The 115,850-nt window shown below is 39.0% G+C and overlaps 3 protein-coding genes across 3 annotated transcripts; 1 reads left to right on the top strand and 2 right to left on the bottom strand.

The window, feature by feature from the left end:
• Positions 1–24,069: 24,069 nt before the first annotated feature.
• LOC108717408 (dimethyladenosine transferase 2, mitochondrial) lies at positions 24,070–37,971 on the bottom strand. The gene is made up of 4 exons (XM_041564447.1): positions 37,864–37,971; positions 37,133–37,284; positions 24,954–25,105; positions 24,070–24,729 (listed from the first exon to the last, which is right to left on the bottom strand). Exons 1-4 carry the CDS (start codon positions 37,934–37,936, stop codon positions 24,723–24,725), a joined length of 384 nt encoding a protein of 127 aa, XP_041420381.1. The 5' UTR covers positions 37,937–37,971; the 3' UTR covers positions 24,070–24,722.
• Positions 37,972–47,287: 9,316 nt separating this feature from the next.
• cnst.S (consortin, connexin sorting protein S homeolog) lies at positions 47,288–99,907 on the top strand. The gene is made up of 12 exons (XM_018265248.2): positions 47,288–47,411; positions 58,506–58,600; positions 67,700–68,117; positions 69,181–69,371; positions 71,563–71,593; positions 73,715–73,801; positions 74,206–74,320; positions 75,351–75,372; positions 77,422–77,518; positions 84,938–85,764; positions 92,356–92,491; positions 96,743–99,907. The coding sequence occupies exons 3-12, from the start codon at positions 67,742–67,744 to the stop codon at positions 96,946–96,948; spliced, it is 2,088 nt and encodes a 695-aa protein (XP_018120737.1). The 5' UTR covers positions 47,288–47,411; positions 58,506–58,600; positions 67,700–67,741; the 3' UTR covers positions 96,949–99,907.
• On the bottom strand, positions 48,974–85,145 carry LOC121394196. The gene is made up of 2 exons (XM_041564445.1): positions 85,013–85,145; positions 48,974–51,787 (listed from the first exon to the last, which is right to left on the bottom strand). The coding sequence occupies exon 2, from the start codon at positions 50,537–50,539 to the stop codon at positions 49,280–49,282; it is 1,260 nt and encodes a 419-aa protein (XP_041420379.1). The 5' UTR covers positions 50,540–51,787; positions 85,013–85,145; the 3' UTR covers positions 48,974–49,279.
• Positions 99,908–115,850: the final 15,943 nt, after the last annotated feature.

Here is a 115,850-nt window from a genome sequence, read left to right as displayed (position 1 = left end):
CTATTTTTATTAAGAACTTGAATTGCTGATGATTCATAGTAAATTAAAATGCTCTTTGAAAGTGAAGTATAATTTAAAAACATTGATTTGACCACACGCCTGAAGACAAAATAATCAACTTTTCCATTTTTGTATCCATAAATAATTTTACATTCTCTCTTTTATCATAGATTAAAGACATAAATGCATTATATTTCTGCATATATAAAGACACATGCAGTCTTATATAAAAGGAAATCCCGTTCCATTTGCTTTAACAATAGAGATGTCGCGAACTGTTCGCCGGCGAACTTGTTCGCGCGAACATCGGGTGTTCGCGCTCGCCGGAAGTTCGCGAACGTCGCGCGACGTTCGCCATTGTTTTTTTTGCCCTCTCACCCCAGACCAGCAGGTACATGGCAGCCAATCAGGAAGCTCTCCCCTGGACCACTCCCCTTCCCTATAAAAACCGAAGCCCTGCAGCGTTTTTTCACTCTGCCTGTGTGTGCTGAAGAGATAGTGTAGGGAGAGAGCTGCTGCCTGTTAGTGATTTCAGGGACAGTTGAAAGTTTGCTGGCTAGTAATCGTTTTGATACTGCTCTGTTATTGGAGAGACAGAAGTCTGCAGGGGTTTGAGGGACATTTAAGCTTAGGTAGCTTTGCTGGCTAGTAATCTACCTTCTACTGCAGTGCTCTGTATGTAGCTGCAGTGGGCAGCTGTCCTGCTTCTGATCTCATCTGCTGACTGCTGCAATAACAGTAGTCCTTGTAAGGACTGCTTTTATTTATTTTTTTGTTGTTTTACTACTACTACTACTACTACTATAAGAGCCCAGTGCTATTAGTCTAGCAGTGTTGGGGAGTGGGACTGGTGTGCTAATCTGCTGCTCCTAGTAGTTCAGCAGCACCAACTTTAATTTTTTTTTTTTAATATTCATTTTTTTTTATTTTACTTTTTTTATTTTACTACCGCTGTAGTAGTGTATAAGTTGACCTTTTAGGCATTATTTGCCCTGTAGGCATTATTTGCACACTGTTTTCTTCAACCCGCCATCTAGCTGTGTGACCTTGTTCACATTCTGTCTAAATATCCATAATATTACCGTCTCCAGAAAAAACACCGGAGTGACTTTTTTCAAGCAGCCATAATATATTTTACGTAATCCGTATCCACCGCTGTTGTAGTGTATACGTTGACCTTGTAGGCATTGTTTGCCCAGTTTTTTTGGCCGCAGCCACTGAAGCACAGAGGCCAGAAAAAATATGCCATATAAATGCTGAAAATAGTCATTTTTTGCCATACGTTGACTCAACGTATATGGCAAAAAATTACTATTTTCAGCATTTATATGGCATATTTTTTCTGGCAACTGTGCTTCAGTGGCTGCGACCAAAAAAACTGGGCAAACAATGCCTACAAGGTCAACGTATGGCAAAAAATGACTATTTTCAGCATTTATATGGCATATTTTTTCTGGCAACTGTGCTTCAGTGGCTGCGACCAAAAAAACTGGGCAAACAATGCCTACAAGGTCAACGTATGGCAAAAAATGACTATTTTCAGCATTTATATGGCATATTTTTTCTGGCAACTGTGCTTCAGTGGCTGCAACCAAAAAAACTGGGCAAACAATGTCTACAAGGTCAACGTATGGCGAAAAATTACTATTTTCAGCATTTATATGGCATATTTTTTATGGCAACTGTGCTTCAGTGGCTGCGTCCAAAAAAACTGGGCAAACAATGCCTACAAGGTCAACGTATGGCAGTTGTTTAAAGAGAACAGTAGATTACTAGCCAGCAAAGCTACCTAAGCTAAAATGTCCCTCAAATCCCTGCAGACTTCTGTCCCTCCAATACAGAGCAGTATCAAGCAGATTACTAGCCAGCAAACTTACTATCATCTGTCCCTGAAATCACTAACAGCTCTCCCCCTACACTATCTCTTCCAAGCACACACAGGCAGATTTTTCAGATACATTTTTGCCCTTGATCCCCCTCTGGCATGCCACTGTCCAGGTCGTTGCACCCTTTAAACAACTTTAAAATCATTTTTCTGGCCAGAAATGTCTTTTCTAGATGTTAAAGTTCGCCTTCCCATTGAATTCTATGGGGTTCGCGAACCGTTCGCGAACCGCTCGCGTTTTTGCGCAAGTTCGCGAATATGTTCGCGAACTTTTTTTCCGACGTTCGCTACATCCCTATTTAACAAACGTAACTTGGACAAAGAGCTTTAATGGCAGATGCTTTCCATGAAGTCGTCCTATAAAGGGACAGCTTGTCAGTTTTTTTTACTTTTAGTAGGTAATATAATAACAGGGGGCAAAACTATACACATATGCTCAAGTGTATAAATGCATTACATATTTGTCTCTTCAATTATGAAAACAAAATGGGACTATGTTGTTAGCAACCGCTATGCAGTAGTTATCTTGATAGATAGATGAGCTTAATTAAATAATGGCTATATTACTGTATACGGAAAAAAACAAGTTAATTAAAATACATGAGAACATGGAATACCATGGAGTGCATTTATCAAGGTTGTGTTACGCAAACATATCTGCACATTTGCATGAACTCTTACATTTTCCAAATGTCACTAATCACTTGTCACTCAAGTTACTGGGAATTCTCAAATTTTCATGAAAAGGTTTGACGGGTATGAGAAAAAGCAAGAGCCAGTATACAAGTCCACTTTTTAGTTCAACATTGTTTTCAATGCAACCAGATTTTGGCCTATGCTACCCATGCAGTAGCAATTATAGTGGTCTGGCACATTTTCAAGTAGTGTCAGATGGAAGTGAAAAGCCTAACTGGTCTTCATTGTTTTTTTTTTTAATTATTTGCCTTTTTCTGCTCTTTACAGCTTTCAAATGAGGTTTGCTGACACCATCTAAAAAACAAATGCTCTGTAAGGCTACAAATGTAATGTTATAGCTACTTTTTGTTACTCATCTTACTATTCCGGCCCTCTGTTATTCATGTTCCAATCTCTGATTCAAATCAATGCATGGTTGCTAGGGTAATATGGACCCTAGCAACCAGATTGCTCAAATTGCAAACTGGAGAGTTGCTGAATCAAGAGAGCTGGTGCCAGTAACACCAAAGAATGAAAGCATTTTGAAGTAATTAACATATAATATACTGTTAGCATGCACTGGTAAAAGCTGTGTGTTTGCTTCAGAAAGACTACTATAGTTTATATAAATAAGCTGCTGTGTAGCCATGGGGCTGCAATTCAAGCTGGAAAAAATGAGATAAGGTACAGGTTACATAGAAGGTAACAGATAAGCCCTGTCCAATACAATGGTGTTTTATCTGTTATCTGCTATATAACCTGTGCCTTTTGCAGTCTGAATCGCTGCCCCCATGGCTACACAGCAGCTTGTTTATGTAAACCAGTGATCCCCAACCTGTATCTCATGAGCAACATGTTGTTCTCCAACCCCTTGGATGTTGCTTTCAGTGTCCTCAAAGCAATTGCTTAGTTTTAAATTCCAGGCTTGGAGGCAAGTTTTGGTTGTATAAAAACCAGGTGCACAGCCAAACAGAGCCTCAATGTAGGTTGACAATCCACATAGGGCTACCAAATAACCAATCACAGCACTTATTTGGCACCCCAAGAACATCTTTCATGCTAGTGTTGCTCCCCAACTCCTTTTTCTGCTGAATGTTGCTCACGGTTTCAAAAGGTTGGGGATCCCTGATATAAACTATAGTAGTTTCTGAAGCAAACACGCCAGTTTTACCAGTGCAGAGCAACAGTACATTATATTTTAATTACTTTGATACACTTTCAGTTTTTGGTGTTACCGTTCCTTTAAAAACATTTGTACCATAAACTGAGGATTTGGAGAAAAGGATTTATGTACCACATACTTCACAGCCCTGTCCAAAAGTATAACTTTGACACCATGGTGTCGGTCCTCTGATTGTGATCAAAGCACAGAAAGGTAATTGGGGGACCACAATCTCAAAATGATATGCTATCAAGTAAAGTGCACAAAACACAACAATTACATACAGTAGCTAGCAAATACAAACAAGTAGGCAAGGTGGAAGCTGCTTATTAGCAGGCTGAACAACTCCTAGTTACAGAAAAAAGCAAACATGATGGGGATAATGTTGTGTGTGTTGTGTGTGCATGCATTCGTGTGTCTTTTAATAAATATATAATATCCAAGTTCACACTAATTCCTGCTAATAATTTCCACTAAAAAACTACCACCAGTAACCATGAATACTAGGATATTACTAACATTATCCTGAGAAACATTGCTCTTCCTTAAGAATGGTAACACAAATCATACCTCACACATACTGTATAATGCACATAACAGGCTACAAACAAAAAAAAAAAACGTTAAACAAAAATGTGAGGACAGGTATTAAAAATGATCAATATCTATTCTTAGCAGCTATCGATCTAATACATAAAATAGGCAAAACTCAATTCAATGAAACAAATGTCTTTATATCCAGCTACAGATTAGCCATAGACTGCAAATGAGTTTTCATGAGATAATAACCTTATCAAATGGAACAATGTTCTTCAGACAACTGAAAAGTTAACTGTAAAGTTATGGGATCAGTTAACCAGAATGCTTTCTGTAATTTGGATCCTCATACCTTAAAGTGATACTAAGTAAAAAAAACTACTTTTCAAAATATGAATGTACATTAAAAGTTATCTATTATTCATGTTGATCGTTTTTTGCTGAGAGGTTTGTAAGCTATTGTTAGTTGAAGTTTCTAAACATGACTGTTTTGCCAACCTGACTGTCCCATCTCAGACTGTCAGTTAGAGTTTGTAATGCTAACGGACTCCTGCTGCACAAAGAAAGCCATTTTCTCTCATTGAACAAAACCGTATCTTTGGGCTAACAAATCCATATATAATATTCATTTCTTGAAAGCTTTTCTAACCTGTGGGCTAGTTCATATCAGTCATAAAAGGTGGCAGTGGGAAAACAGAAACTATTTATGTCAAATATATTATTGCTCTCACAACACCGAATTCCCTATCCTGATGTACGCATTTACTCTGGCAGCAAAAGTCCATAGAAAAACCTAGGACAATAGTGCAATCCACAGTGTTTCAGTGCCAATCTGCCATTGTCTCCGGCAGAACGTTAAACAAATTGCTGCATTTTCATTGAACTAGTATCTCTTGGAAAAACATATTTTGAGTTCCCAAGTGACACTACAGTGTGCAACTGTAGTAGCCATTTCCAATTCAGTGTATGCTGAAACATCTATGTATATTATACTCCTCATACAGGCGTCCTAGACTTAGGAAAGCAGGTTTCTCCCACCCATTTTTGGACACTGTAAGTCTAAACCCAGTCTGAATGCTAGGAAAATCACTTAAACTCACAATATTATTAAGAATTTTCTCTCTTAACTCTGAAACTGAATCATACATTTATACCTTAAAGAGGGCCTTTGCATAAAAGAAAAACCCTGTATTAACAGGAGGATTGAAAAAACAAATGTTCCTTGCAAAAACGTATGATGTAAAAGTGACACCTAGTGTACATATTTGGAATTGCTTAAATTCATAAGTAGTTCAGGTATACAACCATATATCCAGAATGCTCAGGACCTGAGGTTTTCCGGATAATGGATCTTTCTGTAATTTCAATCTTCCGACCTTAAATCTACTAGAAAATCATATAAATATTAAATAACCCCAATTGGCTGATTTTGCTTCCAGTAAGGGTTAATTATATCTTAGCTTGGATCAAGTACAAGGTACTGTTTTATTAATACAGAGAAAAAGGAAATCATTTTTACAAATTTGGATTATGTAGATAAAATGGAGTCTATGGGAGATGGCTTTTACGAATTTGGAGCTTTCTGGATAACGGATTTTCGGATAACGTTTTTTTCATCCCATACAAACATTCACTTTCTGCTTTCTTTTGGCTTTGTTTACTATATTTCCTAAATTGTACCAAAAAAAATGAAAGATACCAAACAGATCAAATCAGATGAGATGGTTCCTTGTTCTGATAGATAAGAAACTACATCCAATGTATAGGTTGAAATCTGTTGATGCTAAAGGACAACCAACAAAATCTCTCACATGGTTCTGCCCATAACAGGAATGCTGCAATGAATACACCTGTGGGCTTATTGATCAAAATAAAAATTTGCGAGGTTTTCCTGTTTTTTTATACTTTTTTCACATTTTAAAAAAATATGCGAGGTTTTCCTGTTTTTTTTATACTACGCACATTTTAAAAAAATTCAAATGTTTATTCATTTATTAAAAAATCAGAATACAATCGTGAAAAAAATTAAATATTTAAAATTTGTGAGTTAATTAGCTCAAAAAAACTCGAAAACTCTATTTGCTAGTTAGTAAAAAAATTGCTTGAATTTTACCTAGGAAAACTCCCATTGACTTATACATGAACTCACCAACTTTAAGTTTTGCGTTCAAATTTTTTTTTGCTTAATAAATACCAAACATTCGAGTTTTTGAATTTTTTTTCGAATTTGTGAGGTTTTGTGCAAAAATGTCAAAATGTGGCAAATATTCCAATTTGACCGTTGATAAATCACCCCACCCACGATGTTGGGATATTAAGGCTTTGAAACACCTTGCACTTCTAAAGAATTACAGTATACCATGGGCCGCCTGGGGCCTGTAAATCCACCACCACATCTACATCTCAAATGGTTGCATGGAACAAGATACACGAATCAACCAGTTTATTTTAGGTTGACCTAAATTCCTCTGTAACTGGAGAAATCCCAGGTCTCAAGAATTCTGTATCTCATTGGCATTAACGCAATTAAATACTACCATGATTTGCGTTCAGCGGCAAATAACATTCTGTAGCAACCACTTGTAAGGGGATTGTTGCCTGTAAATGGATTGCACCAGAGATTGCAGGTGACCAACAATGCTTGGTATGGGGGATGAATTTGGACAATTTGAGTACAACTACCAGGGGGTGACAAACTTCCTCCAAACAAACTAAACATCTGCAAAGCTCTATGGGGTCAGTTTACTAAAGCGCAGTAAATTTGATGATATGTTTCCGCATGTTATCGATGCAAATATTTTTCCACCAAAATATTCGCAGCAACTAAGTTTACTAAACAGCGATGCACTCAGAAGTCATTGCGATCACTTGCGGTAATTAGGTTGACGAACCATCTTACGTTAGCGGTAATTTGTGAATTTCTGGCAACAAATTAAGTTTGCGAATATTTATGCTATAAAATAGTCTTGTTTTATGGAGTTTATTATGGCATGATTCATGGCCAGATATGTATCTTCAAAACTGCTAAACTTTATAGATATTATCAACAACACAGTAAACAGATTTCACCCAATCAAACATGTATGCATCATATAAATCCACATTTCGCTACATCCAGTCACAAGACTTACCCCCTGCCAATTGAATCATATAAATAAAATTCATAAACAAGTTTTACCAATACATCTGTGTGCATCATATAAATGTAGTTTAATGTAGGCTGACAAAGCCTTTGATCCCTCCTAGCCATAATAAATCGTCTTTCAGCTGAAAAAGCTGCTGTAGCAGCAGACAAAAGAATAATCCAAAACATCTTTGATTATCCTGTCACTTCTCTCTTCTCCTGTCAGTAATGGCAACAGGAACAGAACGATGGGTACAGCAATGTGTTATGGGATATTTCCTGTCCCCTTCAGAATTTTCTGGCGGAAAAATAAATTACCGCCACTAGATAGATAGCGGTAAAATTTTGTGAATATTCTGGTGTTAATTTTGTCTTGCATACATTTAGCTGTTTAGTAAACCAGGCATTAATGTGTACGTAGCATTATTTTCAGCAAATGTGATAACTGGTGAAAACATATTCTTGCGCAAGAAAATTAGCAAATTTTTATTTACCGCAGGTTAGTAAACTGGCGAAAACATATTCGGCGACAAACTAGTCTATATTTTGTGCGCATATTTTTACCGTGCTTTAGTAAACGGACCCCTATATGTAGTGCATTCATTGTAATAGCAGGTAGAAGGGAACCTTAAGCGTTCCACCTGCATTCACTGCTTCCCTGTGACAGTGTGCGTACAAAGCCCTTAAAAATAACAGGCTGTGTTTTAGTGATGGCTTTTAGTGATGGGCCTCATACCCGCGTGGTTAACTGTTGGTTGAGCGGGTTCGGGCAAACCTCATTACTTCTCTTGCAGGGCACAGGCGGGTTTGGGTTGAGCTCTTCTGCGTGCTCTCCTTGCCCTTGACCTTAGACTGCTTGCTTCCGACTTCCAGCTTCCTCTTTTATAAACTCGTGCCTGCCCCGCCCATTTTTTGATGTCATCGGTGGGGCTTCACGGGTTTATGAGTGGAATGGGGAACTCATGTGCAGGTCCAGGTCAGTGCGGGTCAAGAAAAACTTGACTCACGCATCATTACTGTGTTTGCTTCTGTGTTCCCCTGTGGTAGAACACATTGAAAAATCCATTACAGGAGAATTTAGGAAAGAGCAGTGTGTAAGAGCCCAAACATTTTCATATTTCTGAGAGAAAAGAATGGAACACATCTGATATGGAATTGCAATGATTTAGCATAGCTTCTTTGTTAACACTGTACCATTATAAATATGAAGGCATGCAAATTGAAATTGAAATTTTATTAATTAAAGTGGCATGTAATGGATTTTAACAAGATTGTTTGGGGCCAATGTATTATATGCAGGTACACATTGATTTTTAATATGGGAAGATTAAAAAAAATCAAGAACTGATAATTTACCTTAAAACTGCAAGCAAATGCAAACCTAATTTGGCTTAGAAAGGCAACTTCCAACTAGTGAGGTAGAGCATGGGTTACAGCGGCAGAGCCGGGCCAAGCCGGGAAGGCGCCCTAGGCAGCCTGCCCGGCTGCTGCGCCGTCTGGGAGCTAGATGCTTGCGTGTGCGCGAATAGATCCTGGTGTGCGAACATGTACTTGCGAACATGCGAGAAAAGACGCTTGTGCGCATGCGCGAAAAGACGCTTGTGCGCATGCGTGAAAAGACGCTTGTGCGCATGTGCGGAGCAACACGGTATCGCGCAATCACGTAAGATGGCAACAAGTAAGCGGTCGGCAGAGAAGGGACCAGACTTGGGGTAGGAGTAAGTACGTGCCTGGTGCCCCTCCACCTTTGCACCCTAGGCACGTGCCTACTCTGCCTACCCCTCTTTCAGCAGGATAGGCTTTCACTAAGTGGACAGAGCATGTGAGGGTGTTGTTGATCTACACCTCTATACTGCCAAAAAGTGTAAAATAATAGAAGACGCCTGGAGTTCTTTGCAAACAAAATTAATCTTTACAAAAATTTTATATTGATATATTTTATTCAATGTAAAGCACCACATGGTTAAGAATACTCACAGCACATGAGGTAGTAATAACAAATGCCAGGTACAGTCACAGGTGTAGCAGAAACAGACACAAAATGAAGGAAGAACAGGGGGAGTTGAAGTTGTCAGTACATTATGTGGTCCAGATCCCTACAGAAGATGTGGAACAGGGATAGAACAATAACTTAATTGCCTTGTCAGTACTGTGGTCCCTACACCATCCATGCTCCTTGTTGGAGCTGAAATGCTGCTCTTGCTCACTAATGCTCACTGACTCACTCTTCCTAGAGAGTGCTATAACAGTGGCTCGTACATGGCTATACTCATTCATGGGGTCCCTGTTCCCCAACTGTACTCCATACATTAAAATGAATTTAAAGAAGAGCTAAAGCTTAACTAAAGAAATAGTACAGAAATATTGTATATTATGTTTTGGGCTTTCATACAATACCAAAGTAACCACAGCCCTTTAGCAGGGAAGATATGTGCCTCCAAAGATGCCCCAGTAGCTCCCCATCTTGTTTTCTGCTGATTCACTGCACATGCTCTGTGCTGCTGTCAGTTAGCTGGGCTTGAAACCAGTTCTGGGCCAAGCTGGCTGCATTGCCCCACACCCCCCCTTGCAAACTAACGCACACAGGTGCTCAAACAAAGGCCCCCAAGCTTTGTGCCCTTTGTGCCCTTCTGCCTACCCATAGTTCTGGCTCTGTTAGGGACTGAATTAGCAAGCCTCTTTTTCTGCTTGATGATTTGCGATTACCCCTAAGCTTAGCTTCCTCACAGCTGCTCAAAGCCCACTGAGCATGTGAGTGTCGCAAACACTGCTAACAAAATCCAACATGGGAAACTCCTGTGACAACTTTGAAGGCCTGAATCATTACTTTTATATAGACATGCTGAACTCTTAGGCTGGTTCAGTAAGTTCAATTTATAAACTATGGCATTTCTAGTCTTGTTAACTTTTAGGGTTTAGTTCTCCTTTGAGGGGGGTTGCTGCTTGGATAGATACTGGATATAAAAAGATTCTACTAAATTTGGTCTGCTGCTGCTCAGTAAAGGAACTACCTGGCGCAGGCCCGGGTGCAGTCTGTGCAGCTGGGCCCACACCCCACTCCACAAGCAATGTTGGGGGGGGGATTCGTGTCCACAAGAACCACTGGCGGGCCCTGAGGGGGTGTGGGCCCTGCTGCAGTCTCACCCACAGATGTTCCACCACTGCTGCTGCCCTGGAAAGAGACATTCCTGGCCTACACCAAGAAAAAAACACCAGGCCATTATTTATTTTCTAACAAGCTTCAATACTGGAATTACAGAGTCAAGTGGGTAGTATTATTATGGCATCTGTAATACCCAGACATATCTGTCGAACAGGTAGATGGTGAATATTGAATTACATTTCTACTTCTCCCTAGTCCAACAGTGGCCACCTACACACTATGTCAGTTGATATATGGTATTACCCATGGTGATATGAGTCTTGTGTTCAGCTGCTTGTCCACAGAAATCTAACTAGTTAAGCTCCCGATAAACATTCTTTTGATAATATTCTGATCTTGTGTTGATGTCCCAATTTGTAAATACTACATGCTTCAATGCCCAGTGGCCCCTTCTGTTTGGTCTAGCACTTTACACCTTAAAGGACAAGGAAACTCTTCGTCACAAGCCTGAAGTATATTATTCATTACCCCCTTCTGTATCAGATTCCTAACTTTTTTTTCATAAAACCCCTTATTTCATCTGTGATCGCATCTCATAACTTCACCCTATATCACTCCAACATGGGTGCCATTTTTGTGTCTTTGACATCATTAACATGGCTGCTGCAGATCTAATGTGCATGCGAAAACTTCTCTCCACACAGTTACCATGGAGACGTGAGCTCAAAGGGAGGACAGGAATTCTGAGAATTTGTCTTTGCCTGTGCTGCTGTCTATGGAGACAATTGCTCACGCCTGATTGTGGTTAATGCGCATGCACCAGTTTCTTACAGGAGCTCACTTTGCAAGTGCAGGGTCTTGGTCTTCGTGTCCTTTAGCAGGGAAGATCTGTGCCTCCAAAGATGCCCCAGTAGCTCCCCATCTTCTTTTAAACTGATTGACTACACATGCTTTGTGCTGCTGTTATGAGCTTAGGGACCAACTCACAATATATAGTATACATAAAATATATGTCACAATATAAGGCTGATTAGAAATGAATACTGATAATTACTACTCGACAGCTCAGAAACCAGTGAACTAGCATCATAATTTTTTTTCCAAACATGTTTTTATTTATTTACAACATATAAAAACTGTTGTTAGTTTGCAGAAATGTGAATAGTTATAGCAAGCATGGTGTAAGTTCAACATTTTCCAATAATGAGTTTACAATAACATATGAGTACAATACAAAACATACAGCTCAAAACATAGTAAATAGTATTATGTAGGACTCAATGGGTAGATTGCCAGCAGTCTGTTAATCTGATGGCTCCTGGGAGGTACGAAAGTCAGTAGTTCTTGTTCACGTTGCCAGTTGTCGAGGTATTGGGATGACTCCACTACAAGTGGGTGTTCTCTAAGCGTTTCTTCGCCATACCATGTGGTTCGTCTGAATGCGTAGACTGTGAGATTTCTGGTATGTTGTGGGAGTGTCATTATATACGGTGTCCAGGTGTTAAAGAACTAGCATCATAATTTAATAATCAGCCCTGTAGCATCAGTTAATATTACAGGCCCACCTCATTTTCTGCTTGATAATTTGCAACGGCCCCTAAGTTTAGCTGCTAAAAAGCTGCTCAGAGCCCACTGAGCATGTGATTGTCACAGACACTTTCCAAGATGGTGACACCCTGTGACAAGTTTGAAGTCCTGGATCATTGCGGCTATTGAGAAGCTGAAACTTTAGGCTGGTGCAATAAGTTCAGTATTTAAAATATGTCCTTTTTAGCCATATTCACTTTTAGGGTTTAGTTCTCCTTTAAACAGCTGTAAGGTTATAGATACAAGAGATTGTACACCACTATAGAGCACACAAGAGGTACGTATGTACAATAACTTAATATTGCTGATAGATTTTCCTTGTCCGTTATTTTTGCTCAGACATATTTTACTGCTGCTGTGGACTACATGACTGTGTATTCTATTATACACCTGTGTACTTTCCACACAAACCTAACAACAGCTTTTCTATAAATATATAGGGTAGTAACTGTTGCACATGTATATAATTGCCATTCTATTAGTGACACAAACTCCTTGTGGTATTTTCTACTTTCTTAACAAAATTACTAGCCAGAGATTTGTAGAATATTATTCCCTCTAGAGTTCTAGTTACAACTAGATACATACAGTGAATCCTCCATTTTACATACCCTAATTTTTAGCATTTCCATATGTTATACAACTTTTTGTGCTCCCACCAATATTTAATGCATAATACATTTCACTGACTTTACACCATTTTTCTGGTCCATTTTTTTACATATGGCAAGAGAATATCCTCTATTATGAAGTGTGTGTGTGTGTGTGAAGGAGTGTGTGTGTGTTTGTGTGAGAGAGTGTGTGTGCGAGGGAGTGAGTGTGTGTGTGAGAGAGAGAGAGAGAGAGAGAGAGAGAGAGAGAGAGAGAATGTGTGTGTGTGTGTGTGTGGAAATATTATAACAATTTTTTTTCTCTCAGTCCTCATTAAAGGAATTACTGCATGCAAACACTGTCCTTGTCAGATTTAATTAGAAGGTCTTCCTCAGCACCTGCTACAGTATTGTACATACAAAATATCTGCAGTTTCCAGAAAACTGCTTCTGATGTAGGAGCCGTGTTATCTCTTGGAGAGGACAGGGACGTATTTAAATTAAGGAACCCGAGGGCCTGTGCCTAAGGCGGCAGGTTTTGGGGGGTGGCCCTCAGGTGCCTTTAAATTTATTTTTTAAATTAAAAAAAAAGATTCCCCAGCCTCTGCCATGGATTTCCATTGGACATCCGGTGATGGAGCTGGGGGGGGGGGTTGTTAAGGGGTTAGGGTGCATGGCATAGGGGGAATGTTTAGGCCCTTGCTGGGTCTGCTGCACCCTACTAAAGCATATTTGTTGGGTGCAACTCTAGTATCAGTCTCTATAGACAAGTGACAATAGGCTGTGGCAATAGGCTGCAAGCTTCAAGGGATACTATGCCTTTCTATGTCTATTTAAGCCTCTACCTAGTTGCTTGGGAGGTAGAAGATTTAAAACAAGAAAACTATTCCAATTCAAACATAAAGAGCTGCAAAAGAGTAAAGTGAAAAAACATATTCCCAATAGAATACTAATGTCTGCCTCTGTGATCCCATAACTGTATCTCTCTAGCCACTGCTAAACTACAATTCCCGACATTCAAAGCCAGAACCAGTTGCAGAGTTATAGGTATTGCATTTCTGGATTCAGAGGTAAGTGGAGCAGACTTTATGGGGGGCATAAAGTCAATGATACAAGGGGATAGTTTGGGCAGTGTGGCTTCCATGATTTATAGTAGTTCGGATACTAGAGCCAGGCCCGGACTGGCAATCTGTGGGTTCTGGCAAATGCCAAAGGGGTGCTATAATAGACAGACGCTATTTATTGGGCTGATGGGGGGGCTGTGAGGGCCTCTGTGTGTCTCAAATGCCAGGGCCATTTTTAAATCCCAGTCCGGACTTTAAACTAGAGCCAAAGCTCCCAAAATTGCCCCACCATTGCCTGCTATTGTAATTGTCTAGGAAGGTGCTTGTCATGAAATTGTCCATTGGAGATATCAGTTTGTCTTTCCAATTTCATTGGAAAGGACGGGGGTAATTTTTGGTGATAAGCCATCAGGGGGTACAACTACAAGGAAGGGGACAATCAATGATGGGGCCTTGAAAATGGTTTTTGGTGGAAGCCCTGCCCATTCCCAAACTACTAAAACTTGTGGGTGCCAAAGTACCGAAAACCTGCCTGTGTGCCATTGCTAAGGGGAGTGAGATAAAATGAGAACTTGCTGTCCCCTGACTCTAAACCTGTGCTTATCTAGCTGTGCCTTAACTACAATTCCCAGCACCCCCTGCGGTTGACTTGTAGTTATAGAATATAGTGTGTTTGGTATTTCTTGTTTACTTGTTATAACTTTTTAAGTGTTTACCTGCTGCTTTTTAGCTGTTAATGTCAACTGCCATTTTCCAACTGCCATTGGCCAACTGTCCCTCATCACTCATCCTAGTGGACTCAGCATTAGAGTAGATCATGGGTAAGGGAGGACCTGAGAAGAAAGACAAGTAGCACAAACCAGAACAATAGTTACATGGCTAGAATTAGGGTGCCTTGTGTTATGGGTGCAGGGGCACTGATCAGAGCTTGACTGGTTATGAAAAGCCCCAGTGGGCCCATTACTCACCTGGGCCTCTAATGGGAACCAATGTCTTCTGCCCCTATAACACCCTGCCAGTAACATACAGCTTTACAGTAATGTCACAGAGGGGGATTTGGGATGTTTTGTCCCCATGTGATTTCCAGTTCAGTGTATGGCCAACCAAATGCTCACTCCCAAATGATCACTCCCGTTCATTTCTAAATTCAATTTAATTGAGCCCTGGTGAAAGCAATTGGCATAATGTGCTCCTAAATATTACAGGCGTGGGATCCGTTATCCGGAAACCCATTATCCAAGAAGCTCCAAATTACGGAAAGTCCATCTCCCATAGACTTGATTTCATTCAACTAATCCAATTTTTTAAAAATGATTTCCTTTTTCTCTGTAATAATAAAACAGTTTCATGTACTTGATTCAAACTAAGATATAGTTATTGGAAGCAAAACCATCCTATTGGGTTTATTTAATGTTTACATGATTTTCTAGTAGACTTGAGGTATGAAGATCCAAATTACAGAAAGATCCGTTATCCAGAAAACCCCAGGTCCCAAGCATTCTGGATAACAGGTCCCATACCCGTATAAGGATTTTACAGGGATATCACTTGCTAAGGTAAAAAAATACATAGTCAGAGTTATCTTGTTTGGATTTACAGATGGTCCTCGGAACAACTCACAAACGGCACATGATACCAGCACCACCACCAGTTTCCTCGGTACCAAATACTGATGCACCTCAGTCTAGGCACCACATCCTCAGGAAACAGCAGTAAGTATGGGGCATCTCAATTCCACCAGTGATGCCCCCCTTTCATCCACTGCACTTTCACCAGCGGTGCTTTCAGCCACCTTAGTTCCACCAGGGGTTCCTCCTCTTTATCAAAAATATGGTGTTATACACAGGAACTCCTTTAAGCCACTTGGTAGACCCTGCATTCCTTTTCATTCCATCCCTCAGACTGCAAATGCTGGGGTCTGCAGGCTGCCCGGGGTCCAATGGAATGGAAAGGAAGGCAGCATTCATTGTGCGGCTTTAATGTGCCCATGTTTATGCTGCCATATTCCCTTCTCTTTCTCATCCTTTCACCGCAGTCCCTTACCATATTCCCCCCCCCCTCCGCTTCCCTTGATTCAATGTGGCACATTGATCGTGGGAGCAAATCCGATCGCCTTTAAGGGGTCAGGAAGGAATTTTTCCCTCTAGTGAAGGAAATTTGCATTCAGAGGTTTTTTGCCTTCCTTGCGATCAAAAAGCGCAGTTTATTTAATTATTAATAAAGCTGTGGATTACATAGATTAACCACAAAGTCATTGTGTGTATCTTTATTGTGGGTATTGGGCTAGGGATTTGGAAGGGATAACATATAGAGTGGGAGGGAGAGAAGTTAGAATAAGGCTCTTATAGAGCAGGAAATGGTCGTATTGGTTATGTTTCTCCTTGGTTCTTAACAATAAAACATATAACTGCTGTGCAGTCCTACTATCCTCCACAGGACTTAACCTATGTAATACTGAGAGCCAATAAATATCCTTCCCAAATCTCATCCTAACTGGCCTTTGGACAACTCTTCCCTTTGGGTCTTTGGAAAAGGGCCGGCCCCACACTTTAGAAGGGCCCTGATGGTCTGTGTTGGTTTAAGGAAGCCATGGAAATTGAATATTTAGAGAGAAAACCAGTTACATGCAGATCTGCAACCAAATTCTGTTTTAGAATCATCAGTTCATGCTCTTTTACCTTAGTTGTCTAAAATTCCCTGGAATTATGAAGGAATCTACTAATTTAGCGTCTTCAGTAGATGATTACAAAGGCAAGTTATACTGGGTTGCAGCTGGATTAGGTAGGATATTTATATAGACTTGACACTGCCCAGCTTTTATCACACCCATTTATTAGTGTAAGAAGGTATAATCTATAGAGGTTTTATGAAACAGATGTTGATAATCAGACTCCTGGAATGAACACAGGGTTGAACATAGCTAACTGTACTGTATGGAGGAAGGTTATACAAGCTAAAAGTGCATTACACAATTCTCTCTGTAAAAAACTGATAAAGCAACAGGGTAATACTGAGACTGTGGGTGGTTAAATAACAGCAAGACCAGCAGTTTAGACATCTAGTATGAATGAGGTTATTATAGATAAAGGGATCATGCAGGCAATTGGTTGGTGGAAGTGATGTCATGTGCACAGTGTAGGGGGCGTATTTAGGTCAGGTGCCTAGGGTGGCATCAGACTTAAATACAGCCCTAGGAGAGAAACACATTATCTGAAATTAAATGTTAGTACCTTAAAATATTCAATATCATGAACTATTTACGAGTAGTAAAGGGAACCAACAGCACTGCTTGTGGTATTTATTTCAGAACATGGAATAGTACATTAGCTCTGATCTCTGTTTGCAAGTGATATCTATGTTAATGTGGCTACACTTTCGAACAAGTTAAGCCTATTGTGTGTATGTCAGAGCACTGGAATGAGATCCCTGTACTTGGATTCTTTCTGTCACATCTAGATAAGTACACCAAAAGGGATTCTATACACTTACATATTATAGTAGAGTTCTGGTAAGCCCAGAGGAATGCCCAAGATGACAGTTTTATGGTATTTCTCTTCACCAAAATGCACCATTTCAGGGGCTCCTAACTACTCAAAAGTGCTGCACATTATATTCATGTTTGTAACTCAACACAATACCTTTTTAAAAAAAAAAGAAATATACAAATTTTTGAGATACTATCTAGGCGGTTTTTATTATGCAGCATAGTGGGATGTCTAAGCAGTTACTGAATGAAGCAACATTGCAGTGAGTTGGGACAAAGTGTATCATTTACGTTCTATAAATACTTGAAGTCATATGGTGTCTGAGCAGCACATAACATTTTCACAGACAAGACAAAGGACAAAGGTATAATAATAAAAATGTTTTCACCAGGTGTAATTACCTAGAGTCAGTGTCGACTGGCCCACTGGGTTACCAGGAGAACTCCCGGTGGGCCCAGGTGTCAGTGGGTCCTCATGCTGCTAAACATTTGGCATATTTCATGGTCATTCTTTATTTCTATGAGAACAAAAAGACTAAATAGATGGAATAATAGATGATAGTATTGTATTATGTAAAGAAATGAGACTAGGAGAATAGCGGTTGAGCGAGGAGAGGAAGAATAATAGTACCCCCAAATAAGTTGAAATAAATTACCACAATTAAAGCTGCACAGAAGGGTTTTTCTCCCAGACATTCGAAAAGGTTCTGTTGACTACTCTATTTGCTACAAATGTTCCCTTTGTATTTGCCTTGTACAGACCTGATGAATCTGAATAAAACCCTTACTCAATTTATTTGAGGAGGGAAGTACCCCCAAATAAGTTGAAATAAATTACCACAATTAAAGCTGCACAGAAGGGTTTTTCTCCCAGACATTCGAACATATAATCTGGCTTGTAATGTTATTTATGCAGCTGATTGGGTTAAAGCATAAGGAACTTTAAGCTTTCTTAGTGGAACAAGCGCATGTACCACATATCTCATTAGCCTTTCATTTACACTAGTCATCAGACATTAAAGACAATCCCGTATTGTACACGACTGTTAGAGATAGGCATGCAACTTTAAAGAGTCTCTCAATATTAGCCTCAATGTCATCCTATCTGCCCTTTCTAGGCAATTCACAATTTTAAATTAATTATATTGGGATTCCTTTCCTTGTTTAAGCAGAAGTGGATGTAACATGGGTAAGGCATTTAATGCGTACCTCAAGAACTCTTCAAACATTCTCTTAATGGAAGAGTATTCCTCTATATCACGGGAATACTTTTCATATCTACATATCTCATAACAACATGGGCAGTTTGAACGGCAATGAGGCATTTTTTATTTTTAAAAATGATTTAGTTATTTAGGCACCCCAAAAGCTGCCACCCTTGGCACATGCCCTAGGTGTCTATAAATAGATAAGCAACTGGTCACACACTGTGCCTATTGTGAAATGCTGGGGGGCACACACTGCATCTGTCGTGAAATGTTGAGTTGCCCAAACACTGCCCCTATCATGAAATGCTAGAGGGCTACATTGCACCTTTCAAGAAATGATGGAGGGGGGCACACTGCACTTGTACTGAAACAATGGGGGGCACACACTGTACCTGTCATAAAAAGCCGGTGGCCCACACACTGCACCTGTCATGATAATGCTGGGACCCACTCACTGAGCCTTTCATATTAAAATACTGGGGCCCGCACACTGCTGGGCTCCCCACTGTAAGGGAAATTAAAGAGGACCTGTCACCCAGACATAAAAAGCTGTATAATAAAGTCCTTTTCAAATCAAACATGAAATCCAAATTCTTTTTTTTTAAGCATTCATAGCTGTTGTAAACTCATTTAAAAATATCAGCTGTCAATCAAATATTGCCTGCCCCATCTCTATGCCTTAGGCATAGAGGCGGGGCAGGCAATTACTTTCACTTTCCATTCAGCACTTCCTAGATGTCACTGCTCTCCCCACATTCCCTCTTTCTCTTTACTATTTAATTGTGTAACCTTTGCATGGGAATGGACATCAGGTCCCCCATTCTGGTGCACATACAAGATTTTGAGATGATGTAAGGCTTGCCTTAATAACAGTGTCCGCAAAAATGCCTCCTGTCTGCTTGCTATAGGAAGGAAGGAAACAAGATTCAAATAATTTATATAGTGGAATTAAAGTTTATTTTGCTTGATTAACGTGATTAAATAGGATTCAGAATAATTTTTTTGGGTGACAGGTCCCCTTTAAGAAATTTACTGATTAAGAATATAACAACACCTCAGAGATTGCATCAAATATTTTGCTAGTTTTAAGATGTGACTAACCTTGTGCTACTTTACCATTTATGGTATGCATGTTGGAATATATATCCAGTTTTGATAATCATACAGTATATAAATTGGCCAGGTGACTTCTTCCTGGGCATGAAAGTGCCTGTATATGTTGGAATCTCTGTTGAGCCACTGTGGGGGAGTCCTTCAGCTTTTGTGCTAAGTATCAATAAATCATTTAAATAAATCAATAAATCATTTATCTGATTTAACTGAATGTGTGTGTGGCCAGCTTCAATCATTCTACAGAAATCATTTATTATGTAGCAAATGGAAATGCCCTTTAGTCAATCATAGATTTAGTTTATTTATATATTAAAACTGACAAATGAATGTCCCATACACATCCACGATTGCCTTTGCTGGCTTCCTTATAAAATATTCAACATTTCTCTAGGCAGTAGCACCTCCATTCCATAGTATGTTGTGCCAGATTAAGGATAAGGCTTTCTAAGGACCATCTGCGTTATTCAATTTGACTGAATACGGCATAATTTTTGCCTATTGCTTTAATTGGGGAACAAATCTGTGGTTTGTTATTTCTTGAGTAGGTGAGGTAGATGATTAGATTGTGGGTGCACATATAATACCCCTGCATAATGGACAATTGTTAGCAAAAATAAGTCACAACAAATGTTAGGAAGGGGGTTGTATACTGGTAATCTATTCCTCTGGTAATTACTGTATCTTCCTCACAAGGGCCCTAAATGGAGTATCTTCAATTTCCATTCTTTGTATACAAATGACCACAAGATGGCAAAGAATCCTAAAAGGTTAAAAACAAACTTACCATTACATAAAATTCAGGCATCACTAACAGTAGGCTTCATCCTTCTGTATACAGAAGCATGTGAAACAACAAGGTAAAATGGGCCGAAATCAGCCTATTGAAATCCGCAGGCCAATTTAAGCCTGATCGCTAGCAGAATTCTCTTCTCTGTTAGGGGCAAATTCATCAAGGGTCAAATATCGAGGGTTAATTAACCCTCGATATTCGACTGGGAATGAATATCCTTCGACTTCGAATATCGAAGGATTATGCGCAAATACTGCGATCGTACGATCGAAGGAATAATCCTTCGAATCGAACGATTCGAAGGATTTCAATCCAACAATTGAAGGATTATCCTTCGGCCAAAAAAACTTAGCCAAGCCTATGGGGACCTTCCTTCTTACTTCTATATATTTTTACTTAGCAATGCGGGTGCTCCCACAACCCCCCTTTGTATTTGACCTTCCCCATAAGCTAACATTGACTTTGGTAGCTTTTAGGTGGCGAACTAGGGGGTCGAAGTTTTTTCTTAAAGAGACAGTACTTCGACTATCGAATGGTCGAATGATTTTTAGTTCGAATCATTCGATTCAAAGTCGTAGTCGAAGGTCGAAGTAGCCCATTCGATGGTCGAAGTAGCCAAAAAAACACTTTGAATCCTTCACTCGAAGTTAATGAATTGGCCCCCAAGTGTCCAGAAGCCTTGTGTTGCGTAATTCTAGTGGTTACCACTGCCTTGCCATTGTAGGAAACTGGTTCAATTCCAACCATCTGCATTCAATTTGCATATTATTGTTGCATATATTGTTTTATGGGTTTCCTCAAGGTGTTCCAGTTTCCACCCACAATCCAGAATCATACTGGCAGATTTATAGGCTACCGCTAAATTGTACTGTATAGTATGTTTTAAGAATATTAGATTACAAGATCCACTGAGGAAGGGGCTTGTAACAATTGTATATTTTCTCAAATGTATGTGTAATGTAGCTGCTATATATAGTATAATAGTAACAGTCTCTTAAAGCAAATAAGTTTCTATAAGAAAATACATATGCTGGCATATTTAGGTTATTCTCCACATAGGGTATGAACAGTTTTGGTGTTGTTACAGGTTACTGTTGCAGCTCTGACTATATAGTTCAATTTTCATCTATAGCAAACTTTCTCATCAAGTTCTAACTATCGCAAAAATGAAAATGTAATATTAGTTTCAGCATACTGAAACTTTCTAAATACAATTAAAAATTCTGAACTGCTTCTGAAATAATCAAGTTTATCTTCACTATTCCTCTCTCAGCATCTGTTTCTCCTCATTCTGTCTTCATTCAGGAGTTGGGTGTATATTGGAATGATCCAATTTATCTTATGAGGGGGGGAAGGCTCCTTTTGCCTAGAAGATGTATTAAAGTTCACTCTATTAAAATCACCAGAAATCCTGTCTCTCTACATGCAGGATTTGTGCAAAATGCAGTTATTTTGTTAGAGCTTGTTTGTACTAGAATCAGCTGAGTGAGTTCTAATACAGTACATCTGCTAGGAAACGGAGCCCCCCCCCATAAAATATATTGGATCATTCATGTGACACCCAACTGCTGCATGCAGACAGAATGAAGAGAAACAGATGCTGAGAGATAGTGAAGATAAACGTGATTATTTCAGAAACAATGCAGAATTTTTAAAGGGCATGCAAAGGCAAAAAAATAAAATCCCATTTTTATTTTCTTCAATGAAAATGAAACCTATCTCCAATATACTGTACTTTAATTAAAAAATTTGTACCGTTTTTATAAGAAACCTGACTGTATGCAAGTGGAGCCCCCACCTTACTTCCCAGCCATGCAGAAATCAATCAGCTTTGTTTTTTTTTTTCACCGCAGAGCAGACTGTGTAGAGATTTGTATAGGATTTTATTTTTTACTTTACATCACCGGTTTTAAATAGATAAACTGGGATTCTATTTGGAGGATTATTTTGCTGCAGCCACTGGTTCTGCAGAGTTGGAGAAAGTTTGTATTAAACAAAAGAAAAACTATAAAATCCACATTAGATTATATGCCAACACAGGACCCAGTGCAGTCTGCCTATTCTGATAATTAACCAGTCTTGCTGCATCGGCTTCTGGCAGATATTATTTGACATACTGTTTTGATAAGTTATGACGATCCCAAAGCAGCCAAGACCACACTGAGCATGTGCACAGTCTTGGTCTTGCAAAGATGTTTAACAAAGTTACAAGATGGTGACCCCCCCTAGCATAAATCATTTGTTTGATTAGGCTTGTGGTGCAGTAAGTTCATGTTTAGTATACAAAATACAGCATTTCTAGCCTTATTCTATTTTAGACTTTACTTCCCTTTTAACTGATTGTATTTAGAAAGTTTCTTACTTTAGTATGCTGAAGCTTTTCATTTTTGTGATAGTTTCCCTTTAATGAAAAACTATACTATATACAATATTAAACAAGCACTCAACAACAATAAAGGTGTTGCATTGAATTTTAAAAATGTAAAAGATCAAGGCAGCCTGTGCCTCGATCTTTGGACTGTAAACTATAAATTCTAGAAGGATGTGTAGAAACATTGGATATTACCAGGCGTGATTTGAAAGCTAACTATAGCAGTATTAAATCAGACTGGAAACAAAGTCTGCCATTATTTGCAGTAGCTAAGAATTCATGCATAAGGACATTTGTACACTTGTATTGGACATTGAAGTTGTGGAGTATTGTGGCAAATTCTCTCTTCACCTATTGATAAAAATGTCCTTTTGTAAGGACAGAAGCAAAACAGAAGTGTCTATTGTATATGGACATCCACCACGAAATCACTCTCATCCTTTATTCAACCCTTCTCTTCATTTCTTTCTCTTTTCTTTTTTGGCCATGTTCAGGAGCACACTGATTGCATTTGAAGTCCATCTTTGCAAATCCTTCAGTGGTCTAATTTAAAGCTGGCCAAGTATACTAGAAGGCCAAAACTGGGACCTCAGGACTATCTGGTTTGACCCGAATATCTTATGAAAAAAGAAACAGCACATATGTTTTTCTACCAGCAATAATATACCGAGATTAGTTGCTTGCGGTAGCAAAGATCTATCGGCATTGGCAGTATATTGCCTCTTAGGACATTACTTAAAGGAGAAGGAAAGGCTTTGTGCATTTGGGGGTGCCAAATGTTAGGCACCCCAAAGTGAATGTATTTACTTACCTGAAACCTCAGGCCCGTGCTCCTATCAGCAGAAAACTGCACCAGCCTGGGGTTATACCAGTGAGCACCACGGAGCGATCTTCTTCCTGCTTCCGCTTTCCTTTGCGAGGCTGCGCATGTGCAGTAGAACGAAAAGCCGAACTTTAACTAAAAAGTCAGCTATTTCCCTCAACTGCGTATGTGTCTGCCCCGGGAAATTTGAAGAAAGAAGAAGCTGGAAGAGGATCGCTCCGTGGTGCTCACTGGTATAATCCTAGGCCGGTGCACTTTCTGCTGATAGGAGTACCGGCCTGGGGTTTCATGTAAGTCAATACAATCACTTGGGGGTGCCTAACATTTGGCACACCCAAGTGCACAAAGAATTTCCTTCTCCAGTTTTTGCATTTTATACAGTAAAATGTATACAAGTAAGAGAATGGGTTTTAGGTAGGGAAAGTGGGGAGGGAGAGGATAGAGGCATTTTTCTTTAGGCCACTCATTTTTTGGTGTTCCTGTTCCTTTAATATAAACAATTATTAGTGTCAAATATACTTTTTGGTTTTGAACAGAGCAGGCTGATATTTTACAAACAGTGATTATAAGCATTTTATAAATAATATACTTAATAAACCCATCTTTTAACTGACAATGCAAACTCAACACCTTTGAGTTCCACACTCCAGATCTAAGAATAAAGAAGACAAATGCAGAAAAGCAGAGCTTAAGGATTAATCCTGGCAGAAAAAGTTTTTAATGCCATAAATGCATTTGTATATGTACATCTTAAAGTACAGTTGGTTTAATTTCAGTCTCACTATAAAGTGTTTATTTAAATATTTAAAAAAAAATTAACAAGAAGACCACCACATAAGGTGCTTTTGACTGATAAGTAAAACTAGTGGTCTTGTTCAGGTTCATTTGGTAAATGCTTCTCAATGTTTTTCAAGTCCCCTCACAAAAGTAAATGCTACAACACATCCACTGGAATGAGAACACTTTGCACTGGTAACAGTTTCCCTTTGCATGACAGTCTGTTTGCATTGTTAAAGCATTCTACATTGAAAATGCATTTTGTTGCATATCTTCTAATGTTTCATCAAAAATTCAACTCTTGTTGAACTCTTCTGAACACTCCATGGCTTCAAAAAGTTGTTTATACTGTTCATAAGTAACATCTCCTGTCAGTATATCCTCAGGAAGTGCTAACTGTCTTAACAGTTTGTGCCCATTTCCTGGATCCTAGGAACTGAAACAAAAAATAGAAATGATAAAGAAAACCATAGTGAAGAAGAAAATAGGTTCTTTTGTTTTCCTATAAATGTCAAACTAATGTGATGACTTATATCTTACATGGGTGCTATATTATTAATTGCCAGGTCAGATAAAAGACATGCAATTCTTCAGATTATACTGTTCAGCGGGGGGGGGGGGCTAAGAGGGCAGACAATTATCTTAGACTGAAACACTTACTTCAGTCGATCTACAGGTTTTGCTTTTCTCTTTCCAAGGCACTGCTTTACCATTACAATAAATATATTGCCATTTCCTCGAGTCAGACTATTAGTAAATAGATCTCTCCTGGGAGTTATTCTCTCTAAACATAAATGATCATTTGGAACGATCTGCACACAGAAAAAGAATTCATGTTACATTGATGTTCTATGCCATAGAAAATTAGCAACACACTGTAGATAATGCCTCCTCAGATTTTAAAAAACAACAAACAAACAATGCATTGCTATACTGCTGCATTCTGTTACAGTGCACAATGTGGTTATAGGAGCCCCAGGTATGGTACCTCAGGCAAGCAGCTAAATATGCAATAGCAAATTCAGGTTACTTAACTGGGTCACATACAGAATTTCTTTTTTTGGGGGGGGGACTCGCCCTTCTTTTGTGAAGAAGTGGGTCGGTGGGGCTCATATCCTGAAGAAAGGCCCCAATTATAACACATCCATTATGCATTTAATAACAACCACCACACTTCTTGGTATTGAATCTTAAAGGTGTCAAAAACGAAGACCAAGGCTCCTGTCAAAAAAAAAATATATATATAAAAAAATTGTCAAGCCACTTTTGAAAACATTCCTTAAAAAATATCCACCATTGAAGCAAGCTCGGGTGGTCCAGTAACCTTACAGATATGCCAAGGGAAGGTATCAGAGGAGTCCGATGTGATAGACCCAACTATTCTAGCCCATGTTTACCAGCATTAGCCCTAAGTTAGTATGAATCTTTCAACATGTACGGATTTCTTCTTCTATAATAGTCAATAAACCTCATTCTTATGGTTTTTTATAAGATTTAACATGATTTTTATAAGATTTAACATGATATCAACGTCATGGAAGTGTATCACGTTGTAATAGGCTTGTATTAAGAAATAATGGTACTATATATATATATATATATATATATATATATATATATCTATATCTATATCTATATCTATATCTATATCTATATCTATATTATATATATATATATATATATATATATATATATATATATTCCTCCAAAAAAGCAGCCGTACTCACAGGACTTATCCAAAAGTTTAAATGCTTTTATTTAGAAACGAACGTTTCGGCTGCAACTCAGCCTTTGTCAAAGTTGGTTTATGCACTGTGAAGAGTGCTTGCTAACAGCGGTGGTATAACAATCTGTTTACCTCGGATCCCGGAGGAAGGTAGCTGATCCAGGAGAACTGATGGTAACAGGAACCTCTCTACGGCTCCGGTATTCACCGACGCCCTTTTGGGGCCCCGGGCTTTCTGCTGCGGAGGTGGTAGAGAAGCCAGGCGAGTTACCAGGAGCGAAGTAACAAGGGATCAGGCAAGGCGTAGTCAAGTGCAGGCAAAGGTTGTTTCCAGAAGACGGGTTTCAAAGAAGCGAAGTACCAAGGGGTCAGGCTAAGGCGTAGTTAAATGCAGGCAGAGGTCGAATTTAGGCAGCGAAGGTTCGGAGGTCAGGAAAACAGGCAGAGGGTCAAAACCAGGAAACTCGAACAACCAGGGCTTTAGCAGGAACAGTAGGAACTGAAGCCAGCTTGAGCAATGTGAGGAGGAAGAGGAAGGTATTTAAGGGAACAGGAACCAATCAGGAGCAGGCTGAGGAAGACAGACACATCAGGGACCAATAGGTATTTAAGGGAACAGGAACCAATCAGGAGCAGGCTGAGGAAGACAGACACATCAGGGACCAATAGGAAGCCAGGCGCCTAAATTAGAGGTCATTGCTCCTAAGTATGTGAGCGTCAATTCCTGCGCAGGTGTCCGATTTGACGTGCGCGGGCGCCTCGATGCCGGCGCCCAAGTTGACGCGTGCCTGCGCTTATGCGCCGGCGCTCAAAACCAGCGGCGGGTGTTACAGTACCCCCCCTTTCAGGAGACCCCTCCGGGGGCTCCCAGGGTTTGTCGGGAAACTTCCTGTGGAAGGACCTCAATAATCGGGGGGCATGTGTAACAGCAGCATTCACACAAGATCTCTCCTCAGGACCAAAGCCTCTCCAGTGGACCAGGTACTGGACTCCCCTTCTAGACTTACGGGAATTGATGATGTCTTGCACCTCAAATTCTTGATGACCATTCAAGAGAACAGGAGGAGGAGGTGCTTCCATAAAAGAAAATGCGTTCTGGACAAAAGGCTTGAGCAAAGAAACATGGAACGAGCTTGAAATGTTCATGCTGGGAGGAAGGTCCAACCTCACTGACACTGGGTTAATGATTTCCTTAACCTTGAAAGGACCGAGGAAGCGGGGACCCAGCTTAGGACAGGACTGCCTGATCTTGATATTTCTGGAAGAGAGCCAGACAGAGTCCCCTACCTTGAACCTGGGAGCAGGCGACGATGCTTATCGGCAGCCACCTTCTGGCGCAAAGAAGCCTTAGTAAGGGCGGAACGAGCATCTGTCCAGATCTTCTGAAAGTCCCGAAACAGGGAGTCAGCAGCAGGAACATCCACCTTGACAGCAGTTGGAGGAAGAGCTGAAGGAGCGAGACCATAGACACAGAAAAAGGGAGAGCAGTTTAAGGAGCAATGCTTAAGGTTATTATGTGCAAACTCAGCCCAAGGAAGTAGATCCGACCAATTGTCCTGATTTTGCGAGATGAAACATCGGAGAAACTGCTCCAAAGACTGATTCGTCCTCTCAGTTTGGCCATTACTCTGAGGATGGTAAGCCGTGGAAAAGTTCAAGTGAATGTCCAAAAGTTTACAAAAAGCCATCCAGAATTTTGAAACAAACTGAACACCACGATCAGAGACAATGGAGGAAGGAATGCCATGCAGACAAAAGATCTCCTTGACAAAAAGTTGAGCAAGAGTGGAGGCGGTAGGCAACTTCTTCAAGGGGACAAAATGTGCCATCTTCGAGAACCTATCCACGACAACCCAGATGGTAGTCATCCCCGAAGACTTGGGTAGGTCCACCACAAAGTCCATAGCAATGTCAACCCAGGGTCGGGAGGGAGTAGGTAGAGGTTGAAGAAGGCCACAAGGAAGAGATCTTGGAATCTTCTGTTGGGCACAGATAACACAGGAAGATACAAACAAAGAGACATCTTGTTTCAAGGAGGGCCACCAAAAATATCTGGACACCAGGTCAAAGGTCTTACCGACACCAGGATGCCCTGCCAACTTTGAAGAATGAGCCCAGCCCAGGACTTGAGGAACTGAGGAAGCAGGCACAAAGGTTTTCCCAGGAGGACACTCAGGAGGAATAACGGATACAGGAGCAACGATGCATTCAGGAGGGATAATGGGAATGGGAGGAAGAACCAAAACTTCATCAGTAGAAAATGATCTGGACAAAGCATCAGCCTTGGAGTTCTTTGAACCAGGACGATAGGAGATAATGAAGTTAAACCTGGAAAAGAAGAGGGCCCAACGTGCTTGACGAGGATTCAGTCTCTTGGCGGCAGAGATGTATTCCAGGTTCTTATGGTCCGTAAGAATGGTAATGGGTTCAACCGAACCTTCCAAAAGATGACGCCATTCCTCCAGAGCCAGCTTAACCGCCAAAAGTTCCCTGTTGCCAACGTCGTAATTCCTCTCGGCAGAAGAAAATTTCCGGGAAAAGAAGGCACAAGGGTGTAGGGGACCCTGGAAATCAGGCCGCTGAGAGAGAATGGCTCCAACACCGGACTCTGAAGCATCCACCTCCAAAACAAAAGGTCGAGAGACATCTGGATGAACTAAGACGGGAGCAGAACAAAAAGCTTGCTTCAGATCGTCGAACGCTCTCTGAGCCACAGGAGACCAGACAAATCGTGTTCCCTTCCGGGTAAGAGCAGTAAGGGGGAGGACAATGCCGGAAAAATTCTTGATGAATTTCCTGTAAAAATTGGCGAACCCCAAGAAGCGTTGGACTGCTTTCATATTAGAGGGAGGAACCCAATTCAGGACTGCCGAAACCTTGGCCGGATCCATTTCAAAGCCGGAGGGAGAAATTACATAACCAAGGAAAGAAATTTTCGACTGATGGAACTCGCACTTATCGATCTTGGCGAACAAATGATTCTCTCTGAGACGTTGAAGGACTTGCCTCACATGAGAAGCATGGAGAGACTCACAAGAAGAAAAAATCAAAATGTCATCCAGATAGACAACAACAGAAGAATAGAGGAGATCTCGAAAAATATCGTTCATAAAGTCCTGGAAGACAGCGGGCGCGTTGCAGAGGCCAAATGGCATAACTAGATATTCATAATGGCCATCACGTGTGTTAAACGCTGTCTTCCATTCGTCCCCTTGACGAACCCGAATCAGATTATATGCTCCCCTCAGGTCCAGCTTCGAAAAAATGTTGGCGTCCTTGAGCTCAGGGATAAGGGGAAGAGGATACCTGTTCTTAACGGTAATCTTGTTTAGACCCCGGTAATCAATGCACGGCTGAAGACCCCCATCCTTCTTCTGGACGAAGAAAAATCCAGCACCAGCAGGCGAGTTGGACTTCCGAATAAACCCCCTAGCCAAATTTTCCTGGATGTACTCCTTCATGGCTTGGGTTTCAGGCACAGACAGAGGGTAGGTTCTTCCCCTAGGAGGGACAGTTCCACGGATCAGGTCAATAGGCCAGTCATAGGGCCGGTGGGGGGGGAAGAACCTCGGCACTCTTCTTCTCGAAGACGTCAGAAAAGTCTCTATAACAGGAAGGAAGAGACTCAAGCGTGGAGACGGAGCAAATGGAGACTGGAGAAGAGGATGAGGAGGATAAGCAATTAGAGGAACAGCAGGAACTCCAGGAGGACAGCTTTCCAGAAGACCAATCAATCATAGGGTTATGTAACTGGAGCCAGGGTAACCCTAAAATGATAGGGGTCGAAGGACAGGAGATGGCCAGAAACGAGATCTCTTCTTTATGGAGGTCACCGACTTGCAAATACAGAGGAGAAGTGGAGTGGGTGATAAGACCAGGAGAGACGGGATGTCCATCAATCGCATGAGCCGCCAGAGGCACTTGAAGAGGGACAAGAGGCAGGGAAGAAGCTCGGGCAAAAGAGAGATCAATGAAGTTCCCAGCAGCACCTGAGTCAATAAAGGCTTGACAAGGGATGGTCCTGGAGAGACGTTTAATACAGCAGGGAACCAACAGACGAGAGAAATTTCTTGATGGAGAAGAAGTGGCAGTGCCCAGGACGGTCTCCACCCGCCGACCTAGGCTTTGGAGTTTCCCTGCGGCCGAGTTTGAGGCTTATTAGGACAGGTCTTAACAAAGTGACCCTTCAGGCCACAATAAAGACACAGACCTGCTGTGCGGCGACGAGACCTTTCCTCAGGCGTAAGTCTGGTAGCCCCCAGCTGCATGGGTTCCTCCGGCACAGGAAGAGAATTAGCCGGAGCAGCTGGAATGTTGGAGTCGAGGAGCAATCTATGGGCTTGTGACTTGGCCGAAAGCCTCTCCTTCAGGCGCACATCAATGCGGATCACCAAAGAGACCAGGTCTTCAAATAGCGGAGGAAGATCTCGAGCAGCCAATTCATCTTTAAGGGACTCATTGAGACCATTCCGGAAGGCAGCTACAAGGGCCTCGTTGTTCCAGGATACCTCCGCGGCAATGGTACGGAAATCTATGGCGTACTCAGCTGCGGAGAGTGCCCCTTGGGAAATTTTCAGGAGGCGGGTAGAGGCATTCTCCTTCCTGCCGGGGGCATCAAAAATCTCACGAAAAGTGGAAAGAAATGCCGTGGAGTTGTGAACCAACGGATCATCCCGTTCCCAAAGAGGAGAAGCCCAGGCCAAGGCTTTCCCATGAAGCAAGGTCATGACGTAGGCCACTTTGGACTTCTCATTCGGGAAGTGTGAGAGTTCAAAATGAATCTTGCATTGATTCAAAAAACCCCGACAGGTCTCTGGATCACCAGAATAGCGAAGAGGAGCCGAGATCTTGGGTCTCCAGGAAAAACTCTCCCCGCTGGACAATGGAGCCGGAACCAAAACTGGGGTTGGTGGTGTAACAGAGACAGGCGGCAGCTGAGTCTGGGAAGCCTGCAAGGCATCAAGGCGATTTGAGAGGTGCTGCAAGCTCTGGGCAAGGTGCAACTGAGAAGCCTCGGAGTCCTCGAGACGCTTCATAAGGGCCTCTAAGACCGTCTCCAACGAGGAAGAACGACCAGCGGCTTGGGAGGGATCCATCCTTTTGGCCCAAGCTAACTATAACAATCTGTTTACCTCGGATCCCGGAGGAAGGTAGCTGATCCAGGAGAACTGATGGTAACAGGAACCTCTCTACGGCTCCGGTATTCACCGACGCCCTTTTTGGGCCCCGGGCTTTCTGCTGTGGAGGTGGTAGAGAAGCCAGGCGAGTTACCAGGAGCGAAGTAACAAGGGATCAGGCAAGGCGTAGTCAAGTGCAGGCAAAGGTTTTTTCCAGAAGACGGGTTTCAAAGAAGCGAAGTACCAAGGGGTCAGGCTAAGGCGTAGTTAAATGCAGGCAGAGGTCGAATTCAGGCAGCGAAGGTTCGGAGGTCAGGAAAACAGGCAGAGGGTCAAAACCAGGAAACTCGAACAACCAGGGCTTTAGCAGGAACAGTAGGAACTGAAGCCAGCTTGGGCAATGTGAGGAGGAAGAGGAAGGTATTTAAGGGAACAGGAACCAATAAGGAGCAGGCTGAGGAAGACAGACACATCAGGGACCAATAGGTATTTAAGGGAACAGGAACCAATCAGGAGCAGGCTGAGGAAGACAGACACATCAGGGACCAATAGGAAGCCAGGCGCCTAAATTAGAGGTCATTGCTCCTAAGTATGTGAGCGTCCATTCCTGCGCAGGCGTCCGATTTGACGTGCGCGGGCGCCTCGATGCCGGCGCCCAAGTTGACGCGTGCCTGCGCTCAAAACCAGCGGCGGGTGTTACAGGTGGATATTACTAGACACTGGACACTAATGGGTTACTAGCAACACAGCGAACAGGTCGATATAATGTATACACTGGACACTAAGATGTTAGTAAAATACAGCGATCAGGTTGATTAGGATACGTGGGAGTAGAAGTACTAACAATCCATGGATGTAATGTTGCTTGATACTTTTGTTGCAAGATGTGACAGTATACGAGACTGACAAAGTAACTTTTTTAAAATGTGTTTATTGAGTATACAAGATGATGGGAACAAAAGGGATGCACTGAATAAATTAAGGGTAACACGTCAAAAAAAGGGGGAGGGGCTTCATTTTTCACGTCATTGACAGGGTATTTAGGGGTGGTTTGTATAATACTATGTAACTTTGACAAAGGCTGAGTTGCAGCCGAAATGTTAGTTTCTAAATAAAAGCATTTATACTTTTGGATAAGTCCTGTGAGTGCGGCTGCTTCTTTGGAGAATTGTATGCTTGATACCGTGGCGTGCACCCAGGCAAGGTGAATCTACGTATCGTGAGTGCTGTGATTTTGGGGAATTATATAATATACATACATCTACTGTATACATATATATATCACACACACATTATGTAGACAAGGAAATAGTTGACAATTGGGATTGTTCTTAGACAGCAAATTGTCAATATATAATCAAATATACACAATCTCAGTATAAAATCAGATTCACTTGCAAATAAAACTTTATAGTTATGGACAAGTTACTACTGCATTATAAGATCAAAAACATGAGCAATAAGCTTAGTAAAAGAGCTCTTATGTTGACATAAAGAAGTGTTCACACCCGCTGTTCCTTGACACCAATCAAGACAAAACTACTGCAGTTCCCCTTCAATACAGATGTACAGGTATGGGATCTGTTATGCAGTCATCGCGCAAAAAACTCAATTTTATCAAAATAATCCAAATTTTTAAAAATGATTTCCTTTTTCTCTGTGCTACTAAAACAGTTCCTTGTACTTAATCCCAACTAAGATAAAATTAATCCTTATTGGAAGCAAACCCAGTCTGTTGGGTTTATTTAAAGTTTAAAGGAGAAGGAAAGCTCCAAGATTACTGTCAACAGATTAGCCACAATAGTGCAAGATAGAACGCTATATTTATTCTGCAGAATGATTTACCATACCTGAGTAAACAGCTCTAGAGACTGTCTATGTTTGTTTAGGATAGAAGCAGCCATATAAGCTTGGTATGACATCACTTCCTGCCTGAGTCTCTCCCTGCTCACTTACAGCTCTGAGCTCAGATTACAGCAGGGATGGGAGGAGGGAGGGGGAGAGGAGCAAACTGAGCATGCTCCAGCCCTGCCCTGGAGGTTTATGCTGAAAACAGGAAGTCTGATACAGAAGCCCATGTGTACACAATAAAAGGAAATAAATGCTGTGTTTCTTTTGACAGAGGACTCAGAGCAGCATTCATTTGAGGGTTTACAGGTGTATTTATATAGACCTTTCTGATAAAGCTAACTTAATTTTAGCCTTTCCTTCTCCTCAGGGGTGATCCTGGCCCCTCTGCTGCCTGAGGCCTCCCCTGGAAATTCGCTCTTAAAGTACCAGGAGCAGCATTTTTGCTGCCCCTGGTACCTAGTGGGGCGCTGCCGCCTGAGGCGACAGCCTCAACTTGCCTCATTGGCGAAGCACCCCTGCTTCTCCTTTAACTGATTTTATAGTAGATTTAAGGTATGAATATCCAAATAACAGAAAGATCAAAATCTGGAAAACCCCAGGTCCTGAGCATTTTGGATAACAGGTCCCATACCTGTATGGCTTTTGAGAATTCTTTCATTTAAGAAAAACTTCCATATGCAGTAGCTCAATGTCACAGGATGCATGAAATAACGCACTCAGAGCCTGGTAATTGCGCATGTCCCCAGGTTGAGAAACCAATTTCTAGAAAATTATTTTAGATTGGAAATGAATTGCTTCAATAATTGGATCAATAAAACAAATATTTTTTAATTTGTCATTATCAATATTATTGATAAATCAAATAACACCCCTTACTATAAACATAGGTTAGATAAAGTTTGGGGGCATGTTTACTAACATTGGAGATAAATAGCTGGAGAGATTTCTGGAGATACTGCCCATGACAACCAATCAGCAATTAGATTTAAACAGATCCGATTGGTTGCTATGGGCAACATCATCAGAAATCTCGCCAGCTTTGTCAAGTCTATGGCAACACAGTTTTGTATCTAAACCACATTCTGTTGGAATGGAATTCATAACGCTGGAGGAAATGTTAATTGACTGATAAGGTCGCACTGCAGATTGGTTGTTATGGAACATTGAAGTAAAGCTACTCTAGTTTTGATAATCCTGAGATTTGAGTATGTGGCCTCCTTCCTCCAGCACATAGCAAGTTTTAAGTCTTAGTAGAGATTGCTAGAATGACAGATGTCAATTATTAAAGGGACAGTAAACCATCTTTTTCAACAGTGGTTCAATAAACAGGGCTTCTGCTGATCATACTTATTGGCTATTCTTTTAAATAGGAAATATATATGTTTTTTGTTATTTCTTTAACTGAACAGAGCACAATGCGAAAAAGAAGCTTAAACCACATTCTACTTCATGATCCTAAAAAAAATAGTCAAACAAATCAGCTTTGACATTGCTCTTTGGGATCAGGAAGTAGACTACGGCTTTAGTTTAATTTTTAGAATTTGCCCTGTTAATAAAAAAATAAAACATGAATACTAGTTAATGAAAAGAATAGGAAAAAATAGCTTTCAGCTCAAAACCTGTTCATTGAGTCATATACTATCCCTTTAAAGTCATATCAGTGTCGCCTTTATAGTGTGCTTCAGAACACTGTACAATTTAAAAAAAAAATGCTTCTTTCTAGCCTGAACTCATTTTGGTACAATGTAATACCGTATATACTCGAGTATAAGCTGACCCGAGTATAAGCCGAGGTACCTAATTTTACCTACGAAAACTGGGAAAACTTATTGACTCGAGTATAAGCCTAGATACAACTACAGCCCTGTCTCCCAGCAGCACACATTCCACCAAAGCGACCCCCCCAGCGATCAACCGGGCTTCTTTGCAAAGTTGATGGTGACAGAGAATTGCCAAACGGATTACTGTGTGCATTGTCCCACTGTCCCACTACCATGTGCAGAGGGTGCTGTGTGATATTGCCATCACTGTTAATCTTTCGTATAACCAACAGAGGGTGCTGTGTGATATTGCCATCACTGTTAATCCTTCATATAACCAACAGAGGGCGCTGTGTAATATTGCAGTCACTGTTATTCTTTCATATAACCAACAGAGGGCGCTGTGTGATATTGTAGTCACTGGTAATCTTTCATATAACCAACAGAGGGTGCACTGTTATTCTTTCATATAACCAACAGATGGCGCTGTGTGATATTGCAGTCACTGTTATTCTTTCATATAACCAATAGAGGCCGCACTGTTATTCTTTCATATAACCAACAGAGGGTGCTGTGTGATATTGCAGTCACTGTTATTCTTTCATATAACCAACAGAGGGTGCACTGTTATTCTTTCATATAACCAACAGATGGCGCTGTGTGATATTGCAGTCACTGTTATTCTTTCATAAACCAACAGAGGGCGCTGTGTGATATTGCAGTCACTGTTAATCTTTCATATAACCAACAGAGGGCGCACTGTTATTCTTTCATATAACCAACAGATGGTGCTGTGAGATATTGCAGTCACTGTTATTCTTTCATATAACCAACAGAGGGCGCACTGTTATTCTTTCATATAACCAACAGAGGGTGCTGTGTGATATTGCAGTCACTGTTATTCTTTCATATAACCAACAGAGGGTGCACTGTTATTCTTTCATATAACCAACAGAAGGCGCTGTGTGATATTGCAGTCACTGTTATTCTTTCATAAACCAACAGAGGGTGCTGTGTGATATTGCAGTCACTGTTATTCTTTCATATAACCAACAGAGGGCGCACTGTTATTCTTTCATATAACCAACAGATGGCGCTGTGTGATATTGCAGTCACTGTTATTCTTTCATATAACCAACAGAGGGCGCTGTGTGATATTGCAGTCTCTGTTAATCTTTCATATAACCAACAGAGGACGCACTGTTATTCTTTCATATAACCAACAGATGGCGCTGTGTGATATTGCAGTCACTGTTATTCTTTCATATAACCAACAGATGGCGCTGTGTGATATTGCAGTCACTGTTATTCTTTCATATAACCAACAGAGGGCGCACTGTTATTCTTTAATATAACCAACAGAGGGCGCTGTGTGATATTGCAGTATCTCCCCAAGCGAACTGTTGGTATAGGAATGATTAAAAGGGACTGCAATCTCAGCTACTGCCCACTGACCCGAGTATAAGCCGAGGTAGACTTTTTCAGCACATTCTGGATGTTGAAAAACTCGGCTTATACTTGAGTATATACGGTAGCTTTTATCTGTAAACCATCTTTTATTCTTGACAGCCTCAAAAAAGCATATCCAGAGCATAATGACACCATACTTTGCAATAAGGAGAACATTACTGGACTGATGCACACTCTATGTCAGGTCTGGGGTGATCAAATAACCCCCCCCCCCAAATAAACTGCACAGCCTTGGGTTCATTAGGAAGACTAATACTGTGCTGATATAATTTTAAAGGTGTTGGTATTGCCTTAATTTTTAATTTCTAAATAACTGCATTATAAATTGATGAGTACTTGGCAAAAAAGAAAACCTTTCAAACTTATGACATTTAGGGGCAAATTCATCAAGGGTCGAATATCGAGGGTTAATTAATTAACCCTCGATATTCGACTGGGGAATGAAAATCCTTCGACTTCGAATATCGAAGGATTTTGCGCAAATATTTTGATCGAAGGAATAATCGTTCCATCGAATGATTAAATCCTTCGAATCGAACGTTTCGAAGGATATTAATCCAACGATCGAAGGATTATCCTTCGACCAAAAAAACTTAGCCAAGCCTATGGGGACCTTCCCCATAGGCTAACATTGAGCTTGGTAGCTTTTAGGTGGCAAACTAGGGGGTCGAAGTTTTTTCTTAAAGACAGTACTTCGACTATCGAATGGTCGAATAGTCGAATGATTTTTAGTTTGAATCATTCAATTCGAAGTCGTAGTCGAAGGTCGAAGTAGCCCATTCGATGGTCGAAGTAGCCAAAAAAACACTTCGAAATTCGAAGCATTTTTTTCTTCTATTCCTTCACTCGAACTTAATGAATGGGCCCCTAAGAATTAACATTGATAAACATACCATATATTACATATAAACATACCATATATTGCTTTTCGCTTAGAAACATATTTAACTCAATTCTTCCATATCTGTATATAGATATATTTCTGTCATAAAGATTATAAATCTGTTTCCAAAGAAAAGTACTTTCATTTTTTTGTGGCAAGAGCCCGATGACTTTGAAAGGAACATCTGAAAATAAAGAAATAAATCAATTAATAAATAGCAGATTTTAGTATAGTTACCTTGCATTTGCAAACAACTTAAAGGAAAACTATACCCCCAAAATGAATACTTAAGCAACAGATAGTTTATATCAAATTGAATGACATATTAAAGAATCTTACCAAACTGGAATATATATTTACATAAATATTGCCCTTTTACATCTCTTGCCTTGAACTACCATTTCGTGACTCTATCTGTGCTGCCTCAGAGATCACCTGACCAGAAATACTACAACACTAACTGTAACAGGAAGAAGTGAGGAAGCAAAAGGCAGAACTCTGTCTGTTAATTGGCTCATGTGACCTTACATGTGGTTTGTATGTGTGCACCTTATTTTTTAAAATGGCAATTTTCTATTTATGATTACCCAATGGCATATACTACTAAAAAAGTATATTATTATGATAATAGTTCATTTACATGAAGCAGGGGTTTACACGTGAGCTGTTTTACTCAGTATCTTTAATAGAGACCTACATTGTTTGGGGGTATAGTTTTCCTTTAAAGGGCAGCTTTTTCCCCTTACCAGAGTTAATGACTGACCTTTTGTCCGGGAGGCTTCTGGTATGCAAAGTGAATTGAAGAGTACACTGGAGTACAATACAGGAGGCTGCATGGTCCCATGTCTCAAGGGATCCAGTTTAAAGGAAAACTATACCCCCCAAACAATGTAGGTCTCTATTAAAAGATACTGAGTAAAACAGCTCATGTGTAAAACCCTGCTTCATGTAAATGAACCATTTTCATAATAATATACTTTTTTAGTAGTATGTGCCATTGGGTAATCATAAATAGAAAATTGCCATTTTAAAAAATAAGGGCCGCCCCCTGAGATCGTAAGATTCACTGTGCACACATACAAACCACATGTTAGGTCACATGAGCCAATTAACAGACAGAGTTCTGCCTTTTGCTTCCTCACTTCTTCCTATTACAGTTAGTGTTGTAGTATTTCTGGTCAGGTGATCTCTGAGGCAGCACAGATAGAGTCATGAAATGGTGGTTCAAGGCAAGAGATGTAAAAGGGCAATATTTATGTAAATATATATTCCAGTTTGGTAAGATTCTTTAATATGTCATTCAATTTGATATAAACTATCTGTTGCTTAAGTATTCATTTTGGGGGTATAGTTTTCCTTTAAAGAAATCACAATGAACAACCTCTAGCTGGCCATCCATATTGTTCTGTAAAAACTGGGAAGGAGGGAAAGTTAACCAACGGTACAGCAAGAACTAGTAAAATCTATGGTAGTCATCTTTTAGTTTAACTTTCTTTATGGTTTTAATAATAAATTGGTGGTTTATTTTAGCCAACTCAATGGAAACAAGTCACTGGCAAACTCATCTTGCGAGTCAGGGTCATTTATCAACAAATTTGCACCTGGGCAGTGGCAGCCAATTCATTTTTTGCTTTCATTGTTCTGCAGCTGGCTGAAAAACAGCTTATCAATGATTTGGCGGCTATGAATTATTATTAATAATATTAAAAATAATAATACTAATACCAATAATAATAAAAATGATAATAATACTAATAATAATAATAATAGTATATTATAAAGTCCCAACACATTTCTCAGTGATGTACAATAAATGGGTATATGCTGAACAAACAGATTAACATACAAAACAACCAACACAAGAGGCAAAAAAGGCAAGCCCAAATGAGCTTACAATCTAAAAGCTACCCAAGACAACAAATTTTAAGAGAGAGGATGCTTAACTACCTGTAAGGAGGGCAGAAAATCTTTATTGCTTTCAAGTGCAACCACTCTGGCACCAGCAGCTAGTAATGTCTGTGTGAAAACTCCTGGGCCTGGTTAAATAAAAAGTAGCAGTTCTTTGAACAATTGGACCAAACATATCAAAACTTAACTGAATTTCACACTTTTCAGTAGAATGGCTGTATAGAATAGTGTTGAACAAGGTTGTACAGTATAACGTGTCCTGTTCTTTAAAAATTTACACCAATGACATTCTTTGCCGATTTATATAAGGAAAATTGAGGGGAGACACTTAACCAAAGCAAATAATTTCGTGCCTAATTCTTATATAAACCTTTAATTATTTTGTTTTTTTCTTAGCAGTTTATGTTGTTTGCCTTTGTACATATTACTTTTAGTTCAGATGTATATAAATTAATCAATTACAGTATATATGCTCTAAAAGGCACAAATACTCCTTGTTCCGAGTAACATCTCTATAGGCTATTGTTGGCCTTTAACCCCACAACATTTATATATTTCACCCTGGCAGGCAATTTTAATATATCCAAAAAAAAAAAAAACAGGAGATAAACAGAATTAAAACAAAAGAAATGGAGAATAAAATCCGTCCATAACAGAATCAAATGGTTAAAGGAGAAGCAAAAGTGACAAATTAGTGTGGCTTGACAGTGAGAAGCCACTTTCCAAAATACAGTGTACTAAACATTTCTAAGGCTTCAAAATGATTCCTAGATATATTTGCTATGGAAAGCAGTATTTGGTTCTTTTACAATACGTAAAAGATACTTTTCTGGGGTGGTCATCCCCTTTAAGAGCCTGTATGCCTGTTGGCACAGATTTTCTATCCGACATGCATACAGGCTTGTCCATTCATGCTTATTTGTTAATCAGCACCAATCTGAAGCAACAGCTGGGTGGAAAATGCAGGTTCAATATATGGAGGATCAATATATTATTATTAACATGTATTTATATAGCGCCAACATATTGCGTAGCACTGTAAAGTAACTGTGATTATACAACTACATCACATGAATTACATACATAGAATATATGGAGTAACAAACATCACAATCAATACAGGTACAAAGAGGTGAGGAAGGCCCTATGCATAGGCATACAGTCTAAAGGGAAGGGAGTAATACACAAGGTGTGGGAGTGGGCAAGATCGAAGTAAGTGGGTGAGAAATGTGGTGTTGTATGTGGTGTTGCGGTAGTTAAGCAGAGTGAGGGTAGGCTTCTCGAAAGAAGTGCGTTTTCAGAGATTTTTTGAAAGCAGAAAGGTTGGGAGAAAGTCGGACAGATCGTGGGAGAGCGTTCCAGAGGAGGGGTGCAGCCCTTCCAAAGTCTTGAATGCGAGCATGTGAGGAGGTAATGAGAGAAGAGTTGAGTAGCAGGTCAGTAGAGGAGCGTAGTAAGCGAGTGGGTGAGTATATAGAGATGAGTTCAGAGATGTAGGGTGGAGCAGAGTTGTGAAGTGCTTTGAAAGTCAGTGTCATTAATTTGAATTTGATTCTGAAAGGTAACGGAAGCCAGTGCAGGGATTGACAGAATGGCGAGGCAGAGGAGGAGCGGTTGCTGAGGTGTATGAGCCTCGCAGCAGTGTTCATTATGGACTGGAGAGGTGACAGTCTCTGGAGGGGGAGGCCAATTAAAAGAGAGTTACAGTAGTCTAGACGCGATAATGATGAGAGAGTGAATAAGAATTTTGGCAGCGTCTTGGGTGATAAATGATCGTATTTTGGATATGTTCCTTAGGTGGAAGTGACATGATTTAATAAGTGACTGGATATGAGGAGTGAATGACAGGGCAGAATCTAGGATAACCCCAAGGCACCGGGCCTGGGGAGAGGGGGTGATAGTGGAATTGTTAACTATGATGGATACTTCGGGGATGCTACTGGTATTTCTTGGAGGAAAGAGAACCATTTCAGTTTTAGAGAGGTTTAATTTAAGGTAGCGTTGTGACATCCAGGTAGAGATAGCGGACAGGCAGGAGGAGACGCGAGTTAGGAGTTCTGGGTTGAGATCAGGAGATGAGAGATAGATCTGAGTATCATCAGCATAGAGGTGGTAGTGGAAACCATACGAATTTATTAATTTGCCATGGGAGGAAGTATAGAGGGAGAATAGTAATGGTCCCAGGACAGAGCCTTGAGGAACTCCAACAGAAAGAGGTAGGGGAGAAGATGATACTCCATTGTAGGAGACACTGAAGGAACGATTGGTGATGTAAGAAGAGAACCAGGACAGGGCTGTGTCACGAAGGCCAAGCGACTGGAGGGACTGGAGGAGGAGAGGGTGATCTACAGTGTCAAATGCGGCTGAGAGGTCAAGCAGTATTAGTAGTGAGAAATGATTGTTGGCTTTAGCGGTTAAAAGGTCATTAGTTAGTCGAGTCAGGGCAGTTTCCGTGGAGTGTTGTGGCTTAAAACCAGATTGTAGGGGGTCCAGCAGGTTATTGTCAGAGAGGAATGAGGTAAGTCGGTTGTAGACTAGGCGCTCAAGTAGTTTAGAGATGAAAGGTAGCAGAGAGATAGGTCGGAGGTTGTCAAGATTGGAGGGATCAAGAGAGGGTTTTTTCAGAATGGGGGTGACAAGAGCATGTTTTAGTTGAGAAGGAAACAGTCCAGTTGAGAGTGAAAGATTAAATAGGTGAGTTAAGGCTTTGATTAGACAAGGATTGGTATTGCGGAGAAGTTTAGAGGGAATTGGATCAAGCGGGCAGGTGGTAAGGTGAGAGGAGGCCAGAAGCTTTGAGACTTCCTCATCAGTGACAGGGGTGAAGGAGCACAGGAGAGACTGGGCAGTGTGGAGGGAGGGTGGTGGAAGTCTAGGGGGGTTGAGTAGTGTAATGTCCCTTCTGATAGTGTCAATTTTGTTTTTGAAGTGCTCAGCAATATCTTGAGCAGAGACAGATGTGCATGGAGGGGGTGGAGAAGGGGAAAGGAGAGTGTTAAAGGTGGAGAAAAGTTGTGCTGGTTTTTTAGAAAGGGAGTTAATGAGTGAAGTAAAGTATGTTTGTTTGGCTTGGAAGAGGCTGGTGTTAAAGGAGCGCAGGGCGGATTTGTAGCTCCAAAAGTCTGATTCTGAACGGGATTTGCGCCAGCGACGCTCAAGTGCACGTGAGTGTCTTTGGAGCGCTTTTGTATGAGCAGTATGCCAAGGTTGAAGTGGTTTGGGTCGAGAACGTTTAGTTTTTATAGGAGCAAGCTCATTTAGGGCAGTGGTGAGAGTACTATAGTAGACAGAGGTAGCCACATTAGGACATGAGATGGTTGAGATATTAGAGTGAAGAGAGTCAAAGGAAGAAGAGAGATGTGACAAGTCTACAGCTTGCAAGTCACGGTAAGTACGTGTTTGGGGAATAGCAGGGGGTGAGGAGGGAGTTAGTGAGAGTTGAAATGTGAGCATATTGTGATCAGAGAGGGGAAATGGGGAGTTAGTAAAATTGGAGGTTGAACAGAGTCTGGTAAATATGAGATCCAGAGCATTACCATTGGAGTGAGAGGGGGAGTCTGAGCACAAAGATAAGCCTAGGGAGGAGGTTAGTGAAAGAGGTTTAGAGACAGAAGAGTTGTTGATGTTGTTAACGGGTATATTAAAGTCACCTAATATGATGGATGGGATGTTAGATGAAAGAAAGTAAGGAAGGTACTGTAGGTACTGAAGAAGGGGATAAAACACAAATGCCGATGTAAAGTTTCTGAGAGTGAATGCATAAGTAGAGTCCAGAACTGGGTCACATTCCAAAATGATAGGCCCATTTCCTCGGTCATTCCATGGTTGCAGGCACTTTAGTAGAGTCTTAGCCATACTTGGATCTGCAATAATCCTCCAAAACGTCCACCACAAAGGGTTCGGTGTTCTTATGACCGGCAATTGCCGACATTCTACAACAACCAGTTGGATGTGCAGCATCCTTTAAAGGGGAAGGAAACCTAGTTGGTGCAAAAACCCTCCCTCCTGGCTTACCCGTCCCGCTGGGCAAGTGCCCCTAACTTGTTACTTACCCTTCTGCGCAGGTCCAGTCCAGGGAGTTCACAGACGACATCTTCTTCCACGCGATCTTCTTTCTGCTTTGACCGGCTCATGCGCAGTAGGAGCATTTCGCCAGTACGATCTACTGCGCATGCGCCAAAAGTACTTCATGACTTTTGGCGCATGTGCAGTAGATCCGGCGAAATGCTCCTACTGCGCATGCGCCAAAACGCCGTTCAAAGCAGGAAGAAGATCGCGTGGAAGAAGATGTTGTCTGTGAACTCCCTGAACTGGACCTGCGCAGAAGGGTAAGTAACAAGTTAGGGGCATTTGCCCAGCGGGACGGGTAGGCCAGGGGGGAGGAGGGAGGGTGGGCAACACACGGGAGGGGGGAGGGTTTTTGCGCCAACTAGGTTTCCTTCCCCTTTTTTTTTTTTTTTAAAACAACATTTTTTATTCGAGCAATATTTCCAAGAGAAAGCTTCCGTTACTACACATACATTTTCCTGAGCAGAAATCATGTACATCTTCATAGTAAGGTATGACAATGACAGCAATTAACATTTACAGATGATAATAACAGGTAAAGCCTATACACGTGGTGGCTCGGTTTGCTCAGGGTGGTTCCGTGCGACCTAGGTCACATTCAGAATCCAAGTGTGCAGAAATGGAGGGTCAAATAGACAGTGTAGTATCAGATAGGAAATCTTAATGTATTATGCAAACTCATAAATGCAAACAACATATTAACCACTATGTTTTCCAACAAACAAAAAGAAATAAAAATAAAATGATGACCACGTAAAGTACTCTTTCTATCTCTTCACAGGTCTCACCATGGCTCCAAAGCTGCGATGCCTGAAGCCCCATCTATAGTGCTATATAAGCCTAATCATATATTGACAGGAGGATCACCACCCATAGTCCTAGTAATATACCACTCTGTAGAGTGGAAACAGTCATGAAGCCTTATCTTTACTGTTCTTGGACATATGTCAATAAATGTTTCCCAAGTTTCAAAAAACCGTTTGACAATTGTGTTCTTATTCAAAGATGCTTCTGTCCAGTCCATATGAAAAACTCTGACTAACTTCTCCAAGAATAGTTTGATGGTGGGGGGGGTGTTTGTTATCCATACTTGTAGTATCGTTTTTTTTGCTACCGCCGATACTATCAACAAGAGCCTCTTTGCACCCCGTGTAATTTTAGTATGAGTAGTCGGAATTTTACCCCAGATCGCCCAGGCTGCTGATAATGGGACAAAATTCACCAGATGCCTAGTAGCATAGTCCCGTATCTGAGTCCAAAACCGTCGAATGTACGGACAGGACCATAAACAGTGAATAAGGCTAGCTCCACTTTGTTCACATTTCGGGCAGTTACTACTCTCCCTTCTCTGCATTTTATAAAGAACCTCCGGAGTCAGATATGTTTGGTGCAGCAGGTTTAAAAACATTTCCCTATATATGCTAGACGGCATGGTGCGCCAGGAATATACATACAATTTAAAAACCTCTTCTGTGGTCAATTCTGGTATGTCCACTGTCCACTGCCTAGGTCCGTTAGGTAAACTGGTTTCCTTCCCCTTTAATGGTACTATCAGTGATGCTAACTTGGATCCTTGCCTGAAGCAACATGACATTGATGCCCAAGCCAGAGGTCCATAACGCTGCATGCACATACCAAGTCGTTCCCTCCAAAGGAAGACATTTTGCCAGTGTGATGAAGGAAGATGGTATGCAAAATCCAAAGCACTGCGGCACACTGACAAGATGAATGTGTTTATATTCGTGGCATTTATTGGCTCCAATTTAAGTAGACAAAGGGAAATGTTTCGGGCCTCACAGGGCCCTTTATTAAGTGGCTTGATAAAGGGCCCTATCAATAGTGACATTTCCCTTCATATAAACATCTTTATATCCACCTTTCTACAGTAAAAATGAAGCAGAAATGTCACCATTCTCTCAATATTTGAGTTAACATGACAAAGCAGGTATGTTTATCTATTGTCTGAAGAATAGTCAGAATAATCTGCTCTTCCCTCATACTCATCCATACAAATGGCAACTGTAAGGGTTAAAGGGGTAGTTCACTTTTAAGTTAACTTTTAGTATGTTATAGAATGGCTAATTCTAAGCAACTTTACAATAAGCCTTATTTTTTTTTATGGTTTTTGAAGTATTTGCCTTCTTCTTCTGACTCTTTCTAGCTTTCAGATGGGGGTCACTGATTCCTTTCAAAAACAAAATGCTCTGTAAAGCTATTATTATTGCTACTTCTTATTACCAATCTTTCTATTCAGACCCTCCCATATTCATATTCCAGCCACTTCTTCAAATCAATACATGGCTGCTATAGTAATTTGGACCCAGAGCAACCAGATTGCTGAAACTGCAAACTAGAGAGAGAGCTGCTGAATAAAAAGTCAAATAACTCAAAGACCACAAATATTAAAAAACGAAAACCAATTGCGAATGGCCTCAGAATATCACTCTCTATATCATACTAAAAGTTAACTCAAAGGTGAACAACCCCTTTAAAGTACAAGTGAGTATATTTCCCCCTTTTTCTACAGCCCGAGCACCCGCCCGCTGGAAACCTTCAAGCTAATAGCTGTCACTGGTTGCACCATTCTTGCATACCTCCCAACATTTTGGAAGTAAAAAGAGGGACAAAATTTTTTTTTCCCGCACGTCGTGCTGCAATTTTTTGACCACACCCCTTTCGGTGGCCACACCCCCTAATTACCATGTTTGTTTTACAATATTTCTCAGGTTATGAAAGTTTGAAAATATTTCTCCTTATCTAAACTGTGTTTTTGTGTCTCCAAATTGTTACGAAGTATCTTATTTGCACCTGTTAGCTGTTCTGGGCTCTCTGCTTAAAGCCAATTAAAGGACCAGTAACATCAAAAATGTTATTTAAAAAATCCATTCTATATGCTTAAAACAATGGCCATGCCCCAATATATTTATATAACAGGCCTAGCGTTTTTTTAAAAAAAATTCAAAATACCTTTTCTCCCTTACATTGGAAAACGGCGAAAGGGCGACCAGTTCGCGCTCCCGATGCTGTACCTCCACACAGAACCGGAAGTAAGAACACAGAGCAGACCTGGAGGTAAGTAAGGTCTCGCGAGGCAGAGCATCAGGCAGAGGTGAGTGAACTTCCGGCGGAGAGAAAGGTTGAGAGGAGAGAGGCTAAGGGGACAGGAACACTGTGGGGAGAAAAAGGCAGAGGTGACAGAAGAGCTGCCGGCAGAGAGGCTAAGGGGAGGGAAAGTCTGTGGGACAGAAACGCTGCGGGGAGAAAAGGCAGAGGTGACAGAAGGGCTGCCGGCAAAGAAGCTGAACGGAGGGTAAGGCTGAGGGGAGGGAAACGCTGCGTGGGAGAGTAAAGCCGATGTGACAGAAGAGCTGCCGGCAGAGAGGCTAAGGGGAGGGAAAGCCTGCGGGACAGCAACGCTGCGGGGAGAAAAAGGCAGAGGTGACAAGAGCTGCCGGCAGAGAAGCTGAACAGAGGGTAAGGCTGATGGGAGGGAAATGCTGCGGGCAGAGAGGGAACCAATGAGGGCTGTGTGGAGTACAACACTGCGGGTGCTAAAGGCTGTTTGTGAAGGGGAAACTTCCGGAAGTTACATTATGAACCCGGAAGTCGGGTCCCGGAAGAGAGACGCAGCAGCGCGCACGTAGGGGGAGAAGAAGAACAAGCAAGAAGATGGCGGAGACCCTTTGGACGCCGTGGGACAGTGCCGGTTTCAGTTTTTTCCTATGTCTTATCCAAACAGCAGGAAAGATTAGCATATTGGAGGTAAGTAATGTATATGCATTCATTTTTTTTAAGAATTAAAAATGGTGTTACTGGTCCTTTAAGTGAGAAACTTTGTTTCTTTTTCTGGCTGTTCAGTGCAGAGAAAAGAGGGACTTTCCAGTCCAAATGAGGGACTGCGGGTTGAGCTGTCAAAAGAGGGACTGTCCCTCCGAAAAAGGGACAGTTGGGAGGTATGTATATGCCATGTGCCCCATCCCTGTACCTTCTCCTCCTGCAGGTGCTGCAGCCAGGAGCATCATAACATAGGAAAAACAGGCCAAGCCTTGCGACTTGCCCTTCCGGAGACTAGCCTCTGACGTAACAGAAGAGCTTTGATACCTGTGCGTAGCGGTCGTGCAGCTTACATTGCTCATTGACTACACCCCCCATCATGCTTTGCGTGCGTTCCACAGAATGACATGTTTGCGTTGCACTTGATACCTCCCATTCCGACCTTCTGAATTTTTTTCCCCCCTCCGGTGTGACGTCGGCGGGTTACATGATTCCACGGTGGCTTCGTCTCCTAGCAAGCTAAAACGAGTGTGATCAGCTGGAATTAGTTGACCAGAAAAGGTGAGACGGGTAGGGATACTAAATGGAAGGAGTGGATTTAGGGGTTTAAAGCAATCAGAGATTAGAACGCGGGGAGAGCACAGAAATATGCTGATGTATGGGGGATGACAGATAGGAGATACGACGTGACATTTCCTTCATCGCTAAAAGAAAAATACATATATATACGCGTGTGACATTTTATTTTATGATTTCTAGCTCGGAGATGGATATTAATCTTAATGATTTATGAAGAGGAGTCCTTAATGAAGGCAAAGCTATACTGTATATATATTTCTCGAGCTCATACACAGCTTGATGGCTGGAGTGCCTTCGAGACACCTTCTTGGAACAACCATTCGAATATGGCTTCAAGCTGTGTTGCCCAGAAACGGGTCCCTGAAATGTAACAGATTGGGATTCCATAAAATGCTTTTAGGATTGTAAAAATAGGATATTAAACAGGGTGGTGGTATAATGGTTTGTGCGGTTCAATTCAGTAGCTAAATCTGTTTCATGTGGTCTCTGGGGATGTGTTAATATTTTTTGTACTATAATGGAGCAGTATTCCCCCTTGTTCAATAAATTGTAAAATTTATTGTAAAATGTTTTATATACTGTTTTAATCCCACGTGTGTGTATATATACACTCGTGGGTGCTTGGTCAAATATTGTGTATATTTTTCAAGATGGACCAGCTCTCCAAATATTTCCAAGCAAATAGTTTATTATAACATCACTTCTGTATCCAACGTTTCGGCCTTATAACAAGTGATGTTATAATAAACTATTTGCTTGTAAATATTTGGAGTGCTATATATATATATATATATATATATACACACACACACACACACACACACGCACGCACGCATGATAACAAGTGGATTTATTGGACACATAATCCCCCACATCAGCATGTTTCGGTTCTTTGTGAATTGTCGTCAGGACAACGATTCAAAGAGAACAGAAACACGTTAATGTGGAGGATTATGGGAAACTCCAGTAAATCCACTTACTATTATGCCTGTGAGTGCCTCTAATACACAGTATTGGGTGAGTACCAGGGTTGGTTTTGACTAATATATATATATTTGCTCTGACGAAGATCCCTGTGGGGGATCGAAACGTTGAGGCTTAATAATAAAACATTTTTTGTTTTTTCACTAAAACCCTGTGAGTGCCGCAATCCTTTTTCACTATATATATATATATATATATATATATATATATATATATATATATATATATATATATATATATATATATATATATATATATATAATACACAAAAGCCACGAATATCCTGTAAATTATATCCTTATATGAGTTCTGATGTCATCAGTTATAAACGGTGATTTCTGATGTCATTTCTGTCACATGACTCACTGAAACTTGTCAAAATTCCAAAAATATATTCCCAGTCAGTACTCTCAAAGTTAAAAAGTCACTTTATTTAACATAAATATTAAAAAGTAGGCATACAGACCAATTGATGCTCCGCCTTACGCGTTTCGCACCCACAGGCACTTATTCATAGGCATTACTGTTGTTACATTTGGTCACAAAATTTATTCCCCAGGAAATCCCTCCCCAAACGTTAAAACCAATCACGTTTTGCCACCTCACGTTTCTTTTCTTAAAGCAACATACATATCTTATCAAATTGGTCATATTAGCATTGTTTCTCTGCCTATACTCTGTTACATCTCAGAACTATTTTATATTAGGATACCCACATTTAAACAAGCATTTAAATGGCAATCACTGCCCCATTACATTAGGTTCTCTCTCCTAATATTATTGTTTGTATATGTCACATTCTCTTATCTGCCCCATACATCTCTATATATCTACCTCGTTCTAAACATAACCAATTACATTATAATTTACGTAAAACATGTTACATCAAACTCATAGTTCAAACCAAGTTGTAACCGAGTATGCAAATAAAAAATCCAAAACAGTTCTCTTTTTGCTAACAGCCCTGCCAAATTTCCTCCTCTACTACCCAATCTTACTTTTTCTATTCCCTGTACAGAAAAATATGCTACATCACTTCCATTACATTTTGAAAAATGTCTCGTTATATTACTCTTTTCAACTGTTTTTGGATTTTTTATTTGACTCAGATGTTCCCGTATTCGCTTTAGCGTTCTACTTGTGCAGCCCACATATTGTTTCTGACATTTCAGACATGTTATCAAGTAAACCACTGTGGATGTATTGCAATTAATATAATCTCTTATTTTAAAGCTAGTGTTTGTCACCGTAGACTTAAATTCTTTTGAAATTTTCATATGTTGACAAGTTATACATCTACGACTACCACATTTATGGCTACCTTCTACCTTCAAAAAGCCCTTATTTCTTTGATCTCCCCTATTCGTTTCCCTGTACATACTTGGTGATAAATGGTCCCTCAATGTATGAGACCGCCTTGGTATACTGTTAACTCCTCCTTTTAGTATTTTATGGAAATCATCATCTGCATATAGGATCGGGATATATTTCTTAACTATATCTAATACCATATAGAACTGTTTACTATACCTAGTTACAAATGGGACCTTTTTTAATAGCCCTTGTTTTACTTTTTTCTTTTTCTCACCCATTGGATTCACACTTAATAGACTCCTCCTTTCTGTTTGTCTTGCTCTCTGATAGGCCCTATCCACAATTTTTCGTCCATACCCTCGATCTAGAAATCTCTCCTTCATCTCCTCTGCTTGTTCCTGGAATTTCATATTGGTGGAGCAGTTCCTCCGGAGCCTGAGGAACTGGCCCACAGGTATCCCATCCACCAAATTTTTAGGGTGGCAGGAGGTGGCATGCAGAAGTGTGTTCCCACTACATGACTTTCTAAAAATAGTGGTTTGTATTTCCTTATCTACCACCATTAATTTCACATCCAGAAATTCAATTGTTTTTGACCTATATTCACTTGTAAACTTTAAATTTAATTCGTTCTGGTTTAGCTTCTGTACAAAGGTTATGAAACTCATTTCATCCCCTTTCCAAACACACAGTAGATCGTCTATATAACGTGTGTATAATCTCAAAGATTTCCTCATATCTGCAGAGATGTGGGTCTCCTCCCACCAGCCCATATATAGGTTGGCGTAGGAGGGAGCAAATTTCGCCCCCATTTCTGTCCCACATCTCTGCAGATAATATATCGAATCAAATGTAAAATAATTGTGCTCCAACAGGAATCTAATGGATGCCAACAGGAACCCCTTGAGTTCAACTGAATAACCACTATACCTATCCAGGTGATAATTTATTGCCTTTATATCATATTCATGTGGGATCGAGGAATATAGCGAGGCAAAATCTAATGTCCCCCAACCATATCCCTCCTCCCATCTGAATTGGTCCAACTTATTAGTACATGTGTAGTATCTCTAGTATAGCTACCTAAGCGCTTGACAAGAGACTGCAAATGAGCATCCACCCATTGGATAAGTGCTCATTAAGCGACCCTATCCCCGAAATTATTGGTCTCCCCCGTGGTGGTCTCTCCTCTTTATGGACCTTTGGAAGGTGGTAAAAGGTAGGTATTGTAACCCTTTTTGGGACTAAATAGTCTCTCACCACCGTATCAATCAAACCAGCCTCCAAAGCTCCATCCATGAGGTCCACCATAAAGGCTTTTGTTGGATCACTCCTCAATACTACATAGGATTCCTTATCATAAAGCTGCCTCAAAGCTTCCTCCTTGTATGTTACTGCATCCTGTACTACAACCATACCTCCCTTATCTGCATTCTTAATAACCAGACTTTTATCTTTCTTTAAATTCCATAATTCCTGTTTCTCTTTACTACTCAGGTTATCAAACTTATTTTTCCCAGTTGTTACTTTTTCTTTCAAAGCCCATAAGTCCGCCTCCACCCTCCTTTGGAATTGCTCCACTAGAGGGCCTCTAAGTTGTACAGGGTAAAAATTACTCTTATTTTTAAATATGCTTACGGTACATCCACAGGGTTTACTGCATCAACTATGTCATTAGCATCCTTGCCTACCAAGGACTCCTCCCGTGCCACCTGGAAAAAAGTATTTCTTAAATACTATCCTCCGTACAAGGTGATTAACATCAATTACTGTTTCTAGAATATCAAAGTCCCTATCCGGGGAAAAAGAGAGTCCCTTGCTTAGCAATAGGATCTGTCCAGATGTTAATTCCTTGGACGATAGATTTAAGACTTTTTCGGATAACGATTTTGTAGACTGTATCCATCCCTTTCCTCTTTCCTGGCTAGTTCCTTCTCCTGCTTTTTCCAATGAAATTTGTTTGTTTTCTTCCGATCCCAATTCTTGTCCTCCATTGATTTGTCCCGTAAAAAAGGCTGATCATTCACAAAGACCTCTTTGATTTTTTCACCTCGGTTACTCTGTGAAGAAATAGGAGATGAGCCAGACAGGGAACTATCCAAAAAATCTTGGTCAGCACTTGAAAAACTCACTTTCTTAGGTGTACTTGTATCCTTTAAGATGGATCTATGTGTGGACCCCTTCTTATTGCTCTTCCTCCACTCACGTCTATTCTGTGCCCAGTTATATACCTGATCTTTCATATAATCCAAACTCTCTCGATTAAATTTGTTCCTCTTATTTTCCATAATTTCTTCCTCAATCTTTTTTACTTTCCTCTTTATAGAGTCATACAAATTCTCGAATCTAGTTAGATCTTTAAATTGTTCTACTTCTTTTTCAGCTTGTCTTGAATCAGCTTTGACTTCCAGATGTACTTTAGTTTTTTGTTCAATCATCAATTCCATAAGTCTGATAGAACAATCAGTTAGAATTTTATTCCAACTACTCATAAATGTTTAATTTTTATCTAGGAAGGATGGGAACTTTTTTATTCTCAAACCTCTAGGTATCATTTGTGAAGTAACATATTTCTGAAACTTGTGTATTATAATAAATAAAGTACCCCCAGTTGCAAAATATGAGGATATTAGAAGTTACCTCGGAGTTCCATGACCTGTATAAAAACACTCGGCCTTCGGCCTCGTGTTTTTATATGGTCATGAAACTCCTCGGTAACTTATAATATCCTTATATTTTACAAGAGGGGGTACTTTATTATATATATATTTGGATTCGGCCGAAACCCCCGATTCCTTCGAGAAACATGCGACCAAATACCGAATCATAATTTACACACACAATTTCCCTCCTCGCCACTAATTTGCACAGCATCTTCATCCGACAGTCGTGCCGCGTCGGATCAATGCTGCGACACCACCGACAATGCATTCACTTACCTTATTTATGTCACATCCAATTTGACCCTGCATTTTTGTGAAGCTCGTCGGATCGCGCGGGAAACGTCTGTGTAGTCCTACCCTAAAATAACAACTTCCGGTTCTGTGTGGATACGCAGAGCCGAGCAGAGATTGAATTCAAATCGCCTACTTTCACATTTTTCAGCCTCTGCTCTGTGTATCCACACACAGGTGGAAACTGTTATTTTTCAGGAAGCACTGATTTCAGCACATGCACTTCTCTCTGCCACATTAATATGCATTAGGCAGAGAGAGCAACCGCATGTGTGCCCTCAGCCTAAGGGTTCTCTCTGTAATTTGGATCTCTGTGTCTTATGTCTGTTAAAAATTATTTCATCATTAAATAAACTCAATAGGATTGTTTTGCCGTTAATGTAGATGTATGCAGCATAGATACCATCATGTACAAGGTACTGGTTGGTATCTATACAGGGAAATTATTTTTAAAATGAGAATATATTATACATGGAAATTATTTTTAAAAATGAGAATTATTTACATATAATAGACTCTATAAGAGATAGCAGTTCTGTAATTTTGACCATTCTGGATAACAGGTTTCCAGATAATGAATCCTATACCAATTCATATTTTCTTTTGCGTGCAATGTTAAATGCATATTATATTATTATATTTATAAAATTATAAAAACATTTTTAAAAATGATATATTTTTTTTATATAAAATGTGTTCATGATAACTATCATTGAAGCTGTTCTTCACATCAATAATCCTGAGGTTATTCACCCAAGACACAGTGTCCCAAGCAAGTGATGGTACAGTGGCCCCAGCATTTTATGACTGCTTCATCAGAAAAAGATATAGTGTCCCAGTGTTGTGTAGTGTTGTGTAAAAATGTATTGCATCTACTAAGTTAAAGTGGTTACAAACACTGCCTTCCCCCAAAAAACTAAAATTCTGATCAGAAGGAAAATGTTTATTGTATCCAAAAAGTGCCCTGTGGGCCCATAGTCCTCAGTGTTCAAGCACTTGCACTGCTATTTTCCAGCAGCAAGAAACCCTTAGGGCTGCATACTGCGTTTTTATCCAACAGTCGGATACATGTAGTCCTTACCTGCGATTTCTCCTTCACTTCCTGTATCTACAGAACTTCCAACACGTTGCATGCGTTTCTTCGCATGGCAACGTGTCGGCTCAAGCCGCACCATCGAGTTTTACCCTTATAGATTTGCATTGTAAACCTAGTTCATCGCCTACCAGTTTGCCATTGGTGCTTAAGCCTCCCCAGAGCACTAGTACAAAATATATAAATTTTAAGGCAAATCCACAGGGAAAGGTATTCTGGCTTCTTAAAATACTCTTTTAGTGCCCTCTATTCTTTTATCCATATTATCAGTAATGGCTGTTTCTTAATTCATAATTGGCCTTTGTGTATTCTAATGTATACTGTATTGTTGATGCAGCATCAGACTGGCTCGGGGAGAGGCCCAGGAGTTCAGGGAGCCCAGACCGACCCTGTTTGAAGCCCTGGGGTGATGCAATGGTTACAATTATATAAGCCCCTTAAACATGGCAGTTTGGTTTTTCATATATTATGCCTTTCTCGGCGTCTAACTCCTTTGACTTACATGCTGACATCACTTTAGTTAACTGACCAACACTGCCAGCTGAGATATATGAATTATTTCGCTGCTAACTAAACAACTAATATTACTAATGCAGCAACAGCTGACTGGCAGACCCCTTAATGTGAAGAGCTAAACAATTATTTTTTCTTGAGGATCCTTTTTTCTAATACAGGTATGGGAGTCGCTATCCGGAAAACCCTTATCCAGACAGCTCCGAATTACGGAAAGGCCGTCTTCCACAGACTCCATTTTATCCAAATAATCCAAATTTTTAGAAATGATTTCCTTTTTCTCTGTAATAATAAAACAGTACCTTGTACTTGATCCAAACTAAAAAATATTCAATCCTTATTGAAAGCACAATTTTTCATGATTTTCTATTTGATTTAAGGTATCAAAAAGATCCAAATTACAGAAAGATCGGTTATTCAGAAAGCCCTAGGTCTCGAGCATTGTGGATAATAGGTCCCATACCTGTACAGCAAATGAAGTAGTTACATTTATTTCCATGAATATAATTAAAAAAAGCAAAATGTTATAATTGTAATCATCTATTGACTCAGCATTCATGTCTACCCCACAGATGCACTGATATTGTTTTTTGTATATTGCATATAAAACATAATTTTATGTTGTTCAGGGGACCAGGGAAATGTATTACACATTATAAAATGGTTGGCCCACAGAAAAACTGTGTAAAATGTGTGAAAACCTAAAATCAGGGTATGTAAAATTGGGGTTTTACTGTATGTAAATGCCGCACCTAATCAGAACCATCATTTTTATGTTCAATAAAAGAAAAATCTACAGCAGAAAAATTGCACAATACAAGTTTCAACTTTAATGGGCAGATCTATAAGTGCACATTGTTTGGCTGCCTTTGACTTTGTTGTGTATAATATTCGATAGAGGTCATAAATAATCAATTGGTAACAGCCCCTGTCAGTTACTGTTTCACACTTCACTGTAGTAACTGCACGGTATTGCCATGGATTTTATATTTATAAGTTAGAGGAGCAATTGCTGAAATTGTTTGTGTTAAAGTACAAGAAAACCCTGGTATATTGGGGCTGCCAATACTTTAAAACCCCCCACTCCGACCAGCTGATTGAATTGCTATATTTTTAACCTGAGCTAGTGCTCCTTTACAGAAAAAAAAATGCACAAGCTTGGGAAGGTTTCTGTAGCAGCATGTGTTTTGGCCACTGTATGTGCTGTTCTACTGAAGTATATGAAGAATGCAGGGACAAGAAATATACGGCTTTCAGCACTCGTACTCAGAAGATAAACAGAAGAAACTCTTTTCTTAAAGGAACAGTTCAGTGTAAAAATAAAAACTGTATAAATAGGCTGTGCAAAATAAATAATATAGTTAGTTAGCTAAAAATGTAATGTATAAAGGCTGGAGTGACTGAATGTGTAACATAATAGCCAGAACACTACTTCCTGCTTTTCAGCTCTATAACTCTGAGTTAGTCAGCAACTTGAAAGGGGGCCACATGGGACATAACTGTTCAGTGAGTTTGCAATTGATTTTTAGCATTCAGCTCAGATTCAAAAGCAACAGGTATGACCCATGTGCCCCCCCCCTCAAGTTACTGCTTGGTAACCAGGGTAACCAGTCAGTGGAAGCCAAGAGAGCTGAAAAGCAGGAAGTAGTGTTCTGAATATTATGTTACACATCCAGTCACTCCAGCCTTTATAGATTGCATTTTGGCTAACTAACTATATTAGAAACATTTTTTTTTTTGCACAGCCTATTTATTTACCCGGTTTTTATTTTTATACTGAACAATTCCTTAATACAGTATAGGTTTATTTTTCCCATTAAAGATACTGGAGCTTTTGAAGGGCTGTCGCCCACATTATCCTGAAACCCCTATGGCAGTGGTATTGTCAGGCTACTATACAGTTCAGTAGGCAGTTTTTAAAGACAGTTTGGGGGAAGGGATTAGCTCTCCCTTAGGTTAATTTCACACTTGTAATCCGTATCTATACGCCTAAATTGCACTGTGATATCCAAGTGCAATAAATAAAATATGTGAGGAGAGTCAATCATTCTTATCATCTGTCATGTTCTCCCTGGGCTTTCTCCTTTCTCCTTTTATTTATTTATACAATTCTTTATTTAGCTTTATGGCCTTATTTCAGTTTTTATTTTTTGCTTGCACAGGAGATATTTCTTAGGTTTAATTTTTTAGGGTCGGGAATTCCAAATCACACACTGTAACAAACGTATGTTTCAAGAGCAGTCCTGTTTTTCATCGATGCCAGAACACAGAGCTAGTATTTTGCATTTACTAATTGCATATTTAATTATTCAAAATATTACATTTCATTGTGCTTGAAAAATATTATTTATATTTTAACCTTCAGGCCCATATCAGTCACCTGTGGTCCTTGATATATGCCTTTGATTTGTTCCAAAGCTTTTATAAGATATAATTTTAATCAACTACCTGGTCATCTTGTTTTGTATTATATTTTTAACAGTACTCTCTCTACCTTGTTTGCTTATAATAACCCATTATATTATGTAACATTGTAGAACTGTGGCAGTGCCCAATGGTGGTTTAAGTTAACGCCATCTGGGAAATTGACAATATGTCTAGCCTCATGTCAGATTTCAAAATCAAATATAAAAAAATATTGTCTAGTTGAAGCTAGAGAAACTATGGGTAGCTGCCTGCTTGGCCCTGCAAACAATTGAACAAAGGATAGATTTTAACGTGAACTATGAAAATCTTCTAAACTGCCCGATCGATTCTCTGACCAATGTTGGACGAAATATCATTAGATTCACGATCGTTCGGTGCCCACTAACCTCACAATAATTTGACGGATTTGTTGGATCGCACAAAAATCGGTCGTTAAGGAAAGGAAAATCTTATCGTCTATGGTGATCTATAAGATCTTGACTTATTTATGAAGAAAATGCATCTCAAACATATATTAATGGATACTGATCCATAGAAAATGTTTTACTATATCAAATCTGTACTTACTGAAAATATTTGTTATTGGGTTGATCACTGCATTTTGAACAATATTTTAACTTGACAGACTAGCTGTGTTTACTAGTGATGTGCAGGTCTGCCCAATACCCGCCCGCCACCTTGCACTGCTGGCTGCTGACTTCCAGCTTCCTTTTTTATCGACGTGCGCCTGATCGCCCTGCCCCTTTTGTGAAGTGATTGACGAGGCGGCATGGGTCTATAAATGTAAGCCGGAAGTCGGGCGGCCACTGGTGGAAGGAGGGCGGGTCTAGCATCACTAGTGTTTAGCCACGACTATTGTGTAACAGTATTATAGTCCCAACAGCAGATTAATGTGTTCTGTTGTGTGTCTGGACTCTGAATATGACTGTGCGCATTTAGAATATACATATTAAATTCATTTGTTTTCAGGTGGGTTTTTGTTTCTTAAAGGAACAGTTCAGTGTAAAAACAAAAACTGGATAAATAGAGAGGCTGTGCAAAATAAAAAATGTTTCTTACATAGTTAGTTAGGCAAAAATGTAATGTATAAAGGCTGGAGTAATGTATAAAAGCTGCTTTTCAGCTCTCTAACTCCAAGTTAGTCAGCAACTTTATGGGGACCACATGGGACATAACTGTTCAGTGAGTTTGCAATTGATCCTCCGCATTCAGCTCAGATTCAAAAGCAACAGTTATGCCCCCCCCTCAAGTCACTGTTTGGTTACTGCTTGATCACCAGGGTAACCAGTCAGTGGAAACCAAGAGAGCTGAAAAGCAGGAAGTAGTGTTCTGGCTATTATGTTAGACATCCAGTCACTCCAGACTTTATACATTACATTTTTGGCTAACTAACTGTATTAGAATTTTTTTTTATTTTGCACATCCTATCCATTTACCCAGATTTTATTTTTATACTGAACAATTCCTTTAAAGAGTCCATCATACTTACACATTTTTGTTTTTTAAATTCGCTCATGGCATAACTAAATCTGTGACGGTAAGCATATCCCTTGGTAGGAAGATTACTGCCTGTATGCTTGCCCGAATGACATCTGTTGATATTTTAGGAAGCTATAGCGAGGCCTTCCCAAAGCATTATGCATAATAGTAGCAGTAGTGTTCCTACAGGTCTGGCAAAGACTTTTTGTCTTTTGTACTATTGGGGATGTTTCACCCTTTCCTTCAGGTGGACTATATTAAACTTAAGCTGTTTAACAGCAATAAAAATCTGTCATTATGTTTGTGTTACAGATTGATCTGCGGTATCCTGTTTCCTATTTATTTGACTGCTGACTTCCCTTTTTATTAAGATGCAATTGGACTTTCACTTGAAGTTTGACAACATGGTAAGTTATGTTATTTCTTTGGTAGTGATATATAAAAATGTGATAACCTTGAAATATAATAGCGCCTATTGTACTAAAATAAGTTTAACTAGCAAATGAAAGTGCTAATAATATGCATATTTAAGTAAAGCCCAGAAACCACAGAATTTGCACTCGTTTGGAAAAAACTGGGTTTCAGCAAGTAATGCAAAAACATTCTTTTATATAGCAAACCGCAAGTTAATAAAGTTTTCAGTATCATACACAGAGGAGTCCAGTGACTGGGAGGGTGCTTAACTGTATTTTAATGCAATTTTGTTTTCAATATTAAAGTATTTAGCTATAGCTGAAAACATAGCTGAAAACAATGCTCTATCTTGCTTTATGGCAGGATTTCTATACACAGGATCTGAGCACATTTTTAACAAGGTAAAGATCTAGGTAAATTACACTTTTAATTGCTGATAATGCTTCCCCATTAAGGCTAATGGCACACCTGGCATATTCCCTTTAAAGTCAAAGATGGACCAGGTGATTTTCTATTAATGGAGAAAATTAGTGTTGTGCCTTTAGCTAAATGCAAGCTATTGTTCCGAGATATTTCCCAGCATCTAGGCTGAAACAATAGCAGTAGCTGTCACCTGACTTTTTCTCTTTTGTGGTATGATTTGCTAAATTTGGTGAAAAGGCTAATTTTCATGCTTTAGGCCAATTTTTACTTTTTAATTGTGTAGTTCACATAAAACAGCTTTCCTTTAAAGGAGACGGAAAGTCTCAAAACAACATTATTTAAAAATCTCAGCCTTATTCCCCTAGCTCAGCATCCTGTTGCTTAGTTTGCCTATGCAATGGCAAAGTCATGTCATGTCCTTTCCTCCCTGAACAGAGATTTCCTAGGGCAAAGACATGCGCACTGCACAGCAGAGAGCTCCTTGACTTTTTTTTCTTTCTGCATTTGCTTATTGAGCAGGTATGTGCAGAAATGCTTGATCCCGTTAGCCCTGTCCACTTATTGTCCAATCGGATGGCTCCCATACTGGGAAAGGGGGTTAGTGAGAAGAGGGACAATGGAGGGGGGGGGGAGAGTAAGGTTTCCATTTCCAGAGGCAGCTAGTTCTTAGTGTCAGCATGGCAGAAAGTTTTTGGGCTGCTTCATATGTGCCTCTCTAGTAGCTGGAAGAGAGACAGATAGACGTGGCAAAGGGATGCAGAGGGGGGTGTTGTCCGCCCATCATTTGGGCATGTGCTGCTGCTGCCTAAACTGCACAAGCCTAATTTTTGTATTGGAATATTCCAGGGAAAAGTGAGTGGAAACAAATAAAAATGTCAGGAGAAAGAGGATAAGGAGGGAAGGATTCAGTGAAGTCGAGGAAGGTTTTCTGCTTTAATGTGCACAAGCCATTGATTTATAAATAATGGCAGGTAAGAATTGGTGGTCAGATGGCTATGGTAATGACCTTCATGCTGTCTATGTGTTGCGCAGCAGCTCTGATGATGACGCTGCGGGGTCAAGTGAAGGGAAAAAAATTTGCACTTGTTCAATGTGGAGGAGCCACAGGGAAATTACGTCAGTGATTTTTAAAATGGCGCCCGCAAGCTCCCAAAGAAAGAGGGAATTTAAGAGACGCTTAACTTTAATAATGATTGGATTAGAAAAGTGCAAATATAGCAGACCATGAGGCATGTATGAGGTTAATCGTTTAATCTCATTACTGAAACCTTTCATTCTCCTTTAATTCTGCTGAATAAGAAGAATGCCCACTTGAGTGTTCAGTCTTTCTGTGTTGGTATTATGATAGTTTCAAACCACTCTATGAAGATGAGTGACTTCGCGCAAGCAGTGGTTTTAAGTTGTACTTCTTTAATCTACAAGTGCACATCATCAGTTCATTGGTGTTTAAATTGCTGCACTTATCTTCTTGGCAAGCTGCACATTTAATAAGTGGTTCATTTATTAATGCTTAAAGGGCAAAAAAATGCAATTTAAATATAGGAAATTCTAGTATTTTAGACTGTGAACACCATGATGAAGGTCATTTAGAGTGAAGTTTGGGTTTCACACCTCTGCCTTTTAATAGGCAATAAAAAGTTTTGTTATTATTTTATGCTTTGAATATTGTTTTTGGGATGTATTTTCTTCTTTCTCACTTTTGGTAAAATACTAAATATAGATGTCCGTAAAATGATGCAATCTGTTTATGACAATAAAGGGTAGTAAGGCAGAGGGCACATGGAGCGCTGGCTCCGCTTCTCTGAGCCTGCTTTTTTTTTTTTGCAGGCTGAGAGAAGCGGATCCATGCCCTTTAGCATGTCCATGTATCTGCAATGCAAAGTACAGCTTCTACTTGAGTGCAGTTAGGCGAAAATGCCTGTTTTTTTTTTTTGGGCTGATCTCCACTCCATTTACCTGCACACAGAGATGTAATATTCAGTGTATATAAACTGAGCAGAGGCAGGGAATGGATCCACTTCTCTCAGCCTGCAAAAAAACTACAGACTAAGGGCAGCAGAGCCAACCCTCTGTGTGCCTTTAGCTTAATTCATTGTTGTTAGCTGGTTACACTCGTTTGGGTAAAACATCATAATGAAATCTTATAAAGATTAGGCAGTGGGTGTCCTTTTGCAGCCATATATAATTTACAGGGATATTGGCTTCTTTATAAGCCACATTGTGTTCTCATACACCTCAAAACTTGTTTTCTGGGGAATACATTTTTTTCCCAAAATTCTCAGTTTTATGCAGTACCGAAAACATAAAGAAAAAATATCCTGATTATTTGAATCGCTTCCTTACGGTGTTGGTGTTCTTTTTGGGTATACCATGTAATGACATTTGAAAAAGCACTTTTTTTGCATATATTGCAAAAAAAAGTCTTTTAGGTTTTATAAGACTATAAAGGAACCATTGATTCCTCAGTTATTTTGGTAATAAAGGGATGTTTACATCAAACACAATCCTTTCATCTTTTGTATTTAAATGTAAAAAAAAAAATAGCATGTAATGTTCAATCAAACAGGCAGACTATAACAAAACCAATAAGCTAATGCATTTAGATTTATTTATAAAGTGCTAATAGATATGCAGCACTGTTCAATTTTACAATATAGAAAAGTGCACACAGGGAAGACAATATTATAATAAATAATAGTAAGTAAATAAGTATAAACATACAGCGATTAAGTGTCACATGGTAAACACAGTAGGAAGGAATCCTTGCTTCACAGAGCTTACAATTTAAATGGGTAGATAACATACAGACACATATAGAAGGGCAAAGTAAACATAGGTTCGGGAAAGTTATCAAGGATTGATTTGAGGTACAAAGCACTGGAGAAAATATATACTCATGTACAGTTCTTCAAGCCTTGCCATAAAGGCATTGTCATACGACGAGGTGAAATAAGATCCAATCGTGGTTCCACATAGCTGGTGGTAAAAATTATCCCTGAAAGTGAAAAAATTATCCCTGAAAGCTCAATATAATCTCCAGTGCCTGTAGAAAGAACTCCATTTGCTGTTCAGAGTAATGAACTCTCTCTTTGAGTATCCACTGCAGGGTCAGATCAGTTTAGTGATGGATGGTGGATCAATCAATATGCTAATTATGTGGTCATTTCCTGTATACTGCTTTTAAATTTCACTTGTGTAATGCTGTTGTGTATATGGCTTGATTAAGGGCATATAGCTTGCCCGAAACGTCGCAATACTGATATGCTGATTTTTAATACATACACTTTTGCAAAGATTTGTGTGCCGCTCCATTCCTTTTTTCCTTGTATATCAAGTGGGGACAAGACGGGGTCTCCAACAGGAACGTGCACCAAGACCTTCGCTTGGTGTGCTTATAAGTGTGCTGGGGCATTTTCAATTTTGTATGTGTGAATATATATATATATATATATATATATATATATATATATATATATATATATATATATATATATATATATATATATATATATATATATATAGATATATAATCAGTTCCAAAGGTGCACTCCGTTTACTTAGTGACCCAGGTGCTTTGTACTAGAAGCCACACTCACGGGATCATTTTAGATGCAAACAGAATGTACTTATTCCACTCAACGTTTCGATCCCTCACAGTGATCTTCGTCGGGAGATTACAGGCAAACTTCACTCTTTGATAAAAATACCCCATAGTTTTGGATTTGGCAGATTGTGTACTTTCTGAAATATATGGGTTTCTGAGGTTAACTTACTTTTTTGTCACTTTTACCACACATAGGCAGTATATTTTTAGTAGTCTGAATATTCATTGAAATTTGTATGTTCAATGTACATGTCTCTATGTGCCAGATAGTTTGGTGATCCTATGCATACTGGACTGCTGGCATTGATATTTAGGATGTTTGACCTTGGAACCTCATAACGTGGGAGATACAATGATGCAAAGTTCAAGCTTTGAGGCCATTTTCAGATATTTCAAAAAAAGCATTCATTTAGGAAAACTTACTGACTCTGTAGTTTGGATAAGAAAGAAATGGCTATGCATCTTGGATTTGTGCAAATGTTTACTTTCCAAACATATATGGTTTTAAGGAGTAAACATATTTGCTTTTGTACAGATTTCAGCGTCTGTGTGTGAGGAGTACTATTAACTCATACCTCCCAACTGTCCTGTTTTTTGCAGGAGAGTCCCGATTTTGACAGCTCAACCTACAGTCTTGGATTGTTACTGAAATGTCCAGACTTTCTCTTTAATCTCCTGCACTGAACAGCCAGAAAAAGATACAAAGTTTCTAAAACGTAATTGGCTTTTGGCAGGGAGCCCAGAATACGTGGCAGGTGCACTTAGATACTTTTGTGACAATTTAAGATAATTAAAGATAAGATAAGTAAAGAAACAATTTACAATTTAAAATAATCAGGTCTCTTGGGGAAACTGTGACTTGCAGCTTAAAGGGCAATTCACCTTCTTTAAGCTGGCCATAGACGCAAAGATCCGATCGAATGAATGATCATACGATCGGACTTCCCCATCTCCCGACCTGCCATTAACCATTGAGATCAAATAAAGTACAAAAGAATAGATCAGCCGATGTTCTGCCCCTGACAGCAATCGTACGAAAGTTATGTCTGACAAAAGCTGGTGACACTCTCCCTCTGAAAATTGTACGATCGGCAATACATGCAGAGATATTACCCACAGCCAACAGAAATCTTTTAACCTGTCCGATCGACCAAATGACCGATCTCCGCTGCACAAAAAATGTTGGGACTCTTCACACACGGTCCGAAAATCTGATCTTTGCGTCTATGGCCAGCTTTAGCAAAACTGAACGGTAATAACACATAAAAAACACATCACAACCTTCATAACCTGCCAAATTTTGCTAAACAACCATGGTAATTAGGGAGGCATGGCTAGAAAATTCACTGTACTTCGCATGACAAATCTTTTTGTCCCTCTTTCTATTGCCAAAATGTTGGAAGGTTGGAAGAGATACTGACACCAGAAATTAATCAATTTTTAAATGTTTAAAAAAAAAAGAAAAAGATAGTAAGAGCCCCCGTACTCTCAAATGAATTAACTAACTTATCTAAATTGTATAGTGAACCAATGAGTCGATAATTATAAAGTGCTTGTGCTAATAAAAAAGATTTGCTTGATTGATTAAAGCCTTTTGATAGGCTTTTAAATAGATAACAAAACAACAAGTTCAGAGAAGCATAAAGTTGCTTTTTCTGTGTATTAAAAATAGCCAGTGCCAACTTGTTGATTTATGTACTTAATCTATAAGCAATAGATTCAAGATTCCAATAAATTATAAAGTGCAAGTGCTCAACCGTTACTCAGTTGCCGACTGGGTATGGTTCAAAATAATTAATTTATGCAAGTGCTAGTGCATTATAAAATTACAAGGTAATTCATTAATAATATAGTTTTACAAAAAAAGGAACCAGGACCAACATTCAAGGAAGTTTGAGTAGGAAAAGGAAAATAGTGTAGAGGTGGAGAAGTCCCAAAGAAACTGCTGCCTATTATTTTCTAAGCCCTGGGACCCCACACGGGGAGAAAGTAGTACACTGAGGACTGTGGTCTCTTATATTACATGCCCTATCTCTTGAAGAGCTAAAATCTAAAAAACCACAAATCCACCAGTGCCATATGAACAACAGAGAATGAAGAAATTGAATGCGGTTCCCTGGACCAGACTATGAGTACCCAAATTCAGTTAAAAAAGATTATTTTTTAAAAAAAATTTCAAGGTAATCGAAATGGTAGTTAGAATCTAAGCAACCATTAAATAAAATAAAAATATTATTGTGAAGAGAGGCTCTGCCAACGCGTTTCGCTAAAAAGCTTTGTCAAGGCAAAATTTTAATACACAGAAAAAGCAACTTTATGCTTCTCTGAACTTGTTGTTTTGTTATCTATTTAAAGCCTATCAAAAGGCTTTAATCAATCAAGCAAATCTTTTTTATTAGCACAAGCACTTTATAATTATCGACTCATTGGTTCACTATATAATTTAGATAAGTTAGTTAATTCATTTGAGAGCACGGGGGCTCTTATCTTTTTCTTTTTTTTTGAATAATTGGCAACAGTAATTCACGCCTCCTATCCTCCACAAGGTAACATTTAAACCTAAAGGACTGCCTTTCTTCCTTGTCAATTTTTAAATGTATCATAATATTGCCTTTGAAAGCTACTTATAACTTTGCCACAAAGTATTTGCACAATGCTTTTACATTACCTGTCTGATGCACCATGTTCCTGTATGAGGGGGCTGCCATATTTGTGCAGAAGGAGTCCGTTAGCATTAGAAACTAACAGGCTGAGATGGGACAGTCAGGTTGGCAAAACAGGTTTAGAAACTTCAACTAATAATTACTTACAAAAACAAAACTCTCGGCAAAAAACGATCAACATGACCTATAGGTAACTTTTAATGTACATTTATATTTTTAAAAGTAGTTTTTTAGTGTCCGTATCACTTTAACTGATGAGTTTTCCCATGACAGTATTTTTTAAAGCACATAGCTTTCAAACATTTTTTTGTAGTGTAGTAGGCTGATTTATTTGATACATTATGGGGCAGATTTACTAAGCTCAAGTGAATAGTTCGAATCACAAATATTCGAATTTTTGAAGTAATTTTTTGGGTACTTCGACCATCGAACTGGACAAATTCGATCTAATCAAATGATTTAAAAAAAACGTTGACTTCATACTTCGCCAAATTAAAGCTACAGAAGTCCAATGTTAGCTTATGGGGACCTTCCCCAGCACTTTTCTACATTTTTATTGGGTTTTTTAACCCTCGAAATTCGACCCGTGATAAATCTGCCCCTAAATGTTTGAGGATTGGATTACATTCAAATTTAATATTCTTTAAAAGATGTCTGTGTAGAATGATGGGCGTAAATAATCCTTGAAGGGCTCTACGTAGGACAGAACTGCTATATAGAGCACATTTCATACACCCAGTGCCACATACAGCATGGTTCATACCCCATCTTATGTACACATATTAAGCATACTTTCTATCTCCTATCAGCAGTATATTCCACTTTAAAGCATTCTACCACATCCAGGCACCTTTAAATATATGTTCAGGAAGGAAATGGGAGGGTGCATTAAGACATGGTATACATGAGAGATGTACATGTGTTTCATGCAGGGATTATGAAATATCAGGGATAGTCAGATTCGGGGAAGTGACTTTAGTATTTGGGCTGCCATAACATTTAACTTTATGGGGTGCACACAAAACCGTGAATGTCACTTCTTATGGCCATTTTTTGGGTGGATTCTGCCTTCTCTGTGGAAATCCTGTTAGAATGCTGAGGGTTTTCAGGATGGCACGTAAGGAGAGGTTCTCTTTACTACAATGATTTTTTATTTGGATTCGCTTTCTTGGCTCTATATAATGTATGCACCAGAAAATCCAATAAAGGTGAGAACTTTTATGTACCTTCTGTGTCTACAGGGGCTGCCCCTCATGTAACATTAGCCTTAAATGCCTGAGGTCAACTACCATTATTTTTGCTAATAGAGTAAATGCATTTCACTTTTACTTTTAAATATGGAGAACAATATACCCATATGGAGATACCAATACCAATATGCGGTATTGGATCCGCTCCCTTAGCTGAAGGTTCAGGGTGGTGCACCTGAACCTCTTCCTATACATGGTGAGTTAAACCTTTGTGACCACTTCTTAATTTTGGTGCAAATATGAAAAACAGTCAATTTACCAATTCATTTCTCTCCAATCCCTACAGGTTAAATTAAGGCTATAGTAATGTGTACTGAGTCAAGATAACAAGTTTGGAAAATTCTGGTTAATAAACCTTTCAAATAAACTAAATCACAATGAAATACATTGTACCGTATTTAACTTTACATATGATGACCATGTAAAAAAAAATGTTTCAATAAATATAAATAAATATCTCTCGATATCTCACTCTACTTGGGGGGTGGTTCAATTTCTTAGGCACTCGGTAGGGAATTAGCTTGCTTTTGTTCCTTAGCTGATGCTCCTCTTTGAAAGAAAATACACTGACTCAGCTTGGGGAAATAAGTTTGTGAATTGTTTCACCACTGGTGTCCCAAAAAATGTGTTACCCCTCTCTTCTCCAGTGTAATAGGGGTTACATAGCATCACAAGGAGCCAAGCCAGATAACAGGGTCCTGTTGATAATACTGTTTATCACCCATTGTTTTTCTTGATAAGACATCAGAACAGCTTGCATTCCCTACTAATTTACAAACTAAACAGAGTTCAATTCGAAGAAATCTGAGATTACTATCCCTATAAATGGACATGGGTGCTCAAATGCCTGGATCAGTTAAGAATATAATGAAAATAAAGTTCTAAAATTATTTGTGTTGGAAAAGGACTCTTGTTTATATAGAGCTGTGGCCTCGGGTATTCCATCTCTTCTGTAGTCCTTATTCTGACATAGGAAAATCTGCTTTCTTCAAAAGTGTAAAGAGTACATTTCTAAATTTGGCAGACCTCAGGTGACACCACATCCTTGTCTATGTTGTTGTAGCAACATCCTTTTTAAGTTATACCTCTGTAAATAAGTTTTGATGTTGGTCAGTACTGGCTAATTGTGAAAAGCTTCCCTTTGGTTTTTAGGACTGACAGACATTGTTCTGAATCAGTAGTGAATCTAGCACAATGAACACTGAGGAAACCTCACTGGATCACCTGCAGTCCAGTGCAGAGGAAAACCTTAAGGTTCAGGATGAAGTGTGTTACCCTGATGAGAATGAGAACAAAGTAGATAGTGGAAAGGATGAAACTTTTACTCAAAAAGAAGAAATAACACTTGAAGGGAGAGACGCTCAGGATAGTCTCAATAATAACGAAAATTGTAATCTAATGTGTGGGCAACTCAGCTGCAAGAAAGGCTGTGAAGATGGCATTCACACAACTGGGGAAAGCCTATCTACAGCTGCCCTTACATGCAAGGATGCCACCGGCACAAGTGGGAAACGAATTAATAACAAACGATGCAACAGAAGTAAAAAGAATTGTAACAGCACAGCAACAGGTAAGGGGAATGAGTTTGTTAATGTTATTAAAATTCAAGTGATTATATATAAGTTAGAATAGCATTGCAGATATCATTTTGGTATCAGCTGAATATTAAAATCAGAATACTCATTTGCTTATTAAATTTTTTGCACAACTGGCAACCTGTTAAATCTGTGCATGCAAATTTGTCATTTTGAACAGGTGCAAAAACCTATAGCAACTGATTTTTTTTAAAAACAGATGCTTACTTAATGCTATACTAATGATTGGTTAGCATAGGTGACTAGACCTGTTGCAAACTTTGCAACATCTATTAAGTGATCCTTTATTGTAGTGGTGGACTTGTAAGTAACTTGTATGTGGAGATGAGTTTGGAGGGGGGAACTCCTTACAAAAAAAAAAAAAATACATTGCAGTGATTTGTTAGTGATGCTGATACATTCTCTATCATTACAAGAAATTAATCTGTATTACTTTAAATGGAAGTGTCCTTATATTAATAATCTGTTTAGTCTGATCATGGTGCCCGAACATTCCATTTTACCATTACAGCAGGTGAATAGCTCAAATGATTGTAGGATTAACCACTTTTTTGTGATTAATGGAACCAACTGAATGGGCCCAACATAAAGTCAGAGTGACTTATTTAATTGCTGCATGTTCAACTGTAACCTCATGATATAATAATATTGTTGCTTTGCCGGTGTGTTTTAAAAAAGTTTTTGTAGTAACTAGCTGTTTATATATTATATATTCTTATGCATATATACATATATAAATGCAGTTTTGTTAATAATTTAAAGGAGAACCAAGCTAAAAGTTCAACCAGGATTCTTATCCCTTTAGTTTGCTCCTACTCTCACTAGTCTTTCTAGGCAGCATTACCCATGATAGTTCAATTTTACAAACAGTTAGAGAAATATACATCTTATATTGTAAGATTCCACTGGTAGAGCAATCTGACCCCGTCTTGATTTGTTCTGTGTGATCCATTTTGTAATTTATTTGCTTCTTTGTGTTTTACTGTTGTTGTATATATCTCATGCATAGCTAAATCTGATGAAACTGTTTTCCCACAGGATTTTCATCATCTGATGTAGAGATTTCACAAGAAAGCAAATCCATGGAACCTTCTCATGAATTAGACACTCATAATCCTATTCCTGAAGAAAGCAAGGAAAGTCTGCTTAAAAATACACTGATCTCCATTATCCAAGAGGAAAATGAGTGTACAGAGGATGCTAAAATGCTGCCAATGTGCCTTCATCAGGTAGCCCATACTTGTATGTCTTACTTGGTGTAACTTTGTAACATTTTTGAAATGGAAATCAAACCCTCCTTAATGAAGTGCTTCTGTAATAAAATACCACCATAAGGGTGGTGAACGCTAAGATTCCGGGGAGATTAGTAACCCAGCAACAAATCTCCTCTTCTTTGGGTGACTAATCTCCAGAAAAAGCCTTTTTTTACCTGGCAAAGAGGTTCCCCACCTTTTCCCAAAAAACTTGCTTTGACGTATGTTCTCTCTGCTAACTCAGCCCAGTCTTCCATTCAGTAATCTCATTCAACTTAGAATTGATTGGTAAATCTTCTGTGTAACAAGTGTCTGCTTTATTGTATCACAGAGTTTTTGTTGCACATATCCTAACGTATTCATGCATCAGGAGTGACATCACTGAGTGATGTCCAAGCTACAATGACCATATTGTAGCTTTAATCCCTGAATGTGTTTCAAATTAACTTCAGCTTCCTGTTCTCCTCCAGTCAGCTTTAAATAATATCCCTACCTATAAATGTAATTCGGTCAGTATGCTAAAAATAGCCTGTATTAATGCTAACATGCTAACATTAATGCTGGCCATGCTAGTTACACAAACTGAAAACATAACCATTATGTGCAAAACTGCAAGACCTGTTATGTTTATATTATCAGTGATGAGCGAAAATTTTTGGCAAGTTTAGCTGCGAAAATGAAGGCCATAGACTATAATGGATGAAGACAATTGTCGCGCGTCACAAATTTGTTGTGCAATTTGTCGCACGTCAAAAAACATTTTGTCGTCTATAGACTTCATTGTGTTTCGGTAAATTTTAGGCACAGCAAAACAGGTCAGATTCGCCCATCACTGTTTATTATTACATATGAACTTACCCATATGTTTTTATAAAATTGCCAGTTTTGCTGAACTTTGCAGCCTGTGGTAAAAATAATATAAATATTTTTTCTGTCCTTGTCCCATCACATAAGCCTGATAATAGGACATTGAAATCAGATATTCACATTTTGTCCATAGATGATGTTTGGAACTGCCTTGTTTTCCTAGTTATTTCATCTTTGTTTGTTGCGGGTAATTGCTGATTACAAAATTGCTACCATAAAAAAATGATGAAAGAGTTGTTTGTTATTTCTCTTGTTCAGGTTTAAGTTCCTAAATGTTTGACAGTATAGTATGATCTCTTTGCTTTTTAATATCACACTTTAAAATATTATAATATTTTAGGTCTTTCAGTATATTTTTCAAGAATTGCACCTTTAAATAAATTTAAATAACTTTTAATATAATATAAGACCATTCCTTAGCAACTATTAAATTGGCCTTCATTTTTAAATTTGGTTTTTGATTGATTATCCTTCTAATTGGCTATTTCCAAATGCTAGTAGGTGTTTATCAGGGTTATTTAATCCATGGTAATCAAATAAATTGCATGAAAGACTTCTTTTTTGTTCTTTTTATCCTCTACTACTCACCCTCTATTTTGACGTCCACATTTCTGCCTGGTTGTTATTTAAGCCCTAGTAACTTCATAGTCCATGTCTGAGAAGCATTTAACACTCTCTTTCAACCTCTACAAGGTTCTTATATACTGAAGGCACACTAACATAAGGAATTACAATTTTTAAAATGACACAGCACTTAGCATTTGCATCCCAATGGTATTACCAGACAGCCACATGAGAACTTATGTACTGCTGCATGCCACAGAAGAGAAAAATGCAAGTTCATATTTCAACTTCAACTTGATCTCCTTGTACCTGTGCTCAGTCTGAAGCTGTACTTTTCAATTATACAAAGGTGTGGAAGAGAGTTGTTCTGTTGTTCGGCTGCTGGGGGGGAAAGGGAGGGGGTGATATCACTCCAACTTCCAGTAAAGAGTGACTGAAGTTTATCAGAGCACAAGTCACATGACTGGGGGCAGCTGGCGATTGACAATATGTCTAGACCCATGTCAGATTTCAAAATTAAATATAATTGTTTGCTCTTTTGAGAAACGAATTTCAGTGCAGAATTCTGCTGGAGCAGCACTATTAACTGATGCATTTTGGAAAAAAAAAAACTTTCCCATGACAGTATCCCTTTAATCATTTATGGGAAAATGAAGTGTGCAGTAGTTATTGGCAATAAAACAGAAATAGGAATGCCCTAGCTTTATTAACACTTTTTTTTACATTTTCTGTACAGATTGCTGAGACTTACTTTCAGGAGGAAGACTGTATCCTTTTTGCATTAAGATGAGCAAGAGTCAATATACTTTTCATAAATACACAGAAAAATACTGCCAGTGCAGCGTAAATTCTGGTTACTTGACAATAGATACTTTTTTATGCATTTGCTCTGAATTAATAATTCATTGTCGGATTATTTTACAGTTCTGTTACAATAGGAAGGCAGTGGGAAGCAAAATTGACAGTTGGGGTTTGCTTCCCTGAGACAATTGCAAATCTAAACTGCAAGCTAAAACAACACAAAAAAAAAAATTTCAGCTCATGATTTTTCTAATGTTAATATATAATATAATTATGTAATGTACAGGTATGGGATTCGTTATCCAGAAACCCATTATCCAGAAAGCTCTAAATTACGGAAGTGCGATTTCCCATAGACTCCATTTTATCCAAATAATCCAACTGTTTAAAGGTTATTTTCTTTTTCTTTACCTTGTACTTGATGAAAACTAAGATATAACTAGTCCTTATTGGAAGCAAAACCAGCCTAGTGGGTTTATTTAATGTTTAAATGATTTTCTAGTAGATTTAAGGTATGAGGATCCAAATTATGGAAATATCCATTATCTGAAAAACCAGTGCTTTATAAGAGGGCCACAAGGATTTTCCTAACTTAGTTAATTAAGGGTATACGTGACTTCCAAATGTTTAAATACCATGTGCATAACCTTTTATTAACACTGAATTTTCTGTTCCAGTTAGCTGCCTAAAGTGCCAGAGTCCCCCAAGTAATTCATTAACAAATTTAATAAAAGGGCATCTAATACAGAGCTGTGCGGTACCCACTACAAAACCTACTCCAAGCAGAGAATGTACTGTTGACAGCAGTTTAAGGGCTGAACTTCAGGGATCCATTTGGTACGATGTGTCGCACAGCTACGATGAAACGCAGGCGATCAGTCGGCGCCAAATATAATGTAAGTGATAGAAACATTGCAGATACAAACTACAAACAACACGACTGTCGAATGAAGTAGCAACATCGTGTTGTGTTGGATACATGTAGTTTGTATCTGCGATTTTTCTATCACTTCCACTATATTAGATGCCTTCGACTGGTCGCCTGGGTTTCGTTGTACCAAATTGCTCTGTTTAGCCCTTACACAATCTGTCCTCTATGCTGATTATTGGTTATAATATTAATCTTCTCTTAAATGTGATCCTTTAACAAGCTTTCAAATAGCTAAGGCTAAGGGCACACTAGGCGATAGCGCCGCGATTTGACTCGCGGCGACTTTTCGCCGCGACTTTTAATCCGCAATCGCTGTGGAAACTTTGGCGCTGGCGTCTATGGGGAATCGCGTCAAATCGCCAGCGTAAAAACACACGCGGCGATCTTTTTTCTATTGTCGCTCGAAATCGCCTAGCGAGGCGATTTCGAGCGACAATAGAAAAAAGATCGCCGCGTGTGTTTTTACGCTCGCGATTCCCCATAGACGCCAGCGCCAAAGTTTCCACAGCGATTGCGGATTAAAAGTCGCGGCGAAAAGTCGCCGCGAGTCAAATCGCGGCGCTATCGCCTAGTGTGCCCTTAGCCTAACCCACCACAAATGTCAAACTTGCAGGTTTATAATTGCCAGGTTGAGATCATAATTCCTTTTTATATATACATCAGTTTTCCTCCAATCCATTAGTACCATACCAGATAAAAGAGTCTGATAAAAAGTGGTCTAGCTAAAACTGAATAAGGTCTGTAAGTAATCAAGGGTGTATTCTGTCAGCCTCTGCTGCTTTGTTCAAATTAACTTTGATTAAACATTTAAGTACTGTATCTTGTGTCAGCCACTTGTTAAGCTTGAGCCATCTGTATACAGTATAATAAAATAAATCCATTGGATAAGTTAGTAACCATAATGTATATTCGCAACAATAAACCTTCTGGATGATAGTTTACAGCACACAATTAATTTAAGCCTTGAAAGGCCTGTTATTAAAAGATATTTTAAAGAATCTATTTAAATGAAAAATGAACCAACGGCTTTAACTTGGCTAACCACTGGATGGGATTAAAAGTAAGTATACAAAGGATGATGGTGTCACAGTTTGAGCACTCTATGTTTAAGAATGAACAATAAAAGGATGCAATCTTTAACTGCTCAATCATTCAGATGACAAGGCAATGCAATTCATTCAGCTGGAAAGGATCTATCATCAGCAGTTACTAGCAAATCTGACTTCTATTCAGGAGCAATGGGGTGAGCGATATATTTTGTTCTTTGTAATGTTTCTTTCTATATCTTTGTAAACCATGTTAAATTTAAAGAACAGTACAACGTTCCCCTTCCCCCCCCAAACAAATACAATTTACAAACCATTTTGTTTAGGAAAATGTAAGCACTTTTTTTTGACTATAGCATATAGTTATTAGTAAATCCAGCAATCCTAAAACGCTGTTAATTTTAGACTTTGCAGGCACCTTTTATCTTTATTCAGAGACAGCCAGCCAGTGGGTTCTGAAAACTATATCAGGAATAATGACAATAGGCATTGTGCTTATAGTGTATGGCGTTACTAAAAAGACAATATAATTGGCCTTTATTAGTGTTTGTGTTGTCTTTGTTTATGAATGAAACAGTAATTTCTGTTTTGCTTAATATAGAAGCAAAATGGAAGAAGACTGAATGTGCTACTCGGCAGTCGTCTGAAAATTCTGAAAAAGGTCTTAGCAGCACAGAACTGGAAAAACTTTCCAAATTGTGCAAATTTCATAAAGAGTAAGTGAATAAAACCCTCATTGTTTTGTCCAGCTTTCTGTCTGTCTGTGCTAATGCTATGAACAATTAATAGCCTAATTTTTTTAAGGTTATAATCATTTTCATGTATGAATTATCTTTTCCACAATATTTTGTTGATTTTAACTCCTCTATTTCTACATCCGGCCTACCTGTCAGTGGAGGATGATTAGGTTTAAGTTGCTCCACTCTGGAAGCAGTACAAACAAAGTATTCTTTGAGTCTCCTCCCTCCTGTTATCTCCACCTCTTCCTCCAGCTTTAGTTTGTCCTGCCTTGGAGGTAGCTTTTTCTCCATCTTCTGCACAACTTATATTCAGTCAGTTAAGCTGCAGTTATGTTCTTTTGCATTTAAAACCTTTTGTAAAGATTTGTTTAAACAATATTTTTTATTAATTTTAAAACATAACATAATCAGAATGGAGGTACAGTGTGCATCTCTACAGTTGTACAAAACAGTAAGGCATACCAGTCATAACAATTAGTATGGAAGATAGATGGGATAGTACACATATCCATATATTTATCAAGTGACCAACTGCCAGGGGGTTGGAAATATCTAGTAATAGGATTACTACTACTAGCAATAAATGAGTGTCAGTTGTGTAGTTCTATATTCTCGTATGCTTCCTGTAGTTGCAGATAAGTACTGAACCATCAAATTGTCTGACTTATTATACTCAAGGAAACAAAATGTAAAGCAGTGTATAATAAGTTTCCTATTTGTCCAAATTCTGTTTCTGATGAATATGCTTGGATCTATACAGTTTAAACCAGTACTACAAATATAAAAGCTAAAATAAATAAATACGTGCAATAAAATAGTAGCACATGACACAGCTGTTCTTTTCTTTTCAAGGTTCTGTAATCCAATGATAGCATTTTAGAACTGGAAAGGCTCCATGCTAATATTAGAATGAAAGGCAGAGTTGTCACAGTAGCGCTTCTGTTAGGTTTGTTTGAAGTGTTTCAGAAAAAATGTATATTTAATTCTCTTCTGTTTTGCCTTACAGGCCTAAAATTTCAAAACACAAGGTAAGAGCCTCTACGTTTCTGTAATTTTTCAACTGTAAAATCGTCTAGCAGTATTATATCTGTACTGTTTTATATTTTTAGTTTATTATATGTTTAAACTATAAAGCAACACGGTACAGAATATGCTAGATTTATCTTGTACTGCTAATTAAATGAATCTTTTAAAATGAGCAAAAGAACACTGATAAACGTTAATTAAATTAAAACACTGAGAGAAGAAAAAGTCTCAAATTAAGAGTCCAGATAGTTGCGATTTGGCCACTCTCTAGGAAGTGACAATAAACTTTATTGGGGGTTCAAAATTTCTTATTTAAGGGTATTACTTGATTTTTTTAGTTACTGGTCTGTTTAGCTGAATTTGTGCTTGGTTAGATTCAGGGCTTTCTGAACAAAACAAAGAATCTAAATTCTACATCGACTATAATATATGTTCTAATGGGATAAACATGAATCAATTGTGGCCATTTGTCTTTCAGTATATAACTTTCCAAGCCCAAGGGCTTCAAATTACTTTTGGAGGACCAATAGAATTTTGCAGTGTTTACAAGTCCATAGTTTGCAAGCAAGTGTGTGCCAAAACTGTCCCCATTTGTTGATGCATTGAAATGGATGGGAAAAGTTTTAAAGCTTTCTTTTACTTTTATACCCCATTCTAATTATATTATAATATTAATAATAATATATTTCCTTTGAATAATATATTTCCTTTGAATCATGCATACTTTGGGGGTTTGTTTCATATGTTTTTCATGTGATGTTTAGTTATGTCTCTAACATCTTTACGATGCACTCTGCTATATGGTTCAGAAGAGTGAAAATGTACTGGCTTAGACAATAAAATGCTAGTTGCTTGGGATCACATATAATGGTGTGAAAATGTATTAATGTATGTCATGCTAAAACATTTGGCAAACATACAAATTTACTGCCGTTAGAGTAGTATATACTCACAGGTACAGATGAATCACCTGCACGGGTGGCTTTATCGCTATGTGCAACAACCTTGGGTCATTTTTATTTTGCTAGAAAGAATTTTTGCACTTTTTAAAGGGATACTGTCTTGGGAAAACGTTTTTTTTTTTTTTTGATGCATCAGTTACTAGTGCACTGAAATCTGTTTTTCAAAAGAGCAAACATTTTTTATAGTTTATTTTGAAAGCTAACACAGGGCTAGACATGGTGTCCCCAGTCATGTGACTTGTGTTCTGATAAACTTCAGTAACTCTTTACTGCTGCACTGCAAGTTGGAGTGATATCACCCCCTCCCTTTCCCCCTCAGCAGCCTAACAACAGAACAATGGGAAGGTAACCATATAACATCTCCCTGACACAAGATAGCAGCTCAATCTAGATATGAGAATTTACTCAATAGTAAAAATCCAAGTCCCACGGCGACACCTTTAGTTACAATGAGTAAGAGAAACAATAGCTTAGCTAAAAGCAGTTCCATTGTGAAGCTTTTTCTGAAAGCACATGACCAAGCAAAATGACCTGAGATGGTTGCCTAAAAAACAATATTACAACTCAAAACTTGCTAATTCAGGAATAAAATTTTGTGTGGTAGACTGAATTATTTGTTCAATAGTGTAATTTAGAAATAAAAACTATACCATAAAAATCATGACAGAATCCTTTTAAAGGAGAATGAACACCATATTCTACCCTGGCACAGGGTTCTTCTAGCGAGCACCACAGATCGATCCTCTTCCTGCGTGGCTGTGCATGCGCAGCAGAGCGAAAAGCCAAACTTTTAACAAAAAAGCCCGCTATTTTGCTCTACTGCACATGCGTCTGCCCCAGGAAATGTAAAAACCGAAGAAGCAGGAAGAGTATCACTCCGTGGTACTCGCTAGAAAAAATCCGGGCCAGTGCGATTTTCTGCTGATAGGAGCACCGTCCTGGGGTGTCTGGTAAGTAAAAGTAGTCACTTGTCTAACTTTGGGCACCCCAAGTAGAAATTAGTATAACGTCTCCTTTAAATGCTACACAATCACCAAAAGCTTGGAATATATATTTATTTATGCCAATATTTATGTTCTCATATTTAAGCTATCTCCAATTGAAAAGTCTTTGAGAATCCAAGGTCTTCTTCAGTTAATGGGATTGGAAGAGACCCATGACATAGACGAACTCACTTTGCATTCAGGTATTTCAAATTCAAGTTTGCTGGTATTAGTATTACATGCTGTTGAATACATTGACCATGGTTCTACTTTGAGGTTTATCTTTTAGTCTTTTCATGATGTCACAACATGAATTAACTTTAGTTTAGTAATCTGGGCCAAACCTGCACTTTTTAAAAAATCTTTTTAAAGTAGAACAGATAGGGGCAGATTCACTAAGGGTCGAATTTCGAAGTAAAAAATACTTCGAAATTCGACCCTCGAATTGAAATTTAGCGCTAAACGTTCGTTCGATCGATCGAAGGATTTTTCGTTCAATCGAACGATTAAATCCTTTGAATCGAACGATTCGAAGGATTTTAATCCAACGATCGAAGGAAAATCCTTCGATCAAAAAAAGTTTAGCAAGCCTATGGGGACCTTCCCCATAGGCTAACATTGACTTCGGTAGGTTTTATCTGCCGAACTAGGGGGTCGAAGTTTTTTTTAAAGGGAAAGTACTTAGTCTATCGAATGGTCGAATAGTCGAACGATTTTTCGTTTGAAACGTTCGAATCGAAGTCGAAGGTCGAAGTAGCCCATTCGATGGTCGAAGTACCCAAAAAATACTTCGAAATTCGAAGTATTTTTCATTCGAATCCTTCACTCGAGCTTAGTGAATCGGCCCCATAATGTTTATATTATTTAAATATGACTGACCTATCTATATATATGTGTGACATATCAAAAATTCATATTTTTTCTCATAAACAAATCCATAACTATTGGAATTTTGTATATTTTTACCTTGAGTAACCATAGCTACTTATAATATGGAATTGAATTTGGGATTAATGGGACCAAGTTATAATTTTCCACTTTGAAACCATTGTCCAAATACTTTCTCCGTGAATGGGTTTGCACTGGGGATTAAAGGTTTGCAAAGACATTAGAAGCACTAAACACTAATGTCCAACAGAAAGAGAATCTTAAGCAGATCAAACCAGTCAAACACATTTTAACAATAAAGTGGCAATTTGTAAAACGTTCATATTTTTGATAGATGGTAAAAAACAAAATCAAACTGCTAATCTAGTTCGATCTCTGATATGTTTGCGCCTAAGAATTTGTGAGAATGCAGTGAGTGCTCATGTTATATATGGTTGATATTCCTTTGTATACTGTGAAACATATTGAAATAGAATATTTTCTGCAGAGAATCTTCTTTTTCTTAAAGGAAAACTAAGCCCTTAGATGAATGTGGCTAAAAATGCCATATTTTAAATACTTCTTGAACCAGCTTAAAGTTTCAGTTTCTCAAAAGCAGCAATGATCTAGGACTTCAACTTGTCCCAGGGGGTCACCATCTTAGAAAGTGTCTGTGACACTCCTATGCTCAGAGGGCTCTGAGCAGCTTAGGGGTTGTCGCAAATTATCAAGCAGAAAATTAGGTTGAACTGTAATATAAGATGCTACAGGGCTGATTATTAAATTCTGATGCTAGTTGCACTGGTTTCTGTGCTGATATGTAGTAATTATCTGTATTAAAATGTTATAATATTTTGAGTGGGTCCCTAAGCTCAGTAACTGACAGCAGCATAAAGCATGTGCAGTGAATCAGTAGATGGGGAGCTACTGGGGCATCTTTGGAGGCACAGATTGTCCCTGCTAAAGGGCTGTGGTTGCGTTGGTCAGGTATTGAAGGGGTAAAGTAGTTTTTCTAAGCAAGATCTTTTCTACTAAAATGACTGTGTTGTTTTTAAGCAAATGAAGCAAATAAAGCAACAAAACAAATCTAAAAGGAAATCTATATCCTATTAGTATTTATTGATAATTTATTCAAATGTTTTGTACTGAGAACAATCTGGCTGTTTAGAAGTACCAATATACTTTGGAGCTGTTATATTGCTTTTTCCACCAAGATACAGTTTTATGTCATCCAATACTTTGATAACATAGCGACCCCGGGACCAGATATTAGTTTTATTATTCAAAAGACAGATTTAAATTATAGAATGCTTTGCTGGAAGCAAAATGATTTTTGTCAAGTTGGCGAAGGGGTTATAAAATGTAGCAGAAGGTTGTTCGTAAGGGTTTCCCCCACTTTATAAAGAGGCTACTTTTTTCAGAATTTACTTTAATGTCCTTTTAAGGATTTCAAGGTATATAAGAGGATTTGCTGTTGGTATCAAATGGAGACAGTGAATTCAATACTCTTTTCATGTTTGGGTATGAGGATAAACTTCAGTTTCCCAAAATAACATTGGGATAGCATTGGGAAAAGCTGTGTGAGAGCATGAAAACAGGAGGTTTAAGGGGTTAGAAAAGAATGTGTCACAAATAGATGTAACAGTGGTGACATTTAGTATGTAGCATTATAAACTGCAAATATAAAGCCGAGGAATATTTTCTTTAAAGGGGAACTAAGGCTTCCAAACCAAAATTTGATAAAGAGGCCCATATAACACAGAAACCCCTAATATACCCATGAAATTGTATGATTATTTTTAGCTGCCTGTTGTAGAAGCGCCTAGGTAAAACATCAATATAGTTATACTTTAGCATTGAGATCAGTTGTACAAAGTGGTTCTAGTGTGTGTCAACTTTGCAAATAAGCCTGCACACCTGTCATTTGAAATTCTAGCATTGTATAGCAGAGTTATATGAGATTATGCACTGTTCTAATAAACCACACACAGTACTAACTATAAAGATTACTAGTAAATTCCACAACAATATAAAACATAAACCCAGCAGTGTCCCTTTCACCATTCACCTGCCATGCACAAATCATGACTCCTTTATTACTGCTTCACGGCACAGGGGTCCAGAGTTGATTCCCAGCCTGGGCACTATATTCAAGAAGTTTCTCCCCTTATCTGGGTTTCCTCCCAAGCTTCAAAAACATACAGGCAGGTTTATTGGCTTGTAATCAAAAAAAGAGAGTTTACAAGAACAAGGTACTACAGCAGTAGTTAACTGCTCAAATAATGGGTTTATTGCCACACAACATGTTTCGAACCTGTGAGGCTCATGAGGGGTCAGTGACCCCCCAGAGTCAGGAGCAGGAAAATAATTCTAAAGCTATTTAAAAAGATTGAAGGGCAGTTCAAAAACTGCTAATAATAAGCCATTCTATAACATACTAATCGTTAAAGGTGAACCACCCCTTAGTTCACAACTGCAGCAAGGGTTCACCCAAATCATTCCGTAGTGGTTTCCAAGATGATCTGATGCCTGTTGCTCAGTGGCACACACGCAGGGGTTATTTACTAAAATCCAAAAATGTATCATTATTGTATTAAAACTGCTTTGACCAAACTCCCATGACAGTTTTACCTTATTTATCAATAAATTAACATGTTTAACATAGCAGAACAGAACACTACTTCCTGCTTTTCAGATCTCTTGGTTTCCACTGATTGGTTACCAGCCAGTAACCAATCAGACACCAGAGGGGGGGGGGCACATGGGTCAAAACAGTTTGCTTTTGAATTTAAGATGCATGCTGAGAAACAATTACAAACTCACTGAACAGTTATGTCCATGTGCCCCCCCTTCAATTTGCTCACTAACTCAGAGTTAGAGAGCTGAAAAGCATTAAGTTTTGTTCTGTTATGTTAGACATCCAGTCTTTCCAGCCTTCATAGATTGCATTTTTTACTAACTAACTATATAAAAAAAAAATTATTTTTTATATTTACCCAGTTTTTATTTTTACACTGAGTTGTTCCTTTAAGAAGGCTTTTGGAAGGCAATAGCAGCATTTTTCTTTTTGTCCTCTGTCACCTGTCTGGCTTTGGCAATTGTTGCAGTACCTGATAGCACCATATACATTCCTAGTATAAGTAGGCAAGTCTTTAGCAGCATGAATGAGGATCTTCTGCAGCACTTCTAGCCTCTCCTTGCTTTGCTTGTCAGAAACCAATAAGGTACATTTTGTAGAAGGGTTAGCGGGAGGCATTATTATAAGGATGCCATGGAGTGGGAAAAAACTGCCTATTGCACCTGCTAAAAAAATGTAATGGAAAAATGTAAAGAGGGACAAGAAAATTAAAATATTTTGGCCATGCCCATTTTGTGGCCACAAATTACCATTACCTAATAACCATGTCCATTGTACAAAATTTGGCAGGTTATGAAAGTTTGAACATATTTCTGAGAGTTTTAGGGCCATGTTTTATGTGTTACAACAGTTTTGCTAATGAAGGTGAAATTGCCCTTTCAGCTGCGAGTCACAGTTCTCCCAAAAGACTTGCTTATCTTAAATTGTTGCAATTGTTCCTTTGCTTATCTCAAATTTTTACAAGTGTATCGAAGTGCAGCTGCTTAGTTTTCTGGGCTCTCTGCCTAAAAGCTTCTTATTTTAATTAAGCTTCAGAAACGTTGTAGCTTTTTTTTTAGCATCAGTGCAGGAGATCAAAGAGAAACTCGGGACATTTCAGTAAGAAAACCGGGACTGCAAGCCGAACTGTCAGAATCGGGACTGTCCTGCAGAAAGCAGGACAGTTGAGAGGCATGCTTGAGATGACAGCCCAGGTGGGCCCAGACACGCCAGTCCAACATTGCACTTCATAATGATGCCAAATAGATGGTGTTTTAACCTTGTATATGCCAGAGTTCACAGAACCTGTAGTGCTGCCACAAAAGTTTCAGCATGCCAGCACCGTAGGTTCTACATTTCTAGGTTTCATTTTGATCTAAAGATGTCTGACATGAAAAGTATTACGACTACAAATAACATGAATTAATGCACTCCTGGGTCATTGCCCTAAGTGCAGTATTCCCACAATATTTCTTTTTGTTGGAACTGTGCAGGAGCCCTCAAATGAGATGTTTGCACTCAGCCCATCGATGCCTTAAAGCAACTCTGATACTCTACAGAAGTTAGGAGCCTCAAAAAAACAAAACAAAAAAAACCAGACAAGTTACCACCAGTACATAGATATGTCTCTATACAGTTATTGTACTAGCTATCAGCCTCATTAGTTGAGCAGTGGAGTTATACCAACAAGCTCTGAGACATATTTTTCTTGAATATATCTCAGTTCCACAAGGCAATTATGTAGGGATTGTCAGTCAAACTTCGATACAGACTAAATTTAAATGTGTTTTCTATTGCCATTCATTTTTGTATGTATAAGAGTAACTTGTGCTTTTGAGAGCAAAGTTATAACTTCAAAGCATTGTAATCTGGAAAAGATTCTTTATGAAGTGTTTATTTACAAGATGGCGTGGAAAGGCATATCTTGGGAATTGGAAAGATGCATGGTTGGTCATTACAGTACGTTTATGCAGTACTGAACTTATTTCATTATCTTTTATAATTAACACTTGGGCATTTAGGGATATAGTATTTGTTTTTTCCATTTAAAAAAATACTTTAGCTCTTCTATAGCACTTACTAAGTGCAGGGCATGGTGCACGGTGTAAAAATGGGCGCAAAACCGATCCCTGTTTTTTTTGTGATGACACTGATGTTCATGATAGATAAATTATTCCTAAAAACTAAAAGCGATAAATGTTCCCACACAAAGGCAGATATTGGTATATTGGTTGCCTTTTCAACATTTTAAACTGAATTGGCAGGCCACCAGATTGTGCATTGGAGCAAAACCATTAGGCTTACTCATACATTGACTAGGCCATGCAGATAATTTTATCAGCTGTGGACTGCTTGAGGTCATGTTTGTGTTTTACTTGTTCCCCTTGTGATCCAATAAATAACTTTCAGGCTAATATTGATCATTCATATCCGTTCACCATATGGGTTGCCAAAATGGATAAGGATTTAAAGGTATGGCCAATATTAGTAATAAATGTGCACATTTAAAATTAAAGTGGACCTGTCAGCCTGACACAAAAATCTGTATAATAAAAGTATTTTTCAAATTAAACATGAAATCCAATTTCTATTTTTTATTAAAACATTCATAGCTGTTGTAAACTAATTTAAAAAATCTCTGCTGTCTCAGCCTTAGGCATAGAGGTAGGGCAGACAATTACTTTCACTTTCCATTCAGAACTTCCTAGATGTCGTTGCACATTTCGCTGTTCTCTTCACCATTTAATTGTGTAGCCAGGTCCCCCATTCTGGTGCACAAACAAGATATTGAGATGATGCAAGGCTTGTCATAATATCAGGGTCCACAAAATGGTTTCTGCCTGCTTGCTGTAATTATGAATTCCCAGACTGAAGGAAATAAGATTCAAGAATTTATATTGTGTAATTAAAGTTCATTTTTGCTTGCCTAATGTGTTTAAATAGGATTTTGAATAATTTTTTTGGGTGACGGGTCCCCTTTAATTTAGAAAGCCCTGTTGTTAGTATTGTTCATACAACAGAATGGGGCCCATAGGAAGGTGGGTACAAGATGTTACATGGCACACGAATATGTAATAAAGAATGAGTAAAAAGAATGTATATACAATTCTGAAGGACTATTATATTTCAGAATTTGAAGATCTGAAAATATTATATTGTATGGTCATACAATTAACAGTATTCATTCATGAAAATGTTATGCTCCTAATGGGTTTATTTAAAGCAGCCATTATTTTTATTGAAGAGAAAGTAACACTGGTATTTAGTCAGTTCTGTGGGAAAATTTTTTCACACAAATATCCAACAAATATCCTGGGGGGGGTCCAAGGATTAAGAAAATATGTTATATGCACTTAACTAATACTAACATGCATATAACCCCCAGCCCCTGCTTTAGGAGGGGTCTGAAGGGAGGAAATAATTTTGATTTTGCTAAACCAGACAAAAGAAATGATTGTTGAAGTTTATTGTAAGCCTAGAGAGGTGTGGGCAAAATCATTTCTCAGTGTTTTATATCCTGTTGGCTCCAAGGCTTTTTGGGACAGGCATCGATAAGGCATACTGCAGTGTTGTATCTGAAGCATTTTCCCACTAACACATATCCTTTTAAATATTATACCATGCCACTTACAGAGAAAAATTGCATCTATTATAGGCTGACAGCAAACTAGAATTATTGCTGCCGATCCACTTAAACTGACCTTTGGTCTAAATTCAGCCTGCATGATTTGCCCCCTTTATTGATTTCCAATGAATTGTATTCTCTGAGTGTAGTAAGAAGACTGCTGAGGTGGACTAAACACTGAAAGCAAAAAGCTGTATGGAACAACATGTAACCTGATTTCCTACTGGAAAGAAAGGTAAAATAGACCTGTCTGTATCATGAAATGGCACGCACTGAGAGGACACACATCTGATCATGAACAAATAGACACGTGGCCTGGAGAGGAGGAGAAAAGGATCATCTCATAAATTATTAAGAGCCTAAAGTCTAATTATAGCTATGGTCTAGTCACTCTTAGCTGCTATACAGTGTATCATAAAGGCTAAAGTTCTTGGCGTTTTCAAGTCCCAGCTTGTAGTGGTTTATGTCATTAAAAAAGAAAAGACATTTAACTGTTTTCCTGTTAATGTTTAGACAGAACAAGTCGAACTGGCAATACACCAAGCAAAGACAGGGCACCTGCAGTGACAACGATGACAGAGAACTCACCTTCCAGTGTCAGAGCAGCCGACGATATTTCCATAGAAGCGAGCCATGAAGCTTTGCCCAGGCTGGGCCACATGAAGGAGCAGCCGATTTGCAGCTCGAGAGTAACAACAGAAGCTCACACCCAGTCCACAGGGACAGTAGGCAGGGCTAATCCTAGCATATTTTCTGTTGGGGATGCTGGTAAGAATAACAATCTCTTGCAACCAGAAGCAATACCGCTTTGCAAGGATGTGTTACGATTAGAAACAGTCTCCAGGGAACCAGAGGAAGAGCACCCAGGGAAGCATGAATTAATTTCAACCAGTGCAGATTCTGCAGATTGTATTTCAGTAACCCACGATGATCTTTCTGGTATGAGAAGTCATTTGGATTGTAACAATACTGTTCAGCCTGAGCAAGTTACCAACAATACAGAAGAACTTTGTACAGCAGAAGATGATGATTTGTCTGTTAAAAGCAACTCTCTAGCTCCAGACAGCACAAAAGAGGAGGCACTGGAGTTCACTGAATATATTGCAAATCAGGAAAGCTCACCAGAGTCTGAGAGGGAAGCTCAGAGACGGGCAACTGTTGAATTCATAGCAAGTTTGCTGAATGGAGACCTAAGAGACAGTGAAAATTTTCTGTCTCAGCTTGATTTTCAGGAGGAAGCCTTTTCTGAGGAAGAAATGTCTCCAAGCCCAGGCGAGTCAATCTTGGGGGAAAATTTCATTTCATTGGATGAACTTGCAAAGCGGATACAGGTAGAGGAGGTAGGTGCTGTGCTTTCTAAGTTTCTAAAGAAAAACTATAACCAACAGTTTATTTAAACATGTATCAGTAATGCCTTCTGATCTGCATATTTGTAATTGTCAAAATGCTTTGTAGTAGCTTTTAGCATGAATACATTTCGGTTTCTATTTTTGACCCTGTTGGTCTACTATTATTTTATTTCCATCCACAAAATGCCACAAATTCCAAGGCACTCTTTAAGTCTTACCACACATTTTGCCGGTGCATTGTATAATGATTTTATCTTTATACAAAATTTCACACAAGGATTATTTCCCACTATTGTCTGTATTTCCAAATAAATTGAGTCTATGGGAGATGGCCATTCCGTAAATCAGAGCTTTCTGGATAATTGGTTTCCGGATAACAGATCCCATACCTGTACCTGTACAAGCATGAATGAAATTTATTAAGAATTCAATACACTAGTGCAGTGACTCTCAGTATATACAGTATATAAACAGTATACATCTGAGAGCAGCTATGCATTTGTGGAAGCCAGCTTTTCAGTTTCTCTTAACCTCACCGTTCTTTTCTCCATTGCCTACTGTGCTTCAGCCAAACACAGACACAGGTGATTATCACATATAAATGCAGTATGTCAAGATTTCCATTGACAGTCATGGGTGATTGCCGTTTCAGGCAATTGTATGTCACCCCCTCCCATAGCTAAAAGCTAACCAAAATTGCCCTTTATGTAATTCCATTTACTTCAGTACAGCAGATATTCTAAAGTGGCTTCCAGAATAATTTTTTGAATTGGTTGAAAGTATATTTTCACAAGGGCTTTATGATTGATTTTCTAGGGCTATGTAACTGTGTTAGAAGTAGGAATGGGATGTAAGAAAACATCTAATTATTTTTATTTTAACCTACGTTAAAACTTCTCTGATAAGTTTTTATAGTAAAATTGGTGAGACACCGTAGGCCTATGGTCAAGCTATCTGATTACATAAAAATGTGTGTGGCTGCCCAACATGTATGGAAGCAACAGAACACCAAAGGTTGTAATGAGAAGCAACTTTTCCACCAATGTAACTTGCAGCTTCATGATAAAACATCCAGATAAAACACAAACTCTGAAACTGAAGCATGCATATACTTCTTACATCATGTAATGCTATGAAGTAAAGAGGAGTAAGTAAGTATCACACCATAAAAGGTAAATTTTCATCCCATGTAGTGAATTGTGATGCTCCAAAACAGGATGTCCTCGCTTTAAGTATAGCATACGTTTCACAATGGGGTAATAATGATCATTATCTGTAAAAATGGCCCCTTTATTGGAGTACCCTATAGATATTCTATGGTTTCAATACCTGTTTTAAATTAGAAATGGGCATGTCCTAACAGTCCTTGCACAGTAAGAGGGGGAAGAGCCGGGCCAAACCAGCTGGATGCCCTATGCAACCCAGTCGACCACCTAGCCCCCCTCCTGTGTGCCAACGCGAATGAGCGTGCACATACCTTGCAGCATCACATGCTTCAGAGCATGCAGTTCCTGTCTTTGGCTGGGGGACAAGGACCAGAAACAGGTAGGCAGACCGCCCCTCACCTTTGTGCTCTAGGCATATGCCTCTTCTGCCTACCCCTAGTTCCAGTTCTGGAGGGGGGGGATAGCCAATCACAACCCTGCAGTCACACAAGCAAAGACATGCTTCAGTTACCCACATGCTTTTGTTCCTAGTTCCTACCCTATAGTGCAGTGTTCTGACTGCTGAGTGTTCTTAGTGATTCCCTGCACAACCTGAGAAAGGAAACCACGGGAAGTGGAACAGATGGGTGGGACTGGTAGGGTTTTTTAGAGATTTCAATGTCAGCCTTTTTTTTAAAGCACATTCCTCATATATTTAATAGTATAATGCACTGGGACATTCTTGTTTTTTTACACAGTATGTCTCCTTTATAATAAAATAAACACTGAGGAAGGTTCTATCATCATATAAAACTCTAGCTGAACGATAACTCTCCGGCAAGTCTGAACATCACATTTGATACACTGTGTTATTTTTTATGATTTGTCTGTGAGATTTTCTTCCTGTTAAGAAAATTTACTTTTTAAAGCGGTTGGTTACCTTCCAAACACTTTTTTCAGTTCAGTCATTTTCAGATTGTTCACTATAAACAAAGACTTTTTTCAGTTGCTTTCCATATTTTGTTTTTTACCATTTTCCCAAAATGTAGGTTTAATGTTTGTGTCTCTAGTGTTTCTTTCTGGCAGCTCAGTTAGTCAGGAGCAGACACCTAAGGTGGCCATACACGGGCAGATAAAGCTGCCTATATCGGTCGTTTGGACCGATTTGACAGCTTATCTGCCCGTGTATTGGGGCTTCCGACGGGTCTTCCCGATCGATATCTGGCCACGATATAGATCGGGAAGGTTTGATTTTTAACCGACCGACCCGTCGGAGCCCCTTGGCGCATCGTAATTAGATCGTTCGGCCATACGGCCAAACGTTCAAATTACCCCCGATATAGCCATGCCGTTAGTGGCATATCAGGGAAAGATCCGCTCGTTTGGCGATGTCGCCAAACGAGCGGATCTTTGATTCTATGGCCACCATTACAATTTGCTACATTTAGTTGATACAATTAGTTGCTACATTTCTCAGCAGTATCTGGGGATTTTTAGTATCAATTCTAACAGCTGCCTTTAATCAAACTCAGGAATTTTGCCCAGCAGGGACAAAGATAACAAATGTATCAATTGAATGTATCATTTAGAGTTGAAGAGGCAAATTCACAAACCTCCGGAAATTCACCAGCGACACACATTGCTACACTTTGCCAACCGAAAATTCCGCAGGACAACGCTAATTCACTAAACTGCGAAGTTGCGTCCAGGGCACCGAACGATGGTAAAGTTTCGCTAGCGTTAATTCGGCAAGCAAATCGAAGTTGCGCTAGTGTTGGCTAATTTGCATACGGCGGGAAGTTAAATTTCAATGGACGTATATGTTGCAGCAAATACATAACACTACACAAGCCCAGGGAACCTTAATAAAAGAAAATAGAGTTGTTATAATGCCCTACACATGTGCCCAGTGTATAGTTTATGTGCCATATGTTAGGAAATGTAGAGGCGAAGCTGGGTACCCTAAAAAAAAATGACGATCTTTTGCAGCCTATCACCCTGAAAAACTGAAAAGTCCCCAGCGTTTTTTGGGAAAAAATTTTTTGAGGAACTCCTATGTACTATATTGCACTTCGCCTGGTCTGAGGTGGTGAAGGCAAGTCTGGCACAAGAGGTAACATTCATTAAAATCCGCATCTTGGTGAATTTGCGTAGTTACGTCCATTCGCCAGAGCAAAAATTTGCCTGGCGTTAGAGTGCGAAGTAGCGCTAGAGTCTATCTCCTATGCTAGCGAATTTACATCAGCGCCCGTTAGTAAATCAGCAAAGTCCCGAAATGACGTCACGCTGGCGAATTTTCGCCAGCGTTAGTCACTTTGTCCTTTAGTAAATTTGCCCCAAAGAATCTGCGACCCCCCTTCCCAGAGCTGCTTTAGAAGGTGAAAAATGAAACTTTACACTTCAGTATTAGAAAAACAGTCACAAATAGTAAATAATTGGAAAAAGTCTTTATTTTTGGTGATCTATCTGAAACAACTGAACTGAAAAAAGTTTTGAAGGTGAACAACCCCTTTAATCTAGAATTATTGTTGTTAAAAATATTGTTGTTAAGTCCTGGAAAAACAAGTTCATTTGGATGTGTGACAGAAGCAATATTAGTCATCTGGGAGTTGCCGATTCTTGTATAGAACAATCTATTAAACATACCTTTATAGATCCAATTAGTGTATTGGAGTCGTAAAAAGCTGTTGGCAAGTTACCTCACATTTAGCACTTTGGCACATTTAGATACTTTTTGTTTGTCAAGTTTCTTTCTGTGTATGGGCAGTGGCACACCAGGAGATTAGTTGCCCGTGATAATCCAATTTATCTCCTGCAAATGCTTACCCAACGGCAAAACCTTTTGGCATTTAATTTTTCCAAAGGTGTTTTGCTAGTAAACTACAGGTGAGTTCAAAAGAAGAAAGTTCTGCATATGTTTTCAGATTTATAATAATCTGGCCCTGTCTCACAGCAATATCTTGGACAGCACTTGCCCCTATTATACTGATATTTAAAAGGTAAAATAAATGACCTAAAAAGGCACAACAGCTACCTAGTATATTGCCCTTTTTTGAAGTAGCATCACAATGACGCCCCTTTTTAATGTCTTCCTTATGTACAGTCTGTAAACAGATTTATATACCCTTTAGTGCAAGCAAAACTCTGCAGCAAATTCCAGAGACTGGGAGGGGTTGTCCTGCACCAGGAACATTATTGTAATTTCTTGGATATCTCTTTATATTTCCAGAGGGAAAATAAATAGGGTTAAATAAAATTTTTATTTTTAAATGCTTATAATTAAGGATGAACCGAATCCAGGATTCGGCCTTTTTTATCAGGATACGGATTCGGCTGAATCCTTCTGCCTGGCTGAACGAATCCTAATTTGTATATGCAAATTAGGGGCGGGAGGGAAACCGCAACGTCATTGCAACGTTTTTTTAACATCATTTTTTGCATATTTGTGGACACAAAGGGACATTGAATGTGCCACAGTAGCACTATACAGCACAGTGCCCTGCATCAATTGCTGTGGTGCAATTTTATAGGGTAATTGCCCCTTTGGAGCCTTCGGCTACTTTAAGTGCTGTGTTTTTAAGTATAACTTAAGTAGGCAGGCATTTGGAGAACAAGCTAGTGACAGGGCAATGTTGAAAAAGTTTTGATTTATTATGGAAACATCCAACACAACCTTACAGAGTTTGTGCTGTCAGTACTTTATTCAAACACTCCTTTCACATAAAAAGCACTATATTTTGTAGCTGAAGGGGCACAGCAGTAAAGAAAAGACATAACCTGTAATTCAGCAACAACTGGATCCCCTGCCTATTAAAGAGCCTCACACTTTACATAATAAGCTAAACTGTTCAGTACATTGTACATGAGAATGTATAGACAGTAGGGCTGTAGTCCATAATCATATATTGCAGAAACAAGGAGAGTGAATCAGGCATGGTAAACATGTAAAGTCACCAGAACCACCTAACATGGTTCTATACTGTACATTCTAATAGAAACACAGAGCAGTCAAGCATTGGGCTAATTAATATACATTGCCTACAGAAACACACGGGTATTGTGAAGCTTTTAGACATACAAGGTTCCCACCAACACAACAGAGTGAGCCAGTGTCTCCTGAATGTGCACTCTCCCAGGGAATACAAAGCAGAGTCACTGTAGAGCAAGAATTTCAGTACACCTGAAAACTCAGAAAACAGTGAGCCAATTTATCGGGATGCCAAAGAATGATAAATATCCCCTAAATTCAGGGATGTTCATTGTAAGACTCTGCTAGTGCTGTTTGGCTTTATATGGCATATGTCTTCTACAGGCACTATACATGCAACCCTCCTGCTTTCCTTTAGATACAAGTAACTTACCTTTAACCCCAGACTTCAGAAGGTCTTTATAACTTGGATCATTTTAATATAATTCAGCAAACAAGTATGTGGCTAGTAAAATAGAGAAGGTAGACAACAAACCCATGTAATACAGGTATTTTCTGTAAGTTCTGTTATCCTTGAGACTTATTTATTTACGTAAAGATCCATTATACAAAAAAAACCCAATAAGAACTAAGTTGCATGAATCCATATATGTGGCAAAACAATCATATCAAGTACAAGGTACTGTTTTATTAATTTAGAGAAAAAGAGAATCATTTAAAAAACATAATAAAAAATAATAGAACTATTTGCTTAAAGGGGTTTTTCACCTTCCAAGCACATTTTTCAGTTCTAAGTAAGCAGGCCCCATCCATTGCTGTATGTTTAAAGGAATTCTGAGATTGGAATTAGACTTCTTTATAGATTTAAAGGAACCGTAACCTCAAAAAGAGAAAGTGTTTAAAGTAATACAAATATAATGCAGTGTTGCCCTGCACTGGTAAAACTGGTGTGTTTGCTTCAGAAACACTAGCCATTCAGCCATTCAAAGGAGGAAAGGCTCAAGTTACACAGCTGATAGCAGATCAGCTCTGTAGAACATAATGGTGTTATCTGTTATCCACTATTTAACCTGTGCCATATAGCCTTTTTTAAATTTCCGCCATTGCTACACAGCTGCTTGTTTATGTGAACTATAGTAGTGTTTCTGAAGCAAATAGATCAGTTTTACCAGTGCAGGGCAACAGTACATGATGTTTTCATTACTTTAAAACACTTTAATTTTTTGTTGTAACTGTTCCTTTAAGTACAGTCCCTAGACTGGGGGTTACAAAAGATTCTTATGGCTGTACCAAGGGCTGCGGAAAGAGCCAGATGAGGCACTCCATTATAGACCCAAGGCTCAATCACTAGCCATCACAGCTTTGCCCAATCTCTTCAGTTAAGGTTTGATATTCACCAGTTAATATATATAAAAGTTCATGTTGCAGCTTTATCCACTGGAGTACGAATGAATGTGAGATTACTGTATCTGAAATGTTAGCTGATTTTTTCCCCTTATTGCTTTGCAGTTCAGCCCTGCTGCTGGTTTGGTATCGATATTAAAGAAACGCAGCGAAATGGAGAGTAAAAATTCAGCCCAAACACCCCAGAAACAGACAAAGAGGAAAGTACGTTTCCAAGAAACAGAGGATACTCTTGACCAAGGTCAGTATAGAGAACACTTTGGTGACATGACATGTTACTGTAATATAATATCTTTGTATATGTTGGAAGTAAACTATATGGCCAAAAGTATCTGGACACCAGTCTATCCCAACATCTCATTCCAAAACCCAGGGTATTAAAGGAACAGAAACACCAAAAAAAAGCATTTCAAAGTAATTAAAATATAATGCACTATTGGCCTGCATTGGTATAAGGTATGTGTTTGCTTTAGAAACACTACAATAGTTTATATAAATAGGCTTCCTTGGGGGCAGCCATTTAGGCTGAAAAAGGAGAAAAGAAACAGGATACATAAAGCGATACTGACACATTCATATAAAAATCATACAAACGTGGAAGAGGTGCTGCACAACAACTAGTATCCTCTAAAATCCCCCCCAAAGCCTCCCCAGCCCGCAAACCTACATTAAGCCACCCCTCGACACTGCTAAATTATCTTCTGTGCTGTTTCAGTAACGATGGGCTGTGGGTGGCGCGATCCTTCCATAGGCTAATAACAAATGAAAACAGGACTTCAGCCTATGGAAGGATAGCTCTGCCCCCAGCCCATCGTCACTAACGCAACGCAGAAGATCTGTTAGCAGTGTCAGAGGGTCGGCTTCACAAAGGTTCGCTGGGCTGGGGGCGTCTTTGAGGGGGGCTTCTAGTGTAAATTATTTGGCGTGCAGCACCTCCTTGATATGGACATGTTCCTATGATTTTTATAGGAACCTGTCTGTATCACTTTAACAGTTAAACTCTGTAATAGAATACAACAGTATTCTGCAGAATGCATCTGTTATCTGCTGTGAAAGCTGATCCTTGAATGGCTACACCCATGGCTATACAGCAGCTTTTTTATACTACTATAGTGTTTATGAAGGAAAGACGCCAATTTTACCAGTGCAGGGAAACAGTACATTATATTTTCACTACTTTAAAACAGTTTAATTTTTGGTATTAATGTTTCTTTAATATGAGGTTGGTACACTCCTTTGTTGCAAAAACAGCCTTTACCTTCTACTTTTCAAGGAATGCTTTTGGTGGGATTTGCTATCATTCCTACATAATAGGTTAGGCACTAACAGTGTCGGACTGGGGGGCCCGGGGCCCACCGGGACAGCTGTCTAGGGCCCCCCTCTGGCCTCCCCGTCCGGCCCCTACTTTGAAGTGCGCCGGCGCGCACGCATTCTGGCGCGCTCAGCGCGCACGCACGATGCTGTACTCGCCGCATCGGCGCATGCGCAGGCTGCGCGGCGCAGTTTTTTCTTTCCGATTTGTGAATGGAGAGAGGTGGTCTGGCCCGGCGGGGGCCCATGAGGGTCGGGGCCCACCGGGTTTTTTCCCGGTGTCCCGCCGGGCCAGTCCGACACTGGGCACTAATGTTTGGGCAATCATGCCTGGCAGTCAGGGGCCTTCCAGTTACTGCCCTCCAAGGTCAGGGCTCTGTGCAGGCCAGTCAAATTCTTCCACTCCCATTTATGCAAGCCATTTCTGTGTGGCATTTATTTTGTGCATCAATTTTTACCCTGGTTAAACCAGAAAGGGTCTTCCCCAAACTGTTAACTCAAAGCAGAAAGTAGGGAACTGCCTAGAATATCATTGTATAGTGTAGTGGCATCTATGTAACCCAGGGATCCCCAACCTTTTTTTTACCCATGAGCAACATTCAAATATAAAAAGATTAGAGGAGCAACACAAGCATGAAAAACTCCTGGGGATTTGCTATTTGGTAGCCCCTATGTGGACTGGCGGCCTACAAACGTCTCTGTCTGGCAGTTCACCTAGTGTTTATGCAACCAAAACTTGCCTCCAAGCCAGGAATTCAAAAATAACCATCTGCTCTAAGGCCACTGGGAGCAACATCCAAGGGGTTGGAGAGCAACATGTTGCTCATCGGCCACTGGTTGGGGACCACTGATGTAAGCTATGATGGCTGTGTCCTAAATTGCCTGTTCCAATATTTATAAGAGGTATCCACATATCTTTAGCCATATAATGTACATTTGACTGCAGATAATTACTAGGGGGTATAATTGTTTGCAGTATACTCCAGGTATAGCTTTGCTAATTCATTCTGAGTAACAGTTACATTTTTTAATACCTGTTACCTGAAGAAGTTGTATGTTGAACAGCGCTTGCATAATATTTTTAAAAACTGTTTCTTATCCTCTGTGTCCTCTCCATGATTTGTAGACGTCACAAGGAGCTCACCAATGTCTCAAATGTCACAATCACTAAGTATGTAAGCCAAATTCTCAGAGACTGATATTCATTTATACACAGCAGTTCTAGCATTCAGTGTGATGATAAGCTTTTAGGATGGAAAAGCATACAGTTTGTCCATGCAGTACTTAAGCATCTTCTCTAACAATATACATTCTTATAGTATTAAAATGACTTGTGTAATTCATTGTACAGATATGGATTTCCTATCCATGTTTGCTGCATATTACAGGTGTTACAAAAAGTGGCTTCAGGCTGGGCACCCCTATTTCCTTCTTTGAGCCCATTGGAAGGGCCAGTGCCACAGATAGGGATCATCTGATGTAAAAGCTAAATCTGGGTACAGAGAATAGTAGTATCCAGTGACATGAATAGTGCAGCTCCACATCCTTTTTTTATAGCAGTGACCCCTGCACTGATATAAGTGGTTGCAATCGGTCCGGCTCAATTCGTTTAAAGGAGAATTCAATCCTTAACTAAAAAAAAAAAAACATACCCTACGTAGACCCCCTCCTTCCTCCCCCCCCCAGCCTAGATGCTAACCCGGGAAATGCCCCTAACAGATTCAGGGATCGCAGTTCACGGCAGCCATCTTCTGGGTTTTCGGTAATCTGAGACTGGCATGGTGGTGGTGCATGCACAGCTGGAGCAGGTTCGCAGCAACTGCACATGCGCTGAAATATACGAAAATTGCTGGAAGAAGACACGAAGACCCGAAAGATGGCTGCCATGAACTGCGATTCCTGAATCTGCACCGGGGTAAGTAAAAAGTTAGGGGCATTTCCCTGGGTTAGCAGCTAGGCTGGGGGGAGGAGGGTGGGGTTTTTTTGTAGGCTAGGGGGGTAGGGTTTTTTTTGTTAAGGGTTAAATTCTCCTTTAAGAGATCACATTTTGATTGGAATGCTGAAAACCATGCCCTGTGACTCCTTCCTTTGTGAGATAGTTAATTAACATGTGGCCAAATATGATACCATGTAAAAAAATTCTCCGGTACTGTTATGGCTCAGCACAATTTCCCCAAGAAGCCTGCCTAGACTGCTAGATTGGAAGGAAGGACTGAATAATTTGAGCTGGCCGTGCAGCTTAAGATCCACTAATTTGTCAAGGTCTACACGAGCAGATCGTTGATTGATTTGAGCACCTGTGTAGTCAAGATCAGATCATGCTGAGACCCTTCAGGAGAGGAACACATCAATGTGATGATTTTCAGGGGCAAATGTCAATCAGACAGAAGGTTGGAAGGTCTTCATACATGGGTCAATAATTGCTTAGCTAAATCAGCAGTTATAACTGCTCATATATGGCTGGTCTTATTCTTGGCAACATTATAAAAATGATCACATTTTATAAGTGTTGCTTCTATATGAACAGGAAAAATATTGTAAAAAACAACCATTCATATTGAACTGTTTGTTAGCCCCCATATCTACTTATAGATTTCTTACACCCACATATATAGACAGTAAAGTAATTGTCTCTTCTCTTACTTCATCCTGTATCCTAAACAGTTTCTGCCATAAAGAAAATTTAGGAGCAACAAGTCCAACTGCAAAAGAAACAATAATAAACTGCATTCACCCTTGTAAAATGCACACATCAACTGTTATATAAGCCAGCTTTCATATTTTCTGCCTTGTATTGAACTGCATTTGTGCTGAAGCCATGATCCACCTACAATCCTGTTCCTTACCTCTTACATTAGGGGGCACATTTACTAAGCTCGAGTGAATGTTTTGAAGTAAAAAAAACGCAGAATTTCAAAGTTTTTTTTTTGGGTACTTCGACCATTGAATAGGCTACTTCGACCTTCGACTAAAAATCGTTCGACTATTCGATAGTCGAAGTACTGTCTCTTTAGTTAATTAACCCTCGATATTCGACCCTTCGTAAATGTGCCCCCAACTGTGTCTCTGTGCAATTTAAATTCTTAACTCCAAAGAGGCAATATTCTCTCATTGCTGTCAAATAATTCAAGTATTGTGCCAACTGTGTAACCATTAATACTTTTTTATATATATATTGCAGAAGAAATTGGTGGAGGATCTTGCATTTTGCTGGTACTGCTCTGCATCGCAACAGTTTTCCTTAGCATTGGAGGGACTGCATTATACTGCACTTTTGGGGATATGGAGTCGTCTGTCTGTAAGGATTTTACTGCCAACGTGGACTTATACTACACACAGTTGCTGCATGGAGTAGAAGCACTAAAACACTGGCTGTATGTCACATAGATGACAAAATAACACTTGGCTGGTATTATGGCAGCCTTTTATTTTATTATTTTTCACTTGTAGGTTAAATTCGAACTTAAAACTGAACATTTCTGTCCTGTTACAAGACTTGCAAAGAGTAAAATAATCTAACTTAGGTGGTTTTTAAATTGACATTTAATAGGTGTAAGAGTTTTCAGTGGGAGAATTATGGAAAAGCATTGGTGTGGCACTGAATCATGGCGCAGCCTTGCAACTAACCACTGTTCCCTGCAACACAAGCAGACACTACTGCAAACAAGGAGGCATTCAGCTTATATGCAATATGTCTGTGTAGTCACTCTATTTAATTTTATTCTGCCCGTCTTTGGCCCTGATTCCTTTATGAGAATTTGTGTGTTGTGTAACTTAAGTATCAGCTGTCAGTTTGGGCTACTGTACAGTGTGCTGGTTTTACATTTTATGGTCATTTTTGGTTTCTTTTAATCACAAATTTACATTGCGTTTGCTTTTTTAATTTGCATGATTGAAATGACAGGAGCTTCCTGTGTGTATTTTATTTGCAAGGATGAAAAGATATGTGCTGCAATTCAATTATTTTAAACATATTCTGCTAAAGACTTCTATAGTAACATTAAAGAAAGCAAGGAAGGAAAGATTTTCCACAGAGTTAAAACTCCACACCTGCTGGAAGATGCCAATATTTAATATATATATATTATATGCCTTTTCTTCTTAGAACTGTTGCCCTTTCAGTTGCTTTTTGCATTCAAATTTGAATTTGTATGTGACAAACATAGAGGAAACCGTGGAAGCTGTGCCGGTGAATAGAGTCATTAAAATACTGTAGCTTTCTTGCTATAGTACCTATGGCTATATGTAAGTGTAGACATGTCTTAATATATTCATGGACTTGATAACATTCAAAGGCACCATTGGGAACTGGCATCACTTTTTTTGATAGACGCAATCTTCTCTGGAGAGAGCATTGATAGATGTTGAGGAAATGTCTTGTCTGATCTCTGTTCCCACTTACTTTGGTCTTGGGAGAATAGTATTGGCATGGGGTTACTTCTTGTTCTGGGGCATTTGGTTTATGGTGTTTTTCCTGAAAAGATGTCATGATTAAAAATCCTTTGTGTGCCATAGCTCTAAGAGCAGCTACACTGGAGGACTTCAAATCATAATACCTGGATTGAGATGTGGCTGCTTCTTCACTGCTCCTACTTAGGGCTAATGTACACATTTTACAACCATTACTTGCAGTAGCAATGCATCTGCTCCCTGTTGGAATGAATGGAAAGAGCTGCGTGTTGTCCTGCACTGACAATTTAAACTAAATAGTGGGCATTTATGGTGAAAGATCACTTCCTGTTTGTTAGAATAAGAAGTGATATAGGACAATGTGCATGAAAAGTCTGCTGAGGGTAACAGACACTTGGTCCATGTTTTAACGATTAAATCATTTAGGTGACACTATTTCCTTGCGCGGAAGCCAGGCATACCATGTGATCCTACAGCTGAATAGTAATACATGGTATTTCATTTACAGGTTGAGATTATAGAATAGTGTTGTGGTTGGTTGTATGGGGCTTTATATCAAGTAAACACTTGCCTAAGTCTTTGAAGTGCTTGACTTGTGTTGATGGCCATGAGTACTGAGCAGCAAAATAAACATTTGTTTAATGTTAGCCCTTGTAGTCAGAATGCACCGTTGCTGCCCAAGCAGCTCTGCAATGTTTGTATGCTCTTTGCCGTAAGTTAAAGGTATGAACTTGTTCATAAAGCTCTAGCTGAAAATCTAACACTACATGTGTTTTCATTCCAAAGAACAACCTAAAAACAGTGGGGCGAGTGTGCAGAAAGCTTCATAATTCAGGTGCCATAAGTATTTTTCAGCTTTTGTGGGGGTTTGTTGTCACATACATAATCTCTTCATGTACCTCAAAATCAACTGACCCACTACAGAAAAGAATATCTACGATTCTCCATGAAAGCCAAGGCATCCATTGACATTAGAATATTCTAGATCTAGGCATCTTTGAGAAACAAATACAGATGGCAGGTGTTTTATCTCTGTGGCAAAAGTCTAAGGAGGTGAAAAATGTGTGTTTTTTTTTTACTATAAAATCAAAATTTTTAGTGGGGGGGGGGGAAATCTCGAATTTTTTAGGATTTATTATATCCCGAGGATGGATGGATCTGAATCCGAAAATTCGGCATCTCAGAATTGCCGAGGTTGCATATAAGTCAATGGGAGAAGTCCCGAAGATATCTTGATCTGCGCTGGGTTTCGTGCAATAATCAGAAAAGCTTCTGGTTTTCTGGCAAAAATCTGAAAAAATCCGAGTTTTCTGCTGGGAAATCCAAAACATTTGTACGATCTTATTTTTTCCGTTTTTTTCCTGCACAGGAAGTTTTTGGGAAAATGTATTGATTACTAAGGTGAAAAAACAAGTGCGGATTTGGTTGAAGTCGTTTTCAGAAAATAATGAGATAACTTCGGACTTTGATAAGTGGGCCTCAAAATATTTGTCTGTGTTAGTGATTAAAATTTGCTTTCATTTCACTGTAAATTTCACTCAGCAAACCTCACTTCTTTAAGCCCAGGTGACTTCAAAGCCAGTTTAGGCAATGTTTTTCTCAACTTCCTTGTACTGGCTGGCCCAGTATAGTTATTTTGTGTTACAGCTTATTTATGTTTGATTAGTTCAAGGGAATTTGCTTATCATGGTCTTAATCTTTGATGTTTTTAACTGCAGTGTCCTATATGTTTGCTTTGGTCTTTGTCTTTGCCCAAGATTACTATGTTAAATGTATGTGAGGTTTTTTTTATATATATATATATTTTGAAATTGCTTTAGAAAAACATTGCCTTTGTAAAAAAAAAAAATGATGCGTTTATAATCATTAAGAAGAGTTTTAACTGCAATATTTATTGAGCTACTGCATAGCAACATTAAAAAAACTGTGATATATATATATATATTGATGTAAAGTATATTTTATAGACATAGATGGGATCTGTAATCCAGAATGCTTGGGATCTGGGTGGTTCTTCATGCATTATGGCTACTAAAGAAAAATGTAAGCAATAAATAGAATACTATAATTCATTTGGCATCAATACTTACAGTATGTATGCTGTCTTAGTTAATATGAAGTCAGTAGGAAGAATTTTATATTTAAATAGAAATAAGACTGCTGTATTTCAAAGCTTTCTGGATGATAGGTCCTATCATGTACTGTGCAGAAGTACAATTTATTCTAATAAACAGGGGGTTTATGTCAATTTCCATCACACACACATCAGTTTCATATCCCTTTCTCAAAGCATGGTGAATGATGGAGATCTGTGTTTTGAGCCAAAGAACAATTGTGCTGTAGCCTTTAATGATTTTTGTGTTTATCACAATTATATATAATTATTTGATAAAAATGAAGCGATGACCTTCCTGTGGTGGGAGTAAAAAAACATACGTACTCAAGCCAAAAGGTCACTAAAACATGGTGGCCTCTTTGTGGGGAATGAGCGGAGTATCGAAGGGAGCTGGGTATGTGATGTGGAAGCAGATATAGTCCGCTTACAAAAACTTGCAGAGCATTGGCTAAAACCACCTGGAGAGAATAATACTATAAATATAGAAGTATATTCTGCACTCTGTAAAACTTGTGTTAAAATATTGCGAAAGTCTTTATTGGGACGTTTAAAATATAAAAATGCCACAATCTTTAGCCCTACATGTTTCATGTCCCTCGGCACTAAGTCATAGGCAGTATGGATCTTTGGATCATAGACACGCACAAAGTTTTAAGGGAAACTAAAGCATAACAAAAGAAAAAGGACAAACAATTGTTGAAGATTATGTTTTGGGCTTCTGTACCAGACCAAGTCAACCACAACCCTTTAATAGTAAAGATCTGTGTCTCCAAAGATGCCTCAGTATCTCCCCATCTTCTTTTCTACTGATTCACTGCACATACTCTGTGCTGCTGCCACTTACTGGGCTTAGGTACCGATGCATAAGATACTGAACATACAGTATATCATATAAATGTCACAATATAGGCTGATTAGTGAATCATTCAGATTATTGGTACAGGGCAGTTCAGAAACCAACACAATGATCATTAGACTGTAATCAGCCCTGTAGCGTCAGCTTATATGAGAGACAAACCTAATTTTCTGCTTGACAGTTTGTGATGACCCCTAAGATTAGCTTCTCAACAGCTGCTCAAAGCTCACTGAACATGTGAGTGTTGCAGACACTTCAAACAAATTCCAAGACGAGAAACTCCTGTGACGACTTTGAAGGCCTGAATTATTACTTCTATAGAGATTCTAAACCTTTAGGCTGGTTCAATAAGGTCAGTATATAAAATATGGCATTCCTAGTCATATTCATTTTTAGGGTTTAGTTCTCCTTTGAAAGCACAAACCCCACCCAACTGGTTACATCATCTACTTCTTGTTATACATAAACATCAAAAGGAACCAATTCAGTTATCTTTATACACTTTTCCATCTTTTTGGGCGGGTCTGTTACATGAAGAGGGCGGGCCAAGGACTTTAGGGGTGGGGCTATCAGGGAATCCTGCCTGGTTTCTCTAATTTGGAAAAGTCAGGCAGGCAGTTTTGACCCGGACAGCCGTTTAAAAAACCGTCTGTCTGCGTCAAAACCAGACAGGTGGCAAGCCTATTATACACATTGCAGCTTTAATAATTGTAACTCTTTCATTAATAGACATTGAGTTAAATATCAAATATTGTTTAAGAAAATCATTTGAGCCGAATATAAGCTTTGGCTCACTCATTTAAATGACTTGAAAGAGATCATAATAACTTTAATGTCTCTTTTAGTATAACAAGTTATTTCAAATGCATCATTTAAACCAAGTGGCATCATAAAAACAATAGTGTCTCATTTAGTGGAAATTTGTGGGCAGAATACGTATATACGCACCAATAACAGCAGCACAGATACAAGGCATACATATTGTTTAAGGTTATAAAATGGATCTAATTCCGTTAAGTCCAACCTTTAGCTTAAATCTAGTTGATTGAGAGGAAAGCAAAAACTCTGCAGGTTCTGATCAGTATGGGAGTAATCTGGACAGTGGGCAGATATCAGCCCAATTTGCTTGGTGTACTGTATCTAGTACTCCGCTTGTATCATTTAATTTGAGATAAAAATGGAATTTGACTTCTGGCAGTAGCCTCACAATATCATAGAGTCCTTGATATAAAAATAAAGCAACAGAAATTGTGTTCCTTGAATAATAGCATAATCCATCTGCTGGTAGACTAAGCCTTCCCTAGTAACAATAAAATACATTTTACATTGAAAGCATGATTTTTTATATGCTCTAAATGTTTTCATTTTTAGATGGCATTGCTTGCTAAATACTGTTTGAGCTACTTAATGAGGAAATGCTGATTATATCTTGGTTTTTGTTTTTTTTTTTTGCAATATAACTACTCAGGACCCATCCACCACTCAGAGCGCAAGTTGAATGTTAAGCCTACAAAAAAATTGGTTGGTTCATAGGTTGCAAGCTGACAAGGACTATTTACTCTCAATATGTTAATTACACTTGTTCCCTTAGTGTAAAAAGTTATATTTTAAAGCTACAATAAATTGTACCTTTATTTTTTTATTCATCTATCGGGGGACGTGGTCAGTGATGGAAACCACCAGGCAAATTGTTTGTGAGAAACCCCATTAAGCCAATAATAACCAGTATAAAGGGTTTCCATAATATTATGCCAGCATAAGTATTCCCCTGTAAGTATGAGGGTAACCCTTTAAACCGTGGACATTTTCACCTATATTTATCATGTTAGATGTATATGTAGTTACTTTTCTCGAGGAACTTACTAATAAAAGAGTTTATATATCTGTTATATGTCTGACTAGTAGGATTTTTGCAGAAACTTTCAGTAAAGTACCCAGAAACACAACTTTTTAAAGCAAATTCCTTCCATATCGAAAAGAGTTTAATGCACTGGTACATTCTTGGTTTTTTACATAATATATCTCCTTTAAAACTACTGAAACTATACAAGACATACAGAGTTTGTATAACTGGAGAATGTTCAGCAGCATCACTATGCTGCTATAATAAAATGTACATTATGTTTTGGGCTTCTGTACCAGCCCAATTGAACCACGGCCCTTTAGCAGTAAAGATCTGTGTCTCCAAAGATGCCCCAGTAGCTCCCCATCTTCTTTTAATCTGATTCACGGCACATGCTCTGTGCTGCTGTCACTTACTGAGCTTAGGGGCCCACTCACAATATACAGTACACATAGAATATAAATGTCCCAATATAAGGCTGATTAGTAATAATATAAACAACATGATATATGGCTGGTTATTAAACATTGGTACATGGCAGCTCAACAACCAGTGCAATTAGCATCATAATTTAATAATCAGCCCTGTAGCATCAGTTTATATTACAAACCTCATTTTCTGCTTGATGATTTGTCAGGATCCCTAAGCTTCTCAACAGCTGCTCAAAGCCCACTGAACATGTGTGTGTCACAGACACTCCTAACAAAGACCTATAGGTTCATTGAGTTTAGAAGTATAGAATTTGGCATTTCTAATCATATTTTTAGGGTTTACTTCTCCTTTAATTTGCAGTGCTGTCTATCCTATTTCCCCACCCTGAACAAAATATTAGGATTATGGATCTCCCATAACCTGTGCCTGTCCTGTAGGGGGTGCAGTCATAGGTGGCCTTAATATTTACCCCCCTCAGGCAGGCAGGTACAGTTTAAGGATACTAGAAGAATTAAGCAAGATATCTGCTGAAATTGTCAATTAAACTGTAATGCCGCAGAGTTAAATATTATGTTATGAAAAAACACAAACAGAGATTGTCTAAGAATGCTATTGTCTACTTTACATTGTACAAAAAAAGTAAGACTATTTTTTAGTTGAGAGGATTTGCTCTCAGTATTTTATCTACAGTTGTGTTCAGAATAATAGCAGTCTGACATCACTAACCTGATCAATCACTGTTTCTGGTAGAATTATTTTTTCTACATGGCAGATAATTTACTAGTAGTTGTAGTAGAGTAATAGAAAACCAACAGCCATGACATGCATGCTGCTGATTCTGTGTAAGTAAATCATTAATTGAGGCTTGTTCAAAATAATAGCAGTATGGAGTTCAATTAGTGAGGTCAATTATGGCCCTTATTTAAGGAAGGAAACCAGTAAATGTTGCGCATGCTGGTTATAGTCCAAACTTTGATTAAAAAGTTGATTGGAGAGGTGAAAACATATAGGGGCAAATTTACTAAAGGGCGAAGTGACTAATGCTGGTGAAAATTCGCCACAGTGACGTCATTTCAGTACTTCGCTAACTAGAGAAGGAGATGGACACTAGCGCAACTTCACACTCTAACACCAGGAACATTTTTGGTCTGGCGAATGGACATAACTGCACAAATTCACTAAGATGCAGATTTAACTGAACGTTACCTCTTGCACCAGACTTGCCTTCGTCAGCTCAGACCAGGCGAAGTGCAATTGACTTCCTCAATCATTTTGTTGAAAATTTTTCTAAGTCCAAAAAACGCTGACACCTTTCACTTTTTCAGGGTAAAAATATTTTTGGGTTCCCCCCTACATTTCATCACATATGCCACATAAACTATACACTGGGCTCATGTGTAGGGCAATATAACAACTGTTTTATTTTTTTAAGGTTTCTTGGCTTGTGTAATGTAATGTATTTGCTGCAACATATACGTCCATTCATCTTTCACTTACCGCCATATGCAAATTAGCCAACACTAGAGCAACTTCGCTTTGCTTTCCGCAGTAACACTAGCACAAGTTCGCCAGCATTCGCCGCCCTGGACGTAACTTCGCATGTTAGTGAATTAGCATTGCCCTGGCGAAGTTACTCCTGGCGAAGTGTTGCGATGTGAGCGAAGCAGACGCTAGCACAAATTCGACTAGTAGTGAATCTGCCCCTTGAGTGCAGAAAATGATAGGCTGCTCAGCTAAAATGATCTCATTGATTTCAAATGCTTTATAATGGTAACCAAAACCTGAAAGATGTGGAATGGGTAGAAGAATATCCAAAAGGGCAAAGACTCAATGATCAGCTCCAGGAAGATAAAAGAAGGTATAAAGTTCTACCTGTAAGTACTGTTACAATTAGAAGATGTCTATGTGAAGCCAAACTACAGGCAAGAAGCCCCTGCAAAGTTCCATTGTAGAAATAAGGACATGCTGAAGAGGTTTCAACACATTGACTTTGACTAAAGAGAAATGGTGCAACATTTTGTGGACTGATGAAAGCAAGATCGTTCTTTTTGGGTCTAGAGGCTGCAGACAGTTTGTCAGATGAAACCATAAATTCAATCCACAGTACAATGTGAAGACAGTGAAACATGGTGGCACAAGCATCATGATATGGGGATGTTTCTCATACTATAGTGTTGGGCCTATTTATCACATACAGGGCAGCCGACAGGGGGGAGAGTTATAGGGGGCCCCGGCCCCGGCCCCGGCCACGCCACACTTACTTGATTAGCCCGGTCCCCCAACTTTCTGAGAGCTGCTGACTTCGGGAAGGCATGGACGTTTAAGGGGCCCTGACCACCAATTTTCTCATAATATGGGGGGGGGGGGCTGGCCACCAATTTTTTTCTCATGTGGGGTCCTAGCCACCAATATTTTTTAATGGGGGGGTTGGCCACAAATGTTTTTTTATGGGGGGCCATGACCACCAATATCTTTTTATTTTTTATTAAGATGTGGGAACCCTAACCACCAATATGTTTTTTGTTTTTTTACTGTGTGGTGGGGGGCGGACCTGTGGGGTGGGGAGGGCTGAACTGTAGGTAGGGCTTGAGGTGGGTGCAGGAACTCGGATGAAGCAGCGCACACTCTCCTCACAGTTTGGCAGTTTGAGCCCGGTGCACAGTGTAGAGGGCACGGCAACCCCCAGGAATACGTACAAAACAAACAGAATCACTGGCACACGTGGCAATTCAAGTGCCGGGTTACCCCGTGCTCTTTATTGTGCGGACGTGCAACGTTTCGGGGTAACAACCCCTTTATCAAGCATACTAAAAAAGACCAAAATGCAAGTATATATCATGTGATCAATTAACATGTTTAGCATAATTAATAAAGTGACCAGCCCCTGTAAGGATTCATACAAAATAGTAAAACATTCTTAAAATCCTTGTGAAAGTGTCCAAGCAGATGACATTGTAGTGAAGAGTAAAAGGTTTCGTATATGCAACAAATGTATCAAAGTGTCCATTTGTGGAAAAAATGTGTCGCTTGTTCAACAGTTACAACATTGTTGCATCTATAAAAGAATAAAAGATGTGCTGATAACAAGCTCCTTGTGCTAAAATTTCTTATGACAATGTGTTATAAACCAATACAAATTTACAAAATATACATAATTAAAACCAGGTTAAAAAACATTAAGCTACACTCTAACCCTGCTAATAAGGGAAATTTAATTACCTGTCCCTGGGGTATACAAGATTGTTCTTATCTGAAAAAAATTTTTTGAAAAAAGAGCATTAATCATTCTGATCCAATTTTCAACATGAATTAACTTCTCATAGGGCAGCTGAAAAGAATACCGTAATGAATTATAAATAACAAGATAAATTATATTCTTCATTGAGACCCCTGGGGCTTCTGGATTGGAGGAGCCATATCCAAAAGCATTCTCTTTGGAGCAATCTACATTTCTTTTCTTGCCCTTGCTGAACGATGACCTTCTCTAAAATTTGCCATCTCAACTGCGCTATCTGATGGCCCTGCTCGAAAAAATGCTTTGCTAATAGTGTTTCCTTTTTCATTATTTTGGTTGTATCTTGTTCCTTATTTTTACTTCCCTGAGGAATGGGTACCAATGGTTTGTAATTTCTGATCGTGCTCTTATGCTCATTGAGCCTAACTTTTATGGATCTTGATGTCTGCCCAATGTATGCCAATCCACATGGGCATTTCAAGCAATAAACAACTTCACTGCTATCACAAGTGAAGCAGCCTTTTATTATATGTTTTGATCCTTTCTGTGGATGTGTGACATAGTTACCCTGTATAATACTATTACAATTCCCGCAATTTCTACAGGGGAATGTCCCATGAAGCTGTGTTTTATCTGGAAAATTACCTCTTAGATTTCCTTTCTTATCTGGTTTTATGTAGTCTCCAATACTTCTCCCGCGTCTGTAGGAGAACAAGGGAGGCTGTCGGAATAAATGACCATGTTTGGGGTCTGAACTTAGTATCCCCCAATATTTTAGAATAATCCTTCGGTGTGTTTTTGAATTTTTATCATATGAGGATACATACGGTATTCTTTGTGATTTATTAACAATCGGGGCTTTTCTAGTAAGTAACTGTTCTCTAGACAATCCTTTAACCTCTTCCTTGCATAAATTCAAATGTGCTTTATCATAACCTTTTTCCAGAAATTTGCCCATCATTTTCTCTGATTCACTTTCATATAGATCATCATTCGAAGTAATTCTTTTAACCCTTAAAAATTGACTTTTGGGCAAACCTCGAATCAGACCAGGTGGATGAAAAGATGTGGATTTAAGTAAGTTATTGCGATCAGTGGGTTTTGTATAGACAGTGGTAACCAATTTTCCATCTAAATATGTTACATTTACATCCAAAAAATGAATTTCCGAATTACTCATTTCCATGGTAAATTTAATGGTAGGATGTACTTCATTAAGATATATTAAAAAGTCACCCAGAGATTCCTTTGTTCCAGTCCACAAAAAGAACGTGTCATCCACATAACGCATATATGCTTTAATGTATTGAGAAAACTGTTCATTGGCAAAGATATAGGTCTGTTCGAAGTTGTCCATAAATATATTTGCATAGGCAGGTGCCATGTTGGCACCCATGGCACAGCCTTGCATCTGGATATAGAAATCTTTTTTAAATTGGAAATAGTTATTCTGTAATACGCTTTCCAACAGGTTGCAAATAAAACCAATCATGTGATTGGGAAGGGCACCCTTACTAAGATATGTGCGAATGCTTTCTACTCCTTCCCCATGTGGGATTGAAGTATAAAGGTCTTTCACGTCGAGTGAACATAAGAAAAATTCTCCTGTCGGTAAAATGATATTTCTCAATCTATTTAGAAAATCGGTAGTATCAAGCAAGCAAGGGTTAAGGGTTGGTAACACCTCCTGTAAAAATGTATCTATATACATAGCAACTGGTTGCCAGATAGACCCAATGTTAGACACTATAGGCCGCCCTGGTGGATTAGTGGGATGTTTATGTATTTTGGGAAGAAAATACACAATTGGTACCTTAGGATTAGCAGTAGTTAATGTTTCACAGAGCGAATCACTTATTAACCCTTCCATCACCATTGAATGTAAGAAGATTTTGAGTTCGTTAAGAAACTTCAAAGTGGGATCAGAAAATAACATTTTGTAATGGGCTTTGTTCTCAAGTTGGCGTTTTGCTTCCGCCTCATAATCACATGCATTTAAAATCACAGTGCCTCCACCTTTATCTGCTTTCATAATGGTGATGTCAGAATTCTGTTGTAATGTCTTAAGTGCAGCCTTTTCATTTTTCAATAGATTGTTAGTATGTTCCCTTTTTGTTTTAGGAGACAAGCGGTTAATTTCAGTAGAGACTACAGCCTCAAAGGCGTCAATACAAGGATAATTTCCAGGGGGCATGAATTTACTTTTCTTGCCTAGTTTATTTTTCAAACTTAACAACTTCGGGTCTTGCCTATATGCATCATTTTTATCAGCAAAAGAAGCAAGAAGCAAGAAGCACCTCGCAAATACATTTACTATGTCCTTCGCGGACATTGCCGCTACAACAGACCGTCGAGCAGAGACCTTCAGTTTTACGGAAACTGAAAGGAAGAGGATCATTAATGCTACACAACCTCTGCCAAGTACAATTTCACAAAGCGTGAGTGATTCATTACGAAAATTTGAGCAGTTAAAAAGAAGGGAAACAGCATGGGCAATGCACTCGGCATCGCTGGCAGAATATGTCAAAGCCCATCGAATACCGCGTGGGTTACGAATCATGCTACAACCCGCACTGTTCAAAGACAACACAGAGTTTTTACTGAAATGGCGTGGCATATTAAATCGATGCAGCCTGGATTTAATTACTTTGACTATCCAGCAGCTACAGACCGGCACGCGGGAGCTCAAACAACAATTGCACACAATGGAGGAGGAGTGCAAAGCGAACATGGGGACCGACGATACAGCACTGAAGGAATTGGAGGCAAAGATCGAGAAGTTACAGCAAGAAATTTTACAGGTCAAACTTCGGAAATTTACCAGAGACACCAAGGATTACGAACGAGGGGAGGTGTATACCTGGAAGGAAACCAGAAGACGCACACGTTATTACAGACGCCAGGATACCTCCTCAGCCGAGACCTCGTCAGTAGACAGCGCGGATGGCGGGTTTACTTCACCAGCCTCTTCCCAGCAACAGCCTGCGGTTCCTTTTTTAGGAGGAGGCCAGACAAGACATATCGGAAGATCCGGAGGGGGCAGAGGCAGACAAAGCGGCATATACAGGAGCAAGTACAAGGGACAGTACCACAGGTAACATCGGTGTTTAATCTGTCTACATACGAACTGAATACCTGCGAACTGACTGTTTTAGAGAAAGGTTTGGGGTTGTTCCGTCTTTTCTAACCCCTGCATTCAATGTTTCTGTGGACTTATTTAAGTTTTTGCGTTCGTTAAAACTTAAAGTATTTTTTGCTGATAAAAATGATGCATATAGGCAAGACCCGAAGTTGTTAAGTTTGAAAAATAAACTAGGCAAGAAAAGTAAATTCATGCCCCCTGGAAATTATCCTTGTATTGACGCCTTTGAGGCTGTAGTCTCTACTGAAATTAACCGCTTGTCTCCTAAAACAAAAAGGGAACATACTAACAATCTATTGAAAAATGAAAAGGCTGCACTTAAGACATTACAACAGAATTCTGACATCACCATTATGAAAGCAGATAAAGGTGGAGGCACTGTGATTTTAAATGCATGTGATTATGAGGCGGAAGCAAAACGCCAACTTGAGAACAAAGCCCATTACAAAATGTTATTTTCTGATCCCACTTTGAAGTTTCTTAACGAACTCAAAATCTTCTTACATTCAATGGTGATGGAAGGGTTAATAAGTGATTCGCTCTGTGAAACATTAACTACTGCTAATCCTAAGGTACCAATTGTGTATTTTCTTCCCAAAATACATAAACATCCCACTAATCCACCAGGGCGGCCTATAGTGTCTAACATTGGGTCTATCTGGCAACCAGTTGCTATGTATATAGATACATTTTTACAGGAGGTGTTACCAACCCTTAACCCTTGCTTGCTTGATACTACCGATTTTCTAAATAGATTGAGAAATATCATTTTACCGACAGGAGAATTTTTCTTATGTTCACTCGACGTGAAAGACCTTTATACTTCAATCCCACATGGGGAAGGAGTAGAAAGCATTCGCACATATCTTAGTAAGGGTGCCCTTCCCAATCACATGATTGGTTTTATTTGCAACCTGTTGGAAAGCGTATTACAGAATAACTATTTCCAATTTAAAAAAGATTTCTATATCCAGATGCAAGGCTGTGCCATGGGTGCCAACATGGCACCTGCCTATGCAAATATATTTATGGACAACTTCGAACAGACCTATATCTTTGCCAATGAACAGTTTTCTCAATACATTAAAGCATATATGCGTTATGTGGATGACACGTTCTTTTTGTGGACTGGAACAAAGGAATCTCTGGGTGACTTTTTAATATATCTTAATGAAGTACATCCTACCATTAAATTTACCATGGAAATGAGTAATTCGGAAATTCATTTTTTGGATGTAAATGTAACATATTTAGATGGAAAATTGGTTACCACTGTCTATACAAAACCCACTGATCGCAATAACTTACTTAAATCCACATCTTTTCATCCACCTGGTCTGATTCGAGGTTTGCCCAAAAGTCAATTTTTAAGGGTTAAAAGAATTACTTCGAATGATGATCTATATGAAAGTGAATCAGAGAAAATGATGGGCAAATTTCTGGAAAAAGGTTATGATAAAGCACATTTGAATTTATGCAAGGAAGAGGTTAAAGGATTGTCTAGAGAACAGTTACTTACTAGAAAAGCCCCGATTGTTAATAAATCACAAAGAATACCGTATGTATCCTCATATGATAAAAATTCAAAAACACACCGAAGGATTATTCTAAAATATTGGGGGATACTAAGTTCAGACCCCAAACATGGTCATTTATTCCGACAGCCTCCCTTGTTCTCCTACAGACGCGGGAGAAGTATTGGAGACTACATAAAACCAGATAAGAAAGGAAATCTAAGAGGTAATTTTCCAGATAAAACACAGCTTCATGGGACATTCCCCTGTAGAAATTGCGGGAATTGTAATAGTATTATACAGGGTAACTATGTCACACATCCACAGAAAGGATCAAAACATATAATAAAAGGCTGCTTCACTTGTGATAGCAGTGAAGTTGTTTATTGCTTGAAATGCCCATGTGGATTGGCATACATTGGGCAGACATCAAGATCCATAAAAGTTAGGCTCAATGAGCATAAGAGCACGATCAGAAATTACAAACCATTGGTACCCATTCCTCAGGGAAGTAAAAATAAGGAACAAGATACAACCAAAATAATGAAAAAGGAAACACTATTAGCAAAGCATTTTTTCGAGCAGGGCCATCAGATAGCGCAGTTGAGATGGCAAATTTTAGAGAAGGTCATCGTTCAGCAAGGGCAAGAAAAGAAATGTAGATTGCTCCAAAGAGAATGCTTTTGGATATGGCTCCTCCAATCCAGAAGCCCCAGGGGTCTCAATGAAGAATATAATTTATCTTGTTATTTATAATTCATTACGGTATTCTTTTCAGCTGCCCTATGAGAAGTTAATTCATGTTGAAAATTGGATCAGAATGATTAATGCTCTTTTTTCAAAAAATTTTTTTCAGATAAGAACAATCTTGTATACCCCAGGGACAGGTAATTAAATTTCCCTTATTAGCAGGGTTAGAGTGTAGCTTAATGTTTTTTAACCTGGTTTTAATTATGTATATTTTGTAAATTTGTATTGGTTTATAACACATTGTCATAAGAAATTTTAGCACAAGGAGCTTGTTATCAGCACATCTTTTATTCTTTTATAGATGCAACAATGTTGTAACTGTTGAACAAGCGACACATTTTTTCCACAAATGGACACTTTGATACATTTGTTGCATATACGAAACCTTTTACTCTTCACTACAATGTCATCTGCTTGGACACTTTCACAAGGATTTTAAGAATGTTTTACTATTTTGTATGAATCCTTACAGGGGCTGGTCACTTTATTAATTATGCTAAACATGTTAATTGATCACATGATATATACTTGCATTTTGGTCTTTTTTAGTATGCTTGATAAAGGGGTTGTTACCCCGAAACGTTGCACGTCCGCACAATAAAGAGCACGGGGTAACCCGGCACTTGAATTGCCACGTGTGCCAGTGATTCTGTTTGTTTTGAGGTGGGTGCAGCCCAGGGGGCCCAAGAAATTTTGTTGGGCTAAACTTCTTCAATGTCCATGTGCAGGACTGATCAACAGTTACCACAAACGTTTAGTTGCAGTTATTACTGCACAAGGTGGTCACACCAAATACTGAACGAAAGTAAGTGAATGATTCATTTACTTTTGCCACACACATATGTTATTGGATCATTCTTTTATAATAAATACATGTGTGTGTGTGTATATATATATATATATATCTATATATATATATATATATATCTATATATATATATATTTTATTGATTAATTATTGTATGTCCATTTGAAACATACTCCTGTTTTTGGATTCTCTGTCGATGCATTTTTTTTCTAATTGGTATTGTTTTTAATCATAGTTTGACATGTGTTTTTAATGACCCACTAGATGGCACTGGTACTCTGTATGTATAAAAGACATTGTGAAATTAAATGCAGTGTGCCTATGACTAAGGGCGGTAAGACCCGAAACATGTAAGGCCCTGGCCTTGTTATTACTTCAGCAAAGCTAAATAAAATTTGTGATATTATGGAGATGCTGCTGACTTAATTTTTTGGTTTGTTATTTGAGTACTACGGTACTCATAGGTTCCCATACTCTAATAAGCATGCTCTGATACTCCTATTCTCTGATGCTTGGATCTCTCAATGCTCCTGTGCTTCCATACTCCAATGTTCTGGTGTTTGCTCTGAAATTCTGGTACTCTGATTGTATAGTGCTCTAAGGGGTATATTTATCAAAGAGTGAAGTTAATAGTGAAGTTCCGCCACCAGAGTGAAATTCTGCCACTCTCCATACATTTCTATGGGATTTTTATAGGTGTATTTATCAAAGGATGCACTTTCACTTTCACCCATTGATAAATACGCCTTTCAAAATCCCATAGAAATGAATTGAGAGCTGCGGAATTCCACTCTAGTGGCGGAACTTCACTCTTTGATAAATTTACCCCCATGACTCTAATACTCCAAGTGTGGTGTTTCCATACTCTTATAATTACCCTGCTATGCCCATACTCTGATGCACTCTCAAGATCTGGTACTACAGCACTTGGATAGTCCTATACTTAAAGGGCATACTCTGGTGCTCCCATACTTCTATGCTCTAATACTCCAATATTCTTATAGTCCCTTAATTAGTCCCATAATCTGAAACTCACACATTTTTTACTCCCATACTGACACTATTACCCATAATCCGAAATTCCATACTCTGATATTTCTATACCCTATATGCCCTAATACCTTGGTACTCCCATGAGCCTTATGCTCTAGAACTCAGATACCTTATACTCTGGTGCTCCCATACTCCTGTAGTCTAATACATATGTAGTTGTTTTATGGCCTGGTAGCATTCATGCTCTTGTGGTTTGGTTCTCTGATGCTATAGCACACTAGTACTCCAAAGCTCTTGTATTGTGATATTCCCATACTCTGATACTCCTGTGCTCAATTTTTCTAATACAAAAATACTATGATACTCGTGCTTTGATGCACCCTTTCACCAGTGCTCCCACACTCTGATGCTCCCAAACTCAGATACTTCCATGTTCTTACACTCTGATACTCCTGTGTTCTTATGTTTAAATATTCCAGTATCCTGGTATTTCCATTTGCGTTTGCTCTGACACATCAGTACTCCAATGCTTCATATGATATTCCCATACTCTAATACTCCTGTGCTCCATTTCTCCATTACATAGATACATCAGTGCCTTGATAGGGTACTCTTATACTCCAACTCTCTGGTATTCTAGAGTTCTGGTAACACCATACACATATAATCCTGTGCTCTGGTACTTCCACACACAGATATCCCAATACTTCAGTAGTCTGGTACTCCAGTGTACTGATACTCCCATACTCGGTCAAAATAATATTCTGGTGCACCCATGCTCTGGAAATCTGATACTCCAATGCTCTGGTACTACTGTTCCCCTGTGCTCTGATATTCCAAAACTATCAAGTATTTGGAAAAAGGGTGCTCTGTGTCCTGATACTCTTGTACTCCTGTGTTCTGGTGCTCCTATTACTTGCATACGCTCAAACGTCAATACTTCAGCACCCCATACACTGCTGTACCACATACATGTACTTATACTCTGATACGTCCTATCATATTCTAATGTTCTGTTGTGCCCGTACTCTAACAATCCCATGCTCGGTTACTCCCATATGCTGAGTTTGTGGTGCTCTGATGCAGGACCGGAACTAGGGGTAGGCACGTGCCTAGAGCGCAAAGCTGGAGGGGGGGGGGCGCCAGGCACGCACCTTCTCTGCCTCCTACCCCCTAGTCCAGTCCTATCTCTGCGCTCTAGCCAGTGTCTGCATCCGCATGCGCACGTGTCCTTTGGTGTGCATTAGCGTCGATTTTTTGAGCGCATGCACGCAATCTTTTTGCGTGTGCTTACCTCTGGATAAACTAGCAGTTAGGGAGGTTACTGACATCAGAAAATAACATTTTTTAATATCTATCATAACTTTGTCTTTGAATGCTATTTATAATTTTGCCATAAAAGTATTTGACTGATACTTTTACATTACCTTTCTTACTACCCTGTTCCTGATTGAGGGGGGCTGCCATATTTGTGCAGCAGGAGCCCTTTAACATTAGAAACTCTGACAGGTTAAAAAAGGACAGTCAGTTTGGCAAAACAGTCAGGTTTAGGAAATTCAAGTAACACTTACAAAAGCAGAATTATCAGCGAAAAATGATCAACATGACCTATAGGCAACTTTAAATGTAGATTAATATTTTCAAAAGAATTTTTTTAGTGAACTTGATGGAGCTTTTTTTTTAAAAAAATATAAAATGCCAGTGTAGACGCATTTCCTGAATTAAGTTAACCCTAGCGATGCTTGAGCCAAAAGCCTAGTATTTGGAGCATTAAAATGCAACCATCCCAGAAATCAGCTAAAAATAGAAAACTAATGTACATTGCAAAAATACAACCATTATATTATATTATAATATAATGTTATATATATAATATATATTATATTACACCAAGTACTTTTTTTTTACATGATTTCATTTTTGGGTTCAATTCCCTAAAGGAAACTTTGGATTTTTTCCTTGGGTTATGTATTTTTTCTAGCAGACAGACCTAGCACAAAATAAAATAGGAATAGGGCAGCTGAGCATTGGCTACAAGCTGAGGAGAGGTGTTGCCGGGGAGCAGTAAAGGGATCTCTGCCCTGTGCCATTGAGCATGCAGGAACTAGCATCTAATATGCCCTAAGCATTAGTTAGTGGGTTTTGTGCACTACGGAAGCCTATTTGGAACAAAAGCCCTCCATTTGCAGT

Source organism: Xenopus laevis, chromosome 5S, assembly GCF_017654675.1.
Source record: "Xenopus laevis strain J_2021 chromosome 5S, Xenopus_laevis_v10.1, whole genome shotgun sequence".
Lineage (NCBI taxonomy): Eukaryota > Metazoa > Chordata > Amphibia > Anura > Pipidae > Xenopus > Xenopus laevis.
The sequence above is the reverse complement of the archived record's forward strand: the minus strand, read 5'-3'. Positions and strand labels throughout refer to the sequence as shown.

Coding starts and splice junctions, on each gene's coding strand:
- LOC108717408 (XM_041564447.1), bottom strand. CDS start 37,936: ATGCAGCCTCCTGTATTGTACTCCAGTGTACTCTTCAATTCACTTTGC. Junction 37,285..37,863: donor AGAAGCCTCCCGGACAAAAG/GTCAGTCATTAA, acceptor CTTTATTTTCAG/ATGTTCCTTTCAAAGTCATC. Junction 25,106..37,132: donor TAAGCGAAAAGCAATATATG/GTATGTTTATAT, acceptor TTCTGTGTGCAG/ATCGTTCCAAATGATCATTT.
- LOC121394196 (XM_041564445.1), bottom strand. CDS start 50,539: ATGGGGGCGAAATTTGCTCCCTCCTACGCCAACCTATATATGGGCTGG.
- cnst.S (XM_018265248.2), top strand. CDS start 67,742: ATGAACACTGAGGAAACCTCACTGGATCACCTGCAGTCCAGTGCAGAG. Junction 71,594..73,714: donor TTACTTTCAGGAGGAAGACT/GTATCCTTTTTG, acceptor TCAATCATTCAG/ATGACAAGGCAATGCAATTC. Junction 74,321..75,350: donor TTGTGCAAATTTCATAAAGA/GTAAGTGAATAA, acceptor TTTGCCTTACAG/GCCTAAAATTTCAAAACACA.